This window comes from Myotis daubentonii, chromosome 18, assembly GCF_963259705.1.
Source record: "Myotis daubentonii chromosome 18, mMyoDau2.1, whole genome shotgun sequence".
NCBI lineage: Eukaryota > Metazoa > Chordata > Mammalia > Chiroptera > Vespertilionidae > Myotis > Myotis daubentonii.
Window position 1 is genome coordinate 43,416,188 of NC_081857.1, and position 137,241 is coordinate 43,553,428.

Genomic DNA, 137,241 nt, shown 5'->3' on the forward strand with positions numbered 1-137,241 from the left:
CTGTGACCCTGACTCCCAGGAGGCCTCCTTGTTGAGGCTTCACATTCAAGTAGCAAACCGACGCCCAGCCGGCCGGCGTGGCTCGGACCCTGAGCGTCACTCAGCCTGTGAACCGGAGGTCAGGGTTCGATTCCCGGTCCAGGGCACATACCCGAGTTGTGGGCGTGTGGGAGGCAGCCGGTCCATGGTTCTCTCTCATCACTGATGCTCCTCTCTCTCCCTCCCTTCCTCTCTGAAGTCAGTAAATATATATATATATATATATATATATATATATATATATATATATATATATGTTTTTTGTTTTGTTTTGTTTTTTAAATATATTTTATTGATTTTTTACAGAGAGGAAGGGAGAGAGATAGAGAGTTAGAAACATTGATGAGAGAGAAACATCGATCAGCTGCCTCCTGCACATCTCTCACTGGGGATGTGCCCGCAACCCAGGTACATGCCCTTGACCGGAATCGAACCCGGGACCTTTCAGTCCGCAGGCCGACGCTCTATCCACTGAGCCAAACCGGTTTTGGCTATATATATGTTTTTAAAGCAGCAAAGGGATATGAGTTCCCAGGAAATCAGAAGCTTAGCGTTCCACGGAAGCCAACTCCGTGATGTCCAGGATAATCCGCCACCAGACAAGAGAGAGTGTGTGTGGTAGTCGCTGGGTAACGTTGGATTTCCGTTATGTAATAAGTAAGGATTTATTTTTTCTGTTATTATTTCTTCTTTTTTTTTTTAAAGAGAAAAGCAGGGGTTCTTCTACCTAGAACTCCCTCCGCCAGTTGTTCGATGCGTCACCCCTCCCAGCGTCTCTGCCACAGACACTGCTGCTCCCGGAAATTCGTCCTGTAGAGGCCCCCGCGCGGGGCTGGGCTGGCGGCCCCCTCGGCTGTTGCCTGACGTGTTCCTTGTCTTTCCCGGCAACTGGCCGTGAGCGTGGATGAGGTCTCGTGAGGGTCCGGGCCAGTTTTCCTGGTCTGACGGCGCTCACGGGGCCGCTGTCCGCTTCCTGGTCACCAGGTCGCGAGGCTTGGTGGCCGGGTGTCCCGTGGGAGCGGGTGACGACCACGGCGGGCTCAGGGGGGTCAGCCGCACCTCGGTCGCTCCTCCCTGAGAGCTTGCACGTCCACTGCCGGTCACCGTCTTTACTCGCTGTTTCATGAGGACGGCGCGATGGGGATTTTATACCTTCTGTAAATTCCGGCTACATTTAAAAAAAGGTTTCTTATTGATTTTTAGAGAGAGAGGAAGTGTGGGGAGAGAGAGAGAGAGAAACATCAATGATGAGAGAGAATCATGGATCGGCTGCCTCCTGCACGCCCCACACTGGGGATGGAGCCTGCAACCGGGGCCTGTGCCCTGACCGGGAATCGAACCTGCAACCTTTCCGTGCACAGGACGATGCCCAATCAGCCGAGTCCCACTGGCAGGGTGTAAATCATATTTTTAAAATAAAGAAAAGAGCTCGATCGGCCGGGCTGAGCAGAGGTGCATGTGGTGGGGGCGGGCGGACATTTCTGGTGCATCCCTGGCCCGTGCCCACGCTGTGGGGGGCGTGGGGGGCGTGTGCCACAGGCCCATGTTCCTCCGCAGGCGGGCAGGTCCCTGGCTCTCCATGATCCGGAGGAAGGGCTGGGCTCACACCGTGGGTTGGATTCAGGCTCACATATTTGTCGACGGTTTCCCTCCACTAAGACCCTCCTTCCCCACAACTTCATGTACCAGCTTAATGCCGCAGAGAAAATGGGCTATTTCAGTCATTTCCTGCTTCCTACCACAGCCCGAGTTGCTTTTTTTTTTTTTTAAATATATTTTTACTGGTTTCAGAGAGGAAGGGAGAGGGAGAGAGAGAAACATCCATGATGAGAGAGTCATTGATCAGCTGCCTCCTGCACACCCCCTATTGGGGATGGAGCCTGCAACCCGGGCCTGTGCCCTGACCGGGAATCGAACCGTGACCTCCTGGTTCACAGGTTAACCACTGAGCCACACCAGCTGGGCCCAAGTTGTTACTTAGATGAACTTCTGGGCTCTGGGTCTACCTACGAGCGAGCAACCCGTCTGACCACAGAGGCCTCCGGATCTGGGATCCGTCCGCGCTCCCGGCCCCCACCCCTCCGCCGTCTCCACCCTTTTCCTTTCCTTGCTGCGCCCGCCGCCTCGCCGTGTTTCTCCTTCTTCCTCCCCTCCTCTCCCCTCCCCTCCTCACCCCCCTACCCCTCCCTGCTCCCCCAGCCCCCTCTTCTTTGTCCGTCCTTGGTCCTCGGCTGGAGCGGCTGACGTATCTGTCCAGATCAGCGTGCGGACAAAGGAGCGCTTTCCCGCCCCACGGAGCCCCCTGAATTATTCAGAGCTTCTCTCGGGTTTCCATCCCCTTTCCCGGACGGTGACGGTGGGAGCTGGGAGCTGGGAGCTGGAAACGCGCCTAAGGCTGCACGTCCAGGCAGGAGGGCGGGTCCGGCTGCCCTCCTCGGTGACGAGAAAGCAGGGGATGCTGTGTGAAGGCGTAAGTCATCCTTATGCCGGTGTCCCCGCTCGGGTCCCCAACACGGAACGGTCACGTTCTCTGTGGTTGGTGGGGTGCTGGTCAGCACGGAGGAGCCGGGAGAAACGGGCCCCGGTGGCCGCCTGCCCTCTGGGCCGAGGCTGCGCGGGGACCATGGTAGCAGGTGGCTGGTCCGGGCCCCGGCCCATCTCGGACCCTGGATGGAAGCGCATGTCCTCAGAGGCTCACCCCCCCCCCCCCCCGCAAATCTCTAAAAATATATTCTTTTATGGATTTCAGAGAGGAAGGGAGAGGGGAGAGAAACATCAACGATGAGAGAGAACCATGGACCGGCTGCCTCCTGCACGCCCCCCACTGGGGATGGAGCCTGCAACCCAGGCCTGTGCCCTGACCGAATCGAACGTGACCTCCTGGATCACAGGTTGGTGCTCAACCACTGAGCAACACCGGCCAAGGAGACGCGCACCCAGAGAGGGTTTCACGGGTGTGGATGGAACGGAAAAGCCCGGCCCGGGACAGCAAGCGACTTTGGCCCAAGGAGTCCGACATCCGGGAGCAAGTCTGGAGAAGGCAGGATACGGCCCCCACAGCCGGCTGGGACAGGCAGCCCCACGCGTGGGCTCCGACCTGGGACGCCCGGGTCCGTGTTCCTGCAGCCGGAGCCCCATCCCGGAGAGAGGAGCCGGGAAACGCGAGGCGCCCAGGCCGCCGCCCACCCGGTAGCCGGACGCCGGGCGGAAAGCCGAGAGGCGCCGGCTGCGCTGTAAGCCGATGCCGCCCCACGGCAGGGCCATCTGCGGAGTGGCGGCCGCGTGGACGTGGCCGCTGGCCGGGCCCGCACACGCCCTCCCACGGGACCTCGGTCCCCCGCCCGCGGTGTCTCCAGACCCAGGGGTTTTAGAAGAGACGCCGGAGCCTCCTGTGAACCAGAGGGGCCGCGAGGGCACTTGGGGCCGGAGGACGGGCTGGCCTCACCTCGTTCCCGGTCAGTCCCGGTCGGCCACAGGCCGTGTTCACAGCGCGGCGCCTGTCCCCTCCCGCCTCCTGCTTTCTCTTCCCCGTCCCACGGCCTCTACTCTCCGCCCTCAGACACACGCACCGGCGTCCCCCGAGCTGGGACAGTCAACCCACAGCCACGTCCCGGGTCCAGCTGATCTCTGAGGCCCACGCAGCCGGCGCTGCCCCCTCCGACTGTCCGCTCCGTGTGAGGCTTGGAGTAAACGCACAGGAACACGTATGATGAGGCGGAAAGCACACCCCAGCCCCCGGATGGTAGCCTCGTCACAGGAGTGAAATTTCTCTATAGAAGCAGGCCTTTCCCCTCCCCCGCCCCGAGTCCTTGGTCAGAGGCCTCGCCCTAAATCCGTGCGACTCCCACGGACGCGGGTGAGGTGTCGCACTGGGTCTTGCTGTGGGCCGGCTCAGCGGGGGAGGCCGGTGGGTGGGCCAGCGAAGCCTGCGGGAACGGCTTCTCCCTTTATTCTCAGGAAGGGGGTTTGGGGAGCAGTTCCTGCTGTGCGGGGAGGGGGAGATGGGGGTCCTTTGGAACCCCGGGGGCAGCAGGGCCTCCTGCGCGCTGGACCGTGACCGTGGCTGCACCTGTGGCCTCCCTCCTCGTTCACCTGCGTTCACCTGCCTCCGCCGGGCGTTGAACACGGAGGGCGGCGGCCGGCCTGTAGCGGCGGGAGTCACCCCACGGACGGGCCCCAGGAGCGCAGCGCCGGCACCGCACCCGCCGTGCGTCGGGCGGGGCGCACGATGGGTCATTGTGACGTTTAAAATGCAAGCCGTGCACTGCCAGGTGGAGACCTGAGGGCTTTCGCTCAGAAATCAGCATGTTTTCCCTCTTCTGGAAAAGCTGGGGAAGCCGGTAGCCGCTCACACCCATCCTGCTCGAGAACAAGGCCATGGCACGGGCGGCGGCGCCCTCCGGTGGCAGGACAGGGCTGTCCCCTGCGCCACAGCCTCCCAGACCCAGGCCACAGGCAGCGGCCACAGATCGCCATGGTTTCCTGTTGTTGTTTTCAGGACAGAGAGCAGGAGCTGGTCCTCAGGCCCCTTCACGCACGTGCTCAGCCGCCTACCCCGCTCGCCCGTCGAATTTGCTGACACCTGAGAGCAGCAAACTGGCCCTCCAGGCCCACACGCCTGGCTCCCTGTGGGCGGCCCAGCCGGGCCTGGGTGGTGGGGGGGCTTCCGTCTCAGGGTCCTTCCACCCTGAAACATCCCCCGTCCCCCCAAGGGGGCCCTCGTGTGCGTCAGATACTTCACAAGACATAGGACAGGGCCCTTTAAAGGGAAGGAGACTGCCCTAGCTGGTGTGGCTCAGTGGATAGAGCGTCGGCCTGTGGACTGAAGGGTCCCCAGTTTGATTCTGGGGTTGCAGGCTCCTTCCCGGCCCGGGCCCTGGTCGGGGCCACACAGGAGGCAACCAATCGATGCGTTTCTCTCACATCAGTATTTCTCTCTTTCCCTCTCTCTTCTACTCTTTCTGAAACAGTGGTTCTCAACCTTCTGGGCCTTTAAATACAGCTCCTCATGTTGTGACCCAACCATAAAATTATTTTTGTTGCTACTTCATAACTGTCATGCTGCTACTGTTATGAATCGTCATGTCAATATCTGATCTGCAGGATGGTCTTAGGCGACCCCTGTGAAAAGGTCGTTCGACTGCCAAAGGGGTCACGACCCACAGGTTGAGAACCGCTGTCCTGAAAGATCAATGGAAAAATATCCTCTCCCTTAATAAAAAATAAGTGAATTGAAAAGGGAAGGGGACCCACTGATCCCAGAGCGCCACCGGTTCTAGCTGCCGCGCCAATCCCCGTGGCTCAGACCTCACGTCCCCGGTCGTAGCACACCCCCAGCTCACGCCCCCTGCCTGTCCACACCGGTCATAGCACACCCCCAGCTCACAGCCCCCCTGCCTGTCCACACCGGTCATAGCACACCCCCAGCTCACAGCCCCCCTGCCTGTCCACACCGGTCCTAGCACACCCCCAGCTCACGGCCCCCTGCCTGTCCACACCGGTCCTAGCACACCCCCAGCTCACGGCCCCTGCCTGTCCACACCGGTCATAGCACACCCCCAGCTCACAGCCCCCTGACTATCCACACCGGTCATAGCACACCCCCAGCTCACAGCCCCCTGACTGTCCACACCGGTCATAGCACATCCCCAGCTCACGGCCCATTGCCTGTCCACACCGGTCATAGCACATCCCCAGCTCATGGCCCCCCTGCCTGTCCACGGCGACGAGCTCCCACCTGCACAGGAGCCCCTGCTGCTCCTCTCACAGAGTATTCGGTTCCCTCCGACCAGGGGCGGCGGGCGGGAGCCAGGGAGCGAGGGGAGTGAGGAGAAGAAGAGACCATTGTGGGGACACAGGAGGACAGGGCCAGGGGCGGCGTGGGGGGGGGGAGTGGGGGCTGCTCGAGGCGGGCGGGCGGCGGCCACCCCGGGACACTCACGGTTGAGCTGCCTCCTCCGGATCCGGTCCCTCCATGGCCTGTTTCGGACCCAGTGTAGCCGTGAGGGTAGCACCATGGTCCCGGCGCCTACGGCCTTCTCATGGCAGGTGAGCAGCCGGCGGCCACACAGCCAGCGAGGCCGGACAGACACGAATTAAAAAGAAAACGAGACCCTCTCCTGCTTCATGTCCGAGGCACCGGCCTCTGCTCTCCTTCCCGGCTCCGGCCGGCCCAGGGCAGCTGCGGGCGGGCGGCTGGTGCCATGTTTTATGCATGAAGACGCCGGGCGGTAATTTATCCCGTGGCCGCCCCGCGTCACAGGAGCCGCCGTGCGCAGGGCTGGGGGAGGGCAGGTGCGTCTGCAGGGGGGCAGGCCTGAAAGGGGAGCCTCCCGGCTCCCGGGGAGGACGTCCAGCTGCCAGGCCCAGGGCGGGGAGCCCGGCGGCTCTCCTGCGGGTCCGGCGCCCAGGACAGGCCTGGCACGGGTGGCGATGAAGGGATGGCTCCGTGGACCTTCCCTGCTCCGGTCGCTGTCCGCAGAGGCGCTCACTTCAACCTTCTCGCCCTTCCTCCGCCCACACTCCCCCCCACCGTTCCTGCCCCACTGTCCCATCCGACCGGGCACCTCCACGGGGCTCATTGGTTAGAGCTTTGCTTTGTTTGCTGGTCTGTTTTTGGTTTTGTTTTTCCAGAAAGGAAGGGAGAGGGAGAGAGAAATAGAAACATCAATGATGAGAGAAAATCATCGATCTGCTGCCTCCTGCATGCTCTACCAGGAGGTCAGGGTTCGATTCCGGTCAGGACACAGGCCCCGGTTGCAGGCTCCATCCCCAGTGTGGGGCGTGCAGGAGGCAGCCGATCCACGATTCTCCCTCATTATTGATGTATCTCTCTCTCTCCCGCTCCCTTCCTCTCTGAAATCAATAAAATATATTTAACAAATAAATACAAATAAGACAAGGAGGGCAGGACTTCTCCTGAAAGAGGAAGGTCGGTCTGAAAAGGGACCGGACGTTGCCGCCCCTCCCCTGCGGGCGGGGAGAGCGGTTTAACTTTCAGGAGGACGGCCTCTGCCTGCCAAGTCCGGCTGCTGCGGGTCTGAAGGCGGAGGCGGGACTCACGGTGGCGGTTCTAGGACAAGCCGCCGCCTCCGCTGCTTCTCGGCGCCGCCTCTCTCATTGCGGGGCGCCCCCGCGGGGCATGAGGGCCGGCACATGGGCTGAGGTCAGCGAGGATGCTCCGTGGACGGGCCACACGGGGCTGCCTCCGGCCCACGGCCCGTGTCAGTGACCGGAGAGGCGACGGTCACAGGGGAGTGGGATCGGAGTGTGTCCCGTCCCCAGCCCAGGTCAGAGACAGAGGACGGACATTCCAGCACCGACGCAGTCCGGGCTGGAAACGTCACTGTCCTCCGATGTGACCCTTCAGGAGCCAGAGCCCGTGTTCCTGCTGCGCGTGCACCAGGGCTCGGGGTGCACGTGCCGGACGTGCCGAGACGGCCTGGGGTCAGGGCGGACGGCTCGGGCCAGCGATCCGGGGCCAGAAGCAGCAGTCAGAGATCGGCTTCCGTCCATCAGCTTGGGGTGCAGGCTTCGTGCTCAGCGGTCCCGGCAGCACCCAAGACAGGCAAGCCCCGCCTGCATCCCAGCCCAAATCCCAGGGCTGCTTCCCATTGGCCCAACTTGGGTCATGTGGTCTCCAGGAACCAATCACTGTGACCCGGTTGATGAGGCTGAGACAGGCGTCAATGGCGGGAGTCAGAACAGGGAGGGGTGGGGGCCAGAGAGCACAAGTGGGGGGGGGGCAGGAGGGGGAATTTGAGTCCTAGCAGGTGTGGCTCAGTGGATAGGGCGTCAGCCTGTGAGCTGAAGGATCCGGGTTCCATTTGGGTCAAGGCACAGGCCCGGGTTGCAGGCTCCATCCCAGTGTGGGGCGTGCAGGAGGCAGCCGATTCATGATGCTCTCTCATTATTGATGTTTCTCTCTCTCCCTTTCTCTCTGAAATCACAAACATGTATTTAAAATTGTTTTCCAGTCTTGGCCAGCGGCTCAATGGTTAGAGCATGGCACCCTCTCCTCCCCCAACGAAGGTTGCAGGGGGGCACGTACCTGGGCTGCAGGTTCCATCCCTTCCTCACATCAATGTTCCTCTCTCTCTTTCCCTGCCCCTCCCCTCTCCCCTCTCCCCTCTCCCCTCTCCCCTCTCCCCTCTCCCCTCTCCCCTCTCCCCTCTCCCCTCTCCCCTCTCCCCTCCCTCCCACTCTCTCTGAAAATCAATGGAAAGAAAATATTCCTGGGTCAAGTTCGGCCCCAAAACTAACTTTTAACCTCCTGCTCTGCAGGTTCCGGGGGTGCGCAGCGCTTCCCAGGAACCCCTGGGGGCTGGGTGACGCCCCTCTCTGCTTAGATACCGGGGGCGCGTGGGGCGCTGGACGCACCTCCCGGAAAGAGGTGCAGGGAGGGCGGGGCCCAGGAGCGAGCGTGGGTGTGGTCTCCCGCGCCACCTGCCGACCACACGGGCGCATTGCAGTTCTCACAGCCGCCCGTGCAGGGACCAGCTCTGGAGAACCGATCCCGGAAAATTAAACTCTTCACGGCGCGTTCAAACGACCATCTTTCTGGCTTTTCCTGTTTCCAGAGCGGGGCCCCGAGATGCGAGACGACAGCAAAGCCCAGCACCCCGGCACCCCTGACTGCAAACCGCCGCCCCATCGGCGGTTTCCCAGCGCCCCCTGCGCGCCTTTAAGGCAAGTGTCGGGCATTGGGCTTTGGGGACTGGGACTTGGCCGGTCCTTGTCCGCAGCCTGAGGATAAAGGCAGGTCCCGTAAGGCCAGGCTGCGCTCCCTTGTCCTGGTCTCGGTAGCCTGGCGTCACAGAGTGGCTGTACTCGGGGTGTCTGTTGAAGGTGGGGGTGCAGGACTGGGTGCTGCAGGGGGTGTGAGGGCAAGTTGTGCAAAAGATGAGGTCATAGCTTTGGGTTGAGGTCATGGAAATTATGGAGAGCGGCTACGGCGTTTGGACAGGTTCAAGCCTGGGGCTACTGAGAGGGCACGATCCTCTCGTGGCAAAGCCACGTGCCAGTCCCAGCACAATTACAGCCAAAGGCTATGGTTGTAAGCTTGACCTTAAAGGTCCGAACCTGTGGCCCCAGGTGGCTGAGTGATGTGGGCTGTGGGAGGTGCAGCAAGTAAGCAAAGCTTGATCAGGTGCATGTAACTGAGTAGATTGGAAACCGCCAGAACCTTGTAAACATCTTGACACGCGGTGGAATCTGCTATAAAATAAAGACTCGGCTTGCAGGCCGTGGCGCTGTCTCTCCATCCGGGAGCAGCGTCCCACCCAGCCCCAGCTGTATTCTCTTGTCTGTCTTTTCTAATCCTTCCCCGCCCCCTCTCAGGTTCACCCATGGCCGAGCGGCTGGCCGCAGGAAATAGCATGAGGTTGGAGAGAGGGCAAGAGCGCAGGTGTGTGGGGGGCACGCAGGTAGGAAAGAACCACCTGAGTGAGAAGTGAGGCCACGCAGGTGAGAGCAGAGAATTACTGGATCTCAGAAGGAGGACAAAGGTAGGTCTGGGAGCTCGGGGGTTGAGCGTCCACCTAGGAACCAGGAGGTTGCAGTTTGACACCTGGTCAGGGCACACGCCCAGGTTGCAGCTCCATCCCCAGTGTGGGGCATGCAGGAGGCAGCTGATCCATGATTCTCTCTCATCATGGATGTTTCTATCTCTCTCTCTCTCTCTCTCCCTTTCTCTCTGAAATCAGTATATATATAAATCCCTGGGCAAAGTAAAGAACAAATTGTCTCCCCGAAGTCTCGGAGCAGTGGGAGTGCTTGCTGGATTCTAGGTCCCGGGCTTACCTTGGCTTCTGTGCTAATAAAGAAGTTACGGCCTCCCATCACTGGCAGAGCACACCACGGTACAATATTTATTTTGGAATATCGGCTTCCTGTCTGGCTGGGAGTTGGAATTCAAAAATCTTCTAAAAATATTTCAGAACCGCAAAGTGCAGTACGGTTTGAATTAAGAATTCGTCAGGCTTTTCTTTTCTCGACTGTTTGCTCCGTTTTTTTAAAGAGCGAAAATGAAAAAAACAACAACGACCTGCCACACAGAACACGCTGACCTCCTAGTCTCGAACGACTGTGCCGGGTGCTGCTGCCCAGAGCGGGGGCTGGACCGCCCTTCCAGCCCAGGAATCCCTCTTCTGTGTCCAGGGAGCTGAACTCCGGGAACTCACCCAGCCCCTTCCTGGGCTCCACACGTTTTCTTCACGCTTCAGCGTTCCTTTTGTCCTCACGGTCGGGCCTGCCAGCCCCCATGGCCCCCGCCCCCCCGGGCGATGTTTCTCCCGGTGCAGTGACGGACTAAGCAGCAGAGGGCCACGTGCAGTGGTGCCTGTGCGGTCACAGGCGTGGGACGAGCTCAGAACAGTGGCCACAGTGTTCAAGCCGTGGCTAAAGCCTGGTGGCACATGACTCTACCGGAGATACATTCTCCAACGCGTAAGCCTTCAGGTGCCGAACGGCCCGCTCTCCTTCATTCAGAACCGTCCACGGGACAGGTGAACGCAGCCCCGTCACATGGTTACATTATCCAGGCTCTTCCTGTCACCAAACTAAAGCCACAGCGTTTCGTGGCGCTGGGACACCATCCTCGTCTTCCTTCTAGCGCTGTGGCTCTCACGCACTCTGTGAATGATGTGCGTTCATTTGTTCGGTTACGCTCTCCATTGCTGCTGCTGGTGTGTGTGTGTATGTGTGCGTGTTGAGCACTATATGGTCACCTGTTGGTTGACCTTCAGTTCCCGTTTAACCTTTGCCAAGAGTCCCCACTCTGCAAACACTGGAGACCCGCTGCCACCCCACCTGCCACTCTCCCGCTGCAGGAGCGGGACCACGGACACGCATTGGGCCGAAGAGGGCACTCGACCGCAGTGGCTGTGGTGCCCAGGTCGCAGCGGGCCTGTGTCTAAGCCAGCAGTGAATCTCAGGACTTTTTTTTTTTTAAATGTATTTATTGTTTTCAGAGAGGAAGGGAGAGGGAGAGAGAGAGAGAAACATCAGTGATGAGAGAGAATCATGCATCGGCTGCCTCCTGGCACGCCCCCCACTGGGGATCAAACCCACCACCCGGCGTATGCCCGTGACCGGAATTGAACCCTGACCTGGTTCATAGGTCGACGCTCAACCACGGAGCCACGCCGGCCGGGCACATCTCAGGACTTTTGCAGGCACTTCCGGAACACGGCTCTCCCTTCTGCGTAGTGTGGGTGGAGGGTCAGACCCGTCGAGACTCCTTCCTGCCGTGTTGGATGTGAGCCTGGGAAGGAATCCACCAAAGAAGGGGAAACAAGGACGCCGAAGGGAAGTTTAACTCTGACTGAGCCGCACCCGGCACCCGCGCCACACGCAGGAGCAGGTCCCTTGGCTGGGGACGCGGTTGAAACTAAGCTTTACCTGTGACTGAAACGCCCTAATTCATTCTTTTTTCTAATCCTTGCCCAAGGGCACGGTTTTTATTGGTGTTTAGAGTGGGTGGGAGGGAGAGGGAGAGAGAAACATCAATTGGCTGCCTCTCTTAGGAGCCCCGCCTGACCGGGGATCGGCCTGCAGGCTTTTGGGGTACCTGACGACGCTCCGGCCACCGTGCCACCCAGCCAGGCCCCCGACACTCATTTTTAAAAGTGGCTGTGGCCTCCCTCAGGAACCGCGTCTGCCCGAACCCGCTGGCTACGGAGATTAAGGGGAAGGGTGGAGAGAGGAGCCCTCATCCCCACTGTGAAGGTGGATTCTTGGGGACACCTTGATGCCTAAGTGCCAGGCGCTGTTGTAGACCCTAGGCGACAGATGGCCCTACTGTGCGTCAGAATCCTTCACACTCAGTGCGACCCAAGCAGGAGCGGGTCAGCTCTGCTGGCCACCAGCAGAGGGCAGTAGGAACCTTTTTTTTTTTTTTTTTTAAGCAGCGTATTGGATTTGGGGATAAATAGAAATACCACAACCTCTTGAACCCAGACCTTCTCTGCGGTGTTGCTGTGTGGCCTACCTGAATGACGGAGATAACAGAAGCACCGACATCACACGTCTTGAGGACTAAACATTGAAAAGACATTGAAAGCGCTCAGCATGTTTGAAACCATTCTCCTGCCGTTGGGCGGAAAGCATCCACTTAAACTAGGCGTTCAACCAGGTGGCTCGAGGTGGTCCTTCCGCAGAGAGCAATAACAATAGTGACAACGGAGCAAAAGCCCTAAGTGACTGAAACGGTAACAGAGGATGCACCGCAACCTCACAGCCATCATTGGAGAGAAAGCCAGGAAGTGGGCAGCGCTTAAAAGTACTTTCCCCCAGGTCACCTTTGGGGAATCCGGGTTGTCTGCTTATCCCTAGTCACGCTCACCCAGACTCGATGTGGCTTGTTTTAGATTTCCTGTTCGTCAGAGGGGTTGTTGGCTGGCTAAGGGGGTTCCTAGCTAGACAGCCCGGGGTGCCAGGGGCTCTCAGAAAGCGAGCCCATTGTCTCTTGGAGAGAGGAGACAATTGTTTCAAGACTTCTGGACCCCCAGAGCCACTCGGTTAGAATGAGCCAGAATTCAGAATTCAAAAGCCTCCGAGTCCGCCTACCTCACGTCTAGAAACATTCCAGGAGCAAAGCTGGGGAATGGAGTGGGGTTCAGGGGCGGGTGGGAGGACCAGCATCCTTTTACATGCCTCTGAGAACGGCTTGACCAGGCCCGGCCGGTGTGGCTCAGTGGTTGAGCGTTGACCTATGAACCAGGAGGTCACCGTTCAATTCCCGGTCAGGGCACATGTCCGGGTTGTGGGCTCCATCCTGGCCCTGGTCATTTCTCTCTCTCTCTCTCTCTCTCTCTCTCCCCTTCCCTCCCACTCTCTCTCTAAAAAGAAATAAACACCCGTTAGATGTTTCTTGCTTAAAAAAGATAAGTTTTCTTTCGATCCCCGTGCTCTTTGTTCCTCGTCGGGTTGGTTTGTTCCGGTCCCTAGCTTTTCAGGATGGAGTTTTCTCACCTGTCAGTGTTTCTGGGGTGTCCATGTTTTCCAGGAGGCATAGCAAAGCTGACCCATGGTTGGGGCTCATTCAGGGTGTGGTCTGGCTTTGTCATGGGCAAATCCCCGCAGGCCAATGGCCACAGGTGTTGCTCTAGGGACAGTCAGCGACTCGGAGGGCAGCTCTCCAATCCGGTGCCGGAAAGCAGCGACCTGCCTGTGTGCTGGGTTCTGGGAGAGGGGAGTGTGGGCTTTCCATGGAGAGAGATTTTCTCTCAGTCCCCTCTTCTCACTGCGTGTGACTTCTCCCTCACACCCTCTGCCCTCCGGAGAGTAGGTCCTGGTTTGGTTCGAGGCCGCCCAAGGGTAAGCCTCGGGCCTCGGCAGCTGTGCTGGGTGGGGAGCTGAGGGGCTGGCGCCGTGGAGAAGGGGCTGCGGAGTGACTCCCTTCACGCCTTCCCCTGCGCCTCCTGTGTCTGTTCTCCTGGCGTTTTGCGCGTCTGCATTCAGAGACCCTTTGTGTCTAGTTCCCCAGCTTTGTGGTGGGTTCTGCTACAGACATCAGCTCGCTGTTTTCTTGCTCTCTCCCCTCTGGCTCAGACGTCGTCTTTCCCTGGTCTGTTAAGTCAGTTACCATTCCTCCACGGGCTCTCCTAGTTTCCCGTATGTGGGCTTTAAAAATAGATTTTCTTATTAACTTCAGAGAAGAAGGGAGAGGGAGAGAGGGATAGAAACATCAATGATGAGACAGAATCACTGATCCGCTGCCTCCTGCCTGCCCCCTACTGGGATCAAGCCCGCAACTCGGGCCTGTGCCCTGATGGGAATCGAACCGTGACCTCCTGGTTCATAGGTCGATGCTCAACCACTGAGCCACGCTGGCTGGGCCCATGTGCTAACTTTTCTTGTCTGCTACTGTCTCCTATCTTCCGCCTTGTGCGTGAATTCATGTTTAATATGAAGTAACGCTATTTTAGGGCAGGTTTGGATTTACAGAGAAACGGAGCAGAAGGGACAGTTTCCATGTACAGTCACACACCATTTCACGACGGGGACACGTTCTCAGACAACGTGTCATTACGTGGTTTTGTCGTGTGGGAACCTCATGGAGGCAGTTACACAGGCTTAGGTGGTCTAGCCCGCTGCACACCGAGGCCGTGTCCTCTAGCCCCGTGGTCAGCAAACTGCCGCTCGTGAGCCACATGCGGCTCTTTGGCCCCTTGAGTGTGGCTCTTCCTAAGCCTTAGGAGGACCCTAATTAAGTTAATAACAATGTATCTACCTGTATAGTTTAAGCTTTAAACATTTGGCTCTCAAAGGAAATTTCAACCGTTGTACTGTTGATATTTGGCTCTGTTGACTAATGAGTTTGCCGACCGCTGTTCTAGCCTGTTACTCCTGAGCTATTGCTCCTGGGCTGTTGCTCCTGGGTTATTGCTCCTGGCCTATTGCTCCTGGGCTATTGCTCCTGGCCTGTTGTCCTGGCTACAAGCCTGTGCAGCATGTTACTATACAAAACAGCATGAGATTAAATCAAGCAATAGAGAGTAACATGGCTGCTGTTTACAGCAAACTTTAGAAAGAATACATTGACTGTCATGATCAAATTGCAGTACAGGAAATACCTAAACCAGCGACACGTCACGTATTACCAAGTCCTGTACACGGTCGGGTCTGAACACTTTACCTGGTGGGCAGCGCAGTGGGCTGGTTTACACCGTCACCACAAACCCGTGAGTAACACGTTGGCACCATCGGGACAGTGACAGTGTCACTAGGTGATGGGAATTTTTAGCTCCATTGTGTTAATATAAAAACCATTGAAACCTGTAAACAATTTTTGTGAGTTTATTTGAGCCAAACTGTTGACAAATGCCGGGAAGCAGAACCTCAAGGAATTGAGATAATGCTCCGGAGAATGGCGGGTTACATCTGTATTTATACATTGAAATCAGAGGAGGGACGTAGGTGGGTTACATGGAATCCATTGGTGACAGATTAAGGAGGAGGGAGAAAGCAAAGCAGGAAACCCCTGGGATTGGATAAAAAGTAAAATGATGGACACATGCTTAGGTGGGTGCAGGATCAATTAACATGATAATGAAGGAATGTGTGGCATCTGTCCTGGCGCCCAGCACATTTGGCTGTGCCCCAGGGGCTCCAGAAAAAAAGGGAAGTTACAAGTTACCCAGACATTTCAAGGGTATGTTATCATAGATGCAAAAAGACAGATAGGCTCAGTGAAGGTAAAGGTTGACCTTGTCAGAGAAGATACCGGCCTGGGATGTAACTGCCCACCATCACTGCTTTTAAAGTTTAATTTCAGACCATCCTTGTGGTGACTTTAGGTCTCTGAGTCTGCAAGACGGCCATGCAGGCCTCCCCTGAGCTGGTCAGGTCGGCATGCGGCCCCTTCCGCCCACAATTGTAATCTTAGGGACCACAGCCCTGTGTGTGGTCTGCCATTGACCGAAAGGCTGTTCTGGCTGCATATAGATATGAACGGGTGCCCAGGAACCAGAACCGAGAACCCCTGGCTCCTTTTCCAAAATCACTTTCTCCGTCTGTGTTACATTTGTTGCGAATGTGTTTACCATTTTAGAAGTTCAGGTGCGGCCCTAGCTGGTCTGGCTCAGTGGATAGAGTGCGGCCTGCAGACTGGAGGGTCTGGGGTTCGATTCCCCGTCAGGGCACAGGCCCGGGGTGCGGGCTCCATCCCCAGTAGGGGGCGTGCAGGAGGCGGCCCATGGACAGTTCTCTCTCATTGATCTTATCCTCTTTGAAATCATTAAAACTGTTTTAAAAACAAACACAAAAACCGCAAGCCGCCAGGAGATAAGGCAGCCGGGAAGGAGCCCCCAGTTGTGAGCGGCCCAACTGCTGGTGGAACCAGGAACCTCGGAGGGAGGATGGGCCCCCCCCCCCCACCCGCGGGGTGATTCCGGCTTCTGTGAGTGTCGCTCGCTGCCTGCGTGGTCTGGGGTGAACCGAGGTTCCGCGAGGGACGGGCCCTGTCTCCTGCGCCTGCGATCGCGCGTGGCAGCCGTCGCCATGTGGTTGGTGTCTCGCTCCTGCTCGCCAGACAGGAAATTAACCAGGCGGGTGGGATGGCACGACCCAGGGCGCAGGGAGGCTGAACCCGGAGGGCGCGGAGCCCCAGACAGGCCGGGTTTTGTGCGGGCGCGTCTGCGGCACCCGCGGGCCTCCCAGCGCCTGGAGCTCGGCCGTCCCGCCCGCAGCCAGCAGAGGGCTCCCGGGCCCGCGCGTGCCCTCGCCAGACGCCAGGCTTCGGGGTTGGGGGGCGAGGCTGGGACCCGGGGCCGAGACGCCACCTCCGAGGTTCCGGCTGGGTCCGCCCGGGTGCGCCCCCCACGGGGAACCGGCGCCGGGGCGCCCCGGCCCCCGGGACGGCGCAGGGCCGCTCTGGCGAAGTGGGAGGAGACCCAAGAGGAGAGGAGAGGGGAGGAGAGGAGAGGAGGAGAAAAGGAGGAGAGAAGGAGAAGGAGGAGGAGACGCAGGAGGAGGAGGGAAGGCGGGCCGCGCTGCCCCCGCCCAGCGGAGCCACGGGAGCGCCGGGAGCCCCAGCCCCACCGCTCTCCCCTCCCTCCCACGCCTTCCGCCCGCACCTTGGGCCGTAGGTGCGCGATCGGCCGCAGCCGCCTGGCCACAGCGGGCGCCGCGGGCTCCGCGTCCATCAGTCCCCCCCGTCGCCGCGGGAGCTGCTAGGAGGCGTCATGTAGCCGCAGCCGCGAGCCCCCCGCGGACCGGCAACTATTTATTTATATTTATTTTTTGGGGGTGTCGGGGGCGCGGCCACACCGTCTCCCCGGCCCGCCTCCCGTCTGCGCGCCGCACCCGCCTCTCCAAGCCGAGGGGTCGGGTGAGGGCGGCGGCGGATCCCCGCGCAGGAGCCATGGCCGAGGAGGGCGCCGAGGTACCCCGCGAGCTGACAGGTAAGGGGCCCCCCGCCTCCGATCCTCGCCGCCGCGCGCTGCGCACTGCGGCCGAGTGCGGCGCCCGGGGCCGGGGATCCCCGAGAAGTTCGCTCGCGTCGGGCCGCCCAAGAACCGAGTCCAGAGAGGCCGGCCGGGGGCGATCGGGCGCCCGGCACCGCCTCCGGCCACCGCTAGGGGGTGCAGGCCGGCGGAGGGCGGGGGCCGCCCGGGTCTCGGGAGTTGCTTCGGCGAGGGGACCCCTCACAGCGCCCGCCCGCGGCCCCACTCGGGATGTGCGGGGCAGCCCAGCGCGGGGCGCGGGCGGGCGAGCGCGCTGGAGGGGTCGCCGGCAGGATCCCCCCCACCGCCCCTCAAAGTCCCAGCCGGGAGGTGCCCGCCAACCTGCGGATCCGGGGAAGGGGCGCCGGGCTGGGGTCGGGACCCCGCCGGGAAGGCGTGGCCTCGGCGCGGCGCCGGGAGCGAAGGGGTCACCAGCTGACGCGGACGGGGCCGGAAACCAGGGCTGAGGGCACAGCCCGGTTCTGACAATAATTAACCCACCTGGGCTCCCGCCCCGTCTCCGGAGCCTGCGGCACCTGGTGCCAGCGACCCCGCGTCTGAGCGCCCGGGGTTACGTTTGGGGAGCGGTGGGGGCTCCATGTTATGCCTTAGGGTCAACTTAAGTTTTGTGGGGGCTAGAGACGGCAGCGCTAGAATGCGGTGGGGACGGCTCTGAAAACCAGGGGTTCCGTGTGTGTGTGTGTGTGTGTGTGTGTGATGCATCGAGTGTGTGATGTATTGTGAGTGTGATGTAATGTGTGCACGTGTGTGTGATGTATCGAGTGTGATGTGTGTGTGATGTAGTGTGTGTGCATGTGTGTGTGATGTATTGAGTGTGTGTGGTGCGTGTAGGAGCCTGTGTGATGTTGCATTGTGGGTGCATGTGTGATGTTGTATCCAGTGTGTGTGCATGCGCGCGCTCTGAGCCCCAGGGACCTGAACCCCTTGGGGTCCCATCCTTGGCGCCCCAGGCCTGCAGCGGGGTGTGGAGCCACGCAGCCCCAGGGGTGTCCTTCCGGCTCCCTGCAGAGGAGGGATTCGCCCCCCTCCTCCCCACCCCCCTTAGCCCAGCACTTTGGGGAGTTTGCGTGCTCCTCCGGGGCCTGTGAGCTGGCAGGTGAGCCTGGCCGGAAGGGCTGTCGCCAGGTGGGTGTGGGCTCTGCTTGTGCACGGATTTTCGGGTCTGGAGTCGCTCGCTCCGCCCGCCTCGCTCCCGCCTCCTCCTTCTGTCCGGCGGCGGCGTCAGCTCCGCTGATAGGCATCAGCTCCCCGGGCTCCGTGGAGCGAGCGGTCGGTCCGGTTCTGGAGGCCCTGGAGCCGGCGCCTTCCCCACACCCCGCCCCCAAGAGGAAGCGCAGGGGCCCCCAGCTGTCGGTGGAGGTCCCGGTCTCGGGAAGAGGGGACCAGGGCCGCTAAGGGGGGGGGGGGGGCTGCACTTCTCAATCAGCTGCGGAGCCCGCAGTGAGTGTGTCACTCGGACCCCAGAGAGGAGGCGATGAGGACCTGGGGGGATCGGATGAATCCAGAATAAACTGTGGTTGTGTCAGGCGCTGCGTTCAGCCTCATCTGGACGGAGGTGGGGTTTTGTGTGTATCCAGTTGCTTGTCTCACATCCTTTGCACCAGGACACATGCTTCGGGCGTGCCCACCGTGGTCTCTGGGCCATGAAGTGGCCATTAGGCTGGGGGAGGGCGACGCCCGCGCTGGGGTTTCCCTAACTCCAGGCGCTCACAGAGTCCCTCTGTGATCATTCAGGATGGCAGCAGGCAGCCCTGGCCAGGTGCTCAGTGGGCGAGAGCATCGCCCTGCTGTGCCAAGGGTGCAAGTCTGATATCCGGTCAGGCACATACATGAAACAACCAATGAATGTATAATAAGAGTAACAACAAATCCGTTTCTCTTTCTACAAAAGCAATCAATACATTAAAAAAAGGAAAAGAAAAGAAAAAGAAAGGCAAACTGGTGAAAACCTCAATATAAGGGATTTAAAAATATGTTGTGTACCTTTCTGATTATGAAAGTAATTCAGGGTACTTATTTTTAAAATTAAGTGGCAGAAAAGAATGAGAAGGCCCGGCTGGTGTGGCTCAGTGGTTGAGCGTCGACCTATGAACCAGGAGGTCACCGTTCAATTCCTGGTCAGGGCACAGGCCCTGGTTGTGGGCTCCATCCCCAGCGGGGGGTGTGCAGGAGGCAGCCGATCGATCCATGATTCTCTCTCATTACTGATGTTTCTATCTCCCTTCCTCTCTGAAATCAATAAAAATACATTAAAAAAAAAGAATGAGAGGAACATGTCACACCCATTGCCACTCAGAAAGCTAACACTTCTGGTAGATAGCTGTCTCTCTTCCTGTGCTTATAGTCCCAAGTCTGTTTCGGAAGGAGCGGAGGAGCGCAGGGAGAGAATGACCCAGCAGTCCCGGGGTGCCCGGATGGCGGCATCGCCAAGTGTGCAGACCGGAGGCTGAGAGCAGGCGACATTGAGTGGCAGCTGCAAGGTTTGGGCTCATCCCCAAGGGGGTGCCACGCCCAGACCAGGGTGAAGGGCCTAAGGAAGGGCCACTCTGCTCAGGGAGGGGCGGGCCTGAGAGGTCGGAGGTCAGGGACTTGGTCTCGGTAAGAGGTTCTGAGGCCTGGACGAGGGTCAAGGCCAGGGGTCAGGAGGTGGTGAGGGGGGAGTTTGGGGAGAGGGTGACTGGCTGCCTGTCTGAGAGAGACTTGGAGACCGGGTCCAGAGGAGGAGGAGGAAGACGCTGTCTCGCATGGCCCTGTCCAGAGCGGGTGCTCATGGGCGTCCCAGGGAGACCTTCCTGCCCCCATCCACATGGTCAGGCCTCCCTTTCTCTCTCAAGCCTCCAGGTCTGTTGCCTTTTTTTTTTTTTTAAGTCCTCACTCGAGTATATATTTCCATTGATTTTTAGAGAGAGTGGGAGAGAGAGGGAGAGACAGAGAGAAACGTTGATGTGAGAGAGACACGTCCATTGGTTGCCTCCTGCATGAGTCCTGACCAGAGTCCGGGGATACTTGCAACCAGTGGCTCTCAACCTTGGCTGCACGTTAGAATCACCTGGGAACCTTTTTAAAATCCTGATTCCTGAGGCCCAGAAATCAAGAACCACTGCTTGCAACCAAGGCACGTGCCCTTGATCCCAGGACCCCAGAATTGATCCGGGACCCTTCAGCCCGCACGCCGACGCTCTGTCCACTGAGCCACACCAGCCAGGGCATGAAATCAATAAAAATATATTAAAGACAACAACAACAAGCAAATACCTTACAAAAGACAAACAACAACAAAATACCCCAAAAATCCTCCTCCAAATGCTCCCCCGCCCCCAGCTCTGTTCTTGTTGCTAAAAGGTGGTGACGAATTGTCCCTTCTCGCAGAGAGCATCAAGGACGTCCTTGGCAGGAAGGTCAGGATCGGCCTCAAGAAGAAGGTCAAGTTGGAAGGGAAAGGGGACAAGCTTGAAAACAAGGTGCTGGTAAGTGCTGGCCGTCCTTCGGGAAAGCCTTTGGCAGCGGAAGCGAGTACCCCCCCTCCTCCCCCTGCTCCCGTCTGACCGCCTCGTTGCCCCCTCCCGACCGCCTCGTTGCCATGCAGCCCCGGTCCTGTTTCATGTTTGGCTCACAAGTTCCCAGGACTGTGCTGGCCTAGATTCCCTGGAGTGTTTGTGCGCGGAAAGTTCAAGTGGAAGGATTCCAGACGGAGTTCTCACAGCCGTGCTTCTCGGGTGGAGTTGTGGCGTCGCCATGTTTAGGCCCCTGAGCCTGCTCTCCTGTTCGTCAGTGTTTGATGTTCGGTGGGCCTCACGGATCATCGCGGTGGTGGCTGATGTGTGATCGGATTGGTGAGGATGTAGGGAGATGTTTCAACAACAAAAATGGCCTCAGGTTGGCTCCGTGATTGAATGAACTTTTCTCAAAGGCTGTGCCCGCGTCCGTCTCAGGGGTGAGGAGTGAGAACGTGGAGAAGAAGTTGGTCCTTTGCTGTTGTGTTCTGGTGTCCTGGCGGGAGGGGCCTGCTGGAGGCGGCGTCTGGGGGCTGAGATGGACCTTGGGGTTCTGTGCACGTTGCTGGGGGCTGAGGGGTGGGACTCGCTGGGCACAGCTGGTCGGGCAGCTGTCCGAGGCGCAGTGGCCCCTCGGAGCGGGGAGGAGCGTTCGGTGGGACCTCAGTGGCTGAGATGGGGGTGAACCCAGATCGCAGCTGCTGCGAACGCCCTGTGCGTGTTGTTGGTGGGAGAATGTTCTGTGTATCTTGTCGGGAATTCCCACTCACACTGGGGGGGGGGGGGGGGGAGTGGCGAGGCTGAGCCCTGTGAGCTCTCTTCAGCCTCTGCCTTTCCAGCCGGTTTGCCGGTTTTCGCCAACCCTGTTGTGTCTGCTTCTCCACGGGGGGGGGGGGGGGGGGGGGTTGGTGTTTATCCTCTGGAGGATTTTAAAACGAATTCCAAGTGTCTGTCATTGAAAAAGGATACGTATATTTAAAGTATATTTTTATTGATTTTAGGGAAGAAGGGAGAGGGAGAGAGAGAGAGAGAGAAACATCCCCGGGCATGTGCCCTGACTGGGAATCGAACCGTGACCTCCTGGTTCATAGGTGGGCGCTCAACCACCGAGCCACCGGCCGGGCTGGTAGCATCGGTCCCGAGAGTCTTTAAGGGACCCTCTGCCTCCCTGTGGACGCAGGGGCTTCTCTGCGATGGATGAGCTCCCTCGGGGCTCCGGACTCCGGGCTCCGGCCAGAGGAACTGAAGTGGGAAAACCCAAGTGACTGTTGGAACACAGTGGGTTCGCGTGGACCACATGGCTAGGGCCACCCCAGCAGAAATGAGCCGTTATTCTGTTCTCTTCGACTTTAATAAAAAGTTAAAGTTTCCTTAAAGCGTGTTTATTATTTCTGTCTTGATTTTGAGAGAGAGAGGCAGGGAGAGAGAGAAACCTCGATTTGTGGTTCCACTTACTGATGCTCTCATCGGTTGCTTCTTGGATGTGCCCTGACCGGGGATCAAACCCACCACCTTGGGGTCTCGGCCGACGCTCCAGCCGCTGAGCTCGGCCAGGGCCTCCTGGGCGTGTGCTTTACTTTATGCTGTCCGACCCCAGGGCTGCGGGCCTTCGGGAGGGCTGTGTAGAAAGAGGAGATTGTGTTGCCCCCATTTTTGGTTTGACATGTTTGAGGTCGATCCTCATACAACTTCCCGGTCAGCGTTTCTCACGACTGTCTGACGGGGTAGGTGCTGCTCTTCTGAGTGGACGCTGCTCACGGCCCGAAGAATAAACCTAAGTCCCGAGTGCAATTTACAAAGTGAAACTTTCAAAGACAAATGTACGTGGTCACTGCTCTAGCCGGCGTGGCTCAGTGGGTAGAGTGTCGGCCTGTGGACTGAAGGGTCCCGGGTTTGATTCTGGTCAAGGGCACAGGCCCGGGTTGCGGGCTCGATCCCCAGTGTAGGGTGTGCAGGAGGCAGCCGATCAATGATTCTCTCTCATCATTGATGTTTCTCTCTCTTTCTCCCTTTCCTTTCCTCTCTAAAATCAATAAAAATATATTTTTTAAAAAGAAAAAAATTTAAATGGTCGCTGTAGTGAAGTTAGCACCATTTAAAATAGTTATGATTAGTTCTCCATGTCAAGCTTTTGCAGGGGGCGGGGGAGGGAATGGGGCCCCTCTTGACCTTAGCTGGCTCAGGTGAAGCTGTAAGGAAACTGCACCAGCGCTGGGAAGTGAGGGATGGGCTCCGGGACCTGGAGTCTGAGCGGCTCCCAGAGTCCCCGCCCAGCGTGTGCCGGCCGCGCTGCCCTTGCACGGGCAGGAAGCGATATAGAAATAGCCCAGGTCCCACAGCTTCAAGTCTGAGCACGACGATCTACGCATTAGCCGCCTTTAAGTTGTGGATTTTGGAGTCTCTGAATTTTGAGAAAGCCAGTTACTCAGTTGCTTAAATGAAGACATTGGGGACCGCCGTGTAATGGGCATTTCTGACTTTCTGTTGGCCCTTCTGTCAGGAATGAGTTGGCCTGGTGCTTTCCAGGTGTCTTTCCCGAGCCTGTGTCTGTCCCTGTCCCCGCCCCCTCCCTCCCGCAGGGTGGTCCTCGCACAGCCAGGAGGGTGTGACATTGTTACTTGCTTCCTGTTCTCCCACTGGGAGATTTTATACCTTTTCCAGCTTATCTTTTGTTCAGGGTTTATCTTCTCCTTCCTTCTCCTCAGGGCCATCGGCCATTGCAGCTAATATTTATTGAACATTGACCGATGGCCGTGGGCGGAACCCTTAATTATGCATTTCCTTGTTCCATCCCAGCAGCCCTCTGGGCCCCCGCACTGCGTACTTCTCCACTGGAACCACCCGAGAGCCGAGGGCCCTTGCTTCCGGTCACCCCGCTAGTTAACTAGTTAAGGACTAGTTAATAACAGAATCAGCTGTGCCTCACGCAGAGCCTGCCTGCTTCGCCAGCCATGTGCTCAGAGTGAAAAGAATGTGGCCGGTCCTTCCGCGGTGGCAGATTTTCAGCCCATGATCAGGGAGACTTGGATCTTAGATGGATCGGCGCTCCTGTTTATTTGATTTGATTTCCTTGATTCAGGTATTAACTTGTTCCGGACTCTGAGCACCTACTGTGTGGCAGACACCTAGTGTGTACAAAGTGCACGTAGATTCTGCCTTCATGGGACTCAGAGCTCAGTCTAGTCACTAGACTCTAGTGCCGCGGTTCTCAACCTGTGGGTCGCGACCCCCTGGTGGCCGAACAACCCTTTCACAGGGGTCGCCTAAGACCATCCTGCAGATCAGATATTTACATGACGGTTCATAACAGTAGCAACATGACAGTTATGAAGTAGCAACGAAAATAATGTTATGGTTGGGGGTCACCACAACATGAGGAACTGTATTTAAAGGCCCAGAAGGTTGAGAACCAGTGCTCTAGTGGAAGGCACACACGCCAACAGGCAGCGCTGGGACAAGTGCTCTGAACTCGGGGACCCCTGCACATCGTAGGGGCCCTAACTCAAGCCGGAGGGTCGGGGGCGACTCCCAGAGAAGGCCACACTGATGGATGGGTCAGTCGGCCAAGGGTAGACACATGTCCAGGACAAAGGGAACGCACGGGCCTGGAGGCCGGGGAAGCTCCAAGCGTTAGGGACCTGGGCGGAGGGCTCCCGCTTCTCCTGGCGGCTGAAATGCAGGTGAAAGTTGGGACAGGTTAGACAGGTCTCTTCTCCACACCTGTGTCTAATGACATCCACGTGCCCGTCACCCTCCCTGGGCCCAGTGGTGAAGGACTTGGAGCCAGACCTGCTCTCCCTGAGCCCAGCCGCTTGCAACGATGTTGACCCTCAGTCCGGCTCTCTCTAGAAACAGCCTTGTGCCTGTATCCATCCGTAAGCCCTGGCTTTGGAGATTAACTGGGACACAGTTAATTCTGCTGAGCACAGTGCTGAGCGCAGGATAAACTCCGGGCAGGGAAAGCCCAGAGAACCGGGCTCTCTGCCTCGGTTCCGTTTTCTCGCCTCCACGGAGGGGGGGCGCCCATTCTCCCCGAGGCCAGGAAGGCCTCGTAGCACCTGGACGCCCCGAACAGACCCAGAATCCCCGCGCTGTGCTTTGGGCAAAGAAACCAGGTGTCCAGGGGCCCGGGATCAACTGCGCTTGTCCATCTGGGTGTTCAGGACAAGCCGGTGGCTGCTGCGTGGTGCTCCCGGCCGTGAACACGCCGTGTGCCTTGTCGGTTTCCAGGGATGAGGGAGAGGTGCTGATTTGTCCAGAGCCCGTGCGGTGGGTGGGGCGGCCCGGCCCGCTGGCGTGGCTCCCCCCTGAGGACGCCGTCCGGAGCGGCCCTCGGCCCTGGCCCGTGTTTCTGAGACGCGTAGTCCCTTCTGCCGGCAGCTACTTGGACCTTCACCCACTTTGGCAGGACCCGGACTTTCAAACGCGCCTTTTAATGGATGCATTCTTTTAAGATGGAACTTTCTAGTTTTCTGTAGTTGTAGGTTACATGCGGCTGTAAGAACGAACACAGAGGGAGCCTTTGCCCCCTTGTCCCGTATCCGCTACCTTGGGCAGCTGTAACAGGATGTCACAACCGGGGCGCTGACGCCGTCCCCATGGGCAGCGCCGTCCCTGTCCACGCGCCCCTCACCACGTGCCCCTGTCCACGCACCCCTCACCATGCACCCCTCCCCACCACGCGCCCCTGTCCACGCGCCCCTGTCCACGTGCCCCTGTCCACGCACCTCTCACCATGCACCCCTCCCCACCACGCGCCCCTGTCCACGCACCCCTCCCCACCACGCGCCCCTCACCATGCGCCCCGGTGCCTTTCACAGCCCCATGCACGCACCCATCACTCCTCAGCTCCATCGCCACTCATCTGTTCTCCATTTCTATAATTATTAAAAAAATATGTATTTCTATTGATTTCAAGGGAGGAAGGGAGAGGGAGAGAGAGATCATCAATGATGAGAGAGAATCATGGACCGGCTGCCCCCTGCACATCCCACACTGGGGATCAAGCCTGAAACCTGTGCCTGTGTCCTGACCAGGAATCGAACCGTGACCTCCTGGTTCCTAGGTCGACGCCCACCCACTGAGCCACGCTGGCCGGGCTCATCCTTGATGTTTCTATCTCTCTTTCCCCCTCCCTTCCTCTCTGAAATCAATATTTTTAAAAAATCAAATAAATACATAACTTTCCACGGAGCTCATGAAGCAGTGACAGTCTCAAGTCTACGTGTATTTCGCAAGTTTATTGTTGAAGTCAAAGTGGCATGAACCCCGTCAGCGATTTCCGGGGCCACTTGGATGAGCGGGCGCTAGGCCCTGGACCTGGTCAGGGCTGCACGGGATGGAGGCGCTCCGGTCCCAGCGGGCGGGCGGGCGGGCGGGCGGGCGTGGGAGTGTGAGAGGCAGCTCGTCCGCCACCGCAAGGCGCCCTCCGCAGCAGCAGCCGCCGTTTTCCTCTCACCGACGTGGGCTCGCTCCCTGCTGACTCCTGTGTGCCCCCGGGCACCCCCCAGAGGGTCACCCTCGTGTGTGCGTTGGATCCCAGCAGTGAGGGGCGCTGCTCGAGCGGATGACCTTCACGCCCGGCACCTGCGGGTTGCGTGGCCCCGAGGAGGCTGCCGGGGAATCGTGGTCGCGCCTCCCCCCTGCCCCCTGTGGCGCCCCGGCCCCGGCGGGGGGTAACTTGAACGGGGCTCTCTGTGGTACCACAGGAGTCTCGGCTTTTCGGGATCGCTTACGACCCGGCGCGTAGGTAACTTTCAGAGCCCGGGTGAGGTTACAGGCTGAGAAAACCGAGCTCGGGAAGCAGGACAAGCCGAACCGATCTTCAGGAGAGCCCCTTGCTGCCAGGGGTCCTGGCGAAAGTCCAGGGAAGTTCAAAATCAGTCCATCCAGTGCCTCAGAATGTACCCCCTCAGGACCCGGGTCTGCTCCCACGGGTGCTGGTGGCGGCGAGGCGGCCTGGGCTGCAGCTCGGCCTCCGGCCACCGGCCAGGCCACCCTGAACCTGTCACCCGAGCTCATGACGTCCTCCCCTCTCTTCTCCAACTGCCCTAGTTTCTGTGTCAGGATGGGCGGGTCGGATGACCTTGGGCTCGAAGCCGTTGAACCTGGACCAGCCCTGGTGGATCTTGTTCTTGAAAAGACACTGTCCCCAGCCTCTGGGATTTAGTCCCCCTGGGACGTGGGTGGGGGTGGGGGGTTGAGGGCCTTGGGGAGCCCCGAGATCTAATCAGAACATGGAACGAACAGGGAGGAACTTTGTTTTTGAAGTTACAATGCAGTTAAACAGTTACGCAGGAAACAACACAAAGGCCGCATTAAGGTTACTGTAGTGCCTTTATGCTCCCCTTCATTGGAAACACTGTTAATAGTTATTGTGAAAGTCGATTGAAAAGGGGGCCTATTGTCTAAATCTTGGTTCACTTTCCCCAACTCTTTTTGAAAAGGAGGGGAATGAGTGATACTTGGGGGGAGTGAGTGTGTGAATGAAACTGTTCACTTTCATAATTTTATTATCCAGTGTCACCCAGTACATTCAATAAAAAAGAAGAAGAAAAAAGAAAATTTAAAACCTAGAGAAAAACACACAGGCTCGTGTTAGGGGATGCATTCTCCGCCTGGCTGGTATGCGGGGAGTCCCCGTGGAGAATGGCCCCACCTCATCACCGTCACTATCCGTTCAACAACCTCCTTAGCAGAACGGCTTGTTCCCTCTGTTGTAAGCCAGGCTCCTGGCACCCGGCTCCCAGGCACGCTTTGGTCTTGCAGGTTAGGAGAAGGCAGGGCTGGCGCTCCCCTGCGGCCCAGGTGCCCCCCGGGGTCCTGTCACAGCTCCTGCCTGTCACCAGGCCTCAGCTGACTCAGCCTGACTCAGCGGTTCCTTTTCCTCGGCCCTGGCAGGCGGGAGGCTGTGTGATGCCAGCCTGGTCTTTGTCCTGGTGGCACGTTCTAAGCCAGGACCCGCGGGGAGCAGGTTTGCAAACGGTCAGGCTGCGGTGCTCTCCTTGGACACCGGGTAGCGAAGAGGACCCCTTGGGAGTCAGCGGGAGCAGCGAGTCCTGTCTTAGGAGAGAGCTGAGTGTCCGCAGGAAAGGGAGGGGCCGCGTCCCAGGCAGCTCACCTGTGCAGCTGCCAGAACTCTCTTAGTCCAGGACCTTCCTTCTGTTCCTGCTCCCCATCCCGCCTCCTCAGCCTTCCCCCCGGGGCGTGTCCAGGTGCAGAGCTGGGGCTGTGCTCCCAGGAGCCCCTGGTCCAGGCCAGTGCCCCCGGCTCCTGGGCTCCTGGGCGGCAGGGGCGGCTCCTCTGGGGCTGTGTTAGGTTCTGGGAGCAAATCCTACGTCACAGCTGGGTGGTGCCTGCGCCCTGGGGCTCTGGCGTCCGGCGGGGAGGCTGACAAGTAGAGAAGGACCGCGGGGACGCACGCAGACGAGCACCTGACGGTCCGGGTCCTTCCCAAACTCCTCTCACAGGAAGCGGAGGAGTGAGCACACGCAGGCCCCACAGAGGGGAGGACCCAGCGGTTATCAGATCAGGGCACTGACCTGTCAATCATCAGCCCCCTCCCCCACACACACCTGGGAGGGGAGACGCACCCGCAGGAAACAGTGGCTGCACCTGAATGCCTCGGGGGGAGGGGGGAGGGGGGGAGGGGGAGGCGGAGAGACCCTGAGGGTTTCCAGTTTGAAAAACCTGGGCAATTTGGGGGACACTGTCCTCCCCGCCCACTCGGCTTTCTAGCCTCTGGTTTTATTTTGATTTTTTGAAAATATTTTTCATTCTTGACTTCAGAGAGGGGGGGAGAGGGAGAGAGAAGCATCAATGGCCAGAGAGGATCACGGATCGCTGCCTCCTGCACCAGCCCCTGAGTTTATTGCAGGGCCTGAGCCACCTGTGGAACCACCCACCCGGCCGGTTTCCTCGGGGCCCAAGGTGTCGCTCGGACGTCCGTGGTGTGTGGGCCAGGGCCGTGTCTCTTTTGGGGACACAAGCAGCTAACATTGTCCCCGTCCAGACTAAGTGCATTTGTCCAGGTGAAGGGTGAGGACCCTTCCCGGAGGCCTGCGTCCACTCCTCCGCCTCCTTTGGGGCGTGGCCGGCGCACCTGCACCGCCCCAGGTGGGGAGTGTGGCGGCCTGGCCTGGCTCCTCGCGGGTCGGACCGCTTGTCTCGGGGTCTGTCCCCCACCCCCAGGCCAGGGAGCTGACTTCCACGCTGCAGGCGTCCTTTCTTATTCCACCGGAATTTTTCTTTTTCTCCTGGGAACGTAGCCAGGAGGATTGCAACACATAAGCTTAAAAAAAAAAAAAAAAAAAAGGAAACTTCGTGAATGCAGGAATGTAAACGGAGCCGCACCCAGAATGAATGGACTTTAATTCCCAACACATTCTTTTCTGGAATGTGTGAGAAGCCTCACTGCGGAGACGGGCTTGCTTGGGAGGTGACTTTCGGATGCGGAAACGCTTCTTGGAGTTTATATCTTTTCTCGGGGCGGGGGTCACGCAGCCTTCCGATGGGGATGGTTTTGGGAATTCCCATCCCCCCAGACCACGTGGTCACCCCCTACACCCCCAGCACTGACTGAAGCCGGTGTTTGAACCCCTGCCAGGCTGCCTGAGGTTTGCGTTTTTTCAGGAAGCAGCTGGCAGCCCAGCCCTGCCCACCTCCCCGTGCCAGGGCCCGGAACTTCCTCCTGGGGCCGCGCGCCAAGGCCCCGGGAGGGTGAGTGGGCGGGGGAAGGAGAGACCTTTGTGGCCCTTTCTGAGCTGCGAAGGGCTCTTTGGAAAGTTCTCCTTGGATTCGGCTGGTTTCCCGTAACAATGGCCCTTGTGATCGGCTGGGAGCAGCGGCCTCCCCGCCCAGCCCCGCCCAGCCCCGCCCCCAGCGCCCCGGCCCCGCCCCCAGCGCCCCAGCCCCGCCCCCAGCGCCCCGGCCCCGCCCCGCCCGCGTGGACTCTGCAGACGCCCGCGGGCCGGGCCTGCCGCCCACGTTTCAGTCTGCAGATCATTTGCCTGTTTGGCTTGGTGAACACAGGGGTCTCCCGAGGGTGGGGACGATGAAGAAATAACAAGCTATCCTTAGCTGTGCCAAATGGGCGACCTGAGTGTTTGTGCGGCGGGAGGGCGGGGCCCTTTCCTCCCCACCCTTCCTGCCCGCAGCCTGGCCTGGGCACAGGATCGCCCACTGGCCTGGTCCCCGGGCGTGGGGAGTGGCTGGTTACCCTGGTCAAGTTGCTTCCCTAATCGCATTATTTATTTTAAATATGTTTTTTCATTAAATTGATTTCGGAGAGAGGAAGGAAGAGGAAGAGAGAGATAGAAGCATCAGTGATGAGAGGGAATCATCGATCCACTGCCTCCTGCACGCCCCACATGGGGATGGAGCCGGCAACCCCGGCCTGTGCCCTGGCCGGGGATGGTTCCTGGGTGAATGCTGAGCCACTGGGCCACACTGGGGCGAGGGCCGCAGCTCCCTGGTTAGCAGTCAGCTGGCGTGTGTTCACAGGGCTGCGTTTCTAAGGCGTTTAGAGCTTTGCCTGGAAGAACAGTTGTTTCTTTAAAAGGTGACTCTGTAGAAACCAGAAGTGGGACATTTAAGAAAAAATAGCTGCGTGTCCAGGGCTCAGTTTCCTGGAGGCCGGCCAGGCCTCGCCCGTCAACGACGCCTTTCACTTGGCGGGCTGGGCTACAGGAGAAAGCAAAGGATGTGAAACACGGCGGGATTTTGTCCGAGGAGCCCCGACGGGGCTGGGGGGGCGAGAGGGAGACCGGCCAGTGAGCTGTGGAAGTCACGGGTCTGCTGTTCTTTTTCTGGTTCCAGTGAGTCAGACATTCGAATGCGGGAAAACTACACTGGGTCAAAGGGCATGAGACTCCCGGAGGAACCTCCAGTGTTGGGCCTTTTTCTGCCTGAGTTTGAAAGCCCGCTTACTTTTTTCTTTTTAAATATGTTTTTATTGATTTTTTTTTTTTTTAGAGAGAGAGGGAGAGCGATAGATAGAAACATCGATGAGAGAGAACATCATCAATCAGCTGCCTCCTGCCCGCCCCCTGCTGGGGAGCGAGCCCATATCCCTGGTTGATGCTCAGCCACTGAGCCACACCGGCTGGGTCAGCTTTTTTTTCTAATGGGCACACACACAATTATAGTCAACTAGGTTCGCTTCCCCACCCTGGCGCCCGGCCAGCGTGGCTCAGAGGTGGAGCATCAGCCTAGGAACCAGGATGTCAGGGACCGATTCCCGGTCAGGGCACAGGCCCTGGTTGCAGGCTCGATCCCCAGTGGGGGGTGTGCAGGAGGGAGCCGGCCTATGATTCTCCCTCATCATTGATGTTTCTCTCTCTCCCTCTTCCTTCTTATCTGAAATCAGTACAAATACATTTAAAAAATATTTGTGGAATGAGCAGGAGCAGCCCTTTCTCAGGAATCAGTCAGACACCCTTTCGGGAGCTGGGGTGCAGGTTTCATGAACTAGGTGCTCACTTGTCCGAATTGTTGCCGTGTGTCGCTGGGGCCCAGTTCCAGGGGCCGCGCCGTGAGAGGGGTCCCCACCATCATGTGCAGGAGAATGACTGGGAACGTGACTGTTTGTCACGCGTGAGGCCAGCGTGTCTGTTCTGTGAAAGAGCTGACGGGCTGTCACAGACAGGAGCTGTTGAGTCTGGAGGCATCTGTGAAACTGTCGGCTGGCCTGCAGGCTGCTAGTTAATGATCTTAAAAAAGAGACTGGAAAAGACAGCTGGCCCCAGGCTTCAGGGTCCTGTTTGTGTGGAAATGAGTTGTGCTCAGCCGCATTTTTTTTCTCTATCGCAGCTTTCAGATGGCGTTGTTTTGACTTGTTTGGAAGATAATTTACTTCTTAAAAGAGACTGATTTCACCATCTGGGTGGTTGGATGGATTATAGTCGCTAGCGATGTGAAGGCATCTCCTTCTCCTGTTGCAGGATTCCCTACTTACTTATTCGTTTGTCCCTCCACATATACGACAGAAATCTACCGTCTTAAAAATATATATATATATATATATATTGATTTTAGAGAGGAAGGGAGAGGGAGAGGGAGAAACATCAATGATGAGAGAGAACCATGGATCGGCTGCCTCCTGCACGCCCCACACTGGGGATTGAGCCTGCAACCTGGGCGTGTGCCTGACCGGGAATCGAACCCTGACTTCCTGGTTCATAGGTTAGTGCTCAACCATGGAGCCATGCCCACCGCTGGGCAAGTGTGCATGTTTAATTTATTTACCTTTTCTCTTCTCGAAAGCGACGAGGCCTTGTTTCTGTTCTGTAGAAGTTGTGTGTCCCCGAGTGCAGATGTCACACCCTCCTGGCTCCTCCCTTCTCAGGTCCACTAGGAACTCAGGATCGTTATCACTTTCTCTCCCAGAGTTGTCTCGGGTCCGTGCGCTTTGGGCCCTTTCTCGGAGCCTCCGCTTGCCTTCCTCTGCCCCCTGGTCCTCGGGGAAATGGTGGTTGAGTTAATTAAGCTGAAAAGGGTGAGAACACTTTCTGGGATGTTGAGCTAAGGACCAACCTCGGTCGGTCAGCGGGGACATGTCAGTCCAGCTGTTCTTGACTGTGGGGTGGCGTGTCGTGGGCCCCACAGTCGGTGCCAGGCTCAGGAAGGTCAAGTGTGTTTCCAGCCACAAAAGGTCCTTTAGTCACTGAGACGATGTCCAGGAGAACCAGTGGGCCATTTAAACGACAATGGGTTGCTTAGACCCCAGGCAGATGTCCCGGCTGGACCCGGCAGCCTGTGCAGCGCCCCTAAGTGCAGGGAATCCCTCCCTCCCTCCCTCCAGTTCGTCCCGCAGGACTCAGGGCCTCGTGTTTCTGTAGGAACCCTTCTCACGGCAGCATCTCCCATCGGCCTGTGAGCAGCTCAGTGTAACTTTAAAAAGTATATATATATTGTTACTGATTTCCGAGAGGAAGGGAGAGGGAGAGAGAGACACACATCAATGATGAGAGAGAATCATGGACCGGCTGCCTCCTGCACGCCCCCCCCCCCCCCCCAGGGGGATCAAGCCTGTGCCCTGACCGGGAATTGATCCCTGACCTCCTGGTTCATAGGTCAGCGCTCAACCACTGAGCCACCGCAGCCGGGCCAACTCAGTGTGACTTGGTGGTAAGGAGTGTGGGCTGTGGTCCCAGGCTGCGTGGCTTCAAGCCGTGCTGTAGCAGCTGCATGCTGTGTGATGGTGGACAAGTGAAGTGACTTAGTCTCTCTGAGCTTCAGCTCTCTTCTGTAAAGTGGGATTAAGTATATTGTTAATCTCCTGGGGTTATTGTTAGGATAAAAAGAGTTAGTGCCTGTAAGCCACTCATGAAAGCACCACTTAAGTGTTATTAATTACTAGAGGCCCGGTGTATGAATTCGTGCACGGGTGGGGTCCCTCGGCCTGGCTGGCGATCAGGGCCCATTGGGACTGCGGGAGGTTGGCCAGTGGAGGGAGGGACCTGGAGAAGTTGGCCTGCTGCCACCGGAGGTTGGCTGTGGGAGCGCACTGACCGCCAGGGGGCAGCTCCTGCATTGATCGTCTGCCCCCTGCTGATCAGTGCGTGTCATAGTGACCGGTCGACTGGTCGTTCTGTCGCTTAGGCCTTTATGTATATATATTATTGTTTTAATCTATTATTATTAGCTTCTTAAATTTTAAGATTTTTTTTTCAATATTTTATTGATTTTTGAAAGAGGGAGAGAGAGGGGGAGAGAGAGGGAATCATTGATGTGAGGGAAACATGGATTGGCTGCCTCCTGCACGCCCCCACCAGGGATCAAGTCCGGGAATTGAACCGCAGCCTTTCGGTGCATAGGATGACACCCAACCATGGGAGCCACATGGGCCGGGCGTCACTGCGTTATCGTGATTAACCGTCACTAAGGGCGAAGGACTGTCCTTGCTCGTTGTTCTGCCCTCAGGCCCCTCTGTGATGCCAGGTCGTGGCTCTCAGTCGGTGTGGCTCCCTGTGTGAGGGAGGGAGTCCGTACACAATCCACGAACACAGAGCACTGGTGTGAGTGTCCGTCCAGGTGTGCCCTGTGTTATTCCAGAAAGGCATCGGTTTCAGCCACTGTTTCAGGTGTGGCCTTTCAAACGATGTGTCCGCATCAGCCTTGATGTCGCCCTGGCCGGTGTGGCTCAGTGGCTAGAGCGTCGGCCTGAGGACTGAAGGGTCCGGGTTCGATTCCAGTGAAGGGCACATGCTGGGTGGCAGGCTCAGTCCCCAGTAGGGGGCGTGCAGGAGGCAGCTGATACATGATTCTCATCATGAATGTTTCTCTCTCTCCCCCTTCCTCCCTGAAATATATTAAAAAAAACAAAAAAAACCAAACAAAATGAAAAACAACCCCCCAAAAAAGCCGCGCTGTCTGTGCCCCCTCACTCTCAGGAGCCGTTGGAGTTTCGCTCTGTTCCTTCTCGGGCAGATCCGCCCTCGGCTGCGCTGCCCGTTAGGGACCCTGTCGAGATGGACCATGGAAACACCTGTGTGGCTGAGCCACGCGCCTGCCCAGCAGCAGGGGCCCTCCCCACGGGGCGGTCAGGAGTCGGCTGTGACGTCACAGGGTGGGAGGAAGCCAGCGTGTACGCTTATCTGAGCTTTAGGGACACGGGGAGCCGCCCGCCCGCGTTTCTCCGCTTCCTCATGGCCCGCTCCCCTCCTGTGTTAACGGGCGACGGCGGCACCGGGCGGCTGCTCAGACTCAGGCGGCGGCGGCTCCGCTTCCAGCGTTTGCTCCAGTCTCTGCTCTTGGGGTCGTTTCTCACCGACTGTGTAACACCCACGTGACATTCACAATCGGAATAGACTTTCTTTCTTGACTTTGAGTGTCTGTGTCCTCCGTGTGCCGTAGGCCTGGGGCACATCCCTTCTTACCCCTCGGGTACGGAGGCTGCAAGGAGGCGGAGATCTAGGCTGGCTCTAGAAAGTTGAATGTTGAGCCCGGCCAGTGTTGCTCAGTGGTTGAGCATTGACCTAGGAACCAGGAGGTCAGGGTTCGATTCCCGGTCAGGGCACACGCCCGGGTTGCAGGCTCGGTCCTCAGTGTGAGGCGTGCAGGAGGCAGCCGATCCACGATTCTCTCTCATCATTGATTTTTTTTTTTTTTCATCATTGATGTTTCTGTCTCCCCCTCTCCCTTCCTCTCTGAAATCAATGCAAATATATTTTTAAAAAGTTGAATGTCAGGGGTCTCGTCCCGCAAGTGTAACCAGCCAGCCCCTCGAGAGACCCCGTGTCTGTGCTGGCCGCGCGGCCGGGGACTGCGTGGCGTTCTCTGAAAGCTGCCGCAGCGGGAACAGTGGGGGCGAGGGGGGCTCCTGGGGGAGCGAAGGAGGCGGGCGGGCGAGGACAGCCCCGTGAATGCCTCTTTGTTGCCTGTGAAATAAAACTCTGGGAGATGCGCTTAGAACAAGAAGGCTGTTTGGTCGGAGTGGACGTGATGTGGTGGAGTTTTGGAAAATTTTTCATTTAGTGACTAATATTTTGACTCAGTATAGAGGCAAAAGCCCGGCCGGCCTGGCTCAGGGGTTGAACTTTGACCTATGAACCGGAGGTCAGGGTTCAATTCCCGATCAGGGCACACGCCTGGGTTGCGGGCGTGACCCCCAGTACTGGGTGTGCAGGTGGCAGCCGGTCCATGATTCTCATCATTGATGCTCCTCTCTCTCTCTCCCTCTCCTTTTCTCTCTCTGGAATCAGTAAAAACATATTTTTAAAAAATGATATAAAAAATATTCAATCCAAGGGCGTAGTGCGTAAGGCCACGCAGCTCTGAGCGCTCAGGGGTGCTGAGCGTGACCGGACGGCACTGCGCCCTTTGCTGGGACTGTACGCTGAGCTCTGCCCCGGAGCCCGTGTCCCTGGTGACCCGTCAGATCACAGTCCTTCTTTTCTTTTTCTTTTTCTTTTTCTTTTTATCTTATTGATTTCAGAGGAAGGGAGAGGGAGAGGGAGAGGGAGAGAGAAACATCAATGAGGGAAGAGAATCACTGATCGGTGGCCTCCTGCATGTGCCTCCCTGGGGATGGAGCCCGCACCCCGGGCCTGTGCCCTGACCAGGAATGGAACCGTGACCTCCTGGCTCACAGGTCAACGCTCAACCCCTGAGCCACGCCGGCGGGCCTCTTTAGGGGTGTTTACACCCCTCGGTGCTGCTTGGTCCCACGGATTCTCAAGGGGCAGCCACAGGCCACGCACCGTCGCTTAGTCCCGGCCGAGGCCCTGATCTTACTCGGAAGGAATCGCCTGTGGACGCCCTTTCCCACGTCCTGCGAGTCCAGCCTCGCGCAGGTTTCCTGTGCTGTCGTCAAACCCAAGGAGACTGGCAAGGTCTTTATCTGTGTTTCCTTATGGCTCTCCCCCCTTTGTGAGCTCATTACATACACATGCGTCTTTTTTTTTTTTTAATATATTTTATTGATTTTTTACAGAGAGGAAGGGAGAGAGATAGTTAGAAACATCAATGAGAGAGAAACATTGATCAGCTGCCTCCTGCACATCTCCCACTGGGGATGTGCCCGCAACCCAGGTACATGCCCTTGACCGGAATTGAACCTGGGACCTTTCAGTCCACAAGCCGACGCTCTATCCACTGAGCCAAACCGGTTTTGGCTACACGTGCGTCTTTAAAAATGCGTTGTTACTGGTGTCAGAGAGGAGGGGAGGGAGAGAGACATCCATGAGGAGAGAGCATCCCGGACCGGCTGCCTCCTGCACGCTCCCCACTGGGGATCGAGCCACAACCTGGGCCTGTGCCCTGACGGGGAATCAAACCCTGACCTCCTGGTTCGCAGGTCAATGTTCAACCACCGAGCCACGCCGGCCCGGCCATGACTTAGAATTTAAGGTGTTTTCTTCAGCCTTGCCAGGCGGAGGCCATTTCTATGTGGAACTGACATGGGAATGTGATTGCAGGCCTGACTCTGACCCTCTCCCCAGGGGAGGGCGGGCTGGCGGGCAGAGTTCCGGGTGAGTGTCATTGAGCTTTTCAAGCCGCAGGAGGAAGCAGCACAGGGTTTCCCGTGACGCCTCACCTCAGTTTCCATCAGCGTGGTCAGGGTCCGCGTGTAGCTATTTTTGCACCGGTGCCGGTCACACCGTTCTGAGTGTGGACTCTTCATTACCTGCCACTGCCTCCCTGTCGGACTTCCCAGTGACTGACGAAGAGCCGTTAAAAGGTATTGCTTTTGGCTCGAGGCCAAGCGTACCGGCTCCTTGGTCCAGGATTTGATACTGGAAGAGGCCAAAGACCAGCAGCTGCACTCCCAGCGAGGCCAGTCCGTGGGGCTTCGTTCTGCAGGTTCAGGTTGAACCTCGAACCCCAGCATGTGTGTTTACAGTGCAGGTCGCTGGCCACGGGGGGGCACTGGTCCCCCTGGTCCGAGGAGGGTGCAGGACGGTGGCCATCAGAACCCCCAGAGCAAATGCTGACGAAGACAGTCCAGGAAGCTGTGGTTTTAGAAAACGCTGCTAAGGCTGGCCGGCGGGGCTCAGGGGTCGCGGTTCAAGCCCCGGTCAGGGCACAGGCCTGGGTTGTGGGGCTGCAGGAGGCAGCTGATCAGTGATTCTCTCTCCTCACTGATGTTTCTCTCTCTCTTTCCCTCTCCCTTCCTCTCTGAAATCAATCAACCAACCAACCAATCAATCAATCAATCAACCAGTCGTGGCTAAGGGACCGATCAGAGTTCAGAAGTCAGGAAAATTAGGGACTCTCAACCATTTGCGTTCTGGCCACGTTATTTGTGAGCGATTCCCGTGGAGGAGATAAGGGGAAAGTCCCCACAGAAAGTACCAACATGGGATGGTCCCGCGTGACCTCCGAGACCCCGAGGGGAAGTCAGGACAGAGAGGGCGACGGTCACGGTGCCGCAGGAGCTGACGTCCGCGTGCTGCGTGCGGGCACGGTCCCGCGCTCTCGTTCGACCTCCCTTGAGCTGTATGTTTGGGCGCGATTATCGCCGTTTACAGACGGGCAAATGGAGGCGCCGAGGCTTTCGGCGAGGCTGTGGGTGTCGCAGGGAGTGAAGTAGTGACCGGGGCTGTGAATCGGGGCCGCCGGGTGAGGAGAGGGCTGAGGCTTGCCCAAGGTGCGCCGGACATAAACCGGTTGTAAAAAGGGGTGTTCAGAGCCGGACGCAAAGACCACTGACGTGAACAGGCCTCATGGAGGTGTGGGCAGTAATAGAGCAGCCCCTGCAGCGCCCGTCTGTCCACGTGTCCCTTATCGACGTGTTAAAACCTCCAGGACATTAAACATGTTGGGGAAGTAGCAAGGAAGAACTAGGTTTTCTTTTTCCTTTTTTAAAAATATGTTTATTGCCCTAACCGGTCTGGCTCAGTGGATAGAGCGTCGGCCTGCGGACTGAAGGGTCCCAGGTTCGATTCCGGTCAAGGGCATGCACCTGGGTTGCGGGCACACCCAGTGGGGGGCGTGCAGGAGGCAGCTGGTCGATGTTTCTCTCTCATCGATGTTTCTAACTCTATCCCTCTCCCTCTCTGTAAAAAAAAGTCAATAAAATGTATTTAAAAATATATTTTTATTGATTTCAGAGAGAGGAAGGGAGAGGGGGAGAGAGGAACGTCAGTGATGAGCGAGAATCATGGACGGGCTGCCTCCTGGTCTGGGGGTGAGAGGAACACCTCCGGCCCCTGGCGGGACCTTCCCGACTCCCAGGCAGTTCTTAGGCCGATGAGATTTTAAAAGCCCTCGTTTGAGAAAAAAGTGTCGATTCGGATGCAGTTGTAAGAAATAACAAAACCCCTGTGTTCCTCTCACCGTCGCCTCGGTGATAACATGTTGCAGAGCGATGCCACAAAGTCACAATCCCGCCGCTAACATTGATACAGTCGTCTCGCTCAGGATCTGCCGGTGTTCCCTGCACTGGGGTGGGGTGGGGTGGGGTGGGGTGTGTGGGGGTGGGTGGGGTGGGGTGTGTGGGGGTGGGTGGGGTGGGGTGGGGTGGGGTGGGTGGGGTGGGGTGGGGTGTGTGGGGGTGTGTTTAATTCTGTGCACTTCCATTGCATGTGGAAAGCCCCGTGACCGCCAGCCCCCTCACAGTGCTCTGTCCTCTGTAATTCCGTCGTTTCGTGCTGCTCTGTAATGGATTCGCACGGCTGTAACCTTTTAAAAAAAAATCTTTATTGTGGAAAGTATTACAGATGTTCCCTTCCCCACCCTTGACCCCCTTCTCCCAGGCCTGCCCCTCCCAGGCCTGCCCCATCCTGTAGCCTTGCCCGTGGGTGATGCATCTACGCAGACAACGTCTTTGGCTGATCTCTTCCCACCCCCACCTGGCTCCCGCCTGAGACGCCTCAGCCTGTTCCCCGTCTCTGGATCCGTTTTCGTTGTCAGTTCACAGACAGCCCTCGGGTTACGTCGGACTCGACGTACGTCGTTTCGTGGTTACGTCGCCATCTCCCATGTATTTATTAAAAAAATAAAGTTCCGTCATTTCGACGGATGTGCATATGTGCTTTATGTTTTTTATTATGTATTTACCACAAGTAAAGGTCAGGAATTGTTATCTTTCTTTTGAATGTTTTCACTGTTTCCCTTCGTGTGTGTGCCCCACGTGAGTGACGTAGGTGCCCGAGTAGGTGGGTGCCGTGACTCTGCAGGCGCGGATCCCCGACGTGACCGAGGGCCTGCTGTGCTGTGCTCCTGAGGCTGCCGGGGAAGTGGGGTCCGCGGTGTGTCCTTGTCTGACCGGCTGTTTCACTCCGCGCGAGCCGCTCCGGGCCCCACCTGTTCACTCCGCCTTTACAAGCCGGGCCCGAGTGCTTCCTGCAGCCGTCACCGTGGCGATGACGATTCTCTCCACGGACCAGGAGGCGAGGCCGAGGCCGTGGGCCAGGCAGGGAGCCCGGAGGCGCCCGCCTCCCTCTCGGGGCCTTTGACGCCGCCGTGACCTTCCATCCGGCCTGGGACGCACAGCCTGTTCTCGTCCGTGCTCAGTTCTCCTTTTCTCAAAGCAGGGACTGTGAGGACTGTGTGCTCAAAGCCAGGTCTCTTATGCGTTTCCTTCTTTAAAGAAACGTGCAGCTTCGAAGCGAGGAGATGGGGTCGCCCTGGCCTTTGGGAGGCAGGGACGGCGTGTTCTCCCTCCAGCTCTGTTCTGGGCTCGTGCCGGGAGGAACGTTCTGTGCTGGGCTCTCAGCACCCGGACGCCAAGCGGCCCCATGCTCAGGGGGGCCCAGGGGCGGTCCAGGCAGCGGTCCCCGCCCACCGCTGCTAAGTCCACACATCGAATCTTCTTTATTTATTTGTTTTATTATTAAAAATATATATATTTTTATTGATTTCAGAAAGGAAGGAAAGGAAAGGAGAGGGAGAGAGAGAGAAACATCAATGATGAGCATCATCGATCGGCTGCCTCCTGCACGCCCCCCACTGGGGATGGAGCCCACAACCCAGGCCTGTGTCCTTGACCGGAAACGAACCCGGGACCCTCCAGTCCGCAGGCCAACGCTCTATCCACCGAGCCACACCAGCTAGGGCTATTTTTATTTTTAGATTAATTTCAGAGAGAGGAAGGGAGAGGGAGAGAGGGAAACGTCCATGAGGAAAGAGAATCACTGATTGGCTGCCTCCTGTACGGCCCCCACTGGGGATCGAGCCCACCACCCCGGCCTGTGCCCTGACCTGGGATGGGGAACCTTTTTCCTTCCAAGGGCATCTGGATGTTTGTAACATTCGAGGACCGTACACAAGTATCAGCTCAAAGTAGCTGCCACCACTGGCCAAACACTGAGTTAACGCCCACCCTCATGCCTCGGCAGGGCCGGGCCAGATGATTCTTGGGCCGGACATCCCCGCCCCCGGTCTAGACAGATGCTGTCCTTCCTGCCCTCGTGGACCCTGCGGCTTTTCCGTGGAAAATGACCGACGTCGCGGAGCTCTTCCGGACGTAAGGGCCGTGAGCTGGCAGGTCTGGGTAATGGAACCTTGCCAGCGACCCTAGAAATGTTTACCTTGCCAGCCGGAGCCTGAGCTCAGGGTTTGCCTAGTGTCCCCGCACGTGTCGGCTGAGCGACACTCTTCATTTTTGTAATGAAAAAAAAATATATATATATTTAAATACATTTTTATTGATTTGAGAGAGGGAGAGAGAGAGAAACATTAGTGATGAGAGAGAATCATTGATCGACTGCCTCCTGCACGCCCCACACTGGGGATCAAGCCCGAAACCTGGGCAGGTGCCCTGACCAGGAATTGAACCCTGACCTCCTGGTTCACAGGTCGATGCTCAACCCCTGAGCCAGGCCGGCTGGGCAAGATCCATGTTTTCAAATGACCACGAGGGTGGGCAGTCAGTTTGGGGACAAAACAGGCCTGAACGGAGCATCCCTCAGAGCAGTGGGCACCGTGGCGCCCCGTGACCCAGAACCCCAGAGCCTGCTGAGCTGGGCTCCCTGCGTGCGTCTCCCATGGCTTCCCCGGAAATGCGGCCGCGTGCACATGTGGAACTACTGAGGCTGCACGTCTGCCACTTACGTCACCCTCATGTCACGGTCCCTTGTCCCACCCACAGTTGAATCGGTCAGAACACGCCGTACTGACCGGGGTCTGGCACGGCTCGGTGCGGTGCAGGGGGCGTGTGGGGGGCGGTGCTGTTCGGCTTGTGTTGTTGTTGCCGCGTCAGCAGGAACAGATCCCACGGTCCAGGCGGCAGCGCCTCTGTGGACGGAGCCTGGGCCTGAGCGATCGCACAGCCCTTCTGCTTCGCTGTCACCGGGAGCGCCAGTAACCGCGGTTCTCTGGTTTCAGGAGTCTCTTCTCAGGCTCAGACCGAGGCCCGCGTCTGTGCAGGGCCTTGGGTGAAGGCTGGGTTTAAATGCTGGGGGAGCCTGGCTGGTGTGGCTCAGTGGTTGAACATCAACCTATGAACCAGGAGGTCAGGGTTTGATTCCTGGTCAGGGCTCATGCCCGGGTTACGGGCTTGATCCCCAGAGTGGGGCGTGCAGGAGGCAGCTGATTGATGATTCTCTGTCATCATTGATGTTTTTATCTCTCTCATCCTCTCCCTTCCTCCTGAAATCAATTAAAAATATATAAAAAGATTACATGAGTGTAATCATGTAATTGAAAAAAAAAGGAAACAGTTGTAAAGTGTCTGCAGGGTCTGCAGGCCCCGGGAGTGAGGAGTTGGGGGCGGGTAGGGGCTGTTCTGTGTGCCGAGTGGCGGGTGCCTGTGTCTGGAGCCTTCCTGGCAGGAAGTGAAAGGACAGGGCACCGAGGGTGGAACCCAGCTCTGTGCGGGCTCCCGTCACCAGGTGGTTTCACTGAGCCCCTTTGGGGGGAGGTCACGCACACCTGGAACCAGGCAGACCCGGTGGGAGCCCTGGCTCAGCCTGTCCCAGCTGCGTGGCCTCCAGTTCAAGTCTTAGCTTCTGAGGAAGGCGGTGGTGGCTGCCCTGAGGGGTGTTTTGGGAATCAGATAAGATAACCGGAGAAAGCAGTTAGCAGGGGCCTGACCCTTGACCCCTGTTGGTGGTGCCACCATTGACCTCTGTGGGAGGGACATGGTGTGTGTTTTCTGCGGGCCAGAAGCTCATGGCCCAGGGCGCCACAGACACAGGTACCGATCCAGCAGAGGGATGCAGCCCCTGGCACCTGGGTGGGCAGACCACAGGGAGGGGCGGGCCTGGGGTCACAGGGGACGCAGCCCCAGGGAGCGTCCCTGACACCATGGGCTCTGTGCTCGGGCCCCTGTGAGCAGCCACGCCCCCGTGTGGGATTTGGGGGGGACCGGGAGGGGGCGTGGAGTCTGGGGAGATGGAGAGAAGAGCGTGGGCTGGGCAGGAAGACATCAGGTCTTTCTGAGGAAGGTGAGGCCTCCCGGCAACAGGAGAGCCTGGGCCCTGAGGAGGCAGCTGTGGGCAGGTGGCCGGGCTTGGCTTCCTTCCAAGGCCTGAAGCTGGAGGGGCCGGTGTGACAGGTGCAGGTGTGGCAGGGTGGGTGTGACAGGGGCAGGTGTGGCAGGGTGGGTAGACAGGGCAGGTGTGGCAGGGCAGGTGTGACAGGGGCAGGTGTGGCAGGGTAGGTGTGACAGGGCAGGTGTGACAGGGTGGGCGTGACAGGTGCAGGCCTCCGTTCTCACTCTCTGTCTTCCCTGCGTCCCCTGCGGGAAGGGCTGGGATGGCTGGTTTTCCAGAGCACTTTCTGGGCGGCCTCCCCGTGGGGCACAGCGAACGCAGCCTCAGGGCTCTCCCTGCTCAGCCCCCGTGTGGCCGGCGTGTTACTCCGTGCTCAGCCCCCGTGTGGCCGGCGTGTTACTCTGTGCTCAGCCCCCGTGTGGCCGGCATGTTACTCCGTGCTCAGCCCCCGTGTGGCCGGCGTGTTACTCTGTGCTCAGCCCCCGTGTGGCCGGCGTGTCACTCCGTGCTCAGCCCCCGTGTGGCCGGCGTGTTCCTCCGTGCTCAGCCCCGTGTGGCCGGTGTGTTACTCCGTGCTCAGCCCCCGTGTGGCCGGCGTGTTACTCCGTGCTCAGCCCCCGTGTGGCCGGCGTGTTACTCCGTGCTCAGCCCCCGTGTGGCCGGCGTGTTACTCTGTGCTCAGCCCCCGTGTGGCCGGCGTGTCACTCCGTGCTCAGCCCCCGTGTGGCTGGCGTGTTCCTCTGCGTTAGAGACCAGGCGCTGTGTGGGCCGGCGCCCGGCTCCAGGTCACAGAGCCTTCGGTTTCTTTTCACCCTCCTTAGGCACGTTTCTCTTTTCTTTGACTTTTTTTTCACATCCATGGAATTCGTCTGCTCCTTAAGGGCTCTCACGGACGTGAAGTATGCCATGGCCTGAATTAGAGCCAGAAAATGTCTCCTTATCATTAGGTTTCCTTTTCCTTTTTTTTTTTCTCGAGGCATGTTTTTGGTAGATTTCAATTTGGAGGCTATAAATAAAACCGTAATAACCAGAAGCAAGCAGCACATTCGATTAACTTCTGTCGGGACCCAGAAGTCCCCCTCCCCCTCCCCAGTGCTGGCGCTGGATGGACAGTACACTTGACATGAGACAGATTAACAGGAGAAAAGCCAGGTAACTGTCTGCGTGGGGATCAAACATGGGTGCTCAGAGAGTGGCCCGGCCCAGCCAGCCGGCGTGGCTCAGCGGTTGAGTGTTGACCTAGGACCCAGGAGGTCACCGTTTGATTCCCGGTCGGGACACAGGCCCGGGTGGCGGGCTCCATCCCCAGTGGGGGGTGTGCAGGAGGCAGCCGATCCATGATTCTCTCTCATCATTATGTTTCTCTCTCTCTCTTCTTCTCTGAAATCAATAAAAACATATTTTTAAAAAAGGAAGTGACTCCAAAGCAGGCACTGTGCCTTTTTACAGGAAGAAACAAGGCATTTGTGAGGCTTTTCGAGAAGAAAGAGGCTTACTAGTAGTTTTGGGTGCTCATCACTGAGGCGTCTATGCGGAGTTGGGGCTTGGGTAGTAAATGAAAGAAAGAGCAGGTCTGTGTACCCACCTGTCGGCCCCGAACCCCCCGACTCTGGTGGTTAGGACTCTGTCCCCGGGGAGGTTCGCCTCTGGGCTTGGGGGACACAGACAGAGGCCCCAGTGTTCTTGCACGAGCAGCTGCTTAAGTAACTGTAGTTCAAAGGGATCAACATGCCCCACAGTGGTGTCTTTCGGGGCGGCCTGCCCTGGCCCGACACTTGCAAATGCCTTCAGCTGCGTAAGTCTCCCACCTTATTTATCAGACATGTTCTATGGGACAGTCGGTAGGGGAAGTCTTCCACGTTAATTGTAAGACATGTTCTCTGGGACAGTCCGTAGGGTGTGGGCAGACCCTCCTGTAAAAGGCCGGGTAGCAAGTGTGTGAGGCCCACAGGCCGGGTCTCTGCGCCCTCGACTCCACCTCTGAGTGGGAGCCGCTGCGGACAGTATGACAATGAATGGACGTGGCTGTTTTGCAATAAAACTTTATTACAATATATTTTTATTGATTTTAGAGAGGAAGGGAGAGAGAGAGAAACATCAACGATGACAGAGGATCATGGATCGGCTGCCTTTTACACCTCCCCATACTGGGGCTCAAACCTGCATTCTGGGCATGTGCCCCTGACTGGAAACGAACCCAGGACCCTTCAGTCCGCAGGCCGGTGCTCTATCCATTGAGCCAAACTGGCTAGGACCATGTTCTCACTTTTGTGTGTATACTGGCTTGCTGTGGAAGGTGAGCTCGTTGGCCCAGCCTCACGGGCACGAACAGGAAGTTCTGAAGATACTGAGGCCCTTCTGTGCCTAGTAAATGTCAGCCCTGGCCTCTCCCCGGGGCTCCCCCTCCCCCTGGCTGCCCCATCCCACCACCAGGACCAACCCAGCCCCCATCTCCCCGACCCAGAGCTACAGGGGGACGCTGGTCCCATCTCCCAGGTGCCTTCACTTCCCCACAAGCAGCTTAGCTTCCATCTGTTTTACATAATGGCCTCAGGAAGGCGTTGTTTGCAGAAAGCACTCAGGGGGAAAACCATTGGAAAACCCCTGCCCAAGGTCAGCCCTCAGGCCTGGCAAGCTCCCGCAGTCCGGGATTTCAGAGGATGGAGGCCTTTCCCCCAAACACACCAGCTCCTCATAGCTAAGTGCCCTCTGCCTCCTGGTGTCATGACCCCGCATCCTAATGGGCAGCAGACACAGGCCTGCGGGTGTGGACGCGACCCCGAGCCGGCTCCAAATCAGAGGAGGCAGAAGGTGCTGGAGCCCAGGCTCAGGTGGAGGCGGCTGGAAGGGAGTGGGCCCAGCCCTGTCCCAACTCTGTCTTGAGTCAAGAAGCCGTGTGTTTTCCTGCCTTTTTCGCTTTGACTCAGTCGCCTGAATTCACACTTTCCGAATTTCTGTCAGTTCTGCCTAAGAAATTATAGACCAGAAATTATAGTGCCAGGCTGCGGAGGGCAATGTTCTCATCATGTAGAAATACGCAGCATAAAAACTCTCCTATGTCCAGGCGTGTTTCCAGTTGTTCTTGGAACGGAGCCATCGGGGCCTTGCAGACGGGGTGGGGTTGCTGGGCAGAGGGTGGGAGGGGGTGTGAGGGAGAGAGCTCTGAGGTCTCCATGGACAGTGGACCCCCGGGGGTGGGCCTGTCCAGCACTGCTGGGCGAAGGCCTGGCATGGACTGACCCGTTTTTTCTTAGCACTCCCTGAAAGTCATTTCTATTTGTTTTTTTAAAATTTTTATTGATTTCAGAGACGAAGGGAGGGAGTGTGAGAGAAACTTCAATGATGAGAGAGAACCACTGATCGGCTGCCTCCTGCAGGCCCCACACTGGGGATCGAGCCTGCAACTCGGGCCTGTGCCCTGACCGGGAATCGAACCCTGACCTCCCTGTTCATAGGTCGATGCTCAGCCACTGAGCCACGCCCACGGGGCTGAAAGTCATTTCTATTTTTAGATTTGCTCTCAGACGGTTACCTCTGGAGCAGAGAAGCCCACACCTGCCGGTTCCTAGGGTTTTCCCGACCTCGTTGCCCTGGGAGGTTAAGCGAAGCCCAGCAGGGCCGCCCTCCGTGGCAGGTGTCCCCCCCGTCGCCACTGCTCACGGGAGGATCTCGTCACGCAGCCCGTCTGTGCTTACTTTCCTCGGGCAAGTCTGCTGTGATCATCTTGAAAAGCGGGGCTGCCCCCGCCCGGTGGCTCAGTGGGTTGGAGTGTTGTCTCATACACCAAAGGTTGTCAGTTCGATTCCTGCTTCTCTCTCTCCCTCTCCCCCTCCTTTTCTCTCTCAAATCAATAAACACATCCTTGGTGAGGCTGTTATTTTTTTTGAGTGGATGTAATTGTTTCATCTTGTCATCCATCCATCCACCCCCCCGCCCCCCACCATGTTCCTACACCTGCTGTGGCGAGCGCTTTGCTCCGTGTGGGGGACGCAGGGATGACTAAGACCATCTTCCCGAACAGAAGTCATCGTCTGGGGGCTGCTGGACACCAACCTGGTTATTAACAGAGAGCTGAGCTCCGTGATGGGCGGGCGTGGCCTTTCGGGAACACGCAGTCACCGAGGCACCTGGGATTTCACTGGGGTGCCACCCGGCCGACAGCGAGGACGGGCTGGGACTCGGGCTTGCTGGTGCGGTGAGGACGTCAGTAACGGGGTCAGGTAGTTGAGCGACACAGGTGCATTAATGTTCCGGAAGCTTCCCTCGGTGACGCTGCGCTGTGGTCCTCGGGGGCCAGGACTGGGAACGGGGAGAGTGCGTAGGAAATGCCGAGTCCCCTCCTGGTCACCCACCTGCTTCCTTCGTCCGCGCTGGCTGGCCCCCCTGGGTGCCCACCTCTCCCAGGCCCTGGGACCGTAGGTTCGCCGGGGAGAACGGCAGAGGGACATGGTGGTGGGAACATTTTGGGGGTTCTTGCTGGTGGGGAGCATGACAGCCTCTGCCGGCTGGCTTGACGGAGGAGTGAACGACGAGATGTTTCACCTTGGCGTTTGGGGCAGGCGGCGCGGACAGAAGCGCCCTTCTGGGGTGCAGGCGGCCAAGTCTTAACAAGCCGGCCTTTGCGGTTTCACCGTGATTCGTCTCGGATCCTCGGGCTGCAGACTCATTTTCCTGCTCGTTAGCACGTCTAGTGAGAGCAGGGAGGCGGGAAACCTCAGGCCACTTGCCACTCGTTAGCAGATTTGGTAAAGGAGGTGGTGAAATTACTATTTCATTTTAAAAAATATTTTTGTTGATTTCAGAGAAGACGGGAGAGAGAAACATCAGCGATGAGAGAATCGTGGATGGGCTGCCCCCTGCTAGGCCTCCTGGGGATCGAACCCGCAACCCACCTTCTGCTCTTCAGCAGGCTCGGAAGCGGCCTCTGTAAATGCGGAATTTAGAGTTCCTCCCTGGGGCACGGCTTCCGATGATCGCAGCCCCTGGAGGAGGGGTGTGGAGGGAAGAGGGAGGTGTTGGTGGCCCAGGGACTTCTCACCCGACCCTGCAGTGAACAGTTCTCAGCAGGAGCCAGGCCTGGGGGGGGGCGGTGGGCGCGCATGCCCCCGATGAGGGTTCCGGGGCTGGGCCCCTTCCTGGTGGGCGGCGACTGCCTGGCCCCCAGCTGAGATGGCCAGGCCTGTCATGCCGCGTGTTCTGGAGGATGGAAAGCAAACGGCCAGGAGGGAAGCGGGTCACAAGGAAAATAAAAAGTAGCCCTCGCCCGTGTGGTTCAATGATTAGAGTGTCCGCCCCCGGACTGGAGGGTCCTGGGTTAGAGTCCGCTCAAGGGCACGGACCTTGGTGCAGGCTCCTCCCCGCCCGGCCCTGGTCGGGTCCACGACTCTCTCCGTCTCCCTAAAACTCAATGGGAAACTATCCCGGGGACCATTCACAAAAATTGTCCTGCCTCAGAGGTGAGCCCCGGGAGCACCTGCTCCTGCCCCCCCCCCCCCACACACACCTGGCAGGTCCAGGTGCCGGCAGGGACCCCGCCGACGCTCTCACTGGAAGGTGAGACTGGGCCTCGGCCTGGCGCCGGGGAGGGCGGGGAGGGGAGGGGAGGACGAGGCTGCGCCCTGACCCGCTCCGGTGCCGCAGCCCGGACTGACGCTCTCTCCGCCGCAGGTGCTGACGTCCTGCCGGGCCTTCCTGCTCGCAGCGCGGATCCCCTCCAAGGTGAGTGCCGGCGCCGAGGTTCCTCCTGCCAACGCACGCATACACGCATCATGCACACACGGGCACACGCACACACCATGCACACAGGGCACATGCACACACACACCACGCGCATGTGCACACATGCACTGCACACGCACACACCAGCAAATGCACCACACACCATGCACACAGGGCCATTGCACACATGCCACACACATATGCACACATGCACTACACACACGCACACCAGCAAATGCACCACACACAGTATGCACACACATGTGCACACACACCATGCACACAGGGCCATTGCACACATACCACGCACATGTGCACACATGCACTACACACGTGTACACCAGCAAATGCACCACACACACTGTGCACACACAAACACATGCACCATGCACATGCATGCACACATGCATCATGCACAACACGTGCACACACTCAAATACATGCACACACCATGCACACATGTACAAGCATACACAGCACATGCACACACTCTAGCAAATGCACCGCAAACACCACACACATGCACCACTCACAACACGTGCACACATCAAGAAACACACGTCCCATGTGTACCATACATGGGGCGGTACAGCCCACCCCCGCGTATCCATGTGCGCACATACACACATGCACCACCCATATGATAGTACCACCCACTCGAGGGAGCAGAGCAGAGGGTCCCGGGTTTGGGTCCTGTTTGGTCCCGTTACACTTCTAGGTGGAAGGAGAGGACAGACCAGAGGCCCCGACTCGTCCATTGTCTGCAGGAGCGTGAGAGGCTGGAGCCAGGGAGGTCGGTGGCCACTGTCCAGGAAAAAGGCAGGGAGGGGAGACTGGACCTACTGTTTCTTTAAATCCTCACTGAGGCTGATTCCATTGATTTTAGAGAGAGAGGAAGAGAGTGAGAGAGAGACATCCATGTGGGAGAGAGACATCGATTGTTGTCTCCCCTACCCGCCCTGACTGTGGATCGAACCCACAACCTTTTGGCCTACGGGACGATGCTCCAACTTGAGCCACCGGCCAGGGCTGGGCCTATTTTGAAGAAAATAAGTGCTGATCCCAGGAGGAGAGTGGAAGGGACCCTTATTGCTAAAATAAGAAGGAAATAAATTATTTCCCTACCTGCAGGGGGAGAGAGGGCTTTTATTTATGTGTTTCACTTAAGCCTGGTTTAAAACTCCTAAATACCGTGTTTCTCTAAATCCATTCAAAATGTGAATCTTCTGGGAGACGGCAGGGGGAATGATGGCTCCCTGAGTGGTCCGTGTCCCCGGAGAGGTCAGGGTTCAGAAAGGACAGTGGATGTGACGTCATCCGGCGGTGACTCTGAAGCAAACATTGAAATAAAAGAAAAAATGGGTTTAGATGCCTCACTGCACACTTCATTTCTAAATGAATGAAAAACCAGAGTAGAAATGCCAGCGCTTCCCAGTGGGTTTGTCCCAGGATGAACCTTCCCGGGGGAGCACGCAGTGCTCTTTCTGAAATACGGTCCATCGAGGGCCCACCTCGGCGATGGACGGAGACACGCCAGCCCACCTCCGGCTGCTGGTGCGTCGCTGCCTGCAGCGTTTTCACCCTGAACTGTGCTCTGAGCCCTGATCACAGGTCTGTGTCCCCCACCCCCTCCTTGCAGCTCGAGTTGACCTTCAGCTACTTGGACATTCAGGGCGTCACCTGCAGCAAGCCCGCGCAGGTGAGTGGGCCGCGGAGACCGTGGGCGGACCGCGGGTCATCCCCTCCCCTGAGGGTCGGACACCGCGACACATCCTCTGGTTGGTCTCACTGTTGAACGTTTCTCGAGAGAATGTGGAAAAGCAAGATGAGGGACAGGAGGCTCCGGAGAGAGGCTGAAAGGGCCTGTGGGCAGGGTCGGGCTGTTCCCGTGAGGAAAGCCTTCTCAGTAACTGCGGGAGCAGCTGGTTACCGCACCGGCGCGGAGCGGGGCTGGGTGCCGACCTGTGAGCCAGGAGGTCACGGTTCGATTCCCGGTCGGGGCACAGGCCCGGGTTGTGGGCTTGATCCCCAGTGTGGGGCGTGCAGGAGGCAGCCGACCCATGATTCTCTCTCATCATGGATGTTTCTCTCTCTTCCTCTCTGAAATCAATCAGTGTGTGTGTGTGCGTGTGTGTGTGTGTGTGTGTGTGTGTATACATATATATATTAAAGAAACGTGAATTCCTATCGTGTTTTTGCACAACAACGGCTTTCTAGAGCAGGTGGGAGTGACAGCAGAGCTTTCTCTTAGGTCTGGGTAACCGAGCCTATTCCAGACGGGACTCGGTTCCAGAACTGGGGTTTAGAGGCAGCTTTCAGAGGCCACTGGGGCCAGCAGCCCTGAGGGCGTCAGGAGCCTGGGTCCCAGCGCCGCCCCTGCTGCTGCCTGGCGTGGGCCCTCCCACCCGTCCTCCAACCTCAGGGCCTCATTCCTGCAGAGAGGAAGGGAGAGGGAGAGAGAGAAACATCAGTGATGAGAGAGAATCACGGATCGGCTGCCTCCTGCACGCCCCTCACTGGGGATCAGCCCACAGCCCGGCACGTGCCCTGACCGGGAACGGAACCGTGACCTCCTGGTTCCGAGGTCGATGATGAGCCACTGAGCCCCCTGGGCGGGCAGGGCATTCTTTTCTGTCACGTACGGTCACACAGGCGAGGGACGGGTTGTGATGACGCGGTCCCCGCCCTTCCCCCTGCAGATGGCCGTGGAAACCGAGAAGTACAGCTTGTCCCTGAGGATGGCGGCGCCCGAGGACGTGAGCGAGGTGCTGGTGCACCTGGGCTCCTGCCTGCGGAGGATCTTTCCCGGCCTGTCTCCCCTGTGAGTCCCGGGGGGGCGGCGGGTGAGGGCTGGCCTCCTCCCACTCGGCCCTGCTCCACGGCCGAGGTTTTCTGTGTGGCTCTGCCCGCCTGGGGTGAGGTTTTCGCTCTGGGATCCTCCCGTGGGACCTCTGCGCCCAGCGCTCCGTGGGTGCCCGGGACCAAGGCTTGGTGTGCGGGCGTCACCTGCGGGTTAATGAGGACAGAACACCATTCCTTTGTGTTTTATTTTCTGGTCAGTAAGAGGAAACCTAAAAAAAACACCAAATTGAACGTAAACATAATAATTAGCCTCTTTCCTTTTTCTCTCGGTTTTCTGAAATGCACCTTAAGATATCAGTTCGTGTTTATGTCTGCCTGTTAAGCATGTAAGCTCAGGATTTGGGGGGACAGGTTTGTACTTGGGGAGCGCGTCCTGGGGTGGGTGCGGATGTTTTTGTGTTTTTTCCCCCAAAGACACAGGTTTAATATTCCTTCTGTACGAAAACGTGCTCACAGTACAGCCACACACACAAACTTAGTTGCTTCACTGTTGTGTCCCAACACATCACACGACATTGGGGCCTCTGTCTTCCCGTTCGACAACTGCTTAGGGGTTCTTTCCACCTTTTTAAACGAGATGGTCACCCGATGTTCCGAAGGAGTCGCCGTGTGGGAATAATGCGTGAATGAACCCAGCCTCTCTCGCAGAGGACTCTGGTGCTGTTGGGCCAGTACAGTAGCCTGTTCACATGCGATGGGGTCGCAGGGTGCCGGCACCTGGGACACACCACGCTGTGCTCACATCTGAGTCAGCCACACGCTCACTCGATGGAGCCGCTTTGCCCCACAGGGTCCTGGCCTGTCTCCCTTGCCCTGAGGCCAGAGCGCCTCCTTGGGTGGGTGCTTTTGAGGGTAAACCCCGACCACCTGCGTCAGGAACGCTGAGCTTGACCTGCAGGACGTCTCGGTGGGGATGTCCGGGGCTGTGAGGCGGGGGGGCTGGAGCTTGGAGGGAAGGGCTGGGCTGCAGGCCCAGCAGGTGTGAGGGTCATGGTGTCACCGTGGGTGCGGCCTGGCTGTGATGAGGGCCCTGGACAGGCAAGGTGGGTGAGACTCCCGGGGAGCCCAGAGCCAGTGGGCTTGGCGCGGTGACACTGGGTATCGGGCACGCTCGGGGCAGAGGCTGTCCACAGTGGATCAGCATCAGGCACGCTCTGGGCAGAGCTGTCTGGTGGGTTTGCACCGTGAGGGCACGGGCGACCTTGACCTGCGTGGTGCCAGGTTTGGAGGGAGAGGCGGATGCCTGGCTGTGAAGGGATGAGGTGGACAGGGTTTGTGCAGAAAACTCCGACAGGTGTGGCACCCTGGCTGGCTTGGCTCAGTGGATAGAGCGTCAGCCTGTGGACTGAAGGGTCCCAGGTTCGATTCCCATCAAGGGCACATGCCCCGGTTGTGGGGTCGATCCCCAGTAGGGGGTGTGCAGGAGGCAGCCGATGGATGATTCTCTCTCATCATTGACATCTCTCTCTCTTTTCCTTCCTCTCTGAAATCAATGAAAATATATTTAAAAAAAATAAAATAATGGTCTCTCACAAAATAGATTTCTGCGTGCAGTCTGAAACACTTGATTTCTGACGTTCCTCGTTGTTGTGGTCCTGCAGGAAAATCATGAAGAGGGTGTCCATGGAGCCGCCGGAGCGGCTGGCCAGCCTGCAGGCCGAGTGGGACAGCCAGCCGGCGGCCGAGCAGGGCCCCTGTGGTGAGCACATTCCCCGGCTCTCAGGCTGCGTGGGGCCCGCCAGGCCGTGAGGTCTAGCCCAGTGCGCGTGGCGGCTGCAGTCCGTGGGAAGCTGTAATCAGCAGGCGGTGGAGGGGGCTGTACTTAAGCTCTACACATCCCACCCCGCCCGCCCGCCCGCACGGGGGCGTCCTGGTTCCCAAGCAGAGAAGGAGCCCGCCCAGCGCCCAGCGTGGGAGCTTTTAAGTTTCAGCTTCACACTCGCTTCCCCGAAAACCTGTCCCGTTTCCGCTTATGTTCTAGGTGGGTTCTCTCAGATGTACGCCTGTGTCTGCGACTGGCTGGGGTTCCCGTACAGGGAGGAAGTGCAGTGGGTGAGTGTGCCTGTGTGCAGTGTGCACACTCACATGCACATACACAGACACAGATGCACAACACACACCCGTTCACACTTACACAATCACTCACACACAACACACTCATACACTCACAGACAGACACACAGACACAGATGCACAACACACACCCGTTCACACTTACACAATCACTCACACACAACACACTCACAGACACACACACAATCCTGTACATACACACACTCACACACACAGATACAACATACACTCATACACACTCACATGCACACACACAGACACAGATGCACAACACACACATGTTCACGCTTACACAAACACACACTCACAGACACACAACCCAGTACATACATACTCACACAGACACACGCTCACACAAACATACCACACACATTCATAAACACACAGAGACTCTTTCAGGGTCTGCCTGGCTTGTTTCTCTGTTTCCCACCCTTCGTTGTTGCTCACAGTCTTCCTTGCTCAGATCACGTCCGAATCCGCCCGTGTCGCTGTCTTACCCCCCCCCCGCCCCCCCCCCCCCCCCCCCCCCCGCCCCACGCGGACTGTTCACATGACTGCGCTGTTTCCAACAGGATGTGGACACGATCTATCTGACCCAGGACACCCGCGAACTGAACCTGCAGGACTTCAGTCACCTGGACCACAGGTGAGGGGCCCCCCCCACCCCCCCAGCTCAGAGCCAGGCCCACGGCGGCTGAGCCCGCGGGGCGCCGACGGCGTGGATCTTGGCTGTTGTAAGAGCGAGGGCTTCGTTATTTCTGCTTCCAGGGACCTGATCCCCATCATCGCTGCCCTGGAGTACAACCAGTGGTTCTCCAAGCTGTCCTCCAAGGACCTCAGGCTGGTGAGCGGGGGACAAGGCGCCTGGCGTGCGGGGAGGCTGGGTTTCAAACACCTGCCGATGGTCAGAAAAGTGGATTTGTTTTCCTGCCGAGCTGGCGCGCTGCCTACATGTGTATTTCTTGGGGAGCTTTTCCCCCAAAAGTGTTCTGTGTAACATTTTCTTATGGGGCGTGGCTACAGTGTTTTGGCCAGGTTCAAACCTCGGACTAATGAAAGGACGGGGTCCTCTCATTGCCACGTGCACGTGCCAGCTGGAGGGCAGGGCCCCCCCCAGCACAATTAAGCTTGAACCTATGGTCCAAACACGTAGCCCCCACGTGCCTTGTGCTGGAGTTCAGGTGCATGTAGTGGAGTGAGGTTGAGACTCACGAGAATGCTGTGAACAATGTGATCACGCCCCTACTTTGCCTGGTGGCATCTGCTATAAAACAGAGACACGGCTGTGGGCGCCGGCGCTGTCTCCTCATCAGGGAGCAGCGTCCCACCGAGACCCAGCGTTCATTCTCTTGTCTGTCTTTCCTTAATCCTCTCACCCCCCCCCACCCCCCCACTCAGTTTGCCTTTTGGCCGCAACATTTTCTAGCCTGTGAGCTGCTTTAGACAAGCACTGCCTTGCGTTTTCAGCTGCTTCGGGCGATTTGGACGATTCAGGCAGGAAAAACGCAGGGAGTGTGGCCTTGAGTGCCCACTCCTTCCGTTGGCAACAACGACTCGGGCGTCGCCTGCACGGAGAGCAGACGTACGGTCCTGTCGCCTCCACGAAGTGTCCTTCCTGGGGACTTAGGGAGCTGTTACACGTGGGGGTCGTGAGAGGCAGCATGGATGGTCCAGACGACTTGAGGGGCACCTGGGTGTGTGAGCGGAATGAAAGCAAAGGGGACTCGTTAGTTCTCATAGGGCCCGGGGAGCCACTGCTTGTCTGTTTCCACGGGGAGGGGGGCGGGTAGGTGCTCTGTGAGGCTGGTCTCTTCCAGGTGCCCGGCAGCCACGGGGCAGGGGCTCCTCCGAGAGCTGGCTGCCTGCTGCTCGCTCTGTAGGCAGGAGATAACGCAGGTCTGTTAATGGCGCCTCTTTCATTCCAGCCTCCGACTCTCAGAAGTCAGAGGAACTTGTGGTTTAAGATTTCCATAGAGCCCTGGCCGGTGTGGCTCAGTGGATAGAGTGCCGGCCTGTGGACCAAAGGGTCGTGGATTTGATTCTGGTCAAGGGCACGTACCTCGGTTGCAGGCTCCTCCCTGGCCCGGGCCCTGGTCGGAGCTTGTGCAGGAGGAAACCAATTGATGTGTTTCTCTCACATCAATGTTTCTCCCTGTCTTTCCCTCTCTCTTAGATAGACTCTCTCTAAAAAGTCAATGGAAAAATATCCTTGGGTGAGGGTAAAAAAAAAAAAGATTTTCATAGTAGGGTTTGGATTGAGATGTACATCTGAGGAAAGTGGAGGTTGGACGTCTGCGAGTGGACAGGCCACTGGGTCTGTGGATTAGCCTGGGGGTGAGTGACCTAAGGTGATGTCAGTAGGAACATGGGCTGTGAACTATGGGGCCCTTTAGAGGCAGTGGGTGTGAGAAAAGAGACACAGACCCGGTTTTCAGAGTCTGACTCTTAGTACAAGGCCCTGTGACCTTAGATATGTTACTTGACCTTCGGGGCCTCAGCTTCCTGTGTACCTGTTGTTGGGAGCGAGTTGGAGCTCAGACCTTATGCATTGCTACCCAGTGCCATTAGAGTGTGTGGCTCATAATAGCTACACATTCAAATGGGTTTCATGAATGGGTGTTGAATGAATGAGTGTGCATATCAGTAAACTACTTGGCAGGTTACTGAGAGGCGTTTAGAAATTCAAACACAGTCACACTATTACCATCACCATCACCACCACCATTGTCACCATCATCACCACCATCACCATCATCACCATAATCACCAGCATCATCACCATCACCACCAGCATCATCACCACCACCACCACCACCACCACCATCACCACCATCGCAACCACCACCATCATCACCATCACCACCACCACCACCATCACCATCACCACCACCACCACCATCACCATCATTACCACCACCATCATCACCATCATCACCACCATCATTACCACCACCATCATCACCATCATCACCACCATCACCACCACAGTCACCACCATCACCATTATTACCACCACCATTATCACCACCATCACCACCACCACCATTATCACCACCATCACCACCACTATTATCACCACCACCACCACCATCACCACCACCACCACCATCACTACCACCACCACCACCACCACCATCACCATCACCACCACCACCATCATCACCATCACCACCACCACCACCACCACCACCATCATCACTATCACCACCACCATCACCACCACCATCACCACCATCACCACCACCACCACCACCACCACCACCACCATCATCACTATCACCACCACCATCACCACCACCATCACCACCATCACCACCACCACCATCACCACCACCACCACCACCATCACCACCACCACTACCATCATCACCACCATCACCACCATCACCACCACCATCACCACCACCACCACCACCATCATCACCATCATCACTGCCCTTTAGTTTTTATTCTCCCTTTTGCATGTCATTTTCTTTGGGAATTCCTTTTTGTTTTCCCAAGACTGGGTGAATGTACCTCTGTGTGCCCAGACCGTGACCAAAAAGGCCTGTTTATTGTTCTGCCATAACTGTGTTCTTGTCCGACTCCCCTGCTGATGGCACCCTCTTGGCGGTGGGGACTTTGTCCTTTATGCCACTGTCTCCCCGGACCTTCCTCGTGATGGGGCTCAGTTAGGTTTTCAGAATGAACCGACGTGTGCGCGAACGGTGACGTCACCACAGTGTGGCGCAGGCTGACAGCGACACGGGCGTGGTGGCGGGTGTGCGGCGCGGCTAACGCGCGGTTCTGTTGCAGTCCTCCGATGTCTGTGAGCAGATCCTGAGGGTGGTGAGCAGGTCCGGGCGGCTGGAGGAGCTGGTGTTGGAAAACGCTGGACTGAGAACGTGAGTATTTCCCTGCACGGGGGACTCCGGCTTTAGAACGTCTTGTCATTGCCTCTAAAGTTAAGATACAGTTAAGACGAAAAGGTGGGCTCCTCACATAGAGAACATCCTGTTTCCCTTCTTAAAAAAGCTCCCAGAATCCCTCACATCGGCACCGAGGCCACGGATTTCACAACCTCACTTGCCGTTGTGTCATGGGGCGTGTTTGGTGGTGCCTGGTGTGTGGGCCCTTGAGCCAGACACCTTGTGGCCTTGGGCAGTTAGTTTGGGCTCTCTGTGCCTCAGTCTCTGCGTCTTTGAAACGGACTTAATATTAGCACCTTCCTTATAAAATTACAGCTCAGGGTCAATGAGGTAGTTTATGGACAGTGCTTAGAAGGATCTCTCATGTCCCGGGTGCCGGTAGGGATCCGTGTCACACGGTGGTTGTAGTGACAGCCTACTGCAGGTTATTTGACCACTTTGCTTTGATCTGTTTGGCCATTGGCCTCCCTTTCCCGATTCACACTTACCTCGCCTGCACCTCGTGGTTCCGACATCCAGACCCAAGCCTGTGTGGGGCGTGTGGGAGCGGGAATCTGCTAGAACAAGGGCTCCGCTGCTTAGTGGGGAGGGGTGGCAGTTTCATAACCACAGCCCTCAGTGCGTTATTTTAAGTGAAACACATCTAAAATAGCGATTTTAATTTTCATTAAAATATGGTGCTGGCAATTGCAGCTTTTAAACTCCACAATTAGAGCAGCTGGGTCTGCATTTGTGGGTGCTGCTCCACGTTATGGAGGGGCCGACGCATACTATCAACAGCGTCCTGAATGTGTCCATTTTTTACATGTATACCAGAGGCCTGGTTGCACGAAATTGGTGCATGGCAGGGTCCCTAGGCCCGGCCAGCGATCAGGGCTGATCGGGGCCTTCCGGCTGCCGGCGGGGCCTTCCTTCATTCCTCGCTGCCCCTGGTGGTCAGCGCACGTCATAGTGAGCGATCAAACTCCCGAGGGGACACTGCGTGTTAGCCTTTTATATATAGAGAAAATACTTGTATTGATTTCAGAAAGGAAGGAAGAAGGAGAGACAGAAACATCAATGATGAGAGAATCATTGACCCAGCACGCCCCACACTCGGGATCGAGCCCACAACCCGGCCATGTGCCTTGACCGGGAATCAAACTGTGATCTCCTGGTCCCTAGGTTGATGCTCAACCACTGACCCACACCGGCCAGGCCTGAAATGTGTCTTTAATGGGGCAATGACAAGATTTTCTCTCTGCTTCGGAGTGAGGCGTTGGCCATCAGAATGAACCATGTTTGGGTGTGACTGCGGATTCTCTGATGAGGATTCGTACCCTCATGTGGGGAATGGATTGGGCGCTAAGAAATATGCGACACCCAGTTCCACTGGGAAGAAAGCATCTCTGTCGCTTTGCCTCCAGCTGTTCCAGCTGTTCCAGCTGTGAGGGTGTGAGCCGTTCTGCACCTCGTGGTCCTTCCTCTCACTGTTGTGTTTGTCTGCAGAGATTTTGCACAGAAACTGGCCAGTGCGCTCGCACATAACCCCGGCTCAGGACTGCACACCATCAACCTCGCTGGCAACGCGCTGGAGGACCGAGGTACCTGGAGTCTGGGACCAGCGCTGCCGGCCGTGAGCGGGTGGGGCGGTCACTGCAGCCAGGCCTGGGGAGTGGGGAGCAGGCCGGCTGAGCTGTGATTACGGTCTTTTTTTCTTTTTTTAAAGTATATTTTTGTTGATTTCAGAGAGGAAGGGAGAGGGAGAGAGCAATAGGAACATCAGTGAGGAGAGAGAATCATTGTTCAGCTGCCTCCTGCACGCCCCACACTGGGGATCGAGCCCGGGACCCGGCATGTACCTGACCAGGAATCAAACCCATGCCTCTTGGTTTATAGGTCGATGCTCAACCCCTGAGCTGCGCCGGCCGGGCTGTGTTACGTTCTAAGGGCTGCTTTTGCTCTCGTCGGCTCCTGGCCCTCACACCCCTTGGTGGGACTGCTTACTGTTGGCCGCCCCTGAGCGGGTGGCTGGGAACCCACAGGACATCCAACGGAGCGGAAAATACTTATAGAAATCTCCATCGAGGGGAGCGTTGCTAAGGATTTATTGAAGAACTCAGAAGCAGATTTGCACAAACATGAAAATTCTCATAATCCCCTTTTCTTCTTTCCTTTCTCAGGTGTGTCCTCTTTAAGTGTTCAATTTGCCAAACTCCCAAAGGGATTAAAACATTTAAATTTATCTAAAACCTCATTGTCACCTAAAGGTACTGTATATCTTATTAACTTTATGTCTGTGATGTTCTCTACCTTAAATAGTTAGAATCGTCACTCAGTCCTGTGTCTTCATTTAAATATGCGTGTTACCGCCTGGCCGGGGGCTCGGTTGGAGCGCGTCCCGTACACCACAGGTTGCAGGTTCAGTTCCCAGTCAGGGCACATATACCTGGGTTTTGGGTCCAGTTCCTGGTTGGGGCACATAATGGGAGGCAACCAATCCACGTTTCTTTCTCTCTCTCTCTCTCTCTCTCTCTCTCTCTCTCTCTCTCTCTCTTTCTCTGTCTATCTCTCTCCCCGTCCTTCCTCGCTCTCTAAAAATCAATGAAAACCTATCCTCGGGTGAGGATTAAAAGACTAATAAAATAAAGTGAAGTACAGGGTGTCCCCCGAGACGTGCACGCGCTGACTGATTGCAGAGGCAGTGTTTATGGCACACATCGCCTTTTCGCAATGCAGGGGACCAGATGCTGATGTGCGTGTGCACTTTTCCTACTCCCCTTTGTTTCCTGAGCGACTCGGACCACTTCTCCAGCGCTCAGCACGGCTGCCGTATCAGCAGCCACCTCCCTGCTTACGTATTTTTAAAGATAGTTTTTTATTGATTTCAGAGAGAAAGGGAGAGGGAGAGAGGGGTAGAAACATCAGCAATGAGAGAGAATCATCCAGCAGCTGCCTCCTGCACGCCCCCTTCTCGGGATCGAGCCCACAACCCGGGCCTGTGCCCTGAGCAGGAATCGAACCGTGACCTCCTGGTTCATAGGTAGACGATCAACCACTGAGTCACGCCGGCCGGACAAAACAGTTTTTAAAAGCGTTCCTTGTTCTTGCAGCTTCAGAATAACTCGGGCGAAGCGATCCTTGTAAGCTTTTTGTGCAATTTGCCCGGCATTTGTATTTCAGTTCTGGGAAAGATGGATAGGCACAGCCCCTAATTCAAGAAAGATTGTTGCTTCACCTCCCCACGCTGCCCCTTTGAAGTTGGCGGGAGGACGGTTCACAGGCTCCTGGGGCCTGTCCTGCTGGCTGCCAGGCCTGGGCGCGGGCCATCTGCCACCCTCGCTCCAGCTGCACAGCCTCCAGCGCTAACGCACCGGAGTGCCGGGCCCACCGGGCGCCGTATCCAGAGCGGCGCGGCGCTCTGCGCTCAGTGGGGCTGGGAGCGGGCCTGGCTCCTTCCATCCTGTGTTAGGATTTCCTGCTGCTCCTGTGCCCAGGGGCCTGGCCTCCCGTGGAGGGGCCTTGGGAGAGGGCGGGGAGCCTTGTCCTGTCAGCGGCATGACACTGGGCGCGGGGCTCCCGGAGTCGGGCAGATGTTGGCCGCCTGCCAAGCGCCGGCGCCTGCCAAGGGGGCGTTGTGCTGTGGAGACCAATCCGACCTGTTCCTTTTTGGAATTTATTTGTTAAGGTTGTCAGGCCTCACTGAGGACATGGTTCTGCATGGTTTTCTTGATGAGAGTCTGGCGTTCTCTGTATGTTTTGGACTCAGTTGTTCCGTTACGGAACGTATATGAACAGTCCCAGCACAGGGCGGCTGCAGGAAGCTGGCCATTCACAGGCGTGGGAACCTTCTGTCTGCCAGGGGCCATGTGGACATTTATATTTTTATTTTAATTTTATTTTTATTGATTTCAGAGAGGAAGGGAGAGGGAGAGAGAAATAGAAACATCAGTGATGAGAGAGAATCACTGATCGGCTGCCTCCTACACTCCCCACACTGGGGATCGAGCCCGCAACCTGGGCATGTGCTCCGACTGGGAATCGAACCGTGACCTCCTGGTTCATAGGTTGACACTCAACCTCGGAGCCAAGCCAGCCAGGCCCATTTGGATATTTATAACATTCGTGGGCCATACAAAATGATCAACTTAAAAATTACCTGCTCTGTTTGGTCCGATTATTTAATTAACTCACCCCTGGGCAGAGCCAGGCCAAGTGATTTCTCGCGACTTCTACGGCCCGGGCTGGACGTTCCCCACCCGTTATAACATCACAGGTGCTGCCTCCAGACAGCAAGCTCTCCTCGGCCTTTGCAGGTTCCTGATCTGACAGACTAGTCAGATCCGTGCCTCTCAGGGCCAGCCTCTCGTCTGGCATCGCTGCTCGTACTGCTCTCACTGCCTCTCGCTGGCCCGGCTGCGGGAGGCGGACAAGTGGCTGGGGTCCCGGAGCCCACGCTGTCCGGGGGGAGGGGGGTGCTGTCCTTCAGGATCTGAGGGTCTGTCGCAGTGAACCCTCAAGAAGCTCTGACCTCCTCCTGGACTTGAGCTTCTGGGACTGTCTGGGCACCGGATGGGCTGTTACATGACCCGACCCCAGCTTGTATAAACATTTCGTGCGCACTTCATGAGCGCGGGGCGGATGGCTGCGACGTTCCTCCCCGAACCTCAGTGAAGTGTGCCTCTGCCCGGTCTCCTCTGCGCGCCCAAGGGCGGACTCGCGCTGAGCAGTGGCTGCGGGACTTTTCCGACACACCCCGGAGTCGCTTGCTTGTAACTCTCAGCTCTTCTCTCCGAGCGAACGGAGCGAGCGTCTCCGGGCTCCGGTGGGCCTGGCCCTGCCCTTGTCCTGGCCGAGGCAAAGGATAAAGCCCGCTTTCGTTTCTCTTCAGGGGCAGCCTGGGATAGCCAAGAATTTAGTGCAAAATTAGAAACAACATAATCTGTAAAAGTATATTCCATTTAGCCAGCAGGCGTGGCTCAGTGGTTGAGTGTTGACCTATGAACCACGAGGTCACGGTTCGATTCCTGGTCAGGGCTCAGGCCTGGGTTGCCGGCTCCATCCGCAGTCCCTGGGCCCGATCCCCAGTGTGGGGTGTGCAGAAGGCAGCCGATCAAATATATGTATTTTGAAAAGTATACTCGATTTAGAAATAGCCATATTTCCAAATTACACAGTGAGAACCTTGGAGTTTTAGTAAAAACACAGAACGCTTCGTAATAGCCCATGTCCTGTGATCTGAAGAATGATTACGATTCTCTGACCTCTACTGACCCCAGCGAGTGAGCAGAATGTTCTGGGCTCCACATTGGTGGTGACCCCGCCCAGACCCTGAGCCGTGATAAGGAGGGTAGGTTAAGCCCCTGCCCCCGCCCCTGCCCGGCTCGCAGGCCTGCCTCCCAACGGCTCTCCCGTCACTGGCCCTCTGCCCTCTGGGGCCCCTCTTGGTTTCCTTGTCTTTGATTTCAGAGAGGAAGGGGGCGGAGAGAGAGACGTCAGTGATGAGAGAGGGTCACTGATCGGCTGCCTCCTGCACACCCCCCGCTGGGGATGGAGCCTCCAACCCGGGCCTGTGCCCTGACTGGGACTCGAACCCTGACCTCCTGGTTCATAGGTCAGTGCTCAACCACTGAGCCACATTGGCTGGGCCTAGGTCTCATTTTGTTTCCTGGACATTGAGCCGAATCTTCTCGCTGTTTCAGGGGTGAACTGCCTTTCTCAGTCACTCAGTGCCAACCCGCTGACCGCCACCACCCTCACGCACCTGGACCTCTCAGGGAACGCCCTTCGCGGAGACGACCTCTCGGTGGGTGCCCGCCGTGGCCAGCGCTGCGCCCCGTGAGCCTGGGGAGTGTCTGATGGGCTTTCTAGCCCGTGGGCCCCGTCTCCTTGAGCGGTGCGCCCCCGCCTCGTTTCATCCGGAGCTCGGGAAGTGTTTATAGGAAGTTCCAGAGCCTCCCTTAATTAAAGTCGCGCCGGGGTGAGGGGAGGCGTTCCGCCTTGCGCCCCCCCCCCCCCCCCCCCCCCGAGACCCGGCGTGTCTGAGCTGCACAGGAGCTTCAGAATGAGAATGTGAGCAGGACTGTCGAGGGCTCTCGTTGGGTGGGGCGGTCACCAGGGATGGGAAGGCCGTTGCGTTGGACAGAGAGGGGAGCCCGAGACCTGTGGTTCAGGGTCACATTCGCGGTCCTGACCCGCTCCCTGTTCACCGCGACGGCCACCAGGCGGCTGTGTCTCCCGCGGAAGGTCGTCCGCTCCGGAATGATGACACGGAGCCAACCGGGCAGCTGGGCACGTGCGGCAGCGGGAGCTGCAGCCGAGTTTCCACCGGCCTTGTTTTTGCTGACGCATAATTTTAACTCTTTGGATTTTTACTTATTTATTTTTCTCCCAAGGAAGCCAATATAATGACATATGAAATTCTGCTAATTCTCTTGGGAAAACTGGAGGAGGATTCTGGGAGATTTGGGCAAATTGATGTTGAATATTAACTTGCAGAGAGTGTGTGTGTGTTTCTAGATCCTAACGTGTTTGCTGCTTGTTTTTGATTTCAAGCCCATGTACAGTTTTCTGGCCCAGCCCAACGCCCTTACTCACCTGGATTTATCCAGCACCGAGTGCGCCCTGGACATGGTAATGGCTTTCGTTGCGGGGGGAGGTTTGAGGGCTTTCTCACGGATGCGCCCCTCGGCCCCGGCCCCCGAGACACCCTGCCCTCGCCCCGCAGGTCTGCGCGGCTCTGCTCCGAGGCTGCCTGCAGCACCTGGCCGTGCTCAACCTCTCCCGCACCGTCTTCTCTCACCGGTAGGGCCGCGTGCTGCGGGCGCGCTCTTTCAGGGAAGCGTGTTGTGTTGTGGCCACGGCGTGGTAACGGGCGATGTTTCTCGGGAAGGAAGGAGCCTGAGGTCACTGTTCTCAGAGCACCAGGCCTGGAGGGGCCAGGTGTCCGGTCTCTCCCGAGTGGGATGCTCTTGTCCGTGAGGCCGGCCGCCGTGAACTGAGCGAGGAGGGGCGGGCGTCTCACCTGTGGCAGGCGCTGTGGCCCAGGGAGGGCTTCCCACGGCTCAGCTTCTCAGACGACCTTCCTTTAACGGAATTAGCTTACGGACATTTTGTTTCTTTTTAAAAAATAGTTTCTTTATTGATTTCAGAAAGGAAGGGAGAGGGAGAGAGAGAGAAATATCAGTGGTGAGAGAGGATCTTGGATCGGCCGCCTCCTGCACGCCCCACAATGGGGATTCAGCCTGCAACCTGGGCCTGTGCCCTGACAGGGAATCGAACTCTGACCTTGTGGTTCACAGATCAATTCAACCACTGAGCCACACTGGCCTGGTCATTTTTTTCTTCTTCTTTATTTTATCTTTAAATTTCTACTGAAAAGATCGCTGATTTGTGGGTCATTTCAGAGTCTGTCTGTGAACACGTGTTTGGCCTTTTGGGCGTTGGGTGCTGACTTGCAGGGGTGACCCAGGTGACCCGTGTCTGTCTTTCAGGAAAGGGAAGGAGGTGCCGCCCTCCTTCAGGCAGTTTTTCAGCAGTTCCCTGGCGCTGACACACATCAACCTCTCGGGAACCAAGCTGGCGCCCGAGCCCTTGAAGTGAGTGGTTTGCACGTTTTCTCCGCAGCTTTTCCAGTCCCCCTGGTGTGTGTCAGCGTGTGGGGAGGGGCAGACGCAGATCCCCAAGGCCCACGAGCCCGACGGGCGTCTTTTCACTTCGGGGCACAGAAGGAAACGATTCCTTTTTAAAAAATACATCTTGATTTCAGAGAGGAAGGGAGAGGGAGAGGGAGAGAAACATCAATGATGAGAGAGGATCATGGATGGGCTGCCTCCTGCACACCCCCTACTGGGGGTGGAGCCTGCAACCAGGGCATGTGCCCCAACGGGTAATCGAACCCGGGACCTCCTCATTCATAGGTCAACGCTCAACCACTGAGCCACACCGGCTGGGCACATTGAGTGGAAGAGAGAGAGAGAGAGAGAGAGAGAGAGAGAGAGATTGATTGAGAGAACGAACATCGATCTGTTGCCTCCCTTACATGCCCCGACCAGGGATTGAACCTGCAACCTGGGTGTGTGCCCAGGGAATCGAACCCACCACCTTTGGGAGTGTAGGGCGACCCTCCAACCAACCGAGCCGCCGGCCGGGGCAGCAGTGTCATTGTCAACAGGGAGGTGGTGCTTGTGCTGGCCCGGGCCCCAGCGTCCTTCGGGCTCCATTCAGGCTGCATCTGGGCTCCGTTCGGGGGCCCCCGACCTGCCCAGTGACGTGTGGCCTGGCCTGTTCCTCCGCAGGGCGCTGCTGCTCAGCCTGACCAGCAACCGCAGCCTGAAGGCCGTCTCCCTCGACCTCAGCAGCTGCGAGGTAAGGGCGCCGGGGCTGCCCCGTTCGCCTTCTTCCTGGGAAGAGCTCAGGCTGTGGCTCCAGCATCACCAAAGCAGAGACACGCGTCAGGGAAGGTCCGGGTTCCGTTCTGTGGGTTTGATCCAAACACCACGGGCTCCCGTCACAGAGCATCCACGTGGGCTTTTCATGATTAAAAACAAATCCCCACTTTCTGCCCAGCGGCTTCCGTCTTCTAGGAGACACAGTGAACACAGCCTTCCCTGCAGGCGACCACGGGGCACCACGCGCTTGAACCCCGAGCACGGAAGGAGAAGGGCACGTGCACTTCAAGGACTTCTGTCCGTTCGCAGCCAGGAGAGCTGCAGCCGGGGGGACCTTCGGCCCCCGATAACCGGGGCGTGTGCCCACGGTCCTGGCGCCTGGAGAGCCGTGGCTTTCCTAGTCACGTGTCTGAGTTTTGTCTCGGGAACACACTTTAGTTGGAAGTGTCTTTTTCTGACTCTTCGAGTTTAAATTGTGTATCGATAGAGACGTGAGCTTCTTGATTCTCAGTCGACTCACAGCCGATAACAGTTTTGCTTTCTCTCCTCGGCTGCCGGCAGCTGGGCCTCTGTGTAAGTACCTGGCGGGCCGCTCACTAGCCTGCGCCGATAGGAGTCTGTTTGAAAATTGGAAAATGTGACTTTTATGGGGAAAGGCCACGGGTGGTATCTAGTTAAGAGTTTTTATAAAATAAATGGCATCGAGCGCTCATGTCACCTGGAGTTCCCATGTTTGTAAATGAAACTTTTTCACTGCACTTTATAGAAAGTAGAGGTTTTCTTGTAAAAAAATTCACTTCTCAATAGAGGAGTCACCAACAGCAAGTTATAGAATTGTAAAGACTCGGGCACCTTTGTTAGATTCTCGGACACACAGTTCTTTTTCATGCTCTGAAAATCAAGTTACGTTTCTTGGATGTGTTTGCCTAAATTATTTCTGTGACATCACATCGTCTGTGCACACATTAACGCGAGTGTTACCGAGCTGGGACCTGGAGCCGTGCTCCTCAGAGCTGTGGGTTGTGAAGAACCTGTTGTTGTTTTTTAGCTTCCAGTCTAGTGTCAATCAGCATTTTTCCAAAAATTTAAAAGGACACTAGGAAATACTTTATTTTTTATTTTTAAATGTAACTTTGATTTCAGGGAGGAAGAGAAAGGGAGAGCGAGATAGAAACACCAGTGATGAGAGAGAAGCATTGATCAGCTGCCTCCTGCACACCCCCACTGGGATCGAGTCCGCCACCCGGGCACAGGGCTGGAATCAGACCCAGGACCCTCCAGTCCGCAGCCGACACTGTCCACTGAGCCAACCGGCCAGGGCTGCTTGGCTGCTTTTCTGAAGGTTGTGGTTGATGTGAAGTGGGAGACGGCAGCAGTGACGAGGGTCGCTCTTCACCGCCTATGATCGCGTCTGTGACGTTTCTAAGTTGGTGCCGAGTTTAAGACGCAGCGCCTGTGTCTGAGGTTTTGGCTACGCCTCCCGGGTGACTGTGCCTTGTGTCCGTCTGTCTGTCCAGCTGAGGTCAGGAGGCGCACAGGTGTTGGAGGGCTGCATCGCCGAGATCCACAACATCACCAGCTTGGACATCTCCGACAACGGTGAGCGGCCGCGGGGAGGGGGTGGCGGGTTCTCCGAAGCAGGTGGGTGACGGGGACGCACCTTCCAGCCGGACCTGGGCGGCACCCGTCTGTGGAGATGTGGCCCGCCTGGTCTGCTGGGCCTCTTACATCTGACAGTGGAGTTTACTCATGGGACAAACCTGTGCCCCGGTCTCACTGAGCTGATCCTGGAGCCCACAGTGCAAGGTCTGGGCGGGAAAGGAAAAAGTCAGCTCAGCCCTGGCCGGTGTGGCTCCGTGGGTAGAGCGCCTGCTCTCGGACTGAGGGTCCCAGGTTCGATTCCAGTCAAGGGCACGTACCTGGGTACTTGGGTGGCAGACGATCCCTGGCCTTGGTCAGGCGCTTACAGGAAGCAACCAGTCATAGTCTTTCTCCCATCAATGCCCCCTCTCCGTCTCTCTCTCCTCCCATCCATTCTCTCTAAAAATCAATGGAAAAATGTCCTTGGGGAAGGATTAACAGCATCAAGGCACACACAGAACAGACAAAAGCCAGTTACGATCTCGGGCCCAAGATGAGGAGCTCAGCCTCTGGGCTCTTGGTGGAGGGAGATCAGGTTGAGCCCTGGCGTGTGTGTCCGGAGCGTGTTCCCGCGGATGCTCGCGGCCTGAGCAGTTTGCACAGACACCGCACTCACTGGTGGAGAGTGCTGAGTCACCAGGACGGGAGCATGGGAGCCACCTGCCGTTCTCCACTCCCAACCCCGCTGACCTCATCCCCCGGGCTGTGCAAGGGTCTGTGGAGGATGATTTTTTTTTTAAATTTTTATCGTTGAAAGTATTACAGACCCCCTTTACCCCCACATTGGCCCCTCCAGCCCAGCCATGCCCCAGGCCCTCACTGCCCCCACCCATTGTCTGTGTCCATGTTTTTATTGATTTCAGAGAGGAAGGGAGAGGGAGAGAGAGAGAAACATCAATGATGAGAATCACTGATCGGCTGCCTCCTGCACGCCCCACACTGGGGACCGAGCCCGCAACCCAGGAATGTGGCCCAACCGGGAATCGAACCGGGACCTCCTGGTTCATAGTCCATTGCTCAGCCACTGAGCCGCGCTGGCCGGGCTGGAGAATGAGTGTAGGGGTTTATCCCTGGGAAATAAGAGGGCAGGGGGAGAGCACAGCGTTCCCTTGCGGAGACGAGGACCCAGGCCCTCGGGGAGCCGCCCTGGCGGGATGGCGTTCCACCGAGCGTCGTCTGCCGCGTCCTGACCCTCGCCCCTCTCCCAGGCTTGGAGTCCGACCTCTCCACCTTGATCGTGTGGCTCAGCAGGAACAGGTCCGTGCGGCACCTGGCCTTGGGCAAGAACTTCAACAACATGAAACCCAAGTAAGAGTCCTGGGCTGTTGCTGTGACGGGGATGGACGCAGCCTCCCGGACCCGTGGGCTGACCTCTGCCGCCTCTTGGTCTCTTTAGAAACCTGACCCCCGTGCTGGACAGCTTAGTGCAGATGATTCAGGACGAAGAGTCGGTGAGGGTTCCTCTAAAACGCCTGCCTCGTGTCTGCTGCCGTTCTCATTATTTCCTCCGGGTTAATGGTCAGAGGCTTCCAGGTCATTTATTCTGGGCACACGTTTTCTATCATTTGACAAAAAATGGAATAAATCGTTAGGCTTTGGCACGGCGATAGGAGACGTTTAAAGTTTACTTGCTCTTCCCTTGATTCCACTCATGATAAATTAAAGGAAGATTGTAACGAACAGAGATGGACTCCTAAGCTCATCTCTTTTAAAAAAAAATGATTGATTTCAGAGCGGAAGGGAAAGGAAGAGAGAGACATCAATGATGAGAGAGAAACATTGATCGGCTGCCTCCTGCACACCCCACACTGGGGATGGAGCCCACAACCCGGGCATGTGCCCCGACCGCGAATTGAACTGACCTCCTGGTTCACAGGTCAATGCTCAACCATGGAGCCCCTCGCCGGGCCTGACCCATCTTTAATGTGCTGAGTCAGTGGTCGGCAAACTCATTAGTCAACAGGGCCAAATATCAACAGTACAACAATTGAAGTTTCTTTTGAGAGCCAAATTTTTTAAACTTAAACTATATACGTAGGTACTTTGTTATTAACTAGGGTGCTCCTAAGGCTTAGGAAGAGCCACACTCAAGGGGCCAAAGAGCCGCATGTGGCTCGCGAGCCGCAGTTTGCCGACCACGGTGCTCAGATGTTGTGTAGCCTCTTCGTTATGTCATCCTTTCAGCGCTGGCACCGGCCTCTCTCGGTGTCGCCCGGCTTTCCTTCAAGGGGAGGTGCCCGTCCGTGTTTCCAGCGTCTCGTGGCCGAGTTTACAGAGGAGGTCTCCGCACAGCGGGTCCTCCCAGTGGTTCTCCGCCCGAGACGAGCCGTGTGCTGTCCCCCCCGCAGCCTCTGCAGTCCCTGTCCCTGGCCGACTCCAAACTCAAGACCGAGGTCACCATCATCATCAACGCCCTGGGCAGCAACACGTCCCTGACCAAAGTGGACATCAGCGGGAACGCCATGGGCGACATGGGCGCCAAGATGCTGGCCAAAGCGCTGCAGATCAACACCAAGCTCAGGTGCCGCCCGGTGGCTGGGGGTGGGGGGCGGGGAGAAGGGGCGACAGTTTTTATCTTTTGTCAAAATACCGAGAGGGTGTTCCCAGATTTATTTATTTTTTAAAATATATTTGTATTGATTTCAGAGAGGAAAGGAGAGAGAGAGAGAAACATCCATGATGAGAGAGTATCATGTACCAGCCGCGTCCTGCACGCCCCCCCTGGGGATGGAGCCCACAACCTGGGCCTGTGCCCTGACCGGGACTCGAACCGGGGCCTCCTGGTTCATAGGTCGCCGCTCAACCGCTGAGCTGTGCCGGCCTGGCTTGCTCCCAGATGTGGACAGTGATTCCTCCCAGCCTTTGTGGAGAGGTTTCTGCTGGAGGGGGCGCCTGCCAAGAGCTGTGGGGGCTCCTTTCACGTCGGTGCTGACGTGACCGAGTGGGGCAGGCAGTGAACGCTGGTGGGCAGGGCCTGGCGAGCAGGGCCCTGGAGGCGGCAGGAGTGACGGGGCTCCCACTCAGGTGTGAGCCCAGCCTCCTGGCCTCCCCTCCCCGGACCTGCCACTGAGGAGAAGCCAGCCAGGGGCCGGGTCCACGGCTCAGAGCGAGGACCATTCCCCTCGGTCACATGACGCGTCGTCCGAAAGCACCCACACGGGCCCACAGAGCTTCCTCGTCATGGGAGGCCTGGTCCCTCCCCTCCGAGTGTCTCATTATCTATGTGGTTCCTTTCCAAACAGGACGGTGATCTGGGACAAGAACAACATCTCTGCTCAAGGCTTTCAGGACATAGCCGTGGCCATGGAGAAGTGAGCGCTCGGGGATTCCTCCTGGGAAACAGTCACACCCGGGTCCCTGAGCCCCGGGGTGTCCCCGAGCCCCACGGTGTCCCTGAGCCCCGGGGTGTCCCCGAGCCCGGGGTGTCCCTGAGCCCGGGGTGTCCCTGAGCCCGGGGTGTCCCCGAGCCTGGGGTGTCCCTGAGCCCCGGGGTGTCCCTGAGCCCCACGGTGTCCCCGAGCCCCGGGGTGTCCCCGAGCCCGGGGTGTCCCTGAGCCCCACGGTGTCCCTGAGCCCCGGGGTGTCCCCGAGCCCGGGGTGTCCCCGAGCCTGGGGTGTCCCTGAGCCCCGGGGTGTCCCCGAGCCCCACGGTGTCCCCGAGCCCCGGGGTGTCCCCGAGCCCGGGGTGTCCCTGAGCCCCGGGGTGTCCCTAAGCCCCGCGGTGTCCCTGAGCCCGGGGTGTCCCTGAGCCCGGGGTGTCCCCGAGCCCGGGGTGTCCCTGAGCCCCACGGTGTCCCCGAGCCCCGGGGTGTCCCCGAGCCCCGGGGTGTCCCCGAGCCTGGGGTGTCCCTGAGCCCCGCGGTGTCCCCGAGCCCGGGGTGTCCCCGAGCCTGGGGTGTCCCTGAGCCCCGCGGTGTCCCTGAGCCCGGGGTGTCCCTGAGCCCCGCGGTGTCCCTGAGCCCCACGGTGTCCCTGAGCCCCACGGTGTCCCTGAGCCCCACGGTGTCCCTGAGCCCCATGGTGTCCCTGAGCCCCGGGGTGTCCCTGAGCCCCATGGTGTCCCTGAGCCCTGGGGTGTCCCTGAGCCCCGGGGTGTCCCTGAGCCGCGGGTGTGGTGGGCATAGCTGTGGCTGGGACTCGCAGGCAGGGCCGAGCTGGTCTCACGCGTGGCCTGGTGTGAGTCTGTATGTGGGCGCGTGCCCAACGCTGCTTCCTCCTCCCGCGGCCTCACAGTCTGTCTCCACGGTGCTGCCTTCTGTCCCGTGAAGGCAGCTCTGCACCTGGGGGGCGAGGAAGCTGATACCTGGAGGGAAGATGCTGTGACTGGAGGGCAGAGGCCTGTGGCGCTCAGGGCGACGGGAGGGGGGGAAGGAAGCCACTCCAACTGCTTTTCTTTTCTGAAAATAAAATACGTATTTGTTGATTTCAGAGACAAAGGGAGGGAGAGGGAGAGAAACACCAATGATGAGAGAGTCATGGGTCGGCGGCCACCTGCACGCCCCACACTGGGGGTCAGCCCACAACCCAGGCCTGTGCCCTGATGGGAATTGAACTGTAACCTCCTGGTTCCTAGGTTGACGCTCAACCACTGAGCCACGCCGGCCAGGCAGGAAGTTATTTTTAAGTAAACATGACTTTCTCCTTTTCGTAGGAACTACACGCTGCGATTCATGCCAATCCCCATGTACGACGCTGCCCAAGCCCTCAAGACGAACCCCGAGAAAACGGAGGAGGCTCTGCAGAAGGTACAAGGAGCCGGCAGCCGGCTTACTGTGAACGCACATTCGCTCGGAATTGCGTTCATACGTCCGACATACAAGCAGCTCTTGTCCTTACAAAGCGCTGTTCACATGGGCCTGTGTTCTCAGGACCCCGGCGGGCACAGTGCCTGATGGGGCAGGGAGCGGCGTCAGCTCCTGAGCCGTGACAGTGACTCTGGTTCCTACGAGTTCCATTCCTCCCTCAGTCCAGCCGGCGTGGCTCAGGGGCTGAGCGTCGACCTGTGAACCAGGAGGTCACAGTTCCTTTTCTAGTTGGGGCACAGGCCCGGGTTGTGGGCTCCATCCCCAGTGGGGGGCGTGCGGGAGACAGCCGACCCATGACTCTCATCATGGATGTTTCTCTCCCTCTCCCTCTCCCTTCCTCTCTGAAATCAGTAAAAATATATTTTTAAAAAAAGAGCAGTGCTTCACGGTGAGGCGGGCACCGCTCCCAGTCCTGGGGTCGGGGCGCTGGGGGGCGTGGAACTCGTGCTCTGGTTCCGCGTCGCTTGGCTGGGTCACGCTGTGACCCTGAGAGGCACGTGCTTTGTTTCCAGATAGAAAACTACCTGCTCCGGAACCACGAGACCAGGAAGTACCAGCAGGAGCAGGCCTACCGCCTGCAGCAGGGCATCGTCACCAGCACCACCCAGCAGGTGGGCCCAGGGCCAGCCCGAGGGCTCCCTGCCAGGCGCTCCCGGGGGGGCGGGGGGAACGGGGAGACCCGGCTGAGGCGCCTACACAGCAGATGCGGTGCCAACGGCCGCGAGCCGCCTCCTCACTTGTGCTGTTGCCTCCCGCCGGCCCGCGGTGTCCCTCCCACGTGCGGGCAGATGATCGACAGGATGTGCGTGAAGGTCCAAGATCACCTCAACTCCCTGCGCAGCTGTGGGGGGGATGCCGTCCAGGAGGACGTGAGGTCGGCCGAGCGGCTCATGCGGGACGCCAAGAACTCCAAGACGGTGAGTGTCAGCTCGGGCTGCGCAGGCGTCTTAGGCGCTAAAGTGGTGTGTGAAACGTCAGGGTTGGAAAATAGTTCCAGCTTCCTTTTTAAAAAATACGTATTTTTATTGATTTCAGAGAGGAAGGGAGAGAGAGAGAAGCATCAGTGATGCGAGAGCATCGTAAATCGGCTGCCTCCTGCGCGCCCCCGACGGGGGATGGAGCCCACAGCCTGGGCATTTCCCTGACCAGGAGTCGAACCCTGACCTCCTGGTTCACAGGTGGTGCTCACCCACTGAGCCTGCCGCTGGGAGCACGGCCCCGTCAGCCCTCAGGGAGGACCTGGTCCCGGCTGCTGAGTCCCCCCACAGTGACTGCTCCGAGCGGGAGGGGCCCTGGGGCTCAGGCAGGTCCCCTCAGGCCCGTGAGGACCCGGCGCGAGGGAGGCGGTCCCTGCGGCTCCAGCTGGGCCTCCGTCGGCATCTGTGCGGAGGGCCATCGATCGGCACGGCCACGCCTTCCCGCCCCCTTGTACTCGCCCCGGACGCTGGCGCTCAGGCCCTGTCCCCTCGCTGTGGACGGCCTCTCCCTTCCTTCCAGCTGCTGCCGAACTTGTACCACGTGGGCAGCGCGTCCTGGGCGGGAGCCGGCGGCCTGCTGTCCAGCCCTGTGCAGGAGACGCTGGAGTCCATGGCCGGGGAGGTCACCAGGGTTGTCGACGAGCAACTAAAGGTTCGTGCCTCCTGCCCCTTTGGAGAACGACGTGGTCACGGCTGCGTGAGAGCAGCCCGGGCACGGCTGCCTGTGTGTAGGCCGTGTGTGCGTGCGTGTGTTCACCTGTCCACCCACACGCATAGGCCGTGTGTGTGTGTGTGTGTGTGTGTATACGTGTGTTCACCTATCTATCCACACGCATAGCCTGTGTGTGTGCGTGTGTTCACCTGTCCACCCACACGCATAGGCCGTGTGTGTGTGTGTGTGTATACGTGTGTTCACCTATCTATCCACACGCATAGCCTGTGTGTGCGCGTGTGTTCACCTGTCCACCCACACGCATAGGCCGTGTGTGTGTGTGTGTGTATACATGTGTTCACCTATCTACCCACACGCATAGCCTGTGTGTGTGTGTGTGTTCACCTATCTACCCACGCGCATAGGCTGTGTGTGTGCGTGTGTTCACCTGTCCACCCACACGCATAGGCCGTGTGTGTGTGTGTGTGTGTGTGTGTGTGTGTGTTCACCTATCTACCCACACACACGGGTGGCAAACATGGACGACTGTGCCTTTTCCAGCTCCCTTGATACGTTTTGGAATGACTCCTTATAGGATGAGATTGAGAAAACCTATCAATTCCTTTTTGTTTTTTTTAATCCTCACCCGAGGATATTTTCCCATTGATTTTAGGGAGAGCGGAAGAGAGAGGGAAAGACAGAGAGAAACATTGATGTGAGAGAAACACATCGATTGGTTGCCTCCTGCAGGCGCCCTGACCAGGGCCCGGGCCAGGGAGAAGTCTGCAACCGAGGTACATGCCCTCGACTAGAGTCGAACCCGGAACCCTGCATTCTGCAGGCTGACGCTCTATTCACTGAGCCACACTGGCCAGGGCTCCATTTTGTTTTTGTTCTTGTTTTTTTTTAATGTGGACTAATGATTTATTCAAATGAGAAGTGCTGTTTTGTACTTTAACTAAAGTACACCAAACTTTCCTAGTTCACTGCCCAAAACTCAATCTATATTTTTTTTATCTTTAATTTCTTTATTGGTTAAGGTGTTATCCATTTTGTTTTTGATGGGACATTTTCACATGACCATGACCTAGGACGGGTCCCACTGATGAGGGAATGATCCGTGTCTGGTGCGAGGCAGAGGGGGCGGGGGCGGCTTTCGGAAAACCTGTCGCCTGTGGCTGCACACGACGGAGAGCGCGGGAGGCGACAGGCGCCCCGTGTCGCCTCTCCCTCACTGCGCTGCGTTGCAGGCCCTGCTGGGGTCCATGGTGGACGCGGCCGAGAGCCTGTGCCCCCACGTGATGAGGAAGGCCCGCCTCCGGCAGGACCTGGTCCGCGCCGGCTCCGAGAAGCTCTCCGTGCCCCGCACCTTCGTGAGGAACGTCCTGCTGGAGCAGTCGGGCGTGGACATCCTCAACAAGATCAGGTGGGCGCCGCGGCCTGTGGACCCGGGCCGGGGGTGGGTCACAGTTCCATTCCCGGTCGGGCACAGGCCTGGCTGCGGGCTCCATCCCCAGTGGGGGGCGTGCAGGAGGCGGCCGGTCCATGATTCTCTCTCATCATGGATGTTTCTATCTCTCCCTTCTCGGAAATCAATGCAAGTATATATTAAAGACATATGTCAATATTTTTAAAAAGATGCGACATTGAGAAGGTGCGGTCAGCAAGGCCCTGGCCTGGATTTTTGCGCTGAGACTGCAGCGATCGGGAGCCTCACAGGGAAGCTGAGCTCCGTTTCTCACTTGGAGAATCAGGATCAGGGGCCGACTTCAGAAACATGTGACTTTTCCGTTTTAACCGTTTCTGAATCTTGATGAGAACATGGCGGGGCCGCAGACACCAGCTTTTTCCTGAAAAGCTGGGCGTGGTGCTAACATAGCGATGTCGCTAAGTGATGTCGCTAAGTGACAGCCGGCCAGAAAAATGAGGGAAAAACAAAATAAGCCCCAAGTCAGGTCGTCGCCATCCAGAAACCCAAGGCCGCCCTCCAGGGTGGACGTCGGGACCCAGGGCCGGGTCCTGCAGCAGCGGCTCGGGCTCGGGTCTGGGATGCAGCGTCCTCTGTGTGTTAAACCAGGAGAAGAAAACGGTTTCCGCGCCTGCTCCGCTGAGGGGACGCGAGAGATTGGAAAGGACGTTGCGAGGGTTCAGGCCCACAGACCTGCAGCCCTTCAGGGCGTGTGCCTGTTTCCATAAACGAGTTTCAGGTTTTCTGTCGAAGCCCCATCAGCACTAAGGAGAGGAAATGCCCTGCCCTCCATTCGACAGCGATTGAGCTGCTGGCAGGTCCTACCTGGGGCTTCACAGAGTCCGAGCAAACTCCCTGACACGCCACTTCCCTGGGGATGGCCGGCTCTGAAAGACGGAGCGGATGGAGGTCCCGGCGTCAGGGGCATCAGATGGCACTGGGTCCTCGCTGGGCTCTTTAGCGTGCACGGTACTGAGTACAGGATGCAAGTGCACACACACAAACATGCATGCACATGTGTGTGCACATGCATATGCACATATTGTGCACACCTGCGCACACTCGCATGTCCATGTGCACGTGTAGGTTAAGTCGAACCATTTCCGTGAATGCTGTGCGGAATGGAAGTTCCGTCGGGAAGCGAGTGCAGTCCCAGTGGCCACACTGGAGCGACCTGAGGCATTAAAGCGCACAGGCAGGCCCCTTTCTGGAGCTGTCATTTGAAACAGAGAAACCACCTCCTCGCCTGAGACAGAAGGAGGGAGGAGAGAGACAACGGCTGCAGCTTTCGGAGGGAGTAAGAGCCCCAAACGCACTTCAGGCGGATCAGGGCAGGGACCGTTAGCGCTGGGTCCCCAGGCCCTGCGGCTCGGGGTGGGACGCGGAAGGTGTTTTCCTGAGGGACCGAGTGAGTCTTACAGTGACTCCTCTGTGGGGTAATGAAGTGTCAGGTCGAGGAGATCGCTACCGAGAGGCCTCGTTTGAGGAATTAGGAAACCTCCCTTCATTGTCAGCCCAGGGCCGTGGTCGGCAAACGGTGGCTCTTTGGCCCCTCGAGTGTGGCTCTTCCTAAGCCTTAGGAGGACCCTAATTAAGTTAATAACAATGTACCTACCTATATAGTTTAAGTTTAAAAAATTTGGCTCGCAAAAGAAATTTCAGTCACTGTCCTGTTGACATTTGGCTGTTGACGAATGAGTTTGCCGACCGCTGGCCCAGGGAAATCGCTCACGTCGGCATCGAAGAATCAGCGCCTTCGTTGTCCTGCTGGCGTGGACACCTTCCTGGGCAGAGACGCGTGCAGGGGTGCCCTTCAGCCGAGGGAGCCTCCCTGCTCTCCCACCCGTCCAGGCTCAGACTCACAGTGAAACGCCTGTCTCCCCCCTCCCCTGCCCTGACCCCTCCGCACTGCTGACTTCCGAGCGGCCGTGAGCACAGGAGACGCCGCTGGATGTGGGGACAGGGCTCTCCAGCACCTGCTCCTTTAACTGTGCTGCGCTACACGCGTGTGCGCTTGTGCAGGGTGTTCAGGCAGGAGACACGCGTGGGGTTTGAATTCTGGGGGCAGCGAAGAGCGACAGTATCACTCAGATGCAGCTCTCTGGCCGAAACCTCCGTGGCTCGGTCATTTATTAGTGACAACTGCCAGCCACATCCTGTTGTCGGGGCACCTTTTAAAAGTTTTTATCGATTTTTAGAGGGAGAGGAAGGGGGAGAGAGAGAGAAACATCGACTGGATGCCTCCTGCAGGTCCCCTCCTGGAGATGGAACCCACAACCTGGGCCTGTGCCCTGACCGGGAATCGAACCTGACCTCCTGGTTCACAGGTGGACGCTCACCACTGAGCCACGCCGGCTGGGTGGGCACTTCTCTAAGGTCAGGCAGGAGACACGAACAGGGAACATCTTGTGACGTTTGTTCATAAAAGGCAGCACAGCCGTGAAAGTGCGACTGTTCTCGAAATAAGATGGCGAGTCAGGGTGGCAGCCATGTCGTAGGCCCGTGTGGTGCGTGGAAAGGTTTCTCAGGGGCGGGGGGTAGGCGTCCAGAGTCATAACTGCGGCTCAACAATCAGACCGGACTTCCCTCATTCACCATGGCCAGGCTGTTTCCATTTCTGTCAATGGGTGGCTTGTTCCTGGCCACGCAGTCCACGTGGCTCCCCTCGTGTCCCTGTGGCTCCCTCACGGTGTCCACGTGGCTCCCGTCACACGGTCCCTGTGGCCTCCCGTCACGTCAGTTGGCCTTTCTGCAGATGCTCTCGTTTCTGCCTCTGAGTCCGAGGGCTGCGATGGCAGGGCAGGTTGAAATGGCGAAGGACGTCGATGGCCTGTGTGTTCACGGCTTCTTGTTGGCAGCTGGGGCCCTGTGCACACATCCTTTCCTTCCGTCGCACAGAGCGGGCGCCGTCCGGTGGCTGATGAACGCGCCGTCGGGTGGGTGATTCCCCTTTTCCTACATTAAACACTGCCGTGCTCTCTGGCTCCGCCCACAGCGAGGTGAAGCTGACCGTGGCCTCCTTCCTGTCCGACCGGATCGTGGACGAGCTCCTGGACGCCCTGTCGCTCTGCCATCACAGACTGGTGAGCGCCGGCCTCGCGGGCGGCCTCTGGTCCCTGTCTTTGCCTCTTCGCGGTTCAGATCCCAGCCCCCTCCCCTCCGAGTCCCTTCGGCCCATCAGGGGCCCCCTGGGCCCTCTCCCAGGGGGTGCGGGGAGAAGCCCAGGTGACAGCGTCCACGGGGCAGGTCAGCGTCTGGGAGGAGGTGATATGGAGACTGAGATCCAAAGTTAAGATTTAAAAAAATTTTAAATTTATTTTTATTTTTTTTAATCCTCACCCGAGGATATTTTTCTATTGATTTTTAGAGAAGGTGGGAGGGAGGGGGAGAGACAGAGAGAAACATCGATATGAGAGACACAGATCGATTGGTTGCCTCCTGCACGAGCCCTGACCAGGAACCTGCACCAGAGGTACGTGCCCTTGACCGGAATCGAACCCGGGACCCTTCAGCCGGGCCGACGGTCTGTCCACTGAGCCACACCGGCCAGGGCTCTCATCATTGATGTCTCTCTCTCCCTCCCCCTTCCTCTCTGAGATCCATGTCCACACAGCCCTCGGGCCTCTTCGGGCCCAGCCCCCGCTGCCCGTGTCTGTGATTGATTTGTCCTGTGTTGACCCTCCAGTCCGACCACTTCAGCCGGCGGGGCCGGACCCTTCCCGCCCCCGAGGCCGTGGACGCGGAGCCCGTGGACGAGAAGCCGGCCCGGCGCCCGGTCCTCGCGGTGGAGGAGCTCACGGAGCTGGAGCGCCTGGAGGAGCAGGACACGTGTTTGGTAAGATGCGCTGCGGCGACTCCTTCGTCGAACCCCTCGGCTTGGCTGTTGGTTTTTATAAAAAATCTCACCTTCACAAACCAGACCAATAAAACTCCCCCCAGAGACGACCTTTCAGAAACGTGTTGCTGTGCAGAGGCTGTCGGTGAGGCTGATAGAACTTAAGTTTCAGTCCTGGCCGGGGTGGCTCAGTGGAAAGAGCGCCGGCCCATGGACCGAAGGGTCCCAGGTGGATTCCGGTCGAGGGCACATACCTCGGTTGCAGGTTCCCTGGCCCTGGTCGGGTGCGTGCAGGAGGCAACCAGTCAATGTGTCTCTTTCACATCGATGTGTCTGTCTTTCCCCCTCCCTTCCACTCTCTAACAATCAATGGAAAAACATCCTTGGGTGAGGATTAACAAAAAAGAACAAAATACTCGGTTTCTTAATGAACAAAAATTTTTTTCAAAAAAAGATGAATCTGTGCCCAGAAGCACAAGTGAAAGGTGTGTGCTGTCCCCCCGTGAGGCAGGCCTGTGTCGGTGCCACGGGGGAACGGCCGTGTCGAACCCGTGTCGCCCGGTCTCACGCAGCTGTTTGCGGTGCGTCTGCCACACCTGGCTCACCCGGACCGTGCCTCTCGGGGCCGTGGGGCTGGTGAGGGTGACGATGAGCCGCCCTCCTCCCCTCGGCACACGGGCCTCTGTCAGGACGCGGGTGTGTTAACCAGGAGCCCGCCTCGTCCGTAGACCGGCCTCCTGGGCGGCAGGCGCTCTGGGGGAGGAGCGTTGCCCACCGCCTTTCCGCTCCAGTTTGCCGTCGCCTCGGTCAGTGTGTCCTGCGTAGCTCACTCGCAGTGTGTCCTGCGTAGCTCACTCGCACGGTCTGTGCTCTGCGAGGTCGCACAGTTCAGGGCGTGGGCCGTGTGCTGAGCGGCGAGGAGCCCGCTCTCCGGCCGTCGGAAAGTTGGCTTCTCCGTCGCCCTGGTTCTCCTCGCCGCAGGAATGCAGTTCTGCTTGCCTGTCGCTTTAGGAGCCAGACCAATGGGAAGGCTCCGCCCCTCCTAGAGAGATGGGCAGGGGGCGTGTCTCATTGAGTGACCCTTTCAGAGAGGAGGGAGCCCTGGCTGGTCTGGCTCAGTGGTTGGGGTGTCGGCCTGTGGACTGCAGGGTCCCGGTTTGATTCCTGTCAAGGGTGTGTGGGAGGCAACCAGTCGACGTGTCTCTCACATTAATGTTTCTCTGCCTCTCCCCCTCCCTTCCATTCTCTCTGAAAACCAATGGGGAAAAAATATTCCGGTGAGGATTAACCAAAAAATAAAAAAGCGAGAGAAAGAGAAGAAAGAAAGAAAAGAAAGAGGAGGGAAATCTAAACTGTGGGCGTCAGCCTGTCCCGCTCTCACGTCTGCGTCCACAGTTGACCTGTTAGCACGGGGCTGAAGTCCGCATGTCACCCGTTTACGGGTACTTGACTATATATCTTCCCTCCTTTCATTCTGTTTGCAATGTGATGGGTCATGAAAGGAGGTGCGGTTGGAGTTAGAAGTCTGGAGGTCGGGCTCAGGACGATGCTGAGGAGGCCTTTCCAACAAGCGGGCCGGGGCGGTGGTCCCGGTGCCGGTGCCGGGGTGTGGGGTCCCTTCCGCGGAGCAGGCCCCGTTTCCACTCGCAGGCTGAGGAGCCCTGGGCACGCCTTCAGAATGTTAAGAAGAGGCCTCACGCCTGTTCACGGCCACAGTGTCCAGCGCATCAGAGATTCGGTGGGAAAGGCCAGCTCCCACCGCGGTGCAGGGCGTCCTAGGCAGCCGGCCTCCGTCCTTCCCGAAAGGCTTGGGGGCTGGGGGATGCACAGCTGCCCCCCTCACGTGCAGCAGGAGCGTGGACCGGCACCGACGGACGCTCACACCCGCCCACCGGCGCCCAGTCCCCACGTGGTTACCAGCCGGGCCAGGACCAGCTGCCCGGGAGCTGTGCTGTCTCCGTCCCCGAGGGTCGGCCAGGGGCCTCGTGCACCCACGTGGCAAGTGGGTGACGTCTCCCAGCGGCTCGGATGTCGGGCTGTTAGCGCTGCTGCTCGCGAGAAGCCTCCTGCCTGCCTCAGGCTCTGCTGAGGGCCCTGTCTGCTGGCGAAGTGCCTCTCCCAGTCCTGGCCGTGCCTTTCTGTTCCCTCGTCCATGTTTCTTCCCTTTCTTCCTGCTGCATGGAGACCCCCTGCTGCACGCGTGTGAGGATTGGGGCTGCCCTGCTCTTTCCGGCACCCTCGTTTCTGCCTTTGTGACTGTTGGCTTCTGCGCTGCCTGGCTGTCCCCTGGACGCTGTCCTTCCCCACCCCTCTCCCCCTGCGGGTCCTGGACGGAGCGGGCAGCGCTGACAAGGCTGGGTTTCCCAAGATGGTGCAGCTCAAGAATCAGGCGGTGACTGTCAGACGCCCCAGCTGGGTGCTGGAGGGAAGAGGGTGTGACTGAGCCGTGTGGGAGCCGGGTGCTGGAGGGAAGAGGGTGTGACTGAGCCGTGTGGGAGCTGGTGCTGGAGGAGAGAGGGTGTGACATTCAAGAGGGGAATCGTCCTTACCATGTGCACGTGGAGGGAAAAGAAAAAAAAAAGACAAGCTCGCTTAAACTTTCAGATGTTTCCTTGTTTTCCAAGGTTTAGAAAATCGGCATTACCATTCACTTCTCGCATTACAGCAACTTCACTGATCTGCTTGCAGCTGCTTTTTTTTTTTTAAACTTTTTATTTTGTCTGTTCGCCTCAGGGGAGAGGAGAGTCGTTAGGGATTCCCGAGCTGGCATGAGAGGGCTGTTTGTCATTCTCTGTGCAAACTTGGTAAAACGAACAAGGAAAGGACTCCATCCTATTTTTGTGGTCGATAGAAGCAATTTAGCTCTTGCTTTTTTGTTTTGTGTTTAATTAGTAAGTATGGGAAGTACATGTTAAAAGTGAGTTTCGCAGAAAGTAACGGGGTGTTTGTAAGGTTCCAGCGTTAGTCCTCACCTTGGGGTGGGCATGTGCTGGTGAGCTGCGTGGAGGAGAGTGTGAAATCCCTTATGGTGACTGGGTCAGGGGTGGGATTTCGGGGCCGTGCAGACGGCGCTGCGCTGGGCCCCTGGAGAGCAGGGCGAGGCGCTCCATCCTCTGTCCGTCCCCCGCCTGCGCCTCAGGGTGGGAAAGGAGCATGTCGCGAGGGGTTTCCTTCTGTGGTGTCGTTCGCAAGGATTTAGCATGTTGCCCCCCGTGTGTCCCGAAGATGTGAGTGGAAAAGTACTTCAGCCCTGGCCAGGGTGGCTCGGTGGATAGAGCATTGGCTTGCGGACTGAAGGGTCCCGGGTTCGACTCCTGGTCAGGGCACAGGCCCGGGTTGCGGCTCGATCCCCATTGTGGGGCTTGCAGGAGGCAGCTGATCAATGATTCTCTCATCGTTGATGTTTCTGTCTTTCTCTCCCTCCCTCTCTGAAATCAATAAAATACTTTTTTAAGAAATTGGAAATTACTTCTTATGGCTCAGAATGCGTTTTTAGAAACAAACCAATTCTGTCTAGGCCTGAAGCCGTGGTTGGCGGGCTCAGCCACGAATTGGTCTGTGAAGTATCGGGTGCTGACCCCTCGGGGCCAGACACAGGCACGGTGTCATTTCACACGTATAACGGACAGACAGACAGACAGACGTGGGGGAAGGCGAGAGGGACTTAGAGACGGGTGAGGCTCAGGCTGAGGAAATTCACCCCGTGGAGGGAGACGACGCCGGCCTCAGCTCGGCTGCTCATGACCCAGCCGACACCCCGCGCTGGAGAAGTGCCCTCGGGGCGCTGGCCGTGGTTTGGGCTTTGGTCTTGGGTCTGGAAGGAGGACCAGCAGGATCAAAGCTGACTTTCTGGGAAGCGAGGGCAGGTGCGGACACTGAATCCCAGCTCGTCTGTGCCCCCAGGCGGAGGGGGGACACGGCCCGGGTTCACCCGTCACTGACCTCACAGTCTTTCTGTCCAGTGGGACGCCCTCGGGCAGCTCGGAGCTCAGTGCCGTGCCCCCAGGATGTGCCTTGGGGGGGCGGGGAGGCGGGGGCTGCAGCCTTGGAGAAGACGACGCGTTTGGAAACCGTGGGCCCCCCGCCCCCATCAGCCGCCCCGCGGCACCAGCGTCCTCCAAGGGCTGAGCCGATGCTGAGCCGAGACCACGGGTCCCAGATGCCCCAGGGGTTCCGGACGTTTGAAGGGCAGGTTTGGGGGACGCCTGGCTCAGGGCTTCCTGTTTCGTTGCTAGATGACCCCCAAGTCCAAGAGGAAGACGATCCACAGCCGGATGCTGCGGCCGGTGTCCAGGGCCTTCGGTGAGTGTCCGCCCCGCCCCCCTCCCTCCGCCGACCCCCCCCCCCCCCCCCCCCCCCCCCGGCTGCAGGGCCGCCCGACCGGCAGGCGTCGAGAGAGTCGGTGTCGGCCGGCTGCTCGCTGTCCATGAGCCTCGCGTCACGTCGGGAACTGCGGCCTGATGTGCGCTGAGTGGGGTCTGGCTTTGCTTCCTGCAGAAATGGAGTTTGACCTGGACAAGGCCCTGGAGGAGGTGCCCATTCACGTGGAGGACCCGCCCCTCCCCATCCCGCCCCGCCCCGCGGAGAAGCGGAGCTCGGGCCTCATCCCTGAGCTGCCCTCGGAGGAGGGCCGGAAGCTGGAGCACTTCACCAAGCTGCGGCCCCGGCGCAACAAGAGGCAGCGGCCCACGCAGGCGGCGGTGCGTGGGGGGGTGTTGCGGGGAGCCCTGCTGGGGGGAGCCCTGCTGGGGGAGGGCCCTGCTGTGGGGAGCCCTGCTGAGGGGGAAGCCCTGCTGGGGGGGAGCCCTACTGGGGGGGGAGCTTTGCTGGGGTGGGAGCCCTGCTGGGGGAGGGGGGGGAGCTCTGCTTGCGGGGAGGGAGCCCTGCTGGGGCCCTTGGTTAAGGGGAGCAGAGCCTGGGCATGGTCATTTGTGTAGAATCTCCCCCTGGCGCTCACGGTTAGGAAAAGGCTGCACTGGCTGTGGGGCTGCTTGGCCGTCCCTGAAAAACGCAGCCGCGTGGCGAGGAGAGCAGGCCGGCGCCGTGCAGCTTTATAGCGTCACCACCCACAGGCACACACGTGGACCTGGTCCTGCACGCAGCTCCCGCCCCAGCCCGGGCTGCCCCTTGGGCCTTCCTCAGAGCCGCAGCCTTTTTCTCCCCCCAGCATGCACACACATGCACATGCACGCATATGCGCACACGCACGTAAGTGCACACACGGACATACATGGACACGCGCACATACACACCCACATGCGGATGCGCATGCATTTGCACGCACATGTGTGCACGCACACACGCATGCACACCCCAGAGCTGGTATCTACTCGCCTCTCAGATCTCCCCTGAGGCCCGCTCCCTGCAGGAAGCCCACCCCGTCTCCCTGGGCGGCTGCAGGACCCGAGGACGACGCTGTCCCCAACGTGTGCGAGTGCACAGCCTGGGCCGCCCCCCGGGCCCCGCCCCGTGCCGGGTGCTGGCTGGCTCCAGCCCTGGGCCGGCCGGGCCTCGGAGGCCCATGGTGGGTCCTGTGGTCAGTGCCCAGCGCTCAGCACTGGCTGCGTGATGGGGGGGCCTGGAAGCCGCCTGTCCTGCGGAGACGGGGGCTGTGGGGGGCCCTGCGCCCTCGGGAGACACTGATGCTCTCGTCCCCAGAGCACGGATGCTCACTGTTGGTCTTTGATTTTTGTTTTTAATGTATAAATATTTCAGAGAGGAAGGGTGAGGGAGAGAGATAGAAACATCAGTGATGAGTCATTGATCGGCTGCCTCCTGCACACCCACACGGGGTGGGGTCCACAACCTGGGCCTGTGCCCTGACAGGAATCGAACCCTGACCTCCCGGTTCATAGGTCGACGCTCAGCCCCTGAGCCCCGCCGGCCGGGCGGCCTGTAGACACTGGGCTCTTCCACGGGCTTTGCAGCGGCAGCGACTCGCCGCCAGGCCTGGGTGCACCTGTTCCTCCCCTTCCTTCCTGCCCCGGTCACACTGGAACCGTGACTTCTGTCCCAATGGACGGCCTGTGGTCCCAGGGCCTTGACCGTAACCACAGTGTCTGCGACCTCATGACCGTCGGTCACTGTGGTGCCGTCTGGTTGGCAGGTCAGCGTTGCGACCGTGGGCCCCCAGGACGGCGAGCGGAACGGCCTCATGGGGAGAGTGGACGAGGGCGTGGACGAGTTCTTCACCAAGAAGGTGACCAGGCGGTGAGTCCAGAGCCGTGACAGACCATGGTTCCACCCGCATGGGAGTCGCGGCAGCCGCCTCACGCGTGTAGAGGTTTTCCCAACGGGCTTCACGCTACTGAGGGTTTGCAGACGTGACCTGCAGGCCAGCAACAGGGCTGTCAGCTGGGAACGTGTTAGAGACACAGACTCCCGGCCTCACCCCAGGCCTGCTGACGGGGAGCGTCCGTGGTGAACGGCGCTCTTCTTTTCTCTTGGTTTTTTAAATGTGTTCGTATTGATGTCAGAGAGGAAGGGAGAGGGAGGGAGAGAGGGATACACCAGTGATGAGACAGAATCACTGATCAGCTGCCTCCTGCGCACCCCACACTGGGGTGGAGCCCACAACCTGGGCCTGTGCCCTGACCGGGACTCGAACCCTGACCCCCTGGCTCATAGGTGGACGCTCAGCCCCTAAGCCCCGCCCGCCGGGCTCCCGTCTGTGTTCTGACGGTTTCTGCTGGAACCGGGATTACAGTGTAGCCAGCAGGGTTCCTTCTTCTCTGTCCCAGGAGATCATCGGCCAGAGGCCCCGAGGCCCAGGACCCCGGCGACGGGGGCGACGAGAAGAAGAAGAGAGAATCTCGCAGGAGCGGCTTCCTCAACCTGATCAAGCCCCGGTCCAAGCCCGAGCGGCCGCCCACGGTCTTGATGGCGGACGAGCCGTCCTCGCCCAAAGGGGCGGGCAGAGGTCCAGCCGTGGACACGCCCCGGCGGGATGCGAGGCCGGCCGAGCACGACAGCGCTGAGCGGACAGAGGAGATGCTGACGCCCGAGCCCCCCGAGGACGGGGAGGACGGGGGGCGGCCGGAGCCCGGCGACGGCAGGGGCAGCCCCCAGGGCAGCCGGCGGTATGGCGTCCAGGTGATGGGCAGCGGCCTGCTGGCTGAGATGAAGGCCAAGCAGGGGCGGCGAGTGGCCGGTGCGCACAAGGTGAGGCCCGCGGACTTGCCGTCTTTGGGTTTTGTCCCCTGGGTGAGAGCCGCATCCCCTGGGCGGCCGTTGGTGGTCCCTGTCGCGGCTGATGCTCCATCCTCCCGGCCAGCGCGGGGCGGAGACCAGCTTCTAATTGTGGAAATGCAGCTCTCGGTTTCACTTAGGTCCTGATTCATCCCCTTTTCCAGACCAGAGCATTCCTGGGGAGATTCCAGCTTTAAAAGTCAAAGGAAAGAAAGCCAGGTGTCCTGTTAGAATCAGTGGAATATCGACCACTGTGGTCGGACGCGGTGAAGAGAAACGTCCGTCATGGTGTAAACATTGCTGAGGGCCCCCCCCCCCCCGCCCATCAGCCTCGATGTGTCGTTCACTGTCCAGCCTCTGGCTGAAGTACAGGCAGGGGTGTCCCCTCCCCCGACTGCCTGTTTCCTCCTGCAGCTCCCGAAGGGCTGGACCCTCGTTGTGGCCCCGGAGCCACAGGCCACGGGCCACGTTAACCTGGCCGTGGCTCCTCTGGGTTTCCCTGGGCGCTTCAGAGTTTGTGGAACGGGGTTCTCCAAAGTCAGGGAGGTTGCACCCCTCCTTTCTGGGAAGAGGAGACTACGTCCGCTCACGCCAAGGAGCCTCGTTTCCAGGAAGGAAACGGTGGACTTTGTGCAGGGCGGGGGCTGCTTAGGGGACTCTATACACCCAGGCGTGTTTTCTTTTTTTAAAAAAAAATATTTTTAATGATTTCAGAGAGGAAGGGAGAGGGGGAGAGAGAGAAACATCAGTGATGAGAGAGAATCATCGATCGGCTGCCGCCTGCACGGCCCCCACTGGGGATTGAGCCCACAAGCCGGGCCTGTGCCCCGACCGGGAATTGAATCCGGGACCTCCTGGCTCATAGGTGGACGCTCAGCCACTGAGCCATGCCGGCCGGCCATCGCCGCTCGGTCATGTGTTCATCCAGTCCTGCCTCCCACGTGGTTTCACAGGTGTTGACGGGCACCTTGGTTACCTGACAGTTTCCTGCCTCACTCCTCCTTCGGATGTGCACTTCATGGCTTCATAGGCCTCCTTGGACGGGGAGCAGGCTGTGTGCTCCAGGCGATGCTGGGTGGCGGCTCCCACTGGAGAGCAGCTGCCTGTGGAGGGAGGCTGTGCTCCAGGCCTTTCTCCCGGTGCTTTGGGTTTGGGATGGAAACAGGCTCCAGGGGTCAGAATTCTCCTGTTAGTGGTAGTTCTGCTAGTTCATGCCCGTGGTCTCCTAGCGCCACCTAGTGTCCATTTACTATAACAACAAGCTCCAGCCGGTTGCTCAGTGGGTAGTGTGTAGGCCTGCGGAACCAAGGGTCCCAGGTTCGATTCCTGGTCAGGACACATGCCTGGGTTTCAGGCCCAAGCCCCAGAGTGGGGTGTGCCGGAGGCAGTCAATCAGTGATTCTCATCATCGATGTTTCTATCTCTCCCTCTCCCTTTCTCTCTGAAATCAATAAAAACATATTGAAAAAAATATATGTAAAACAATGATAATAAAAACCCGTAGTATTAAAAATTCGAACAAGTCAGGGGTATTCCCTCTATGACAGCGGTTTTCACTCGGTGGGCCGCGAGAATTTCTACAACATGCAATACCTGACTAGTCAGGGGCACCGCCCTCTCTTCCCTGCGATGGTTCCATAGAAGCATGACAACAGCCAACACAATAGTAACCGCCCGGTGTGAGTGAATAAGAATTATACCTATTTCTTTTTCTGGTCAGACCGGCAAAAAATAACATTTTTTGGTTTGCCGCAGAAGTTTAGTAATTAGTGGATGTGTGCCATGTGATGAAGGAGGTTTGCGCGTCGCTGCTCTATTAGAACAATAAAGTAAGAGAGGGCTTTCCCAGCTGGCTTCCCAGTGTTGTCCCCTCAACTCCAGACTGCGCTTTAGCCAGCAACATCCGCACCAGCGGGGAGCGTTCTGTTGACAAAATGCTATCGATTCACGTGTGTGTCATCTTCGCGTTCCTCTGGAGCCATGCTCTTCGCACCGTTCACTTTAGGGTGTGGACTTAGCGAGAAAGCTGTGAGGTGAGGGCGCGGCGTCTGTCACTGAGGAAGTTGGAGGGCGACCGGTGCTGAGTGCTCAGCCGCCTGGCCTCTCCTGGTCCCCCGGTGGCTGCGTGCCCGCGGTGCCAACTGGCTGGCGCAGGGGCTGCCGGGGCAGCGGCGTTTCCCCTTCCCCGTCCTTGCCGCCAGACGCCGTCCACGTCAAGTCTGAGGGGTTTTGTGTTTGTTGTTGTTAATCTCACCCGAGGATATGTTCCCACTGATGGTTAGAGAGAGAGGAAGGAAGGGGGAGAGAAGAGAGAGAGAAACAATGACTTGAGAGAGACACATCGATTGGTTGCCTCCCAACGCCCCCTGACCTGGGGCCAGGGATGGAGCCTGCAACTGAGGCACATGCCCTTGACTGGAACCGAACCCGGGGCCCTTCAGTCCGCAGGCTGACGCTCTACCCACTGAGCCACGCCAGCCGGGCCCAGGGTTCGTCTTTAATGCGTTCCCGCCGGCTTACCTGTGTCTGCCGCTGACGCACCACACCTGTGTCCTTGGTGCTGCCCGGGCAGAAGCCCTGCCTGCCCGGGACCTCGCTCCTCTTTGGGGCGTTCCCGTGGGAGAGGTTCCGACCCCACTTGGAGCGGGTCCTGCCGTGTGCAGGGTCAGGGCCCAGGCGGAGGGAGGGCGGCAGATTCACACAGCAGCTCAGCCAGGGAGGAGCTGAAGGGCCGCTCGCCCTGGCTGGTTCGGCTCAGTGGACGGAGCGTCGGCCTGGGGATCGCAGGGTCCCGGGTTCGATTTCGGGCAAGGGCGGTACTTGGGTTGCAGGCTCCTCCCGGGCCCTGGTCAGGGCTCTTGCAGGAGGCAACCAGTCGATGTGTCTCTCTCACATCGAGTCTCTCTCTCCTACTCTCTCTAAACATCCATGGAAAGCGCCCTCGGGTGAGGACTGACAGCAAAGCGCCATCTTGTCGCGCTGTCTGCTCTGTGCCTCTCACGCTTTAAATGAACACGCACTTTGGGGGGTGCCGGGTGTTTTAGAAGCTCGGGAACGACGCCTCCCCGGACCCACCCAGCCCGGCAGCGAGCGAGGAGCAGCCGGATGGAGGCGGGGCAGGTGAGTCAGGAGGCGCAGCCCCCCCCCCCCCTCCGCCCCAACACCTGCCGGTTCCAGAGTCACAGATGATTGACAGGAGGGACACTGGGGGCGGGGCAAAGCAGCCTCTCTGCTTCCTGTCCTCAGCCTTCCCTCCTCCTCCTGCCAGCGCACCTGGGGGCCGGCCCCGCCCGTGGCCTGTCCCAAACAGGGTGCCTTTTCCCCTCCCCAAAGGGGAGACATTCCACTGAGAAGAACTTACAAACTATGGACGTGGGGGGGCAGTTGGGGACATGCTGATGTTATTTTTAGAAATATTTTTATTCCTTTCAGAGAGAGGAAGGGAGAGGGAGAGAGAGATAGAAACATCCATGATGAGAGAGAATCATGGGTCGGCTGCCTCCTGCCCGCCCCCTACTGGGGGTCGAGCCCGCAACCCGGGCCTGTGCCCCAACCGGAAAAGGAACCATGACCTCCTGGTTCCTGGGTCAGCGCTCACACCAGCCGGGCCCTCTGAGTTTTAAAGTTGCCTTTTGTCCCCATTTTCACTTCAGTGCCTAGACTGCACCCCGCGCTCCCGGGGACCCCAGAGAAGAGCGCCAAAGCGGACCCCCGAGTGGACGCGGGCTTCCGGGGCCGGAGCGCCTCCAACGCCAAGCCCGCCCTGCAGGCGCCCAGGCCCAGCCCGGCCGCGCGGCCCGCCCTCCCGCAGAAGCCCAGGACGCCCTCCCGGGCAGGTGAGGGCTCGGGCCGGGGCGGACACCAGGTGGTCTCCGGGGTCAGTGACCGTGGCTCGGGGTCCCGCCGGGGCCGTGGGAACGGCTGAGGCCGGGAAAGGGATGGGCAGGCGGGGCCTCTGGTCAGCACCCGGGCCAGCGCCTCCGGGACTCCTGGCGTCGGGGCTGCAGGCGCAGGAGGGACGGAGGCGGCGTCTGTGCCGGCCTCCAGGTCAGAGCCCGCGAGGCGGAGGATGAGGGGGGGCCCCTGTGCTGTGACGGATTGGGGTTCGGGGTGGGGTGTGGCGAACCTGGGCCTGTTTTTTTAAATGTATTATTGACTTCAGAGAGGAAGGGAGAGGGAGAGAAAGATAGAAGCATCAGTGATGAGAGAGACTCATGGATCGGCTGCCTCCTGCACGCCCCACACGGGATCGAGCCTTTAACCTGACATGTGCCCTGACCGGGAATTGAACCATGACCCGGTCATAGGTCGGTGCTCAACCACTGAGCCACGCTGGCCGCGCTGCCTGTTCTGTAAGTGTCCCCGCGCAGCCCCACCAGGGTGCCGGCTATCGGGCGGCTTGGAGTCGGGGGCAGAGGGGACTCGTGGCCAGAAAAGTCCGTGATGCTGTTTGAGGAGCTTGAGTGTCTGTGGAAAGAAACCGCTGCTCCCGTGGGAGGAACCGGCTGCGGAGCCGCGTGACCCGTGCTTGTGTCTCCACAGAGGACGTCCCGGACTCCCCGCCCGGCCTCGGCTCCCCCAGGGTCGCCCTGCTCCCTCCCGTCCTGAGGAAGGTGCCTGTGGACAAGGAGTGGGAAGGCCAGGGCAGCCCCCAGCCCAGCCCCAGGACCTTCTCCCAGGAAGGTAGGGACGCCCGTCCCCGCCCAGCTCTCCCCAGGGGACTCACTCAGGAGAAGGGGTGCCCCCGGGACGGGCTCGTCGCTTCCAGTGACGTCAGCATCCCTTGGGTTACACGCTGGGACCGGTGCCCTTTCTGGGTGCAGACCCTCGAGTCCGCGTTATTGACGGCACGGGGTCGGGCTGAAGGTCACAGGGTCGGGATGGAGGTTGTGGGGTCACGATGGAGGTCGCGGGGTCGGGATGGAGGTCACGGGGTCAGGATGGAAGTCACAGGGTCAAGATGGAGGTTGTGGGGTCAGGATGGAGGTTACGGGGTCAAGATGGAGGTCGCAGGGTCGGGATGGAGGTCGCGGGGTCGGGATGGAGGTCGCGGGGTCAGGATGGAGGTCGCGGGGTCGGGATGGAGGTCGCGGGGTCGGGATGGAGGTCGCGGGGTCGGGATGGAGGTCGCGGGGTCGGGATGGAGGTCGTGCACATAGAGAGAGACGCCCCTCTCTCCCTGCCCCCCACTGAGTGCGGCCCAGAGGCCTCAGATCTGGGCTCCTGCCCTGGCCCCTCACCTGCGGGGCCGTAGACGTTGTTTGGTGCGTCCTGTGGGTCAGGCCCCCTGTTTCCAGCACAAGCTCCCCTGTCGTCAGGGACGTTGCTGTGGCTCAGGGCGCCCGCCGGGTCTGCGTGGCCTCGGGGCTCCCTCTGTCACGGGGTCGGGCTCGTTCCCAGCAGAGTGGCCGCGGAGGGACGCTCTCGGCCGGCACCTCCCCATGTGCTCCCTCTAACGCAGGGGGTGGGCAGGGCAAGACAGTCCTAGGGGCACACGCTGCCTCCCGGACTCGGACCAGGGGCGGCGATGGGGGCCCTGTCGGGCCTCGGCACCCCACTGTCGCTCCCGTTCTGCTGGACGCACAGTGCCTCTGGGGTGCTGTCCTTCGAGGATATTTTTCCATTGATTTTCAGAGAGAGTGGAAGAGAGAGGGAAAGACGTGGAATACCGTGTGAGAGAAACACAGCCGTTGGTTGCCTCAAGCACATGCTCCATCTGGAAGGAGCCTGCAGCCGAGGTCCATGTCCTTGACCAGAATCGAACCCGGGACCCTGGGGTCCGCAGGCCGACGCTCTATCCACTGAGCAAAACTGGCCAGGGCTTAAATATATTTGTATTGATTTCAGAGAGGAAGGGAGAGGGAGAGAGGGATAGAAACATCAATGATGAGGGAGAATCATGGACCGGTGCCTCCTGCACACCCCCCTCTGGGGATGGAGCCTGCAGCCTGGACACGTGCCCTGACCGTTTTGACCAGGAATCGTACTGTGACCTCCTGGCTCATAGGTCAATGCTCAGCCACTGGGCCACGCCGGCCAGGCTGCCCGTGTGATTGAACCGAGGCCTCGAGTTAGTGGGCGGCTCCGTGAGTGAGTGTGGACCCCGGAGCCTCTCTGGCTGACCAGCGCCCTTAGCTGCTTGGACTGAGTCATTCTTCCCCCGAGAGGTTGAGATGCAGTAGCTGCTCGTCACCCCTTCGCGGGTCTCGTGGCCGGACGTTGGGTTCTCCTCCCTCGCCCTGAGTGAGCGTGAGGACAGGTCCCGCCTCCCCTCCCAGGGAGATGGCGGGGACACAGCGCCACGGGGACCGTCACTCCCCTGTGGCTCCAGAGTGAGTGGGTCCGGAATCGTCACCACGGTAGCCCTTGGGGTCGGCGTCGGACTGCAGACAGGCGCGAGGTCGGAGGACAGCGTGCCCCGTCCGGGTGCTGGGCGGGTCTTGACCTCGTCCGTCGCTCGAGCCGGCCCAGGACAGGGAGCCTCGCTGTGTCTTCCTTTCCTCTGAAAAGTGTTGCTCCTTCCTGGTTTCTGGTGCGTTATTCATGCTGGTCCCCGTCTCCTTGCTCTCTGCCTCCCTCCGGACTAGCGCGTCCCCGTCATTTCTGACGCAGGTAAACGGCCGCGGTTCTTCGGGTCCTTCCATCGTGAATGTGACTTTTGTTCATTCATCCTGGGGTCAGATGGTAACATTTGGGGGCAGACTTGGAGCTTGCCTCACTGTGCACGGGGCTCACCACTTCCCTCATGTTGGCTGTCGGATTCTGTAGGTAACGGCACATCTGACCAGAACCGACTCATAGGTTCCTTGAGTCCTAAGGGGGCGGTGAGCCTGCTGTTCCATTTTGAATGTTCGTACGCTTTGCCGGTTTGGGGTCGCCACGCTGACGTGTGTGCGACGATCAAGGGTGAAATGCCTCCCTTTTCCTCAGTGGTGCAAAGAGGCGATGGTGACAAAAGGCCCTCAGATCAGGACAGTGGCAAGCCTTCCGGTGGAGGGGACAGACCTGCGAAACGCGGCCCTGTCCTGGCGGAGGCGGCGGCGAAGGCAGCTGGGCACCGGAAGCCACAGCCAACAACTGGTTAGAGCCCTCGGTTGTCACCCCTTTTGAACCCGACGCTATGAACTGGCACTAACCAACACGGACTGGAATTGGGTCCCTTCTGTCAGGGGACCCCGATGATTCGTGCAGCTGATTTTTTATTTTTTTCTAAATGGCAACAGGTTGGTCCTTCCTTCTGGGGCAAAAGGGTTGACTTACAAAACCTAAGAATCATTGATCGGCTGTCTCCTGCTGGGGATCGAGCCCGCAACCCGGGCGTGTGCCCTTGACCAGAATCGAACCTGGGACCCTACAGTCCACAGGCTGATGTTCTATCCACTGAGCCACACCAGCCAGGGCGAGGCAGAGCTTTTTTGAGAGTATATGAAATCGGAAGCTCGGTCTCTCTATTGTCCCTTTTTTGATAAGGACACCCGAGGTCCCAGATGTTTCCAGATGTTGGAAATTTGCATTTGAACTGGGATCAGTCGCCGAATGTCACTCTGTTAGCAAAGCTCCTTTGATTCAATGCGATGTCCATCTTCAGTCGGCCACTAAACGCACCTCAGACAACACACAGACCCAGGGACACCCCCCCCCAACCCCCCCCCCCCCCCCCCCCCCGTGCCACGCTGGTCATCCCTGGACTTGGAATGGAAAGAGGAGGAAGGCAGAGAGAAGCCAGCCCTCAGGCAGGCAGGGAGCTCTGTGTCTGTCTCAGGTTTTTCCCGTGACCTCTCTGGTTTAAAATTCTCAATTTGGTGGGATTAAATGGGACCATCTTGTATTTGCTTTCTGCCTCAATTTCTTGAAATACTGGCAGGAACAACAAAAAGTGATTTTTACAGGGGCTTCCGTTAGAGTGGTTTTACGTATAATGTTTTACGTTGTTTTGTTGGTGCCAGTTCCTAGCACTCGGCTGCGTGTGCCCTGGAGCGCTGCCTGCAGTCTGCTTTCGGAACGGTGTCTGGTTTAACCAGGCGCGGTCGGCAGAGCAATCCTGTCTGCTGTTGTGCATCCTTCCCTTTAAGTCTTCGAAAAGCAGCTCTGTTTACGCTGAAACAGATTTCTCCTTTCCTCCGCCTCGTGACCACGAAACAGACAGAGGCTGTGGTTCTGAAAGCACGCTGCCTGTTGCATCGCGTTACTGTGTTTTCACTGTGGGGCCGTCTGGACGTCGTTGGGCGGGTGAAACGCCGGCTTTCTTTACTGGGACATCTGTGGCTGCGTCTTTTGAATTTCCTATCGTGTCCCCTCTTCCTTTCGCTGGGCACCGTGATGTTGGTCAGAGTGTGCCCCGTTTTCTTGAAGAAAATGGCTGGCTTGGCTTTGGCCGGCCTGTGATGGTTGCACGGGCCACCTGACTCTGAGAGTCCATTTATGTATTTATTTTAACACATTGCGGACGGAATTCCCGCTTCATATTACACAGTGTTTTACCAAGTCTCATACTTTAAAAAGGTATTAGCTTGTAAGAACATGTAATAAATAACTTAAAAAAATGCAGTGGGTATTTAATTTTAAAGCGTGCCTTTAAATTTATGTAAAACGTTTTTTGTACTTGTTCAATAGAAACTTACCTGGCCACTGGGTAAAGCTGGCAATAAAACTACTGGCCCGCAATGTGTTAAGTTAGGGCATTTTTAAAACTTAATTTTTTTAAAAAAAATTTATTTCAGAGAGGAAGGGAGAGGGAGAGAGAGAGAAACAGCAATGATGAGAGAGAATCACCGATTGGCTGCCTCCTGCACGCCCCACACTGGGGGTCGAGCCCACAACCCGGGCATGTGCCCCGACCGGGGATCGAGCTGTGACCTCCTGGGTCAACACTCAACCACCGACCCTGCCCAGCTGGGCCAGTTTGTGCTTCTTAATCCCTTCCCCTTTTTCTTTTTAAAGATTATTTTATTTAAAAAAAAATTCTTGACACCATTGCAGATGTCCGCCGGGGCAAATGGGAGCCCTTTTCTGGGTTTGCTTTCTGAGCATTCGTTTTCCGGAGCTTCCACTTCCTGAAGCGCTTGCTCGTTTGGGGGCCAAACATTTAAGTAGCCAGTTCCTGCTGAGATGGACGTCGTGGCATCGCAGTGACATGGGCGTGGTCAGCGGGTCCGAGGGCTTGTCCGCGGCCGTGGCCCTGGCGGGCTGTGGACCCGTGAGGCACGAGGCAGCTGCTCACAGCATGTGGGTGTGGCATCCGCCCAAGTGGTCTCTGCACATCGGCTTGTGAGTCATAGTTAACGCCTGTCCCGGCCACACCCGAGGGCCCCTGAGCCTTTCGCAGGGACAGCCCAGGCAGCACTGACCGAGTGGGGAAGAAGTGGCCTGGGAGAGAGTGGCCCTGAGGTCCGGTCCCTGGTCTCACAAAGTCTGACTTCAGGTGGCCGTGAGGAGCCATGAAGCGGGAGGAGAGGTGACGGCGGCTCCAGGCTCCGTCTCCATCATCGCTCTGCCAGGCCCCAGGGACCCTGCCCGCCTGCGAGGAATCAGGGCAGTTCTCGTAGCCGAGGCTGCCGCCCGGTCCCTCTGCTGTGTGGGGACACCTGTGGCAGGTGTGACATGGTCACCTGGCACCGGGCACTGCGGCTTCAGAGCGCCCCCCCTTCCAGGCACCCCCTCCCTCCCGCCGTCCTCACCCTGTGGGCCTCCCCCCCCCCCCCGATTCTCCACCACAGCCTGGGACTCCCCCTTCACAGGCTGGGGTTGTGTATGTTTTCGTGCTGCGACCTGTCTTTTGCTGGTTTGTCTTTCGTTTCTGTCTGAGTCTCTAGATGTGATTGCTGTGGGTCTGGGAACCCCGTGCCCCCCGACGGGCCGGCCTCACCCCGTTGCTGGGCGGCCGGCGTTGTTGGGTAATCGGCGTGACGACCCCCCTCTGCTTCCGTTTCAGTTTGGAGGAAAAGCTGGGGCCAGCAGCCCCAGGAGTTCCAGGACCAGAAGCCGTGGCCCCCCAGCAAGGACGGCCGGCAGGGCAGCAAGTCCAGCGACTCCGGGGAGGAGGCGGAGAAGGAGTTCATCTTCGTGTGAAGGTCACGGCCCCAGACGTCCGGGCCGGTGCCTGGCGGCCACCAGAGAGGCCCCGGGGCTGCCCCGCCTCCTCGGCCTCGTCTCTCGGTGCTGCTTCCCTGGCTTTTCCTTCGTCCTTCTTTCTGTTGGAACCAGAAACACAGCCATTTCTTGGTGATCAGAGCACATTTGCTTGGGTTTCTCTCGGCCCTGGCGTTCCTGCTATACCTTCAGCCGGTGCCAGCGGTGCCAGCGGTGCCAGCGGCCATACTTGAATTTCTCCTTGGCAGCTGCTGCTGCTGCCCTGCGGGAGGAGCGTGGGGAGGCGCCCGGGTTACCGTGGGGAACCGTCCGGGCGGCCGTGGGTCCTGCCGCCCGTGCCTGCGTCAGATGGGCACCGGCCCACGGAGCGGTTTGCTCTCGCTGGGAGCGGTTTGCAGCTGCACCTTGTAATTACGGCCGAGCACACGAATAAGCCCTTTGTATAAGTTATATTTGCTGGGTCTCGGGTGGTGTCTCCATTCTCCCGGGGCAGCCCTTCCTTCCCAAGGGGGATGGTGCGTCCCCATGCGGGCGGCGGCCTGGGCCTTCCCACCGGCAGGCGCGGGGGGACTGGGCGAGAGGCCCCGCTGCCGCCCCCACGTGTCCGGGTTGAGTGCACAGCGGACTGGAATGAGGGTTTACGGACGGATATGTGTTTGTTTTTTAAATGTCTTTAATTTCTGTCTGCATATTAGCTTTGAAGGTGTCATTTTAAGAGAGAATTTAAGAGACCTGTAAACAAATAAAAAATACTACTCTTTTTACGACACGTCACAAACAGTCACTTCCCGGACAGGCTGGAGGTATTCTATGTGTATGTGTATTTATACCAATAAATGATTTTACAAGTGAATCCAACCCGCTGCCGTGGCATTTTGACGTTTGGCTTGTGGTGACGAACGTCGCTTTTGGGTCCAAGATCCAGGAGCACCCGGTTCCCGGGACTCACACCCGGCGACGTCAGCGTCCACGAAGCTGCTGCTCCTGTGACCTGCTCGCACCCCGGGAAGGAGCCAGGTCACGCAGGACGCGAGTGCGAACCAGGGCGTGACCTGAGAGGTGTTTACCTGTTAAGGGAAAGGGGGTCAGCGTGTGATCCCATGTTGGTGCCTGTAACGCCCCTGGAGGACGTAATCAGAGTTACTGCCCTCCGTTGTCTGGGTCAGACTACGGGGGAGTCTTTCTTCTCTCATTTTCTGCGCTACGTGATTTAAGTGATCTTTCGTATTCATGTGATTACAAAAGAAACAAAAGGTATATATATTATATGTAGTATATATATATATTAAAGCATTTGCTCTAGTTCCAGTATTTTTTTTTATGACAAACACTGTCCAATTTCTTTTCGTCTACTTCCTCCGTCCTTGGGAACTGGGTGGCGTTCAAGTGAGGCAACCCCCTAATTCTAAGGGGCACTATACGGTCCGTGAGGGGGTCCCCATGTTTGAATGCTCGGTAGCTACTGGGGGGTGCTGCCAAAGGAAGCCTTGTGTGCAGTCCCAGCCGGAAACACCATTCTGACTTTGTAAAAAGATGCAGATATTTTAATTGTTTTTCTGTTTGATTCTCTGAGTTTTTTCAACATCCTGTCTTCTAACTCACGGATCCGCCCCTCAGCTTCCCCTGATCTGCTGCGTGCTCCTCCCCGTGTGTCCTTTATCTGTGCCGTGTCATTCTTTCTGTTTTCCCAGTTACCACATCTTTTCTCGTGCTGTTGAGCGTCTTTACCATCATTACTCTGAATAAGCTTCTTATCTCTGCTTCACTTATCCCCTCTTCCGGAGAATTCTCTCGTTCTCTCGTTTGGGCGTTGTTTCTTTGTCTCCCCATTTTGGCTGCCTGTGTGGGCTCTAACTTGGAGTTCGGTGCGTGCGTCAGGGTTAATTAGCAGTGCTGCGCGTGCCGGCCACGGCCGTGTCTGGGACCAGGGGCGTCGTTAGCTGAGCTAATGAGGGGAGCAGGAAGTCACTGCGGGAGGAAATGAAATCAGCCGCGACAACAAGAACCACTCAGCGCCACCCTGAGCTTCCACCGGCCGCTGTGAAAACCGACCAGAGTCACGTATACATTCGAACCTCCTTTTGAAAGTGATAGGAATTGATGGAAAATCGTACGAATCCCCCCAAAGTCTCTTCCTTCTCCTTCAGAGAAGCCACACCCAAGTGATGAAGAGACCAGGATGGAAGCAGCGGGAACCGGGAGGAAGCGGCGAGGCCGTGGTTCCACTGTAACCCAGGGAAGCGTTTAGAAACATCAGAGTCCTGGCTCCCGGCCGTGCCCGGCAGGGTCTCCGTGGACCGGGCCACGTGAACCGTTTATCTCGGGTCGACTTCGGCTGCGTTGTTTGCTTTACTCCGAGTTTTTGGTTGGACAGCGAGCCTCTCGGGTTAGTCGCCCCCGCCCACCCCCCAGGCCCAGCACCACCTCCTGGGGGCTCCCACTCTTGCTGATCCTGTCTCTTTAAACGCCTTCCGGTGGCTCTGTCTCGGTCCAGGGTTCGGATGGTTTTCCCAGAAGGAAATCTCTGTATGAGAGAATGCAAGGCACCGAACCTGACCCCCCCAGTCCCATGACAGATGTGGGTACCCCTCTCCGCTTCACCACCCCCCCACACACCTACTTCATTTCTAGATCAGGTCCAGGAGCCCTAACCGGCCATCTCCTCAACCCTTTAACCGGGAGCTCCCTCTAGGAACACCTTGAGCCCGGCCGGCGGGGCTCAGGGGTTGAGCGTCGACCTATGAACCAGGAGGTCTCGGTTCGATTCCCAGTCAGGGCACAGGCCCAGGTTGTGGGCTCGGTCCCCAGTGTGGGGCCTGCAGGAGGCAGCTGATCCATGATTCTCTCCATCGCTGATGTTTCTCTCCCTCTCCCTTCCTCTCTGAAATCCATAAAAATATATTAAAAACAAAACAAACAAAACCCTTGAGACACAGTTTGGAGGTGAGTCCAATGGAAGGGGGATGTTTCCTGTGAGTTTGAGAAGTTCTAAGGGTGAAGGCAGGGACCATGGACGCTGCCTACCCCGCAGCCCCAGCCCCAGAGGGAGAGGACCGGGAGGGGGGGACCGGAAAGGGGGGGGCAGGAAAGGGGGTCGGGGCCCAGGGCAGCTGTCTTCCCGGTCGCGCGGGCGTTGGGGCTTGGGGACCGCTGAGCGACACCAGGACGCCAGCCGCAGACTCGGTGCCCAGAGCCTCAGAGAAGGTCCGTGAGGGAAGAAGCCGGCGGGGAGGGGCGGACGGCCGGGACTCGGTCCTGACCCAGGTTCCCAGGTTCGGGCCGCTCCGAAGGCGGTGCCGCTCGCGGTCAGCACCATGGACAGCGCGCGGGCCGCCCTGCGGAGGGGCAGCTGGGACGCCGCCGGCTTCCGGAGGGTCTGGCAGCGCCTGGACCCCGAAGGTGAGCAGGGGTGTCGCCGGGCTCACCCGCGAGGGAGAAAGGAAAGGTGTCTTCCAGCCATCAAGGCGGCACAGGCCGCCTTGGGGGGGCTGCCTGGGTCTCACCTGGGGGTGCGGGGTTCGGGGGGGAGGGGCTTGGCCCCACTTTCCCAATGTGTGTGAGAGAGAGAGAGAGGGAGGGAGGGAGGGAGGGAGAGAGAGAGAGAGAGAGAGAGAGAGAGAGAGAGAGAGAGACCATGTATATATGCGATCACAGTGTCATGTGTACCTAAGGCAGGGGCTCCCCTCCATGTGCTCAGTGTTGCTGAGTGCCTGGCTGTGGAACCCCCGCTCTCAAAGGAGGAGGAATCTGATTGACTTTCAAAAAGATGCTGTCCCCTCCCCCCTCCCCCCAAAACATGGGGCGCCCTGACACCTGCTTTGTCTTTGTTAATAATTAACCACAAACACGCCATCGGACATGTGTGCTCTGACCCTGCAAACTGGGGCTCGGTGCTCACATCTGCTCTCTCATCATGGCTGTGTCTCTCTCTCTCCCTCTCCCTTCTTCTCTTAAATAAATAAAAAATATATTTTTTTAAAAAGCTCAGTTGAATGGGGCTCTCGGTTAGAATCAAACCTCCTGTGATGAGAGTGTCTGAGAAGGTCACCCACGCACGAGCTGCAGCAAGCGTGCGGCTGTCGGGCTGTTGCTGCTGAGTTTATGTTCGGGGGACGAGGGTGCCAAGCGTGTGAGCCTCAGGGGGCACAGAGGAGAGCCCGCCAGTGGCTGCCAGAGTGAGTGTCCCTGACTCGTGCCCTCGCCACCGTGTCCCCTCTGCTCCAGGTGAAGCTCTTCGACAAAAACAAAGACGGCCGGTTGGATCTCAGTGACCTGGCCAGGTGAGCAGCTGGCGGCCGTGTCGTCTGTCCAGGGTCAGCATCCGGGGGGGGTGGGGGGGGGGACGGACCGCACACCCTTCTTGGTGGGAGGCAGAGGTCAGGTCTCCCCGAAGCCCTTCTCTTCGCGAAGATCCCGCAAGCTCTTCTCCCCAGACCACAATGCACGACCCTCTCAGACAACGTTTAAGCCTTTGGTTAATTTCCAGAGTTTTGAAAAAGTTTGTTTTTGTGTGTGTGTGTGTGGTTTTTTTTGCTAGTTTTCTTGTTGCTTTCATGGAGGAGAGAATTTTCATAACCTGGTATTGTGCCATTTTCCACCAAAATAAATTTTTTAAAAATATTTTTTAAATTTATTTCAGAGAGGAAAGGAGAGGGAGAGAGAGACAGAAACATCAATGCTGAGAGAGAACTATTGATCAGCTGCCTCCTGCACGCCCCACACTGGGGATGGAGCCTGCAACCCAGGCCTGTGCCCTGCCCGGGAATCAAACCTGGGACCCTTCCGTCTGCAGGCCGACGCTCTATCCACTGAGCCATACTGGCTGGGTCACCAAGATAAATTTCTAAAAGTGTCTCTCTGATGCCTCCTAATCTCTATGAAAGTCTTTCCCAAGCAATGCCTGTCTTTGTTTGTATAGCCTCTAAATTCTTATTTTCCAGGCACCCATCCACCTGCAGAAGAATCTGGAAACTGCCTGCCCCTTCCTCGCATCCGGCTTATGAATTTGCTTTAACTGAGCGTTGATCGATCCTCATGTCAATTACCTTTTTTTTTTTTTTTTCCATTTAGGATTCTGGCTCTTCAGGAGAACTTTCTTCTCCAGTTTAAAATGGACGTGAGTAGGGACATTTCTCTGGACGGGTTTCTGGTGCTTGTGGTTCTCGGGCGATTTGAGAGGGAGGAGGGAGAAAGGAAGGCATCGTCTTGTCTTAAACGTATCTGGAGGCTGACAAGGCTGAGTGAGAATCAAGGGCGGCGGTTCTCAACCTGTGGGTCGCGACCCCTTTGGCGGTCGAACGACCCTTTCACAGTTCCCTGATCCGTATAACCTGGGGGACAAGGCTCGCAATGCCTGCCCCTTGGGCCGTTATGAGAATCACTGAACCCGTGTGGACGAGGCTCTGAGAAAACGTGCCTGGCATAACCGCTGGGTGAGTGCTTGGTCAATACCCCCAGGGAACAGATGTGTGTTAAATGTGAGGTTAAAGATTCAGGATAAAGGAACTTTGAAAAGATGAGATGCGTTGTCATAACTGGAACGTTAGCGAAGAAACGGAAATATTTCAATGTACGTCGCATTTTATAGACGTTCTCATAAATCGAAAAGTCTCACGTACAGACCACATAATAATTCCAGCATGCTCACTCCATCGAGTTCCTCTTGATTTAAAAGATATATTTGCATAATGACCAAGTCATTGGCCAATCACAGAGCGGACCTAACATGTCCGCCTGGCTCTCAAAGGGTTCACACGGCGCCCAAGTAACGCCTGTTCCCGGAAGCCTGTTTGCGAAGCCAGTTGGGAAGCGTTTGTCACTTTAATGGGGTTGGCAGGAGCCAAGAGCTCAGAGCTGCTGCTTCCGATGTTGTTACAGGGGAGGTGGGAGGCGGGAGGCGGGGTAATTTACAAAGAATTCTTTTAATTTCCGTGGAGCATTCACGCCCTCAGAGAACATGAGCTGGAGCACGCCATTCCTTTCTTTCTTTCTTTTATTTTTTTAAATATGTTTTTATTGATTTCAGAGAGGAAGGGAGAGGGAGAGAGAGATAAAAACATCCATGATGAGAGAGAATCATGGATCGGCTGCCTCCTGCACACCCCACACTGGGGATGGAGCCTGCAGCCTGGGCCTGTGCCCCGACCGGGAATCACACCGTGTCCTCCTGGTTCCTAGGTTGACGCTTAACCACTGAACCACAGGGGTGGGCAAAGGCAGGCTTTCTGTGAGCACTGCCCTGGGGACAGAGTCCTCTGGCCTTTAGGGACCCGCTGAGGGAGGGGCGGCCCTCGGCCACCCTGGTGGGATGAGGAGGGGCGTTGCTCCCCGGGGGGGCCTCTCAGGAGCAGGGGTCCCCGAGCTGGTGAGCCCCAGGGAGGGGGCCTCCAAGGGCGGCCACTGTCTTGCCTGTGGACGGGTCCTTTCTGTCCTCAGCCCAGCGTCCGCGGGGCCGACCTGGAGAGGCTCCGGAGCCTTCTGCGTCACTGCCACGCGAACCGGGACGGTAAGATCCAGAAGGCGGAGCTGGGTCTGTGTCTCGGGCTGAGGAGCAGCCCCGGACCCGCAGGCGGCTCTGCTCTGCGCTTGGCATGGGGCCTGGTATCTGTGCTTCGCTGTCGGGGGCACCGCAAGCGAACTCTGTAGCAGACGGTGTGGGATTTGTCGTGAAAGATGGCCCGTTTCTAATAACTCGGTGATTTTCAAGCCTCCCTCCCCCTTTCAGGGTCCCCCCCACAAGCCTCTGTGAACCCTGTCATCCCCCCGCAGTGATGGGGCAGGGGCAGCGCACCCACCCTGTGCTCTGTGCCCTCCCGTGACCTTCTGCCGCGTCTGCCTGCTGTGCCCGCTGTGCTGTCTGCAACTCGACTCTGACCTGGAAAGAAACCTGCAGCTGCAAACGGACACGCGCTGCTGACTGCGTTTGTGTTGTGACCCTTGCAGTGTCTGATGGTTTGACAGCCCCACTGCGCCTCTACCTGGAGGGGGGAAGGGCAAGGCCCTGGTGGGAGCACCCCGGCCGTCCTTCCTGTTCTCAGGTGCCCTGAGTGTGGCAGGAGGAGGGACTTCAGGCCCGGACAGCCTGGCTCAGTGGTTGGGCGTCAACCCATGCGCCAGGAGGTCACGGTTGGATTCCCGGTCAGGGCACAGGCCCGGGTTGCAGGCTCGATCCCCAGTGGGGGGCGTGCAGGAGGCATCCCATCTATGATTCTCTCTTATCTCTCTCTCTCCCTCTCCCTTCCTCTCTGAAATCAGTAAAAATATACTTAAAAAAAAAAGAGGGACTTTATTCAGGTCGACTGTTCACAAGACCAGGAGCCGCACCACAGCCCCTGCTGGCAGCATCCCGCCTGAGTAAGCCGGGTTCTCCCGTTGGTCCTGCCACGCCAGGAGCTGTGCGACTTAACTTCTCCACACTTTGTGCAAAGTCGGAATAAAGAAGGAGCTCGTCAGGCACTCGGGGAGACTGTGTGGAAACAACCTCCTGGGCCGCCAGTCCTACCGGTTTAGGGGCCAGGGAGAAGCTTCTCTCGCTCCCCACCTTCTCCTTTTCTGTGACAGCTCCTCTCCTTGGTCCTCCATCCTGGCCTGGGGGTCGCATGTTTTGCTTGTTCAGAATTGCAGTTCCTCTGCTATTCCCGAATAAACTCAGTCGCTGTGCAATAACTTTTGTTGTTTAACTTAAAAAAATGTGTTTATTTTTTTAGGGAAGGAGGGAGAGGGAGAGAGAAACATCCATTGGCTGCCTCCTGTGCGCCCCCTCTGGGCAACCGGGGCATGTGTGTTCTTACCAGAACCGAACCAGTCACCTCAGTGCATGGGACAAGGGCGCTCCACCCACTGAGCCACGCCAGCCAGAGCTGGTTTCACTTTCAAGCCTGAACCTGTTAACAGGTGTGTTCCAGTTTTCTCATTGTGAAGTCACGCCCTCTCTCCCCTGTCCACACTCTGTGCTTCGGCAAGTCTGGGAGTTCAGCTACCTTGCTTGATGGGGAGCATCTCGACATTTTTGAAATTCTTGTTTAGGAAAATTTTCACATATCCCTACTCGCTCAGTCATGTATATCATTATTCTGATTTTTAAAATGTCACAGTTTAAAGTCATTGGCAATGTTCTAAACATCTAATTCATTCCAATATCTGTGCAAGTTTTATCTTCTAAATTTTTCCTTCCTTTGTGCCTCCCCCAATTGTGTGCCTTAATACTTATGTACAATAATTCGAGATAATTTCATACTTGATTGCCCCTAATTAACATATTATGTAGTTTATTCCCTTTAACTTTATAGGACTTTCAATCTTCTTCACACCTGCTTCTGTACATGTCTGTGTGGAGTGTCCAGCAATGGTTTTTAGCTAACCAATTAGATTCTTTTTCTTGGGGGTCAGCTAAACGTGAATTCTGGACAGTACTTTTCTACTGGACAGCCTAAGTGTTCATTTACTTCCAGTTTGACTTGGTGTTTGCAGTGGAAACAAACTAAAAATGTCTCTTCTTTGTAGTTAAAACTTCTGAAAAGGACCAAAATTCCCTAATAATTTCAAAAAGTTATGATGGAAGAACATGCCACATTCCAGCCTCTGAGGATGACTAGATTCTCTCCATCACATGTGGCATCAAGCTCATTTTTGAGATACATTTTGCTTTACATTTTAAGAAAATTCCATTTAATGAGCACGCGTGTGAAGTCAGTTATCAAATACACGGACCCTGTTACCACCTGGTGAGACTGACTTGCTGACTCCTGGTTACTGCTGTCTAAAGACCTCATAGGACCGGTACTAGCAGGTTTGGAGGGACGCGGCCTTGTTAGATTGACTTTCGTCCTGTGGACTGCCACAAGCTAACCTGGAAGCTACGACATTGTTTATTCTAACCCATCACTTAGCTCTATTTACCTGAGCCTTAATGTAAGGTTTCTGCTCACATCAGCTCAGGAACCGGGTGTTAGAGCGCTAGAGGACGTTTGTTCCTTCTCCCAAGGGCTCCAGTAGCTAAGCTGGCGGCTGCCAGGGCCCAGGAACCTCTGCTTTCCAGCCTTAATGTTAAAGGACCCGCTATTAGAACCAAAGGTCGTCTCTAGGTGCCGTGTTTCCTAAGCTCGCCAGAGAACCACACAAGCCCAGCTTTCTGCGCTGTGACAGCCTTTACTGAGGATCTGAGTGGCTCTGAAAAGAGCCTTTGGTTTCTTTCTCTCTAGATGTTCAGGCTCCTCACTTGCCCTTGGCCTTGTGGTGGCTCTCAGTCTTCTTGGGCAGCAGCACGGGTTGGATGTTGGGCAGCACGCCGCCCTGCGCGATGGTCACACCGCCCAGTAGCCTGTTGAGCTCCTCGTCGTTGCGGATGGCCAGCTGCAGGTGGCGCGGGATGATGCGCGTCTTCTTGTTGTCGCGGGACGCGTTTCCTGCTAATTCTAAGATCTCGGCCGTCAGGTACTCCAGCACCGCCGCCAGGTACACGGGCGCGCCCGCCCCAATGCGCTCGGCGTAGTGGCCCTTGCGGAGCAGCCGGTGAATTCGGCCCACGGGGAACTGCAGCTGGGCTCTAAAGGAGCGAGATCTGGCCTTGGCGCGGGCCTTGCCGCCCTGCTTGCCGCGCCCGGACATAACTTGAGATGGTGGTAGCAATAACGGGAATTCTAACCAAAACACGCCACAGAGGGCCTATTTATAGTCTGCCGTAGGTTGTGACTTGCCTCTGATTGGCTGACTGGCGGATGCTTATCCAATCAGAAAGCAGTACTGAAATCACCTCATTTGCATACACGTCACTGCCATTGTCCAATCAGATGGGGCTGCCCAGCGGTCAGTTGAAGGCCACCCTATAAATACCAGGCTTTGGGACACCAGTCGCTGTTCACTGACCTGTGTCAGTTGGAGTGTCGGGCTGAGCACGCACCATGCCGGACCTCGCTTCGAAGGGCGCCACTATTTCCAAGAAGGGCTTTAAGAAGGCCGTGACCAAGACCCAGAAGAAAGAGGGCAAGAAGCGCAAGAGGTGCCGCAAGGAGAGCTACTCGATTTACATCTACAAGGTGCTCAAGCAGGTGCACCCCGACACCGGCATCTCGTCCAAGGCCATGAGTATCATGAACTCATTTGTCAATGACATCTTCGAGCGCCTCTCTGCTGAGGCATCACGCCTGGCGCATTACAATAAGCGCTCGACTATCACGTCCCGCGAGATCCAGACGGCTGTGCGCCTGCTGCTGCCCGGGGAGCTGGCCAAGCACGCCGTGTCCGAGGGCACCAAGGCCGTCACCAAGTACACCAGCTCCAAGTAGACGCGCGAGCCCGCGGCCTGACTCCTGAACCCAAAGGCTCTTTTCAGAGCCACTTACACTCTCTAAAGGGCTGTAAGGTTTTTAGTTGTGCACCATTCAATGGCTAGTTTAGCTGGTAAGAAATTGCTGTATTTGTGGTTCACATTTGGGGCAAATATCACTGTCCCCTATAGGCAATCAATGGCCAGAAAAACACATCTTTAGTCATGGCCAGACTACCAATATGTTTAGCGAGGTAGCAAGACAGCTGTTTTTCAGGAAATATAGGTGGCTCTTAAAAGAGCCTTTGAGTTAAAAGGTCACCTGGTGGCCGAATCCTTTTATTTGGAGCTGGTGTACTTGGTGACGGCCTTGGTGCCCTCGGACACGGCGTGCTTGGCCAGCTCGCCGGGCAGCAGCAGGCGCACGCCCGTCTGGATCTCCCGGGACGTGATGGTCGAGCGCTTGTTGTAATGCGCCAGGCGCGACGCCTCGCCCGCGATGCGTTCAAAAATGTCATTAACAAACGAGTTCATGATGCTCATGGCCTTGGACGAGATGCCGGTGTCGGGGTGCACCTGCTTGAGCACCTTGTAGATGTAAATCGAGTAGCTCTCCTTGCGGCACCTCTTGCGCTTCTTGCCCTCTTTCTTCTGGGTCTTGGTCACGGCCTTCTTATAGCCCTTCTTGGAAATAGCGGTGCCCTTCGAAGCCAGCTCCGGCATGGTGCGTGCTCAGCCCGACACTCCAACTGACACAGGTCAGTGAACAGCGGCTGGTGGCCCAAAGCCTGGTATTTATAGGGTGGCCTTCAACTGACCGCTGGGCAGCCCCATCTGATTGGATAATGGCAGTGACGTGTATGCAAATGAGGTGATTTCAGTACTGCTTTCTGATTGGATAAGCATCCGCCAGTCAGCCAATCAGATGGCAAGTCACAACCTACGGCAGACTATAAATTGGCCCTGCATTTGCCCTGAGGGTGTCTTTTCCATAGCGCCGGACATATCCAGCATCATGACTGGGTCGGGGAAGCCGGACGGCAAGTTTCGCGTCAAGGCTGTATCGCTCTTTCCGGGCTCAGCTGCAGTTCCCCGTGAGCCGCGTGCATCGCCTGCTGCATAACGGCAACTACGCGGAGCGCATCGGCGCCGGCGCATCAGTGTACCTGACGGCGGTGCTGGAGTACCTGGCGGCCGAGATCCTGGAGCTGGCGGCCAACGCGGCGCGCCACAACAAGAAGACCCGCATCGCCCCGCGCCACCTGCAGCTGGCCGTCCGCAACGACGAGGAACTCAGCAAGCTGCTGGGCAAGGTGACCATCGCGCAGGGCGGCGTGCTGCCCAACATCCAGGCCGTGCTGCTGCCCAAGAAGACCGAGAGCTACTACCAGAAAGGCCAGCGGAAGTGACCTGCATCCCGGGAGAGGAAAAGCTCAGAAACCAAAGGCTCTTTTCAGAGCCACTCACAAGGTCAGAAGGAGCTGAGGCCAGACTGTGACTGACAAGCTCTGGCCGGTCTGGCTCTGGGTAGAGCGTCGGCCGCAGACTGAGGGTCCCGGGTTTGATTCCGGGTCAAGGGCACGTGCCCGGGTTGCGGACTTGATCCCTGGTGGGGGTGTGTGTGCAGGAGGCCGATGATAATGATTCTTGTCATTGATGTTTGTCTCCCTTTTCCTTTCTCTCTGAAGTCAATAAAAACATTTTTAAAAACTGACTTAAGGAGTGGAATTGACCCCAACTAACTCAACAGGACGCTGGAATTAGCCTGGCTGGGACAACGAGCCTCAGGCCGTCCGCTCCCGCTCTGGTGTGCGAGACACTGGGCGGTGGAGCGCACGGTCCCGGAGCCGCTCTTCAACACTAGACGGCAGTCCTGGCGGCAGGAAGGCCTTTCCCACGGACAGACTGACCCCGGGACGCCCCGGACAGCTGTCAGCAGGGAGTGCGGGGTGTCTGTCCGATAAGAAGGGACCTTGATCTCCTGGGCGTGAAGCAGGAGGGAGATTTAATGAGCTGGGTCGACTTGTTAATTAGCCGAAAGCAGCAAAGTCAAACATTAAGCCTCAGAACCAGTCAAATCTGCCCATTTCGCAACCGAAGGGCTAAAGGTTTGGGATAATCATTTACTTCTTGGGGAGTCAAAAAAGTGCGAAGCTGAGAGACACTCATTAGAAAGGAATGAGGACCCTGCACTCTACCTCCCTCAGGTCAGCCCTGGGTCTTCTGCCCTTAACTGCTCTGCCTTTGCGATCGGGGACTGGGTCTTGCCCCAGGAGCAGCTTACCTTGCTGGTCAGGGATAGAGATTGTGCAGGTGGGGAACAGAGCTCATCTCTCCTGAGATAATTCCAGAAAGTGAGAGAGGAGGTGGCCTTTTCCTGAAAGAAGGGAGAGCCCCAGGACTCCGGGGAAAAATCTGCCGGAACAACCCTCTGGTCATTTTCAGAGGGAACCCCCCACCGGCTACCAGCCTCCAGATAACCTCATGTTAGAGCCAACAGCACCCCAGGCTTTCACAGCGCCCACCAGCTGACGCCTCTCACGCTCCGTGACATCCGTGGGGATATCGCCAGGGCAAAGGGCTTAAGAGCGCGGTGTCTTCTATTTGACTCAGGAAGTCTAGACACTGAAAACAGTGTTTCAGGTCATTTAACCCATTGGATTCTTCTGGGTGACATTTCGCCGAAGATGGTCCAGCCCTGGACGATGTGGTTCAGTGGGTTGGACGTTGTCCGGTGCACGGAGAGGTCTCTGGTTCGATTCCGGGTCTGGACACATGCCTGGGTTGTGGGCTGATCCCTACCACGGGGCCTGAGAAGGCAGTGATTGATGTTTCTGTCTCCCTCTCTATCCCTAAAATCAATAAAAACATTAAAAAAATAAGATTGTTAAGTTTTAACATCCAGTGCTTACTGATATCAATAGAGAGACCAGGAGAGCCTGAATGGGAAGAAAATTACAACCCTTCAGGCGCTCCAGGCCAGACCCCTCGTTCCAGACGCAGAAACTGGGACCCCAGGCCTTGACCTTCCCACGCACACCAGGTCTCCTGAACCCTAACCTGGCATTTTCCCACCAAACATTTCCTCTAAATTCTTAGGAGAACCAGGGCAGTGTCCTGTACACTATAGGATGCTTCTTTCTATTTGCTCGTGTGTCCTTTCATTCCCGCAGGTGAACCTCAGGCCCCGGGAGAGGAGGGACGCCATGTCCACTAGAGCTGAAACCACGGCCACCACGGGGGAGCCGTCCAGCAGCGGTGACGGAATCACGGCCCCAGTGCCAGCCTCCAGCAAAGGTAAGCTGGTTGTGGATAAAACCGGGACCCGGTGACCTCGGCTCCTTTCTGGGGGTCTGTAGCATCTCCTCGCTCCCACCAATTGCCGCGAATTCTATAAGCTATAAAGAATGTTTACTGAGAATTATTTCATGTCGTGCAAAAAACCTGAAGGTCATAAAGCAGGTGTCCAGGCGTGATTTGTCGCCAAGGCAGGAAGTCAGAGCAGATGCCAAATAGAAGATCTGGAATCAACCTCAGCGTCTCTGATTCTAAGTCCAGGAGGCATGGCCGTAGGTCTCTGCTCGACCCAGACCTGCCTCAGCCTTCCCTTCCCCTTTGGTCTGGGTTCTGAGGGGGTGTGACCCCGCCCCTCCCGGGGGAGAGGTGTCTGCCGGACACAGCCACGTCTGCTCTCCCTGTGCTGCTGCTCACAGACCGACGGCCATCGCCTCCCCCTTCCAGACGTAGGAGAGGGGGCGCAGAGAGAAACGGACCCCGGTGACAAGGCCTTCTGTGCCCTCTCGTCGCAGGCATGTGCTCGGTCCGACACGGGCTGGCCCTCCTCTTGCATCTCTGTAACTTTGCGATTTCCACCCAACAAATGAACTTGAGCATTGCCCTCCCAGCGATGGTGAACGGCTCGGCCCCGCCCAGCCTGCCCAACGCCTCTTCCTCTGTCGCCCTGGGCGACAGGAACGGAACTCTGATGGGACTTAAGGTGCTGGTATGTTTAAGGAGACTCGACCCTTTCTGTGGCTTCAATGGCTTGATCTAAAGCAGCGGTTCTCAACCTGTGGGTCGCGACCCCTTTGGGTCGCCTAAGACCATCGGAAAACATATATAATTACATATTGTTTTTGTGATTAATCACTATGCTTTAATTATGTTCAATTTGTAACAATGAAAATACATCCTGCATATCAGATATTTACATTATGATTCATAACAGTAGCAAAATTAGTTATGAAGTAGCAACGAAAATAATTTTATGGTTGGGGGTCACCACAACACGAGGAATTGTATTAAAGTGTCATGACATTAGGAAGGTTGAGGACCACTGATCTAAAGGGTTATTTATTGAGTTCGGCCGGCGTGGCTCAGTGGTTGAGCATCGACCTATGAACCAGAAATCATGGTTCGATTCCCGGTCAGGGCACATGCCTGGTTGCGGGCTGGATCCCCAGTGGGGGGCGTGCAGGAGGCAGCCCATCCATGATTCTCTCTCATCATGGATGTTTTTATCTCTCTCCCTCTCCCTTCCTCTCTGAAATCAATAAAAATATATTTAAAGAAATATTTAGCTCTCTCGCCAAAGAATAAACAGCAAGGTTCTCCTTGTCACCCAGGCGCCCGTGTATGCCTGGAGCCCGGAGATCCAGGGGGTCCTCCTCAGCTCCCTCAGCTACGGCTCCTTCGTGGCCTCGATCCCCAGTGGCTATGTGGCCGGGCTAGTCCGACCCCGGCACCTGATTGGCGCCGCCCTGTTGACCGTCTCCGCCCTGAGCCTCTTCATCCCGCTGGCGGCGGAGGCAGGTGTGGCCCTGCTCATCGTCCTCCGGACCGTCCAAGGCGTGGCCCAGGTACCGCGAGGCCATCTCAGTCTGGGTGGAGTATGATTCTAGAATGTCTCAGAAGCCCTGGCTGGTTTGGCTGGGTGGATAGAGCGTCGGCCTGCACACCGAAGGGTGTCGGGTTCAATTCCAGCCAAGGGCACACTCCTGGGCTGTGGGCTCAATTCCCAGTAGGGGGTGTGCAGGAGGCAGCTGGTCAATGATTCTCTCTCATCAGTGATGTTTCTTTCCCTCTCCCTTCCTCTCTGAAATCAATAAAAATATATTAAAAAAATAAAATGTTTCAGATGACCAAGAGTGGAACGTCCCCCTGCCCCCACAGGTGATGATACAAACCAGCCAGTATTTAATTTGGGTGAAATGGGCTCCCCCCTTGGAGAGGAACCAGCTCATCACCATTTCCATCTCAGGTAGGTGATGCCTCAGGGGCACCTGACAGGCACTGTCCAGAGCACCAGGCAAGGGCCTGGCGCCAGAAGCCACACCTTCTCCCATCTCCTCTGCCTCCTTGCTTGAAAGCACTGCCCTACTCTTTCTCTTTCTTTTTCAAAAAAATATTTTTATTGATTTCAGAGAGGGAGAGGGAGAGTTAGAAACATCAATGATGAAAGAATCATTGATCAGCTGCCTCCTGCATACCCTCTACTGGGGATGGAGTCCATAACCCGGGCCTGTGCCCTGACTGGGAATTGAACCATGACCTCCTGGTTCACAGGTCGACACTCAACCACACCGGCCAGGGCTATACTATCTTTCTTGATTATAACTGCACACTTACTGGGCAGAAAAACCCTTGCAAGTGCTTTGCGCTAGTTACTTTATCTTAAAACACATCATTTCCATTTTGCGCTTGTTACTTTATCTTAAAACACGTCATTTCCATTTTGCGCGTAAGGCCCAATGAGGCACAAACAGACGAGTAACTTGGCCAGGGTCACGTGGCTCCTGAGCGAAGGGGCAGGCGTTGCCCCCATGGCGTCCAGCCTGTGCCTCTGGCGTTGGGACCAGGTCAGTCTGTAGGAGGCACGCAGAGTCCGAGCCCGACCTCTCACCCCAGACATCGCCGCCGCTTGTGTTCAGGGCTCATGCTGGGCTCCTTGACCGTCCTCCTTGTCGGTGGCTTCCTCTGCGAGACCCTCGGGTGGCCGTACGTCTTCTACATCTTCGGTGAGTTCGTGCGTTTCTCCCATCTCAGAAGTTTCTTTTCTTTTTATTGCTTACAGTATTACAAAGAGTATTACATATGTGTCTTTCCCCCCCCCCCCCGGCCTTGACAATCCCCTGGCCTCCCCTACCCCCCCCCCAAGTGTCTTATGTCCATTGGTTATGCTCATATGCATGCATCCAAGTCCTTCGGTTGATCTCTGACCCCCCTCCCTCCTGCCCCCCAACCCTCCCCGGCCTTCCCGCTGCAGTTTGACAATCTGTTTGAGGCAGCTCTGCCTCGGTAGAGGTTTATTTTCTGACGGCGGGGGCTGGGCGCGGTGTCTGTGATACTAGTCCCCTGTGCTTAACCAAACCCTCACAGAAGTGGATGTTTATAACAGAGAGGACCGTGTTCAGGGCTAATTATGTGGTGACTTTGCACGAGGACACGTGAGGCTTAGCTGGAACACCCGGTGACATTCCCTCCTGTTTCCAGGGGAACCGCAAAGGGTGCCAGTGGAATTTCTTTTGTAAGATCTTGAAAACGCTGTCTTGGTGCAATTATATTTTTATTTTTTAAAATATATTTTTATTGATTTCAGAGAGGGAGAGAAACATCAATGATGAGAGAGAGCCCAGCTGGTGTGGCTCAGTGGTTGAGCGTCGGCCATGCACCAAGAGGTCGCTAGTTCCATTCCAATCAAGGCACACGCCCAGGGCTGCGGGCTGGATACCCCATAAGAGGAGTGTAGGAGGCAGCCCGTCGATGTTTCTCATTGATGTTTCTATCTCTTTTTCCCTCTAAAATCAATAAAAACATTTTTAAAAAAATGATGAGAAACACACACACACACAAATAAAAAAGTAGAAAATAAAACGATGAGGGAGAAACATCAGCTTCCTCCTGCGTGTCCCCTACTGGGATCAAGCCTACAACCCGGCAGGTGCCCTTGACTGGAATCGAACCAGCGACCTCTCAGTGCACAAGGGCCAACCCACTGAGCCCCACTGGCCGGGCCCTGAGGAAAGAACCTTTGCAGAAGCCTGACTAGCAGGGGGCATGCTGACCGGCAGTCCAACCGGGAGGGCCTTCTCAGGCTCACGGGGCAGACACTGGGCTCCGAACTGCCCCACGCCATCGGCAGCAGCAAGGAAGACCGCCTGGGCCGCGGCCCAGGGGTGGGGACGTGGCCGCCACCGAAGATGGGGCCCCACGGGGCGCAGACCTGGGAGGAGCGCTGGGCCAGGCTCGGCCCACCCCTCCGGGCAGAATCCCGCGGAAAGAGCGGGTCCGGCCTAACCGTCGCCTTGCAGGTGCGATCGGCTGCGCCTGTTCCTGCCTCTGGTTCGCCCTCGCCTACGACGACCCCGCGGCGCACCCGTTCATCAGCGCCGGGGAGCGGGACCTCATCGCGCGAGCGCTGGCTCAGGAGGTGCCTGCCCGGGCCTGGGCAGCGGCTGGTCGCGGGGCGGGGGGTGGGGGGGGGGCCTTGTCTCCACGGGGGGCCCACGGCACCGGCTTTCTTCCAGGACTGCGAACCCGACGGGTCTCTCCCCGTCAAGGCCATGGCCAAGTCCCTGCCGCTCTGGAGCGCCTTGCTGTCCCAGTTCAGTGAGCACTGGTTCTTCTACGTCTTGATGGCGTACCTGCCCACCTACCTCCACTCCGTCCTCCACGTGGACCTCCGCGCGGTGAGTGCGAGCGCGCATGCGCCTCTGCTGTTGCAAGGCCTGGTCACGTGACCTCGGCCTCCCCCGGGGTCACCAGGCTCGGGGCCCGGGACCTTCCGGTAGGAGATGCAACCTCTTGAATTTTGATTCATCTCAAGGGGGCCTCCCGCCTTGGGGGGGGGGGGGCAGAACGGTATGGTTCTAGGTCAGCGTGACATTCAAAGGATGCCATGTTTTTAAAAAATACATATTTTTATTGATTTCAGAGAGGAAGGGAGAGAGAGATAGAAACATCAACAATGAGAGAGAGTCATGGATCTGCTGCCTCCTGCACGCCCCCCACTGGGGATGGAGGTGCAGCCCGGGCCTGTGTCCTGAGCGGGGATCGAACCGCTGAGCCACACTGGCCTGGAAGGATGTCACCTTTTTTAAGGGATTTATGAGAAAATTCTGTGTTCAACCCAATCGACATCTGCAAACAGGACACTCTGCTGACGGCAGAAAGGATGAAGCAAAACAAAGTGCGCCTTTCTGGAGGCTGTGACAGACTCGCAGGCAACAGGCCCTAAAAACAGGGCGTTATTAATAGGATTTACACCAAAAACGTAAACCCTTTTGTTCAAGCCCCATAGGTACGGGGAGACAGGTGCCCCGAGGCGCCAGTGCGCCGTCTTCCCACAATGCACCGGTGCTCTGACGGGCTGATGGAGCCTCTCAGGTCCCAGCAGGGGTGTGTCGTAAGCCAGGCGGGTGTCATAAGCCAGGCGGGTATCGTAAACCAGGTGGGTGTCGTAAAAGGTGACGAGCTCATCAGATGTCACAGGTGACAGCTCACAGGGTCACTGAATTCTTGCTACAGTCCCACCGTTTGTGCTCAAAAAGCCGTGTGCTAATGGAGCTGGGCTCCTCTGGTGACCACATGCTAAGTGGCCAGCAAACAGCGACCTTAGCAGAGGTCAAGTCTGGACACATGTTCACATGGGCAGTGGGTGCTGGGATCAGGAAATCCAAGGGAGGGTGGCTGTGGGCCTTCCCTGAAGAGGAGGAGAGGGGAGGGAGGAGGGAGAGAAGGGAGAAGGGGCAGGAGAGAGAGGGAGGAGGGGAGGGGGAGGGGAGGGGGAGGGAGAAGGAGAAGGGAAGGGGGGGAGTGAGGGCAGAAGCAGGTGATGGAACCAGAACCACAGGCCCGGGATCAGAATGGGTGTGGGGCGAGGCCGGGTGAGGGGGAGGCGGCGGGAGAAAGCCTGGAGAGAGACTTGAGGCCCAGACCCGGGTCCCCATGGATCTCAGGGTGTTTTCTCTCGACGACACGTCACCGTGGTGGCCTTTGGTTTACTCGTCGGTAAAATAAACAGCTTGGCCCACGTGCCTGTTAAATCGGTCCCATTGGTCTCCTTTTCCTTTTAAGAAAATAATATATTTTTATTGATTTCAGAGAGAGAGACATCAATGACGAGAGGGAATCATGGATCAGCTGCCTCCTGCACGCCCCCTACTGGGGGGCATGTGCTCTGATCGGGAGGCAAACCTACAACCTTTTGGTGCCCAGGACGATGCTCCAACTGGCGACCCCCAGCCGGGGCTGGTTCTTTAAGCCCCTGTTTCCCGGCAACTTTCTATATGGAGAGATCACGCATCCTGTGTTCAAATTACACGCACGTTTCCCCTCAGAAGTGACGTGGGCTCATTGCAGTGGCGCGGGGTGCGTGATGACGGTGATGGGCATCGAAAGAGCAGCCGGGTGTGGACGGCACCCAGGGGACGAGCCGGCCCTGCGGGGGTGGGCGTGCACCTGCACTGACTCCCTTCTGGCCCGCAGAGTGGCTTCCTGTCCGCCCTGCTGCTTGGCGTGGCCTTTATCAGCATCATCCTGGGGGGCCTGCTGGCGGACTTCCTCCTCTCCAGACACATCCTCTCGCTCCTTGTCGTCAGGCGGCTCTTCACCTCCATAGGTGAGGACGCAGGTGGCCGGGTGGGGGGGGGGGGAGCTGGGGCAGCTTCCCAGCTCTCCGTCTGCCTCCTGCCAGGGGTGCTGTTCCCCAGCCTGTTCTCCGTGCTCCTGCCCTGGGTCAGCTTCAGCCTGGGCGTCACCATGGCCTTCTTGGTCCTGAGTTTGGCCACCAGCAGCCTCTGCCAATCTGGGGCCCTTGTCAACTTCATAGACATTGCTCCCAGGTAAGGACCCGGGGCCTCCTCCTCCCCCACGGCAGCTCAGTCTCCGTCCGGGGGCCTGGTCCTCCGTGACCGTGGGTCAGCGTGTGAGTGACATGTGGGACGGGGCCTGGGAAATGTCGGCCCCAGCCCTGCGTCCAGATGCTGTCCGGAAGGAGCCATCGTTCCCCTCGGGGGACGCCGCGGTCACACGGCCTCGGGCCACGGGGCTTGCTCACGTGGGGCAGGATAAGGCTAAAGGGCAGGCGCACGAGGGGCATCCGCCTCCGGGACAGCTGGGTATCAGAGACCACGGAGTCTCATAGTCCTCGGGACACACTCCTTCAGACGTGGTGCCAGCAGGACACGTGGGAGACACGTGTCATCCAGTGAGGGGTCTTGTGTCCCCCAAAGCAAGGCTGCCAGGGTGGACTTCATAGCAGAAGCCAAGAGGCGATATAAACGAGGTCAAACACCATCTGTCTGTTTTGTATGAACAACACTGACCCGTTAGCACAGCTACCCCGTGGGTGTCGCAGGCCCTGCACAGGGTGGCAGCCATCGCGGTCAGTACGTTCGCTCAGGGTTCTGTTTTTTAAAAACATGTTTTTATGGACGACAGAGAGGAAGGGAGAGGGAGGGAGGGAGAGAGAGGTGGAGACATCCATAACGAGAGAGAATTATGGATCGGCTGCTGCCTACACAGCCCCACTGGGTATGGAGCCTGAAATCTGGGCATGTGCCCTGACTGGGAATTGAACCCTGACCTCCTGGTTCATAGGTCGACGCTCAACCACTGAGCCACGCTGGCCGGGCTGTTTCAATCAGGTTTGACGAAGGGTCAACACAAGCCCAGGCCACCCCAGAGCTGAGCGCAGGACGGCAGCAGAGCAGCTGAGATGACCCTTTGCTGATTCTCTCTCTCTCTCGTTCTCTCTCAGGTACACTGGCTTTATCAAGGGCTTATCCTTGGTCTTTGTTCAGCTCTCAGGAGTCATCGCTCCCACGGTTTCTGGATTTTTCCTCAGTCAGGTGAGGTCAAAGGTCCTGGTGAAAATATTCCCGAGCGGAACCTCCAGGCCCCCCCGAGTCAGACTCGGGGCGTTTGCGTGGCTCGGCTGGCAGCTCGGCGCCCCCGCAGCCCTCGCGTTCGGGTGGAGGGAGGAGAATGCTCGACTCCCTGCCGTGATGCCTCACGAGGTCTGAGATGAGCTTCCGCTTGTCATCAGATCTGGCGGCCACGCTGCGGACGGATGTTCCTGAGCAGCAGAGAGTGGCCGGCCGCTGCGGGCCGCTCGGGAGGGCAGGGCTTCCCGGGACGTTCAATCCTCACACCTTGAAAGTCCCCCGAGACTGGGAAAGAGCCCGTCACCCCACGTGGGAACCCAGCACACACAGACAGCATGAGCGAGCGAGAGGCTGAGCGAAGGACAGGGAGGAGCAGCGGCGTCGAGCAGCCTCCATCCTGGGAGACGCGTCCAAGCTCCCAGGACGGACAGCTCCCGCAGACGCCTGAGCGCGTCCTCAGAATCCGTGGGCAAAGGTGATGTACATGGCATCCGCATGCGTGTCATTCTTTTTCTTTTTTAATATATATTTTATTGACTTCAGAGAGGAAGGGAGAGGGGGAGAGAGAGAGAAGCATCAGTGATGAGAGAGGATCATGGATGGGCTGCCTCCTGCACGCCCCACACTGGGGATCGAGCCTGACTGGTTCACAGGTCGATGCTCAGCCACTGAGCCACGCCTGCCAGGCCACGTGAGTATCATTTTTTCAGTTCGCTGTGATTTCCCACAAGGAAGTCAGGAAAATGGAGACTAAAGAGGAAGGTGTGTCCTGTCTGCCATCACGTCCTTTGTCCCTTGAAGCTTCAGTTCCCTTTCAGTCACTAACACTCGTCAGGAAATGGTCGTTTAAAATGGACATCCTCACGCTGACAGGGTCTCCCTGTCATTCGTTCATTCATTCATTCATTCATTCCGCAAACATGCATGGACCCTGGGCAGGTGCCACGCAAGGCATTACGGGGCGAGGCGGAAGTGCCTGCCCCCGGGAAGCCTTTATTCTGGAAAAGGAACCGATAGGAAATGAATACGAGGGCTGGATTTCCATTTTAAATAGGGCGGTCGAGGAAGGACTCACGGAAAAAATGATATTTAAGCCGAGGGCTGGAAGCAAGCAGGGGAGAGAGACAATGCTCTCGGGGGTCTTGGGGGTGTGCGTCGGGGGGAGGGTGTCGGGGGGACACGTCTCTGCAGAGGGAAAGGCTGGCCTCCCTGCGTGGCCCAGGCTCGGCCGGGCTCCCCACAGTCCGGGGCTGAGCTGGGCGGTGGCAGGGGAGGCTGCAGTCACCGCCCTCTGCACGGGAGGGACGCGCTGGGGGCCGTGGTGACCCGTGGCTCGTCTCCAGGACGCTGAGCGGGGATGGAGAAACGTCTTCCTGCTGTCCGCGGCCGTGGACGTCTCGGGCCTGGTCTTCTTCCTCGTGTTCAGCCGAGCGGAGGTGCAGGACTGGGCCCGCGCGCAGACCCTCACCCGCCTGTGAGCCGTGGCCGGGCGTGGCCCTGCGGTGCTTTCGTGGAACCGACTTTGCTTCCGGTCTCTTCTTGGACCCTGAAGGCTCCGCCTGGAGGTTTATTGGGGTTCGGGGAGGAGGAGGCGGCCCTGATTGAAGTGTGAGCTCCTGCAAGCGTGGGTGTGTCTGCATTTCTTTTCAAGAAAATATATTTTTGTTGGTTTCAGAGAGGAAGGGAGAGGGAGATAGAAACATCAATGATGAGAGAGAATCACTGATTGGCTGCCTCCTGCCCGCCCCACTGGGGATCCGGCCCGCAGCCCGGGCTTGTGCCCTGACTGGGAATCAAACCCAGGACCCTTCAGTCCACAGGCCGACGCTCTACCCACTGAGCCAAGGCGGCCGGGGCTGCGTTTGGATCTCTCTGTGTTGCTCACTCTTCCCACTGTTGCTGGGACATGATCACGCATAGCTGGTCTCTGCCCCCCGGTTCCTGGCACAGGAACCCTACCGCCCTCATGGTGTCCTGAGTGGCGGGAAAATGGGAGCCTCGTTTGTTATCCTGTTTGGTCTGAGTCCCTCGTTGGTGTCACACGAGCTGCTAAGACCCTTAGACTTTCTGGGGCGATGAGTGTCTTTGTGGTTCAAGGTGAGGGGACTGCGGCCGGGGCCCCGCGAGCCTTGGGGTGGGGGCCGCTGCCGGGGGCCAGCCTCTAGGAGGGGGAGGGCTGGAGCGGGGGGTGTTCATCGGGGCCCATGCCTGAACCCTCACGCCTGCGCAGTGAGATTTCTATAAGAACCCCACGTGACGGGCTCTGAGAACTTCCGGGTGGGTGACTCCACAGAGGTGCGGGGAGGGGGTGCCCCCGGGGAGGGCACGGAGCCCCTGCGTGTCTCCCCACCCCCACCCTGTGTACCTTCCCATTGGGCCGTTTCCGAGTTACAGCCTTTATAATAAACGGTGCTGGTGAGTCGTCTGTCTCCTATGTTCTGTGAGTCACTCTAGCAAATTGTCAAACCGAGGAGTGGGTCGTGGTAGCAGCAGAAGCGGGGGGACCTCGGGCACCGCCACTCCGGTCCGTGTCTGACGCCAGGGCCGTCGGGGGGACCCAGCCCTGAACCGTGGGGTCTGGACGACCTCTGGGTAGTCGGCGTCTGAGTGACATCGGAGGACACCCCGCTGGCGTCTGCAGAGCCCGGAGAACCGCTCGGAGGAAACCCCACGTGTGTGGCTCCGGGCATTTTGTGGACACGGGAACCAGTCACCTCCCTTTGTCCCGGTGAGAGCATCGGGGACCGGAGGACAACTGCTCACCCGGGCGAGAGAGGAAGCCAGGACTGCGGGAGGGGGGCTGAGAGCCCCCGCGAGATCGTGTCCAAATGCCCAGCAGACGGCGGGCACAGCTGCCACCAAAGAAACACCCGGAACAGCCAGAGCCACGTGGTCACAGCCCAGAGCCCCGCACCCAGTGCCCGCAGGAGAGGGTAGCCGCCCGCTCACACCCTGCCCACCACCCACCCTGTGCCCTCAGAGCCGGGTGAGCTGCTTCTCCTGGGCCCAGGCCTGCACGTCGGCCGCGGCGAAGACCAGGTAGAAGAGGAGGCTGCTCACGTTGACGGCCGCCACCAGGAAGAAGATGGCAGACCAGGCGGCCTCCGGGTCCTGCGGGATGAAAGTGCAAATAGAGACGCGTGGTCGGGCGCGTCGCCGTGTCTGCGGCATTTAAAACATTAACACGAGGACGGGCTCCACGCTGGACACGGCGGAGGGAGGAGCGGGAGGCCAGCACTCCACCCAGACAGACTCCCGGGTCCGCCCCTCGGCTCTGGGAAGCGGGCACCGCACTCGTCCTAACTTCAATGTTACGTTTGTAATGGCCAGAGCTGATCTTTGTATATTTTTTGGTCAGATCTCATGTTTCATGTCTGTAGTTTCGATTCTTTTATGTCTTTAAACCTCAGGTGCGTTTCCAGTGTCTCTGAGCATCTGGTCCTGAGGGTCTGGCTCTGAGACATCCTGACTCCTCACAGGACCCTGTTTCTGTGAGCGGCTTGTGAGTGTGGTTAACGCGGAGCCACCGGCCAGGCTGTACCCATCTCCCGGGGCGGCACGACCCGTTTCTTACCTGATTGAGGATTATCCCAGCCAGAGTGGACGAAATGAGCCCCCCTGTCATTCCGATGAGAACCGTGACTCCTTTCAGAAACCCGTAATATCTGCACAAAAGAGGATGATGACACACGGCTGTATTTTTAAAGCTTGAACCTCATTTGGTTCAAGATGAGGCTTAAGAACGATAGCTGTTGGTTTCCCGGATTTCCCATCCTCCTCCTCAAACGCCATTGAGGTGTCAGACAGAGGCCCGGCCACCGTGGCTCAGTGGCTGAGTGTCGACCTGTGAACCAGACTTATGAACCAGGAGGTTACAGGTTCGATTCCCAGCCCGGGTTGTGGGCTTGATCCCCAGTGTGGGGCGTGCAGGAGGCAGCCATTCAATGGTTCTCTCTCATCATTGATGTTTCTCTCTCTCTCTTTCTCTCTCTCTCTCTCTCTCTCCCCCTTCACCTTAAAAAAATGCATTTTTTTAAAAAGATCAGACGGAGACGGTGGTTATGGGTAACTTTCCGGTTACTCTGCAGGGGGGACGTGGGCCTCAGCAGTAAATGATGTTACGATGCTGAGACACTGAGACCGTGTTGGCCTGGAAGCCACGTGAGTTAGGAGGTCGGCACACACAGCGGAGGAACTCAGAGGTGATGGGTGTTGGTCATGGGAGTGGTTTAGGCTTCATCAACATGGAAGGACTGTCCACCTGGTCAGCCCCACAGCCCCAGAGCGACTGGCCCCGGGGCCGCCCCCAGGCAGCGGGGTCGCCGGTCCTGGCTGGAGCGTCAGACGCGGGCTCACCACTATGACGTGAGGGCGACAGGCCTCTACTCCCTGGTCCCGCGGCAGGTTTTCCTCTTTGCTGTGCCCCTCACAGGGTTTGGCTCGGGGTTTTGCCCCTTGCCCCGCGAACTCCAGAATCCAACAAACATCTTAGGGAAAAAAGCTGACCTTGTGTTTAAGTTCCCTTAATGTTTAACTTTGTCGCTGCAGCCCTGAGCAACCACCGGGTGCTGGGCGCGTGTCTCTCCAGGGCAGAGCCTTCGGCCAGGGCCCAGCCCGGGACACCAGCCTTTGCCACGTCCCAGAACTGGCAAAGGGTAACCGAGAGAGCGGTGGGCGCTGCCAGCACGCCTCGCCCAGGTGCGTGCTCTGCTCTCCGTGGCCTCCCTGACCCCGTGGCTGTGGTGAGCATGTGTGGTCTTTACTGGCCTCCTCAGGCCTTTCCCAGCGGAGATGTCAGTCATCCTCTCCCTGCGCAATCCTACGCGGCATTCAACCGCGTTCTCAAACCCTGCTTCCCTAGGCTGCACAGAGCTTTAGAACATTGCATCGCCAGTGGGTGAAAAGACCCAGAGCGGCAGCTGCTCATCATTTCCTTTGCCTCTTTGTGTACAGATGCTCAACGCGGCTTGTTTTTCAAAGCATGTGGCTCCGTTGGCTTGTGCTTCTCTGTAAAAGACCCCTTTTATGTCTTCAGACAATTCCACGGAACCGGACGCTGCGGGCAGTTCTGGGGAGGGTCTTGGAACTGAGTCAATGCAGTGGACACGCGTCCTCAGGACTGTGCGCTCACCCCACGGAGCTGACGGCGAGATTCTCCAGGCTGCGGCAGAGGGCGCCACGACCGCCCGAGCTTGCCTCTCCACCGGCCTCTGCTCCACACAGCTCTGGGGAGCCCGGGTCTGCGTTCTCCGAGGAGCGCTGGCACCATTAAGAACAACGTGGCCCGGCCGGCCTGGCTCAGGGGCTGAGCATCGACCTAGGAACCAGGAGGTCACGGTTCGATTCCCGGTCAGGGCACAGGCCCAGGTTGCAGGCTGGATCCCCAGTGTGGGGCGTGCAGGGGGCAGCCGATCAGTGATTCTCCCTCATCACTGATGTTTCTCTCTCTCCCTCTTCCTTCCTTTCTGAAACAATAAAAAATATGCACATATATAAAAAACCCTGGGTACGATCCCAAACCGACGGTGAGCTCTTAGGCCAGCAAGGAAGTGCCTGAACCTCGGCCTCCTCAGTGAGCAGGTAAATACTCCTCACTTGCCGGGAGGGTTCAGGACGCACAGACGTGCGCACAACAGCAGCCACGGAGCAGCCAAGCCTCGCACAGAGCCGGCCTTTTGGCAAGCTGGCCGCGAACTCCAGAACCGCCGCAATCTTAAACACCCTCGGGAGCCGGGACGCAGCCAAGAAGGAGAAAGTGACCGCTACCTGGGGGCGATGTCCAGGGGGTTGATCACCATCCCGGCGACGCAGAAGCCCAGTGTGGCGCTGGCCAGCGTGAGGCACGCGATGGTGCCGTGGAAGCCGGGACCCAGGTAGAGCAGGCCCACCACGAAGACGGCGGGCAGGAGGAGCCCTGGGCGGTCGGGGGGCACGGTCAGGTGCGTCCTGGACGTGGGGGGCCCCGCGGGAGCTGGACCGGGCGGGGCCGTCACTTACCCAGCGCGGTGAAGAGCTTCCGGACGGCGAGCAAGCTGAGCATCTTCCTGGACAGGAAGCCGTCGGACACGTGGCCCGCGAGGATGCCCAAGAGCCAGCAGCACAGATGGGGGAGGGCGGACAGCAGCCCGTTCTGGGGAGGACACGCTATCGTGAGGGCCTGCGCACAGGGGACTCGCCACCCACCGACAGGTCTGCATAGCTCAGATCCGGAAGCAGCCCAGGAGCCCGTCAGAGAAAGACAAATTCCGTAAGGGCTCTCTCTTATGTGGAATCTAAGCAACAAAATAAACTGGTGAACGGAGTGGAGCCAGAGACACGGAGCATGGAACAGAGTGCAGAACCTCGGAGGGAAGGCGGGGGAGGGTGGGTGGGAGACGATCAACCGAGGACCTAGTGTGCACCTATGCTTGGTCCATGGACACGGACAACGGACCTGGGGCGGGGGGCGGGCTAGAGGGGGTCAGTGGGGGAAGGGGGACATATGCAATATTTTCAACAAAAAAGATTTAAAAAAAAAAAAAAAGAAATTCAGTATCTGCAATCGGCGCCGTCATCTGTGAAGCCATCAGCGCCCAGCGCCCCCGTGAGTGCTGGGGCCACACGCCCCAGAGAGGACAATCGTCTGGCGGTCGGAGCCCTCGTCACCATCTGTCTGTTTTATTTTTATTTTTAGGGTCACAGGACCTGACATGACTGGGCAGGTAGTAAGAGGAAGACTACGCCGAGAGTGGGACCTGCTGGCCCTGTAACGCGACAGAGATGAGAACAATCGGAAACAGTCGGCCCGGCTGGTGTGGCTCAGTGGTTGAGCCTCGACCTGTGAACCAGGAGGTCGGGGTTTGATTCTGGTCAGGGCAGCAGGCAGCTGATCCATGATTCTCTCTCACCACTGATGTTTCTCTGTCTCTCTCTCTCCCTCCCCCTTCCTCTCTGAAGTCAATATATATCTACACAAAGGAAAGAGAACGGAGGGGATACTGACCTCTCTCACGTTAACGTGGAGCTTGGAGCTGATGAAAGTCGGCAAGTACAGAAACATGACGTGATTTGTCCAGGAAAAAGCAAAGCAGCCGAGGGAAATGGCCCAGACCGGCCGAGACTGGAGCACGGCCCGGATGGGCACGGATTTTCCCGCGGAGCCGGCCTGGGAGGGAGCCCACCATCCGTGGTTAGCACGTGGGGGCCAGCGGGGGCGCGCTCCCCTGGCTCGGGGTCTGGGGGGCGAGGCGGCGGCCTTTACCTGCTCCACCAGGGAGGACGCGAGGAACTCCTTCTCCGCGGGGCTGATGCACGGGTGGCCCTCGGGGTCGTCGTAAAACAGAAGGAACCAGCAGAGGCTCAGGACGCAGCCGCCGGCCCCTGGGGAGGCAGCGCCGTGAGCGCCGGACGCTGCTCTCCGCGGCGGTCTCCGCCAACGGCCTGCTCAGCGCGGCAGCAAAGCCCGGGCCTCCGCTATCTCCCCTGAGACTTGGCAACAGGCTCACACTTTATTTTTTAATCCTCACCCGAGGATATTTTTCTCATCAATCTTTAGAGAGAGTGGAGGGTGTGTGTGTGTGTGGGGGAGAGATAGACAGAGAGAGAGAGAGAGAGAGAGAGAGAGAGAGAGAGAGAGAGAGAGAGGAGAGAGAGAGGAGAGAGAGGAGAGAGAGGAGAGAGCCCGGCTGGTGTGGCTCAGTGGTTGAGCATTGACCTATGAACCAGGAGGTCACAGTTCGATTCTCGGTTGGGGCACATGCTGGGGTTGCGGGCTCGATCCCCACTGGGAGGCGTGCAGGAGGCAGCCGATCAAGGATTCTCTCTCATCCTTGATGTTTCTATCTCTCCCTTCCTCTCTGAAATCAATAAAAATAAATTAAAAAAAAAGAGAAATCAATGAATGTTGACATCTCTCTTTCCTTCATGAAATGCATCGTTTTTAACCTCATTAATTTTATGTAAGTTATATTTATTCAGTTCTTATTTTTATGTTAATTAATTGATTTATTAAACGGTTTGGGGTGACTTGGGTCAACATGAACATATAAGTTTCACGTGTGGGTTTCCATGTTACCAGATCTGTGTCTTGCACCGTGTGCCCACCACCCAAAACCAAATCTTCTCCCGTTCTTCTCCTTAACTTTGTCTTAAAGGCTGAATAAGGACAGGGTTTCACAGGAGACTCACCGAAGATGTAGAAGACCATGGGCCAGCCCAGGGACTGGCAGATGAGCCCCGTCACACACAGGGCCACGGAGGGTCCCAGCATCAGCCCTAACCGGGGCACAGAGAACAGGCCTGGTGAGCGCCGGCGTCGGGACGTCGAGACAAGAGGCTCCTGGGAGCGGCGACCACTCTCCGTGGAGTCCCTCTGCACAGCACAACCCTGATCAGAAGCGAAGGAGAGCCCAGGGCATGGCTCCGGGGTTGAGCGTTGACCCAGGAGGTCAGGGTTCGATTCCCGGTCAGAGCGCAGGCCGGGATCTGGGCTCAATCACCAGTAGGGGGCACACAGGAGGCAGCCGATCCATGATTCTCTCTCATCATTGATGTTTCTCTCTCTCTCTCTCTCTCTCTCTCTCTCTCTCTCTCTCTCTCTTTCTCACAGTAAGGACGCCAGGAGACAACCATGGGATGTGAGCATCCGGGCGGGAGCCGTTACCTGATAGACTCAGGGAGGTCAGTCGCCCTCGTTCCAGCGGAGGCGCCCACTTGGTCCAGACCGTGTGCTGAGCCACCAGCACCGTCCCCTGCAACGAGAAGCAGAGGCGGGTCCTCGCCGACACTCGCGTGCGCTGGGGGCTGCTCAGGCCCCGCATCCTCACGTACCTGGCTGAGCCCCTGGGCCACGCGGCAGGCGATGACCGCGGACTCCCCGACCCCGGCCGCCAGCGGCGTGAGCAGGCTGAGCAGGGAGCTGAGGAGCAAGGCAGAGCCGACCATGTTCTTCACGGGGTAGATTCCGGACAGATACCCCACGGGCACTTGGGTGATGAGCATCCCGTAGGTGACGGAGCTTAAGATGATGCCCTGGGTTTGGGGGCTCCAGTTGTACACGGGGTTCTGAAAGGGAGGAGGAGGTGCCGTCTCACTCCGCAAATCCGGTTCCGGGCCCAGGGATGGGCAGCCCCCGCCCCGGACACGGTTCCATAGGTGAGAACCGTGCGAAATCATCGCCGGTTCTCAGTAGCGTCCACTCCGTACACGGATGGCGAGCGAGGCCGGGCTGTCAACGCGTGAGTGTGGACGACATTCCTACGTACCTTGACGTCGTCCAGGGGCTCCGGGGTGGAGGTGTTGGGCGAGCCCTGGGGGCCTGAGCCGTTCACCATGGCGACCATGGTGAGGCTGAGACAGGCGCGCTGGGACATCATGGAGACGTTGCAGAAATGCAGGAGGAGGGCCAGCCCGCAGCGGAGGGAACAGAAGCCGGGGACTGGGAAGGAGAGCAGGACACACCCACGTGAACACAGCTGAGGCCCCCCCACCCACACACACGCTTCTCACTGTAGGCAGGGCCCCTCGGAAATCTGGGACCCCAGGTATTATTTTGAAGTTGTATTGAGCCTGGTGGCCCCATAGGAAGGTGTGTGACTGATGTCATGACCCCAGAGCCCCCTAAGACATAATCCCATCTAGAATGTCCCGGAGAATTAAGTCCTCCAAGGACTTTGGCTCAGGTATATTTTACTTAAAAAAAAAAATACTTTTATTGATTTCAGAGAGGAGGGAAAGGGAGAGATGGAAACATCCATGATGAGAGAGGATCATGGATCAGCTGCCTCCTGCACGCCCCAGCGGGGGATGGAGCGCCCTGACCGGACATCGAACCGTGACCTCCTGGTTCATGGGTCGACGCCCAACCACTGAGCCGCGCCGTGGAGCTAAGGCCCGTCACACGCTCTTACGGAAGCTTCCTCTCGCCCGGACCCTGGGGTGCGTGCCTAAGAAGGAGAGGACCCGTGGGAGGGGTCAGGGAGCGCGTCTACCTCTACCGGACGGGGACCCGTCGTCCATCTGCTTCATGGCGGTCCGGCTGCTGCTCCTCTCGCCGAAGGGTCTGCTCTCCGTCCTCTGCAAGTTCAAGATGCACTGACGTCAGCAGGACCCGGGAGGAGCCGACCCCACCCCTACGGCTCCCCTCTGATCTAAACGACGCCTCAAAGGAAGCAGGCTGTCACCGGTGCCCACGCAGTTCCACCCCGTGCTGCCTCTGACGTCGTATTTCGGAGGTTTTGTCGTCGTTGTTGTTGATTACAGGAAACCTGAACACTGTAGACGGCAAACTGAAAGCCCCGCTAATCCATGGTTTTATATCCGGTGAGAATATCCCTCAAAAGTGAGAGACGTGAGGACCTTGTCCGACAGCCGGAAGCAAGGCCCCCGCTGCCCACAGGGAGCGCCAGGGCGTCTAGGCAGAGGCTGCGGCTGAGGCCAGGAGCGTGGAGGCACCGGGGGAAGGAGGAACATCGGAAGAGAAATGCCTTTCTTCCCTTAGGTGCTGGCAGAGCTGCAAGCTCTCCTTGTGGGCGTCACCGCACCAGGCAGGCACCCGCTCTGCACCCCGACCCCGGACAGAGTGGCAGCTGGCCCAGGTCTGCATTCACTGACACATGCACACACACACACACACACACACACACTCCCCCCCTCACACACACACACACACACACACACACATACACTCCCCCCCACACACATACACTCCCCCCCTCACACACACACACACACATACATTCCACACACACTCCCCCCCACACGCACGCACACATACACTCCACACACACACACACACTCCACACACACATACACACACACACATACACCCCCCTCACACACACACACACACTCCACACACACATACACACACACACACACACACATACACACACTCCACACATACAAATACACCTCAGTACCACACACAGCACATCCATGCAACTAGCTGTACCCACCACACACATCCCAGTCACACACACATCCCAGTCACACACACATCCCACACCCCCCCCCGCCCACGGACACACTGATCCATACCCGCCCCAGCACACCGCTCAGCCACAAGCACCACACCCCCACCACACACTCTCTTTCCGGGTCTAGCCGCACAGCCGCCCACTGCACACTCGTCCCTGATGCATGTTCTTCCCTCTTTCCCTTGTGAAAACCTGTGAAAATAGATTTCCCAGCAAACCGTCCCCAGATGGATTGGAAGCACCTTTCTGGGACCGGTGACGGGGAGGCCCTCAGGCCGGTTGCTCGGCTCACTCCATGGGCGGCAGGAGCGGAAGACGGGCCTGGCTCCGGACAGAAGGCCTCCTCCCTCCCGTGAGGCGTCCTCCCAACTCCACGCCCTGCAAAGCCTTCACCCAATCCTTTGACCTCATGATGTCAAAGTGAAAAACTTAATTTTTAACTTCACGTTCACCTTTGCCTTGAATCTTCAGGGGAGGCATGTGGGCCTTAAAACCACCCATGGCCCGGCCGGCGTGGCTCCTGGTTGACTGAGCACTGACCTAGAACCAGGAGGTCACAGTTCGATTCCCGGTCGGAACACATGCCGGGGCCCAGGCTCCATCCCCAGGAGGGGGCGGGCAGGAGGCAGCCGCCCCGTGATTCTCTCTCATCACGGATGCTTTTCTCTCTCTCTCTCTCCCTTCTCTGAAATCAATAAAAATATATTTAGAAATAAGGTGTGAGCAGGACCTCGTAGGCGGCCAGCTGACTGCCCGGGAGGCTCCCCAGGCTTCCTGGGGGTGGGAGTGTGAGTGCCGGGGTCTCCAGGGGGGAGACAGAGCGCCCGGCAGTCAGGGCCTGGGCACCGTGGCCTGCGGGGAGTCCCGGGCGGGGGAGTGAAGGCTGAGATGAGAGGACGACAAGCGAGGGAGGTACACGTCTGGGGAGCGGGGGGGGGGGGGGGGGTTCACGGGGAGCCAGCAGAACCCAGGGCAGCGGGAAAGGTGAAATCCGAGTGGACAGGGAGGGGCCGTGGACGGTGACCCCGAACTGCTGAGCCAGCGGCAGGCACCTGGTGCCCAGACTGATCCTGGAAAGCACGTCAGCGAGAGGAGGCGGGAGGCCAGGCCCAGAGCAGGGAGTTTCCGTGGTAACGTCAGCAGGAGGACCCGCCTTAGCAGGGGGCCAGGGTCCCGTCCGGCACCGGGGACTCCGGGGACCCAGGAGGCCTGGCCATGGGGGTCCAGGTGCAGAGTCCCGGCACCTCCGGGAAGGCGGGGCCCCGGCGCATGGAGGGCGGGCCCTGCCCCGTCGCTGCTGTGTTTAATCAGAGCCTGTGATCAGCTCATCAGCTGGGGACTTGTCGATTTTAGGGGAGAAGTGGGGCCGTCTGCAGGATGGTGGGGTGAGCTCAGACCCCTCCCGCAATCCTCCGCACACCTGGGGGCGCCGCAGCTCTGGGTGTTTTGTGGCCCGTTGTGGGTTTTTTTGTTGCTGTTGTTTTTAAATATATTTTTATTTCAGAGAGGAGGGGAGAGGGAGAGAGAGATAGAAACATCCATGATGAGCGAGAATCACTGATCAGCTGCCTCCTGCACGCGTCCCACTGGGGATGGATCCCACAACCCGGGCCTGTGCCCTGACTGGGAATCGAACCCGGGACCCTTCAGTCCTCAGGCCGACGCTCTATCCACTGAGCCACACCAGCGCGGGCCCCCGTTGTGTTTTGAAAGCTTTTCGTTAATTAGGCTCCGAACCCTCATCTGAAGTCCGAGGCCAAGTGACCCCCGCGCTGTAACCGGAGCAAGGCCGGCGTTAGGGTGAGGTGTCCCCCGGCTGTCGGCTGTTTCTCTGCGAGGCCTCTGCACCCCGGGGGCCACTCCAAGGGCCCGCGGCCCCCGCATGGGCTCGAAAATCAAAAGCCAGCGGCTTCCACAGTCGTGTCCGCTAAGCCTTCCTCAGACCCTCGCCGACTCCATTCCCGAAAGACCCGTTTCACCTCCTTCCTGCTCGCAGGCGCCCGCTTTTCGGTCTCTCTCCGCCGACGTCCGCTCACCTCGGCCGGGCCGTCTTCTCCTGGCCGTGTCCTGGCCGCGACTCCTGGGATGCAGCCAGGAGGACCAACACCCGTGTCGCCTGATGGGCGGATCCCAAATAACTGGAACAGGGGCTCTTTCATTTTAGCATCTGAGTTTTAATAGACGGGAACCCCACAAAGAAACACCCGGGTTTCACAATCGATAGCCCGACAGGCCTGCTCCTGCTGGGGCTACGGTTTCACGCGCTGCTCTGTGGCATGGGCACAGGTCCCGGCAGGTCTCACCCCGGGAAGAACTAACCAGTCTTTATTCCCACAGGGAGTCTTATTCACCGGCACTGTCCACAGAGGGAAAGTCAAAGGCAACGAGAATTGCCCGGCCCGCGGCTCCGTGGTTGAGCATCGACCTATGAACCAGGAGGTCAGGGTTCGATTCCCCGTCAGGGCACAGGCCCAGGTTTTGGGCTCGATCCCTGTGTGGGGCGTGCAGGAGGCAGCCGATCCATGATTCTCTCTCATCGATGATGTTTCCATCTCCCTCTCCCTCTCCCTTCCTCTCTGAAACCAATAAAAATACATTAAAAAAAAAAAAACAGAAAACAAAGGCAGGGGAATTGGCGTTACAAGCGTGTCCAGCTGTTGCCAGCCCGGCTGGGTGAGAGCCCCGGGGAGTGTCTAAGACTCGCTGATGTCGGGGCGCTCCCCAGACCCATGCGTTCGGGCTCTCGGAGCAGCGCCCGCACATCCGCATGTTTCAGAGGCTCCCCAGGAAAGTCTGACTCACACTCGGAGGTGTGCCCTGCGGAGCCGGCCGCGAAGAATGTGAAGAGTGAAGACGAGTAAGAAAACGCTGGGAAGCGGGCGGCCCGCGTCCCACATCGACGTCGGCGCTGGGGCCCTCAGAGGCGCGTGAGGGTCCTCTCTTTGGCCCAGTCCTGGAGCTCCACCCGCCCGAACGTGAGGTAGAACACCAGGCCGAACAGGTTGACGGCGGCAGCCAGGAGGAAGACGTGCCTCCACCCGGACTCGGAGTCCTGGGGAGAAAGCCAGGGTCACTGTGCTCAGGGTCGCTTCCCCACCAGGGCCGGAAGCCCTCCGTGCTGGGGTGACACGCTGACCCCAGAGAACACAGGGCATGCCCTGCCACGGCCACGTATCTTGGGTTATCGGAGAAGGTTTCATGAAACTTGGAAGGAAAACGACTCTGTTTTTCTTTAAACCAGAATTAATTCACCTACGCAAATGTTTTTCTGGATTTGGGATCTCAATAGTCATGAACATGCCCTATTCCTCATAGAAAATTATGCTTAAAAGGACATCATTAAGATTTCATCCTCATGTCCGGCCGGCGTGGCTCAGTGGTTGAGCATCGACCTACGAGCCAGGAGGTCACGGTTGGATTCCCGGTCAGGGCACAGGCCCGGGTTGCGGGCTTGATCCCTAGTGCAGGAGGCAGCCGGTCCATGATTCTCTCTGATCACTGATGTTTCTGTCTCTCCCTCCCTCTCCCTTCCTCTCTGACATCGATAAAAATATATTTTTTTAAAAAAGAAAATGTTTGTGTACGTTGACTCTCGTCCTCCCATCCAGGCCGGGTTCCGCCCACGTCCTGTGGAGCCAGCCTCCTGCCACACCCCTGCGTGTCCGCCAGGACGAACCTCTTTAAACCTGCCTTTCTGAGCGGCCTCTTCATCACCTGCCCTCGCCTGTCTTCCTCTCCTACCTTGAAATCTGCCCTTCATGCCCTAGCTGGTGTGGCTCAGTGGATAGAGCCTCAGCCTGAGGACTGAAAGGTCCCGGGTTCGGTTCCAGTCAAGGACACATATCTCAGTTGCAGGCTCCGGGCCCTGGTCAGGGGCGTGTGGGAGGCAACCAATCAATGTGTCTCCCACATCGGGGTGTCTCTGTCCCCCCCCCACACACACACTCTCTCAGAAAACCAACGGGAACAATGGCTGAGGGTTGAAAAAGAAAAAGAAACCTGCCCTTCACTCTGGCGTGACGAGAGCCTCCGCCTGCGTCTGCGTCTCTAGAAACTCACCCCGAGCCGCTTTTCTCTGCCCGAACCGCTGTTTCCATCAACCTGACGTCGTCCATTTTTAGAAATTTGTCTCTTACTCCGCCCCCCCCCTCAACCCCCCAGTGACCTGAGCTCTCGGAGCCCATGGATGGTCCTGCTTGGAGCAGAGCAGCGTGTCAGCTTCCGTGCCCGCCTTGCCCTCAGACCACACAGTCCCGGAGCGCAGAGGCCCTACTGTGCGCCCCCCGGGCCCAAAACAGCACCTGCCGCTCGCACACACTCAGCGCCGCCCACCTGGCTGATGAGGAACCCGGTGGCCGTGGAGGAGATGATGCCCGCGAGGAGCCCGAATCCCCGGGAGATGCCCATGAGGAAGCTGGCGTACCTGCGGAGAGGATGGCACGGGCTGGCTGCCAGTGCTCATGGCGGCCTTTCGGGCGGAAAGATGGCTTTCCCGCCACTCAGCTCCGGGCAGACGGTGCCTCACTCGCCCCAAGACATTTGGGGCCACATACACCTGTGCCGGCCCTGACGCCACCAGAACCAGAACCAGGGAGCCACGCTGTCCCCGGGGCCCAGGTGCCCGCCTGGCGGTGTGCGGAGGGGACAGGACAACCGGCTCCCGACAGAACGCCTGGGTTCAGACCTGGCTCTGCCTTGGTGTGGCCTCAGGCACGTCACCTGACCTTCTTGCCCCAAGGGGCCTGCCTGCCTCGGGGGCTGTGAGGACTGGGCGTGGGGGCATGAGGAGCACCCAGGCCCGGCCGGCGCGGCTCAGGGCTGAGTGTCACCCTATGAACCAGGAGGTCACAGTTTGATTCCTGGCCAAAACGGTCAGGGCACAGGCCCAAGTTTCGGCTCGATCCCCAGTGTGCGGGGTGCAGGAGGCAGCCGGTCGATGATTCTCTCTCATCTTTAATGTTTCTCTCTCTCCCTCCCTCTCCCTTCCTCTCTGAAATCAATAAAAATATAAAAATAAAACTGCCTCTGGCCCGCCAGCCGGCGTGGCTCAGTGGTTGCGCATCCAACTATGAACCAGGGGGTGAGGGGTCAATTCCGGGTCAGGGCGCACGCCCAGGTTTTGGGCTGGATCCCTGATAGGGGTCAGGCAGGAGGCGGCCAATCAGTGATGTTCCTCTCTCGTCAATGTTTCTTTCTCTCTCTCCCTCTCTCTTCCTCTCTCTCTAAAAAACAATCAATAAAAACATAGTTAAAAAAAACCCCAACTCATGATAGGATGGAGGCCCGACGCCCCTGCAGCATGTGGCCTGGAGGCGGAACCAGCAGGTAAGGTCTCACCTGGGGGCGATGTCCAAGGTGTTGATGATGAACCCCGAGTCGCACAGGTTGCTGGTCCCGGGAATGAGGATCAGCAAAACCACGGTGGTCACGTAACTGGAAGCCACGAAGGGCAGGGCCACGGCGCAGAGCGACGGGAGCAGGAGGCCTGGGCGGGGCGGACGGTCAGGACCCGCTCGGACCAGACGCGGAGCGGGGTGGGTCCCCCGAGCCCGGGGCCTGTCCTTACCCAGGGCCGAGAAGAGCTTCCGGACGGTGAGGAGCCCCAGGAGGTCCCGGGACAGAAGGAAGTCGGCCAGCTGGCCCCCCAGGACCGTGCAGGTGGAGGCAGCCACGAAGGGCAGGGCGGACAGGACCCCGCTCTGCGGGCAGGAAGCCAACGGGTGAGACCGCGTCCCACGGACGGCAGCCCCTCCGGACACTCAGCCGTTTTAGGGGAACTAGTGTCACCGTCTCCGGGGAGAGGCCGGGCACCTGCCTCACCTGGGGATAATTTCACACTGATTTTTAGGGAGAGAGGGAGAGGCAGAGAGACACATCGATGTGAGAGAGACACATCGATGGGTTGCCTCCTGCACGTGCCCCGACCAGGGCCTGGGCTGGGGAAGAGCCTGCAACCGAGGTACGTGCCCTTGACGGGGTTCGAACCCGGGACCCTGTGGTCCGCAGGCCGACGCTCTGAGGCAAACCGGTGAGGGCAAACAGTATAAATTCCTGAGAGAACTTGAAGAATTAAGAATGAGGTGTGAGAGAAAAACAAAATAAAGAAAACAAAAATAAACAAACAAAACCCCTCCCAGAAGAATGAAGTATGGTCGGGTAGCCTGGCGGTTAGGGGCACAGACTGCAGCACCCTGTCCCTGAGCAGCCCTGTGATCCGGGGCGTCCTCTCACCTCTGCGTGTCCCGTCCCCACGCCCGTCCCCTGGGGGTCCTTAGGGTGCCCCTCAAGGTCGCCTCCAGGGTTGATGGGTGCGTGCAAAGCCAGATAGACAGGGAGCAGGGAGCCAGCCCTCCCGCCCCCCTCGCTCCCGGCGGGCAGCGCACCTCCCTGATGCTGACGTGCAGCACGGAGCTGACGTAGGTGGGCAGGTACGTGATGATGACGGTGCAGAGCCAGAAGTGGCTGAAGAACCCCGAGAAGATGGCCCACAGGGGCAGGCAGCGGGCCATGGCCTTGAGGGGGACGGAGCGTCGAGGGGACGTGGGCTGAGAGGACACAGCGCATCCACGTGGGTATTCGGACGTCAGAGGGCCCCTCCTGGGAGCACCCACCCACCTCTGTGGGGGCCCCGGGGGAGGGGTGCAGGTGCTGGGAGCCCCACTCACCTCTGCAGGGCGGGGGCGGGGGGGAGAGGGGTGCAGGTGCTGGGAGCCCCACTCACCTCTGCAGGGTGGGGGCGGGGGGGAGAGGGGTGCAGGTGCTGGGAGCCCCACTCACCTCTGCAGGGCGGGGGCGGGGGGGAGAGGGGTGCAGGTGCTGGGAGCCCCGCCCATCACCTCTGCGGGTCCCGCGGGGAGGGGCGCAGGTACCTGCTGAGCCAGCGAGGACACGATGTGCTCCTGCTCGCGGAGGCTTATGCACGGGTGACGCGTGGGGTCGTCGTAAATGACGGTGAACCACAGCAGACAGCACACGCAGCCCAGGCCACCTAGGGAGCTGGATGCAGTTAGTTCTCAGGGGATTTGTGGGCTGCGGGAGGGAGTTTGTCTGACGTGATATTGCCTCCCCACAAACATACACATGCACATGCACGCGCACACACACCTGCACACACATGCGAGTGCACACATGCATACATGCACACACGTGCACACACATGCACACACGCCAATTCATGGTTATTCCATCCAAAGGACCTCAACGTTCCCACCTCATGTCAATTTTTAAAAATATTTTAAAATTGATTTTAGAGAGAGGAAGGGAGGAGAGAGAAACATCCAGGAGAGAAGCATCCATCGGCTGCCTCCTGCACGCCCTCAACTGGGGATGTGCCTGCAACCAAGGCCCATGCCCTTGACTGGAATCAAACCCGGGACCCTTCAGTCCACGGGCCAGTGCTCTATCCACTGAGCCAAACTGGCTATGGCTCTATCAATTCTTGTACAAATCTCCTTTTTTAAATTAATTAATTTTTTTATAAATATATTTTTATTGATTTTAGAAAGAGAGAGAGGGAGAGAGGAATAGAAGCATCAATGATGAGAGAGAATCACAGGTCGGCTGCCTCCTGCATGCCCCCCACTGGGGATCGAGCCCTCAACTGGGGCCTGTGCTCAGACGATGAATCCAACCATGACCTCCTGGTTCATAGGTTGATGCTCAACCCCTGAGCCACGCCGGCCGGGCTCTACAAATCCCCTTTGAGCTACAGCTCTCCAGTTACTCTCCCTCCAGTAGCGACGGCCACCGGTCACCCTCTGCAGACACCTGAGCACGGCCCCCTCCTGGACAAGACGAAGACACCGCCCCCTCCCATTCCTGCCACCTTCCGGGTAACGGAGGACCAGGCCTGTCCCATGGAAGGAAGGTGGCTGGACGCCGGGATGTGGCCACGTCGAGGGTGAGAGACGCGACTCACTCACCGAAGATGTAGAAGATGAAGGGCCAGCCCAGGGCCTGCGAGATGAGCCCCCCGACGCAGAGGATGAGGGAGGACCCCAGCGCGGCCCCTGAGGAGAAGGCGGAGGGAGATACATGTGAACCCGGGGGGGGGGGGGCGAGGCCCCTGGCCGCCCTGGACGGCGCCCCAGCAGTGAGTGAGGTGGCCGGCGCGGAGTGGCTGGGTGAGGAGAGATCTGCCCAGGGAAGTCATGGGAAGGAACGAGGATCCATCTTCATCAAAACAATAACCCCCGTGGCACCAGCCTGGCCAAATCCACAACCCACCTCCTTTCCTGTTTTTTGTTCTTTCAATATATTTGTATTGACTTCAGAGAGGAAGGGAGAGGGAGAGAGAGAGAAACACCAACGGTGAGCGAGAGTCATGGATCGGCTGTGTCCCATACACCCCACACTGGGGACCGAGCCCGTAGCCCGGGCCTGTGCCCCGACCGGGAATCAAACCGTGACCTCCTGGTTCACAAGTTGATGCTCAACCCCTGAGCCACGCCCGCCAGGCTCACCTTCTTTCCTTATGACCAGAGGTACCTGCTGGCAGGGAGCACCAGGAGGTTGGGGACAGAAGAGGGAAGATGGACACGGACCCTGCTCCCCAGACTGCGTGGCCCGGGGTAGGGGGGTGGGGGGAGGCGGTGCCATGGCCGTTCCACGTCCAGCCTCTCTCTCTCCACCCCCAGTTCCCGCAGGCGGCTCTCGCGTGTCTATCTGTGCTTAGACGTGTCGACACTGGTCTCCCCCCCCACCCCGCCCCCAGGTGCTCTTGTAGCTCACAGTAGACTTTTCTGTGCCGAGCCTCATGTGTTTCTTGTCTACGTAACCGTCTCCCAGTGTTGGATTTGGGAGAAGAATTTGTTTTTTAAAAGTTTTTTAAAAATATATTTTATTGATTTTTTACAGAGAGGAAGGGAGAGGGATAGAGAGTTAGAAACATCGATGAGAGAGAAACATTGATCAGCTGCCTCCTGCACACCCCCTACTGGGGATGAGCCCACAACCAAGGCACATGCCCTTGAACAGAATCGAACCTGGGGTCCTTGAGTCCGCAGGTCGACGCTCTATCCACTGAGCCAAACCGGATAGGACTTGTTTTTGTTTTTTTGTTTTTAACAGGAGAAAAACAAATTTGATTTTGTATGTACAAGAGCCCATGAAACTATGAGACTCAAAGAAGTGACCAAAGCAGGAGGCCTTTCCACTTTTAGAAAAGAAACAAT

The 137,241-nt window shown here is 58.0% G+C and overlaps 7 protein-coding genes and 1 pseudogene across 12 annotated transcripts in view; 4 read left to right on the top strand and 4 right to left on the bottom strand.

Annotated features, from left to right (window-relative positions):
• Window positions 1-16,324: 16,324 nt before the first annotated feature.
• CARMIL1 (capping protein regulator and myosin 1 linker 1) lies at window positions 16,325-96,101 on the top strand. Of its 5 annotated transcripts, XM_059674230.1 has the most exons (38): window positions 16,326-16,943; window positions 20,376-20,473; window positions 48,046-48,096; window positions 49,736-49,795; window positions 50,796-50,917; window positions 52,560-52,657; window positions 52,940-53,010; window positions 53,604-53,677; window positions 53,800-53,875; window positions 56,827-56,915; window positions 58,428-58,522; window positions 59,102-59,188; window positions 62,621-62,724; window positions 63,474-63,551; window positions 63,646-63,722; window positions 64,412-64,516; window positions 65,216-65,285; window positions 66,826-66,907; window positions 68,158-68,257; window positions 68,346-68,400; window positions 69,298-69,470; window positions 70,192-70,260; window positions 71,601-71,694; window positions 72,267-72,365; window positions 72,543-72,671; window positions 73,252-73,383; window positions 74,634-74,809; window positions 77,847-77,934; window positions 78,537-78,686; window positions 82,922-82,988; window positions 83,184-83,386; window positions 84,793-84,896; window positions 85,427-85,847; window positions 88,919-88,994; window positions 89,528-89,710; window positions 90,417-90,557; window positions 92,805-92,954; window positions 95,806-96,101. In XM_059674230.1, exons 1-38 carry the CDS (start codon window positions 16,904-16,906, stop codon window positions 95,940-95,942), a joined length of 4,224 nt encoding a protein of 1,407 aa, XP_059530213.1. In that variant the 5' UTR covers window positions 16,326-16,903; the 3' UTR covers window positions 95,943-96,101. The 5 variants fall into 5 exon arrangements, with proteins under 5 accessions (XP_059530214.1, XP_059530213.1, XP_059530217.1 ...); XM_059674231.1 differs by lacking the exon at window positions 59,102-59,188 and having other exon boundaries at window positions 16,325-16,943; XM_059674234.1 differs by lacking the exon at window positions 20,376-20,473.
• Window positions 96,102-105,176: 9,075 nt separating this feature from the next.
• Window positions 105,177-105,569, bottom strand: LOC132221213 (histone H2A type 1-like). The gene has a single exon (XM_059675261.1). The coding sequence runs from the start codon at window positions 105,567-105,569 to the stop codon at window positions 105,177-105,179; it is 393 nt and encodes a 130-aa protein (XP_059531244.1).
• A 293-nt stretch (window positions 105,570-105,862) lies between these two features.
• LOC132221375 (histone H2B type 1-A) lies at window positions 105,863-106,293 on the top strand. The gene has a single exon (XM_059675650.1). The coding sequence runs from the start codon at window positions 105,863-105,865 to the stop codon at window positions 106,244-106,246; it is 384 nt and encodes a 127-aa protein (XP_059531633.1). The 3' UTR covers window positions 106,247-106,293.
• Window positions 106,294-106,566: 273 nt separating this feature from the next.
• Window positions 106,567-106,950, bottom strand: LOC132221369 (histone H2B type 1-A). The gene has a single exon (XM_059675643.1). The coding sequence runs from the start codon at window positions 106,948-106,950 to the stop codon at window positions 106,567-106,569; it is 384 nt and encodes a 127-aa protein (XP_059531626.1).
• A 292-nt stretch (window positions 106,951-107,242) lies between these two features.
• Window positions 107,243-107,820, top strand: LOC132221368 (histone H2A.J-like; annotated as a pseudogene).
• A 476-nt stretch (window positions 107,821-108,296) lies between these two features.
• Window positions 108,297-118,591, top strand: SLC17A4 (solute carrier family 17 member 4). 2 transcript variants are annotated; one of them, XM_059675640.1, is made up of 12 exons: window positions 108,297-108,434; window positions 109,401-109,524; window positions 110,037-110,224; window positions 110,853-111,086; window positions 111,400-111,487; window positions 112,158-112,244; window positions 113,538-113,656; window positions 113,754-113,915; window positions 115,714-115,846; window positions 115,922-116,069; window positions 116,987-117,077; window positions 118,457-118,591. In XM_059675640.1, the coding sequence occupies exons 2-12, from the start codon at window positions 109,434-109,436 to the stop codon at window positions 118,589-118,591; spliced, it is 1,476 nt and encodes a 491-aa protein (XP_059531623.1). In that variant the 5' UTR covers window positions 108,297-108,434; window positions 109,401-109,433. The 2 variants fall into 2 exon arrangements, with proteins under 2 accessions (XP_059531623.1, XP_059531622.1); XM_059675639.1 differs by having other exon boundaries at window positions 108,303-108,434; window positions 110,037-110,230.
• An 864-nt stretch (window positions 118,592-119,455) lies between these two features.
• On the bottom strand, window positions 119,456-127,646 carry LOC132221367 (sodium-dependent phosphate transport protein 1-like). Its single transcript, XM_059675642.1, has 12 exons — window positions 127,082-127,646; window positions 126,356-126,528; window positions 125,922-126,155; window positions 125,755-125,842; window positions 125,280-125,366; window positions 124,354-124,472; window positions 124,096-124,257; window positions 123,111-123,243; window positions 122,880-123,027; window positions 120,688-120,778; window positions 120,044-120,224; window positions 119,456-119,981 (listed from the first exon to the last, which is right to left on the bottom strand). The coding sequence occupies exons 1-11, from the start codon at window positions 127,116-127,118 to the stop codon at window positions 120,090-120,092; spliced, it is 1,407 nt and encodes a 468-aa protein (XP_059531625.1). The 5' UTR covers window positions 127,119-127,646; the 3' UTR covers window positions 119,456-119,981; window positions 120,044-120,089.
• A 2,691-nt stretch (window positions 127,647-130,337) lies between these two features.
• LOC132220452 (sodium-dependent phosphate transport protein 3-like) overlaps window positions 130,338-137,241 on the bottom strand; it is a 12,532-nt gene continuing 5,628 nt past the window's right edge. Inside the window, exons 6-12 of the mRNA XM_059673556.1 lie at window positions 135,991-136,077; window positions 134,938-135,056; window positions 134,452-134,613; window positions 133,635-133,767; window positions 133,406-133,553; window positions 132,401-132,491; window positions 130,338-131,120 (exon numbers count right to left, since the gene is read on the bottom strand). Of these exons, the coding sequence (XP_059529539.1) occupies window positions 130,986-131,120; window positions 132,401-132,491; window positions 133,406-133,553; window positions 133,635-133,767; window positions 134,452-134,613; window positions 134,938-135,056; window positions 135,991-136,077 (875 nt within the window). The 3' untranslated portion in view covers window positions 130,338-130,985. The remainder of the gene's footprint in view (window positions 131,121-132,400; window positions 132,492-133,405; window positions 133,554-133,634; window positions 133,768-134,451; window positions 134,614-134,937; window positions 135,057-135,990; window positions 136,078-137,241) is intronic.

Bases quoted from the DNA above. Each gene is read 5' to 3' on its own strand.
- CARMIL1 (XM_059674230.1), top strand. From the start codon at position 16,904: ATGGCCGAGGAGGGCGCCGAGGTACCCCGCGAGCTGACAG. The intron at 59,189-62,620 runs GTACTGTATATC...TCGCTGTTTCAG, and splicing joins AACCTCATTGTCACCTAAAG to GGGTGAACTGCCTTTCTCAG. The intron at 83,387-84,792 runs GTGCGTGGGGGG...TCTGGTTGGCAG, and splicing joins AGCGGCCCACGCAGGCGGCG to GTCAGCGTTGCGACCGTGGG.
- LOC132221213 (XM_059675261.1), bottom strand. From the start codon at position 105,569: ATGTCCGGGCGCGGCAAGCAGGGCGGCAAGGCCCGCGCCAAGGCCAGA.
- LOC132221375 (XM_059675650.1), top strand. From the start codon at position 105,863: ATGCCGGACCTCGCTTCGAAGGGCGCCACTATTTCCAAGAAGGGCTTT.
- LOC132221369 (XM_059675643.1), bottom strand. From the start codon at position 106,950: ATGCCGGAGCTGGCTTCGAAGGGCACCGCTATTTCCAAGAAGGGCTAT.
- SLC17A4 (XM_059675639.1), top strand. From the start codon at position 109,434: ATGTCCACTAGAGCTGAAACCACGGCCACCACGGGGGAGCCGTCCAGC. The intron at 111,087-111,399 runs GTACCGCGAGGC...CTGCCCCCACAG, and splicing joins CCGTCCAAGGCGTGGCCCAG to GTGATGATACAAACCAGCCA. The intron at 116,070-116,986 runs GTAAGGACCCGG...GTTCTCTCTCAG, and splicing joins TTCATAGACATTGCTCCCAG to GTACACTGGCTTTATCAAGG.
- LOC132221367 (XM_059675642.1), bottom strand. From the start codon at position 127,118: ATGAAGCAGATGGACGACGGGTCCCCGTCCGGTAGAG. The intron at 126,529-127,081 runs GTAGACGCGCTC...TCTCCTTCCCAG, and splicing joins CGGGTCCCCGTCCGGTAGAG to TCCCCGGCTTCTGTTCCCTC. The intron at 123,244-124,095 runs GTCAGTATCCCC...TGTCCTCCCCAG, and splicing joins TCCACGTTAACGTGAGAGAG to AACGGGCTGCTGTCCGCCCT.